Source organism: Glycine soja, chromosome 6 (genome assembly GCF_004193775.1).
Source record: "Glycine soja cultivar W05 chromosome 6, ASM419377v2, whole genome shotgun sequence".
Lineage (NCBI taxonomy): Eukaryota > Viridiplantae > Streptophyta > Magnoliopsida > Fabales > Fabaceae > Glycine > Glycine soja.
In genome coordinates, this window is record NC_041007.1 from 10,043,140 (window position 1) to 10,147,767 (window position 104,628).

The window sequence follows — 104,628 nt, forward strand, 5'->3', positions numbered from 1 at the left end:
CATTTATGGAACTAATACAAGAGCAGACCAAATCATAGAGGAGGTTCTTGCTCTCAGTTGCAGACTTTGTAGCTTACAAATTACAAAGCTGACTATTGTCTTTGGCATGGGTTGCGAGTGATCCAAACATGTTCCTTGACATATCATCCTTGAATTCCATTGGCATTGGATTGCTTCCCTTGTTGGGGCTTTGCATCCCCCATCTCCATGGACTCCTCCTCTGTTGGGGCTTGCTTCCTTGGAACACCTTTATTGTCTCGGTATATGAAATACAATATTAGTTGCATTGTCCCCAAAGCAGAACCAACACCATTAGGTACCTGAAAAACCATACATGAATGATGAATCTGAGTCTATTCCACTGCACTGGCAATAATAAATATGAAACTATGTACAAGTAGGGTGGCAAAATGAGTGGATCAAGCCGGGCCAACCCAGTCCATCGGGTCAAGCAAGAAAAATGGGCTGGATTGGGGCAGTTCATATTCTATATGGACCTCATGTTTTGAAGTCCATCTAGGTCCAATGGTCCATCAGATTGATCCATATTGATTCATTTTACTTTTTTGTCTAAATTTGTATAAATTTTTTAAAAATAAAAAAATATCAGATCAATATTGGCCCAGATGTATATTTCTTATAGGGTGTTGCTAGGTGCACCCAATATTATTGTTGGTGCACCCAACACTTAAACAGAAAAGACTGAAATATCCTTGATCCGTATGTCTTTTACGGATCAAGTTAATCCATATGCGCTTAATATCAACATACGGATCAAGTTGATCCATAAACGACTTATGAATCAACTTGATCCATAAGCCTTTTACGGTTCAAGTTGATCCGTAAAAGGCATACGGATCAAGTTGATCCATAAGCCTTTTACGGTTCAAGTTGATTCGTAAAAGGCATATGAATCAAGTTGATCCGTAAGATTTACGGACCACCCTCACGCACACGCATCACAAATGTGAAGAAAGTGCAGGGGCAGTTTTGATATTTTAAAAAAAGCTGGGTGCACCTAGCAACACCCTTTCTTATATCAAACATGAGGATCCGCCCAAATAGGCCCAGTTCTATTTAGGCCAACATTTTTTTATTCAAACTCAGCCCAGGCCGACCTTACAGGACCGGTCCATTTTGCCCCAGCTCTATGTACAATTGTTAAGTTAAAATTGCAAAGTGACTTACTGCAACAAATGGGTCACGGCCTAGCAGACCAAAGATAAACCAGGAAGTGCCACAGAGAAACACAAACAGCGACAAGAAGAAGGGCATGAACTCCACACTCTTAGTTTTGATCACTAGTCTCTGCACAGAGTTTCAAATCCACAATAAACTCAGACCCACTCTGAATCTTGAACAACTAGTATTACCAACATTTTTTTTACATTGACCTCTCAGCTATGTATATCAATTAGTTATGACGTAGAAATGTAGAAATTAATCAATTTCTACGCTTGTTAAGCAATAATTAAGACTTAGTCGGTATGAAAATGTTGGTAAACAAATAACTCCTTGTTGGTGCATTTTAAATGAAAAAGCAGAGTTATAACAATTTATAGAAAAATCAACAGTGAATATATATAACAAAATATAAAATTGTTAAAATCTGCTTATCAACAACTATAAGTACAATTACTTAGCATACCATAATTGAGAGTGGCGAGCCATACATGATAATGGAAAATATGGCTGCAGCGAAGCCACAGAAGAGCTTTCTGGAATTGCCATGAAGAGCAAAAAGGGACACGAAAACAACTGCAGAGAACACCGAGAGCACGAAGGTGAAGAGACCAAGAATTTTAGCCTTCTCCTTCCTTGGTGCCAATACGATGAAGATTAACACGTATATGATTTCAATGAATGATCCAGTGCCATTCACTGTTGACACTAATATGTTGTGGGGAGACACAAAAGGCAAACCATACCTGTGGATTGTAAAAATCGTAAGGGACTAAAAATCGAAAGAAAAAAAAAAAAAACTTTTACTAGGAACTATCTTTGTTTTAAGTTTTAATAGAATAGATTTTGAAGTATTGAATAAAATATATGATCAAAAGGGATTACTAACTTACTCCCACTAGTTTTTATGAAGTAATAAGTTATCAACTAGCACCTTTTCTTTTTAACAAAAAAAAAACTATTTCTTTATTTAAAAAGTAATTTAAAATAAAAGATATTTTTGTTATTTTATCTATAAGCACCCTCTCTACAATCAGTTTTATTATTATTATTATTATTTTTTACAAGTCAATCTTATCTATAATCTGAACTCTAGTCCCGTTTTGCACATGAGACGTTATTGTAATCAATTGTGGGCTGCTGCTAATACTTTACTGTGGTAAATTTTTTCCTTTACAATTTGTAATTTTGTTTGCTTTTTTTGTGATGTCTTATTTCTGGAACCCAATGCGTAAAGGAACCCGCACTTGTCGTCGCTTTAATACCCTTCACATAAACCAACGAGCTAGTAAACTTGGCTGCAATTGTTTTGAGAAGAAATCGGATAAAAGCGTTTAGAGGAGAGCCCACACGAAGAAAAAATAGAAATTAGGAAAAAGTGTTATTAAGGGAAGAAAAAAAGATAATAAAACTGATTGGAGAGAGAGTGCCTATAGATAAAATAACAAAAATATCATTTATTTTAAATTATTTCTTAAGTAAAGAAATATATTTTTTTCAAAAAAAAGTGTTGATTATTAACTTACTCCCTGATAAAAAATAATGAAAGTAAATTAATAATTTTCTTATAAAATTATTTTAAAAGTAAATTAATAATAATTTATTCAACAATATGCCACATTATCATTAAACTCAAATTAAAGTATATGTCTGAATTAATAATTATAAATTTCAGATTAGAACGTGATGATGTACCATTTAGTAGCTAGCAAGATCAGGATATAGTTTTACACGCAAAGTTTTATTTAGCAATTGAAAGCGAGAATTTAACTACTAATTGACTGAATTCTAGTCCGACAAATTGAAACCCCAAAAAAATTATCCCTGCCATTCGGCACACTTTAAGGATTAACCAACAGACAAGCAACTTTTTTCTCAAAAAAAAAAAACCGCAACGTACGAAAAAAATAATAATCGGGTATAAGAAAATTAGAAATGACAAGTTATACGAGGATCAAGGAAAAAAGTGAAGAAAAGATACCGACGGTTGGACGAAGTAGCAAAAATAACCACCACAAAAATGGTAGAAAGCACACGTGATTTGACAGAAGATTTAAGGGAGCAAACCATAAAGGTATACAGTAAAATGAAAGAACATGCGAGAAGCTCACCAAGCTGAAAGGAGACAATTGAGCAGTGTCATGACATATGGAATGCCCGAGAACTTCTCTGTGGATCTGTTCTTTATAATCCTCTTGAATGTGATCCTACGTACAAACCCGAATTCGTTACAATTTTCACTCACACTTGCACTATTCTGCACATCCATAAAGCAAAATAAAAGATGCTGATTTTATGTAACATATGTATGCACAAATGGTTGGATTGCTCAATTAATTGGGTAAACCATGTTCATGATTTAGAATTTGAGTTGGCTTACCTCTCCAAAATTTCCCTTAGCAGGCAAGGATTATTTTCCATTTACATACATTATTTTAATTATATCACTAATTAATATGAAATCTCACACTTGAACACATTATTTTATCTTGAGAACTAAAAATCTTAATGTGAAATTTGTAAAACTAAACCTTAACGAGAGTTGTCCAATCATGGTCCAATAATGGATAATCCGATAAATCTTGCACTAGTTCAACCCAAAATCTCTCATAATGAGAGTTGTCCCTTAAATATATTATTTTAGTAATATTACCAGTAAATTTGATATCTCGAACAAATTTTAACAGGGTCCATGGAAACCCTCCATACCCACAAAAAAGAATGGAAAAAAAGGATAAAGCCACAACAATTTAAGAGAGCTAACAAAGAGGGAAGGAAGCAGCTATGTAATGCATACACTGGAGCCAAGAAGAGGAACAGAGCGGAAGCATTCCCTGTACCAACAAAGAAGAGGAACCACAAGTTCAGAAGTCAAGGATATAGAGAAAAAAAAAAGTGAGAGAAACACATGTAAAACTGAAAGGGTCTTAAACCTACCAAAGATTCCAAACAAAAAATGTGCAACATCCATGGCCTTTGAACAACTTTTGTTATCTTTTTCTTTCTTTATTTCTTCCAGCTAATCTGCAGAAGCTGATAGAGAAGGTAACCCTGAGAATTGAGAGTCCCAAAGTGCTCAAATAAAGCCTGTTTCTTTAGAAATGGAAACAAGCTACGATGATGTGAGAGTACAAGTTAGTTGGTATATATAGGAAAATGGAACAAGCTAAAGGTTAAATACAGTATAGTACTGTATTTGGTCTTATCCTTCGAACTTAATTGATGTTGTTGAGAACTGTTTTCCTTCATAATCATGTATTATACGGTCTTTGTGATGTGTCTCATTTGCGCCAAACCGAAATAATGCAGATGCTTATGCTATATATATCATTGTCACACTCGGTACATAACTCACAGGATGAGGTAAAGGTAAATATATATAGTAGTTCCACATGACATCAACACGAGACATGTGTGCATGCAACAGTGCAGCTTCTGCCATTAAGGAGGCCAAAGGACAAGTGTTAATAATTAAAAATATAACTGTTTACAAAAGGAGGCCAAAGGACAAGAAAAAAAAAAACTACTTGATGAATTTATCCCACTGAATTTATTTTGTAACAAGACAAGGACCAAGCAGAAAAGGACCTTATTTGGTTTCTGAAAATACTTTTCTTCTTTATAAATAAATAAAAATTGAAAAATGAATAAATAAACCTTGTGATGGAATTGAATATGTGATCAATTCTTTGGAGGGGTTTAACGATTGCTATGGTTCTGTGACATCAACTCTTTGTATCTTGCTTCTTCAGTGTCACCATTCTGTGCTTTTCACCTCTGTTTATCTAATTCTATGTTTAGCTTCTTCTGGTAACAAACTGGGGGTAGAAGACTTGCAACTTGCAAGTCAGAACTTGACTCTAATGCTCCAAAACATTTATTTCTTGGGGATTGGAGATAATAGGAATTGTTGTGATTTAACAAAAAAATAATATCAATATTGGCCTAGTTTTATTAGATTTCCCCTAGGCTATAATAATATTCCACGAATCCTTTGGTGGATAACCCAAGGATTCGGTTACGTTGTGAGCTTTGCAATTTGCGGCGGCCTGTGGGTAATGTGAAGCCGGATAACCCAAGGAATCATTACTATGTAGCATTTCCTTGAATCTTATTTATAAGATGAAAATTTAAAATAATATTTATTATATTAGTTATTTTTAGACTAAAAATATTGTTCATTAGAAACAAAATACATTGATAAATTATTAGAAGTAGGATAATTTAGTTAACAACAATAAATTTATTTTTTTTTCCAAAATTATTCCGTCATTAATTAATATTTATAATGATTTGTTAATATATAAGAATAAGTATTATTTCAAATTTGGGTGATATAGATAATAACGAAGAAAGTAGATTCCGATCCTTCTATTTGTGAGACAGGCATTTTATATTCGACGTAAATTATAATGTTTGGTTAAATTATATTATGGTAAAGACAGACTGCTTTCATTAAAACATTTGGCTCGGTCCCCTTCCTGGAAATGACTCGAAAAGACTACGTTTTTCTACTTCTTCATGTCACACACGTAAATTCAATGGCAAAATGCATTTATGTTTTGTGAAATGGTAGGTAAATGGTGTTTTTTTTTTTTTTTTACAGAAGGTAAATGGTATATTGAAACATGTTTTTTTTTATCATATATTGGAACATGTTTATGTACGCACGAAATATGATCTTGCGACAAAGTTTCAATAGATTCAGCTGAACTCGCTAAAAAACAGATGCTACAAGCCTTCAACCTTTACCATTGACTAGAAGATTCATAAATTTGTATAAGGCCTTAAGGTAAGTCAAAATCATCATTGTAAAGAAAAATAAACCATAAATTGCATATAACAAGAATATATAATAAACATCGATCGGATCATAACTCTTTAAAATCCATATTTAACCTTTGATTGCGAGAAGTCATTTATACTATTTCTTTTTATAAAATTAAGGATTAATTGATGATTTAAAAAATTAAAATTGAAGTGATTAACAATTATAACTTTAAAGACCAATTTACGACTATGTTTGGTAGCCACATTACGCAACTTCTTTTTTAGTTTCTTGGTCATGCATTAATTGTATAGCTCATTACGCTAAACAGTTTTCTGGTACATTTTTTTTTCTTTTTTAAACGTAATTCATCTTCACGAAACAAAAAACTAAAACTTGTACGCAAGATCCAAATATGATAAAAAAAAATAATTATATAGATCAATAAGGATTTTAATACTAATTCGTCTTCACGATCGAACCAAAAGCTTCTACACATGATCCAAATATGATAAATATTTTTATATAGATCAATAATAATAATGATAATAAAAACATTGTAGAATAAAAGAAAAAATGCGTACAAATGTCAGGGGGCGCCAAAAGGAATAAGATAGATACCTAGTATTCTCTTTCTTTTATTGTTTAATTCAGCTGAGAAGTACACTTGTAATTTCACAAAGACTCTTGTCAGTTCTGGACACTTTAGTTTAGGAGCCTTTTGGCGCATCCAAACATCATGCATGTTCATTTCATGTGCAAACAGAATGAGGAGATCAGAAAGAAACAAAAGAGCTAGTTAACCTTTATTTTGGTGGGGCCATATTAATTCAAATAAAAAACCTAACCAAATTATTGAATCATGTATTGTATAGTGTAAGTATGAAAGGTAGCTACGCCCTTCAGAGGACGGCTCTAGCTGAATATTAGTATGTGTGTGGCTGGAAAAGTGCAACGCTTAGAAAGTGGGTTTCCTCCAACTTCTGTTTTCCCACATACAAACACGTTCCAGAATTTTCATGATATTGAATTTTTAAACAAAGGATGGACGCAAACTTCATGGGCGTACCAACACCCCGCCCAACTTGTTATGTTTCTACCTTAATTCATATGAAACCTAAGATGTGCACGCAATTTCCCTTTTCATTATTTAATCATGACTTCGATTTAATGAGAGGAATTAATTCTGTCATAATTTTTTTAAGACATGATTAGTAACTCTAAATTTTGACCTGGCTAGTAGTATGACTTCGATTTAATGAAGGGAATTAATTAAAAGAAAATGTTAGTTTGATGTACACTCTAAGAATGGTGTATAGGCAGAAGGAGAAAAAAAAATTGATAAATGTGACAAATGATATGATAAAAACCTACAGAAATAGAAAAATGAGATGAAAGCTAGCAACATGAAAACAAAATTAAATATATGAAAATAATAAGTTAATAACCCTTAAGTAAAGGCGAGGTCACAAGTTTGATTTTAGAAAGAGATGGACATTTGGAAGTTTAGCGCAAAAAGATATTAATTATTTATAGGATATATAGCTATATAACTAGCTTTTGGTCCAGGAAAAATATCAACGGACGGTTAGATTAATTATCTAATTAATTAATTAGTTGTATAGATGAACATTAATTGATTATTAGAAATTAGGATTTTAACCTCTATGATGTACAAGACAAATATTTATTTTATGTAACTAAAATTGATAGTAAGTAAATATTTTTTAACAAATAAATAATTTGAACATATGAACTATATTTTAAATTTATAATAAATAATTTAAATTATTATATAAATTTATTTTTACTATTAAAAAATACTTTTAAAATATATTAAAATTCAATTTAGAAATAAAGATAAAAAAATTAATAGATTAAAAGAGATAAAAGAGTTAAGAAATCTCAACAAACAAAAAAAAAACTCTCGTTAAAGAAAATCTCTTAAAAATGTTCTTATTAAAAAAATAACTCTTAAAAGTGCTATCCTTGATGCGAGTATAGATTTATAATATAAGAATAAATTGTTTTTAATTATGATCAATAATAATTGTTATTATTATAACACCTAATTAATTGATAGATAATATTGGGCTTGTGCTCTAAATTACCTGTGGTAAGTTTGGTATCCAGTTTATGCTCAATGAGAGGTCTTTCCTTCATTCTATGAGTTACTTAACTATTATTTCATAATACAATTAAGACATAGTTTTGACAGAACCAATCATAATTGAAGGTAGTTTTTCTCCCATTCTAGTACTCAACCAAACTATTCATCCACGTCTTGTCAAGAAAGAGATTGATCAATTTCTTAGGTCAAGCACACAAATTCTATTATATAATTTCTTTTGTATTAACTTGCCATAATTTTGTGTGTATGATGTCATGAAATTAAGCATGCGCATCTTGTTTTGGGATAGATTAGGATGGAAAGAAGAGAGAGAAATCAATAAATAGAAGAGAGAATTAAAAAAATAAAAGTGACTATATTTATAATAACCCTTTCTTTTAATGCTAAGTGTATTTATGCAACAGTTTATTATTGAAAATTCGCATATATGTCATGGAAGTCTTGCATTAGTTTATTAGAATAAGTTAATAATATATAAGTAAAAAGAATTATTTTTTTATCAATAAATATTAATTGGTAGTTTATTAAAAAAAAGATCGGACTTACAATCTTTTTTATTTTTCATTCTTTCTTAATTACTTAACCAATTTTATATTTCTTAAGTAAAAAGACTTGTTTTGTACTCGTATCTTTTTCATTTAATCTGTTTTATTAGCAATTTTAATTGCGTGACCCTTTTTTCTATGTCCTTCTCTATCACATTATTCATTTTATCTCATCCCTCTTCTCTCTTTCTTTATATAAATATTGTAAAGTTTATCGTGAAAATACTGTTTGTCTTTAATCTGTCGATAAAACCCAGCCGTCAATTGTTAGCTTTAACTACATTGCCCTGTACACGGGTCAACCGCAAGAACATATATGCTGCAGAAAAATATATTATATCTTTCAAGAGGGCAAAATGATGCGCATCAATTTCTTAAGAAAAGAAGGATTAAAAGTAAAGAAAATGTAAGTATGTAAAAATAACATTTATTTATTATTGTGTCAAACTGATAAACCAGAACAATTGGTACAAATTTCTTTTTTATGATTATCTATTTTACTAATTAAGATTCTAATAATCAAGTCTCATTTACAGAGTCTTCCAACACGAGAGACTGATATAGCTTCTGATCTTTGCTGTTTAAGCTGTAATTACTACATTTGAGCTCAAAATTGTGCATGGACACACATTGTCAAAAAGACTAGAACTCTAGAAGAAAGCCGTGTAAATGAAGTTTTGCAAAAAGGAGTAACATTGCCGATTCAATAACATTAGACTGCATCATGATCTTAAGGCACCTAAATAGTATAAATTCTCAAACTGAGCAACGGACCAATAACTTAACTACCACCAAATTTGTTGAGCCACCCGACAACAAGAGACTAATTTTGGATTAAGCATAATTTGGTGATGAACAAATTAATGTTGCCAATCTTCCCCCTCAAGAGTTTTGCTTTCTTTTTTCTAGCTAGCTCTTTTATGTCTCCACCAAAAGTGATGATACTTTTATGTCTACACGTCTTTTATGCTCTCGTTAAGACCTTGGACTTTTATCATTTACACTAACTTCATTTGAAAGGAGGCTCATTAGTCACTAAACTTTCTAAAACAAAATGTTTTCGTCGGTTACTGGTTTCTTTTTGAGTTTACCTTATTGAAGAACTTCACAAGAGTAAATAGCAAAAAATTTAAAACCCCACGAGGAAGTTTTCGTGGAACTCATTCCTCTTGGATGAGATTAAACTAGGAGATCCTTTCCTAAGGTTGGGAGCGGGTAGATATGTTCCCTATAGCCTATATGACTAAGCTTTCCATGCATCATTTTCACTTTCTCAATGAACTTGAGATGCAATTAAGTCCAAAAAGCATCACATGGTTATGTAGTTTCAATCATCATTCTCACTTTCTCACTTCCTCTCTGTATCCGTCCTTTTCACTCTTTGAATATGCTGGCCATTGAACCTACTTTTGGAAGAGAGATGTAATACACATAAATAACAATTCATACAATAATTTATGCAACATTTATTTTGTATATATCTATGTTCATCATTATGACATGTAATAAATGATGTGCACGAGAAATAGATTAAAAAAAACGTTGTAGAAACTGTTTTGTTTTATGAATTGTTAGCCGTATATGGCTTAAATCCTATCAATACCTTCTCTTAGGGTCTTCATAGGCATGTTACCAAATATTCCTTAATTTAAATGTTAAATTTTTTTACTAGGAGTTTTGAAGTTTCTTTCTACTTGAGCCTCAATTTGACATAAAATAGCCATTGAACCCATAATTTTAAGCCAAAGTATGGGAAGGGTCAACGAAATAGCCATATAAAGTATCATCCTACTATCGCAAGTTGATCTCTTCTGTTAAGGTCTTATTTTTTTGGCAACTGTAAAGGGAAGACTATTTTCCTCACATGTATTGTCCTCTTCACGTATCTAACAATGATTGGTTATGTATTTGCTCTCATCTATATTGAAAGCAATCTGCACTTCATAAGGTAAACCCACAAAATGAGAATCATTGCCTTAAGATAGAACATGATCAAGAATTTAAAGCACGTCCCATCACTAGGTTCCATAATTTGTACCATTGTTGGTACGTGTTCCTCCCAAATTAGTTGCTTTTTTTAAAAAAATGAGTTTACAGTTTACCCATTACCAACAGTTAAATTCATATTAAGGACAGATGTTCATTGTGGACTTGTAAGGAATTTCTTTAGTCTTTACCACCCGAAATTCCTGATCATTTCGACAAAAGAAAATGAATATTAAATGGATAGAGAACCAGAATATTGCTTTCATTAAGGCAGTGAAAAACATAAAAGCAAGAATTTAGGAAGAATAAGGGTATTATATAGGTAGAATAGGAGCACTTTACATGCTAGGTGAATATATGTGGCAACTTAGTGCCCATAATTTGCGTTGTCAAGAATATATTTGTGAAAGAATTCATATTAGTAATTATGGATAGCAGTTGTTAATTGTTCATTTGATATGAATTTTAGGTTGCCATGATGCCATCCCAACAATGTTAGTTGGATTTGATGCCCGAGTCAACTTAACGAAATATCATGGTGTAATAGACATGGTGATAATACTGTCGCGCTATTGAAAGGAGAAAAGACCATGGGATAACAATGACTTCTAGAAGAGATCAAACTTCATCCTTTTCTGTAGGTAGAATACAATATGTTCAAAGGAAATTGCAGCTTTATATTCCTGATCAAATCATGATGTAATGAGAAATGAATTGTTTGCTTCTGAGGAGTATACAGAGAAATGATTTTGAAACAAAGAAGAAAGGGGTTTAGTTTATGCAAGATGAAAAAAAGTCGTCTGTATTTAATGTCCGATTATATTTTGAACAGGATTGTACTCGGAAAAGGAGAACTTGGAAATAAAACAAAACAAAAAGGAAAGGCAACTAAGCAATGATATAAATCAAATAATCATTTGACTCTAAAGAGAAGTCTTGAACATCAAAAGTTTAAAATCATCAGATCCGATGACCAAACCAAAATTTTACAGGACCGTATACAGGGGAGAGCATTTACAGTAGCAAGGAATTAAAATATGGCTAAAGCATTTCATTCTGTGTGTTCTATCACTTATCTGATCTTAGAATTTAGGTTTCTCATAAGATAAGGATTGTTCCCACTTATATTCATAAATCAAAATCGTTAAATTTGATCTGGTTAATGAATTTAGGATAAATTAGAATATTATGTTAAATTTTATGTTAAAATTAATTAACATTAAGTGAAGTTGCACACTAGAGACCATGTGAGACTTTCTAATAATCATCTTTTATTATGTCTATTAGATTAAGAGAGCCTACTAGAATAGGTGATTTACCCCGATAAACTAGAGACTTTGATACTATTTTAGAACGTGAATTTAGAACTAACTCAGTCCTATCAAATCTAGTAAGGATTTTTCCAATATCTATCAAATAGTTTGATGTGGAAGATTAGAAGGAAGATCAGACAAAAGTGTATACAGTTTATGATTGCAAACACAATTTATTATTCACTTCCCTTTTTAGCTAGCAGTGTTTGCAATCTTAATTTATTATTCACTTCCTTTGAGTGTATGAATATCACTGTAAATATGATAATGAGTGATGACCAATGTCCTCCAGAGATGGAAGGGGTCTCTTTCAACAGTGGCAGTGCCTACTCTAGCAGTGGTGCTGAACTTGCAAGAACAATGGCTGGTGCTGAATTCTTCTTGTGTCAAATTCATTTGCCAAAATAACGTTGGTGCTGACACCTTTTTTAGCGTTGACTAGGATGGGTAGAGTTAGCTAAGTGTTAGCTACAAGCCATCCATTTTTGGATTAACTTAGTTAAATGAATGCACTTTCAGGAATTATTTTTCAATTTTCTTCTATTATTACGACAATAACTAACAAATTCATGAACCAAAACCGTGATTTACTCTTAATTTTATAAGTATCATACAAGTTACAATTTAGTCCTTCATTTCATAACATGTTGAATCAGCATTTATCCTTTTTTTTTTTTTTGGGAACACTAGGTAACCTCCCTTAACTCTAAAGTCTTGCCCAATAAGAAAATTGGCAATTAAAATAACATATGTTAATGCTTCGAACCTATTAGACTACAATACAAGTTCAGAACAGTTGAACAAAACCAAAACTCGTGGATCAAAATTTCTAGTTGAACATGCCAACACGCCAAATTGCGTGAAACCATAATGAGTTTTAACCTTGGCACATGGAGAAACAACCCATCACATTGGTTTTGTTCCATAAGGAACCACATTCAGCAAGGATCATTGAGATGTGCTCTTCTTGCGTATAAACAAACCCGGCATGAAGGAGTATATGATTCCAGCGTTGCCCCTCTGTTATTCAAGGCTTGCGCTTCTCTTCCATTCCTTCATTACGTGAAGGCCTTGCATGCAGAGTCCATCAAGGCCGGTTCAGAGAGCGACGTGATCATCGGAACCGCATTGCTCACAACTTACTCCAAATGCGGTGTCGTTAGGGATGCGCGTAATCTGTTTGACACAATGCCTGAGAGAAATGTTGTGACTTGGAATGCCATGATCAGTGGGTACTTGAGAAATGGAGACACGGAATCTGCTTATCTTGTGTTTGAGAAGATGCAGGGGAAAACGCAAGTGACTTGGAGTCAGATGATTGGTGGGTTTGCTAGGAATGGTGATATTGCCACTGCTAGGAGGTTGTTTGATGAGGTTCCCCATGAGTTGAAGAATGTGGTGACATGGACTGTGATGGTTGATGGGTATGCTAGAATAGGGGAGATGGAAGCTGCCAGGGAGGTCTTTGAGATGATGCCTGAAAGGAATTGCTTTGTGTGGTCATCTATGATTCATGGGTACTTCAAGAAGGGCAATGTCACTGAGGCTGCGGCTGTTTTTGACTGGGTTCCGGTTCGGAATTTGGAGATTTGGAATTCCATGATTGCTGGCTATGTTCAGAATGGATTTGGTGAGAAAGCACTGCTAGCTTTTGAGGGAATGGGAGCTGAAGGATTTGAGCCGGATGAGTTCACTGTTGTTAGTGTTTTATCTGCTTGTGCTCAGCTGGGGCACCTGGATGTTGGTAAGCAAATCCATCACATGATAGAACACAAAGGGATAGTTGTAAATCCGTTTGTGTTGAGTGGATTGGTTGACATGTATGCCAAATGTGGTGACTTGGTCAATGCAAGGCTGGTATTTGAAGGGTTCACTGAGAAGAATATTTTCTGCTGGAATGCTATGATTTCAGGTTTTGCCATCAATGGAAAGTGCAGCGAGGTTCTTGAGTTTTTTGGCAGGATGGAGGAATCAAATATAAGGCCTGATGGTATCACCTTTCTTACTGTTCTTTCCGCTTGTGCTCATAGGGGTTTGGTCACTGAAGCTTTGGAAGTAATATCTAAAATGGAGGGATATAGAATTGAAATTGGCATCAAGCATTATGGATGCATGGTTGACCTATTGGGCAGAGCAGGGAGATTAAAAGATGCTTATGAGTTGATAGTAAGAATGCCAATGAAACCTAACGACACAGTTTTAGGGGCAATGCTTGGAGCATGCCGGATTCATTCAGATATGAACATGGCAGAACAAGTAATGAAGTTGATCTGTGAAGAGCCTGTTACAGGTGCTAGTTCTCACAATGTGCTTTTGTCAAATATCTATGCAGCTTCTGAAAAATGGGAGAAAGCTGAAAGGATGAAGAGGATCACGGTAGATGGAGGGTCTCAAAGGATACCCGGATGTAGTTCAATTATCTTTAGTGACTCTTGTGGATTTAAGTGCACAAGTCCCACATTAAAATCAATGGACTAAGTTCAATCTGAAAAGAAATACCTCTATCAAAAAAGAAGAAAATGAGAAATACCAAAAGAAACACTGCTCTATACACGAAATAGTCTACTGGCGACAAAGACGCAAGGGCTTTTATCATAACTGCAGTAACTGTGAGCCCCACACCAAGACCAATGCATGGCTGCAGACTCCAGTATGGGGTAATATTCCAACAGTTCTTGATTAGCAAAGCCATTTTGATTTGTGATTCTGATCAAAGAGTTGTCTGAGTAAAGGGCAAGGAAGTGTAGTGAAGATTGACTTAATCGGTAGGATCCAATGAAGTCTTGAGTTAATTTTCTGATGATTTTCCATCATTGATGAATCAGTTAAGTACCATGATAAGCCTTTTCTGAGACCAGTGGCAATGCCCTGACTTGGGAATAGAACAAACCCCCCTTCCCCTAAACTTTAAATTGTCAGATATTATGTAACCAAACTTCTTAATTATCACTATAAAATTTCATAGCATTTGATGTGTACTTGGAACGTAGAACAGCAACTTTGAAATGTAACAAAACTGGTTTGGTATATTGAAGGTACAAAGATTTTTGCATATATAATCTCTTGATTCACATAAATCCCAGTCAGACAAAGTAGAGGGAAACAACCTCTTTGTTGTACTGCAATACAAATATAGAAAGCTGCATTTCAATTATCTCTGGGTTCGCAGAAGATTCTAGTTATACAACCCGAAAAGATTCAGCTATCTTCTTCAAATCATCGTAGTGTCTCTTCCACTGAAGACCTGCAATTAAGAAAAAATTAGATTATTTTCTGTTAGTTCTTATAGCTTCTTTGTATACTTTCTAGCTGTTCAGTCTTGATGTTGTGAAAAAAGTGAAACTATTTAGAAGAGGATAAATAGCTATACCGCTGCCTGTTACACCAAACAAATATAAGCGGTTGCCAGCTGCGGTGGCAGTAATGAAAATATGAGGAGGCTCCAGCTCAAACTGGTAGTAAGTTCTTCCTTCATGTTCTGCTACATTAGCGCTCAGAACCTTCCCTTCTACATTTTCCCCAATCATTTCTGGACCAAATGCATTGATCACTTTCTCTGGAGGTCCAATTTTTTCTATTGTAGCATTGTCACCAAGATCTGTATAGATGTATAGTAAAAAAGTTATCATATAAAGCAAGCAATAAATGGAAGAACCACCTAGAAGTTTCATTGTTCTTTCTGTTTCAATTTTATTCTCCTTGTCTCTGGAAAGCTAAGATGGAGAAAGAAAAATAGGCAAACTCAATACTCACCATCAGAGAATCTAAGAACAGGAGCAACAATGACAAACAAACGTCCTTCCTTAGAGCTGGCAAATCTCAAATCTATCTCTGTGCCACCAAGATCTGCTATTGATACTGGTACCTGTTAAGCAGATGTATCCTGGATTAAGTATACAGAAGCAAGCAAGCAGAAGGACATAAAAAGAGAGAAAATGTCCTCTAGGTGAAGAAATGTGATTACATATCTTTCAGACTAAATGATAAGTAAATTGCTCACCCAAAACGAGAGAAATAGGAGTTATTTCATTGGTCTTTTCCACTGTATACTTAAAACACTTTTTCCAACTTTAACTATAAGAGATCATTAAGCATCACCTCTTCCCATTCTTTGGGCACTCTGAAGCTGTATGGAATAATAGGACTCCATCCAACACCATGTCCTCCAGACTTCTCATCCGGCCTGCGATACGTCCTCCAACCTGTCTGATCAAATACTTGCCTACATTATGTCACTTTCATTTAAAATCTTGATCTTCTCTACTAACAAAATGAACATTCTACCAAACTAACATTTGCCTATAAAAAACAAAATCATTTAAAATCTATAATAGAAGTGACAATTGGAATTCAAACTTTAAAAAATGTATGAAAAACTCAACTTAAGAATTAACACGTGCATTAACTCTAGAAATACTTTTTTTTTCTTTCCTAGAATGAACATTTGATAACTGGTAGACCAATGTTGAACCAAATAGCAAATTCTTTAAACTAAACAAATTTTGACACTCTACATCCATCCACGGCATCCTTCATCATGCAACCGTGAGTGCATGCATTTCCTTTATCAGGCTTCCATGCGAAAATTCTCTTTATTATGGTTTTTATTCACGTTTGTCTGTCATGTACAGTTACATTACAAATTCATTTAGTTTGCTACAGCCTACAGCACAGTCTACAGTAAAGAATAAGCATAATTATTTTCACAATCCAAATTTCCAAAGTGAACGAACCTTGTTCATCTGGCTCGGACAGGCCAGGAATTCTCCCAGCTAGAAGGCCTTGTTTCACCACAGCCAAACTCTCACCCGGGAAACCCAACAAGGAAACCCCAGAAGCCAAAACTGTTCTTCTGTTCACCAACAAAGAGGAACAACACTTCTCACTTTCTATGCTGATATTATCTTTTGAGGCTGAAGCAGTTACATCAGTTCTTAGAGTTCCATTTTGGAGTGTCTGTGAAGAGGGTAGGATAATATGCATGTGCTGAGGTTTCCTCCTGCAAAGCACACTGGTCGTGGACAAGGCTGTTGTTGCCATGTCCACGAAGGTTTATGTGCTTATTGTTTACTTCACTATACGAGAGAAGAACAGAATTTGTTCAGCTCAGAATACAAGAGTGCAGAAAATCATAGAAACTGATGTCTGATGGAAAGATTAATGTAGAAGTTGAGGTCCTAATAAGGTTGCCGAGCTTCAAGAATTTTGTGGACACGATGGTGCTATTGTGCTCTTAAAGATCGAACATTTGTTCCTACTTTTCGGCTAACACAAGTATCTATTCTGGCCTTACACGTGTCAATCATACAACTAAGATACGAGTATATATATATATATATATATATATATATATATATATATATATATATATGAATAATATATTTTTGTGTGTGTGATAAATAGAAACAATATTTGATTATTTGATTCTTGACATTTACACATATAAAAGTCTTTTAAAAAAATATAATAAATCATAACATTTTTACGCAATTTTTTAAGATAACTCCTAAAGTTTAATTCTTTTAAAACATATATTTCTAATTTTTCTTGGATCTTAAATAAAGTTAGTGATAACTTCATTTTTTTATAATTTATGGAAGTTTCTTGCGCAACATTGTAACTTGATTATTGAACTATGGCTCTCAACTAGTGATTTCATTGACATTATAATCTTTTTAAGTAAAGAAGAAAAAAATAAACATTTGAGCCTCTTGAAGAGAGTAAAGAAAAATATAAATTTGATGAAAAGTTAATTGTCATGTGACTATTTAATATTTCACAATAGGAGTGACATTAGAGGCTATAATATCATTGGTGATATGCATTGATAACATGTTATCTCCTTATTAACATGTTATCTCCTTATTACACCTTGTTAAAATTTGTGTAAGTCAAATTTAAAATGAGTGTGAAAGATTTGGCAAGGGGTTGAGACTCGAACCCAAAACTCCTGAAGTTGCTAAAAAATGGCAAATTGTTTTAAATGAGGCACTTTTACAAACTTATTATTCAAATGGGTCTCTTTTAAAATTATTTATACAATGATGTTATTTTTTTATGTAAATTGCATGCAAACCGTCGATCCCACTGGTGAGTTTGTCCTGGATTTGACATGTGGAGAAGACGTCATTGCTACTGGCGAGTTCCATTAGTCTCACCACTTCCATTGGCGATTTGGCCATGCAATGGGTCTAGCTAGTTTGGCTGGCGATTTGCACCATAGGGCTAAAGAGAACTAGCCAGTGACATTGGCTAGATAGGCTAAAGGGGACTAGTCAATGGCATTGGTTAGATAGACTTTTTTATTTTTTATTTTTATTTTAAACACGCCTTTACTTCAATCCTCACAAATTTTTAACACACACGAACAAAGCATCAAATACAAAGCTAATTTAATTACAAAAATAATAAAAACTTCACATTCAAACTTTATTCCAGCCTAAAAAAATTACTTAAAAAAAAAGTTTGATGCCACAAAATTATTTTATTGGGCTCTATAAATAAGTCTGTACGTGTTTTTAAAATTACTTCCTTCCTCTTAGTATTTTGAAAACTTGTTGAAACCCTCAAAATTTGTCATCTTGAAGTTTAAATTTCTCAACCTTCAAGGTTCGAAGCTCCCAATAAAACAATTATGTGACATCAAACTTTTTTTTGAGTAATTTTTTTAGGCCAGAATAAAGTTTGAATGTGAAGTTTTTATTATTATTTTAATTAAATTAGTTTTGTATTTGATGCTTCATTTGTGTGTGTTAAAAATTTGTGAAGGTTAAAGTAAATGTGTGTCTAAAATAAAAATAAAAAATAAAAAAGCCTATCTAGCCAATGCCACTTGCTAGTCCCCTTTAGCCTATCTAGCCAATGTCACTGGCTAGTCCCCTTTAGCCTATCTAGCCAATGCCACTAGTTAGTTCTCTTTAGCCCTATGGTGCAAATCGCCAGTCAAACTAGCTAGACCCATTGCATGGCCAAATCGTCAATGAGAGTGACGAGACTAATGGAACTCGTCAATAGCAATGACGTCTTCTCCACGTGTCAAATCCAAGGCAAACTCACCAGTGGGACTAACGATTTGCATGCAATTTACGTAGAAAAATAACACCATCGTGTAAATAGTTTTAAAAGAGACCCATTTGAGTAATAAGTTTGTAAAAGTGTCCCATTTAGGACAATTTGCCCTAAAAAACCAAAATATATCAAACCAATACATAAGGTAAATATGTTTATGGCAAACTTTGTTTATATATCATATCTAAATTTATCATGTGGCTAGTAATCCACTAACTCATTATCATGATTGAGTCAATGATTTATCCAGTTTTGATAACATTGGTGTGCAATATATTTTTGCTAAAATGTAATTTAATCTCCTTATTTTTTTAGATTTTTTAAATTTGCGATTTTAGTTCTCCTATATTTTAATTAAAATATTTTATCATTCACTTTAAAAAAAATCATGATTTTAGTATTTCATTTTTTAATTGAGACAATAATTCTCTCACTTTTAAAAAATCTATAATTTTAATCCTTGTGATCAATTTCAAACATTGATCTATGTACTTAATAAATGTTGAGTGACATGTATTTATTGATTATTCACATGATAAATATTTTCTTTTAAAATTATTTAATTACTAACAAACTTAATTAATATATTAAAGAAAATACATAGTCAAGTCTAAAATTGGAAAATAAGACTAAAATAATAGTTTTTTAAAAAACATCTCAATTAAAAAATAAAAAGACTAAAATTCTGATTTTTTTAATGGAAGACAATATATCTCAATTAAAAAATAAAAAGAATAAAATCATGAATTTAAAAAAAAATTGGGAGAAAAAAATTATATTTTCACGTACTTTTTTATTTTTTATTTTTTCACTTAGAGCCTACTATGACTTTCTAGTATACACTTACATTCATAATGAGATTCCTTATTTTGATAAATTAGTTTTGGTGTTTGTTCCACCACTATTTAATGGTGATGGAATATGTTTCGAAACACCAATCTTATTTAGAGAAAAATTTCATTGTAGGATACATACTAACTTGCATGAGATTTCTTTTTTGCTGGGAGAGTAATCTTTTTCCAACCCACCTAGCTCACATCTTATCAAATGTTGAGATTAAAATAGAAAATATTAACTATTTCTAGATTATATAAATATAGAATATTTATAAACTCGATTTATATAATGAAAAATTTTAATTTAATAATTGTTTGATTAATATAATATTCATAAGAATATCAAATAAAATAAACTATACAAAATTTATCAGAAGTAATTCGATCTCGAGCTCATCTATGGATAATTCTGAATTAGGATTCGTGATAGAGGAGTGCAAAAATGTGTTATTTCATAATCACACCTATGCTATTGGGTTATTAGTAGACAAGTTAATGATATTACTCATGAATTAGCTAGGATGATTCTGTTTGTGCCTTCTCTTTCTATTTTTTCATCTTGCATTGAGAGTTTGATCATGAATAAAAATGTTATAAGTTTGTCTCGGTCAAAAAAGTAAATCCATCGATCCATAAATTAGACAAAATACTGTAGAAGTATAACATTTTTAATGACACTATTGAAATAAGTTTTACGAGTTTAATTTATACTACTAGCAGTCTATTTTTTTTAATACGATTAAGTAATTAAAAACGAGTTTAGATATATTTTATTATAGAATTACTATAAAAATAATAATAGATACCAAATTTTAAAATATAAAAAAAACAGAAAAAAAGTTTATCAACATTCTCTAATAATTAGATAAATTATAATGACATTTTTATAATTTAAAAAATAAATTAAAAATTATTCACCACAAAATGCGTGAGTTAATTCACACAAAAGTGTTTTAATTTAATCCATAGTCGCAAGTTTAAAAGATTTTAATTTTAAATTGAATTTTGAATATGATTTTTTTATTGAATAATACTTATTTCATTTTATTATAAATTAAACGTCTAGTACAAAGAATCACATGATCAATAAAGTTTATGTTAGAAAACAATAAAAGAGAATAATGAAACTATCCTTATTAATTCATAAACAACTTTATTAATTTGTTTCTAAACAAATCATATTTCATAAAATAAATAATTTACTAAAATCATGTAACACTTAACAATTATATTTCTCAATTCTATCATGATAGAATATGCAAGATTTATTTTGTCAGATATTATTTTACAGTCTATATGATTAAAATTTATTGTAACTACAAAATTAAGAGCTTTTAATAAACCCCATATTTCACCATCATACATGTTGTCTCCATCAATACGAAATATCAAATTTATAAAATAAAGAAAATACTCATATTCACAATTTTAAACTAAACTTTAGTAAATAATTTATATTGATTATTTTTTGGTGTTTAATCTAATTTTTTAATGCTAGAACTAGAGTGGCCAAGCCAGGTCAAGGCATCGTCTCTTTTCCTCGTAATTGAGAGACATTAGGTTATTAGGGCTACAGAAAGAAACTGTGAAAGGGGAGCCACGTCCAAATTTTACAGTTGATATACCATTTTTTTCATGTACACGTTAATAATAACTCGTTATTATTGAATTATTTTTACGGGCTCCGTTGGTAACTCGGGTGTGTGTTGATGTTACCATAAATCTGTTGTTGTAGGCTTTGCACGCATAGCATTAGCAGCAACGCCACCACCAACACTCACATCAAGAAAACCTAGGGTTTGGGTTTGCGGCATGAGTCGCCGTGGCATGGACGACGACGATGAGGAGGAGTACGAGGAGGAGGACGAGCAGGTCGCCGACTTCGACGACGAGGAGGAGGAGGACAACCACCGAGGACGCGGGGGTGGTGGCGGCAGGAAGAGGAGAAGATCTGGATTCATTGACGACGACGCCGAAGAGGTCGATGAGGACGAGGACGAGGAGGACGACGATGACGAGGATTTCGATGGACGGGGTGGTGGTGGCGGTCGGAGGCGCCAGTACAAGAAGGTTTCCGCTTCTAATTTCTTCGACGAAGAGGCCGTGGTGGATAGTGATGAGGAAGAGGAAGAAGAGGAGGGAGAAGACGGTGCGTTTTTTCTCCCTCTCATATTGTTTTATTAATTTCGTTTGCGATTTGATTATTAGATTGAAAATTGAAATCTATCCGATTAGATATGAATGGGGGATGGATGAAATTAGGGTTGGAACTGCGGATTTAGGGTTTGTTTTTCTCTTTCAATTATATGGCCTGAAAAGCTTATTAGCTGTTTGTGGTTGATTTGAATCTGGATTAGATATGGTATACAATCCTTTCCTGCGGAGGTGTTTCAAGTTTTAACTGATTATGTCTGTATATGACTATCGTTTTTTTTAATATTTTGGATTACCTTGGGTATGTTGTTTGATTATGCAAGAACATGGTTTTAAATTGTGGTTGCGGTGAGCCAGAAAACCTTTACATTGCAGGCAATTGCGGGTGATGTGGCTGCAATTGCAGTCGTGATGGGATTGCGGAGTGTCGAAATACCTTGACGCTGCAGATCGCAATTTAACACCATGGGCAAGAGGATCCTGGAATTGAAATTTGTGGGATGCTCTTTTGTTTTATTGTCATGGCTCTTGTGGGAGTGGGATTTGACATTGACAGCCATACTGGGATTTAAAGTTACAGTTGCAGTACATGTTGCTGGCCACTGTAATCTGTACCCTTTGTAATATTGTTGTGACATTTTTCTGCAATTAAGGTGTTGTGGTCTGCTATTCGATCCTTGGTTTGGATCATGTTCATGCTTAACTGACTAGCATAAAAGTTGGATGATGGATCCCATCAACACTGTTTAAAAATTTGAAAGGAACTGGCAAGAAATTGTGTCAAGTGAATGTTATTGTGACCGGGAAGGACTACTTTGTTATTTGAGGTGATGTGTCACTAGCAATAATTATGAATATAATGTCATGTCTTCTAGTCTGTTTTATGCACCCATTTAATTTGTCTTGGTCTTATTGATGTTTTAGTAATATTCTGGTACTTCTTGTGCTGGGTTTTTCAAATTGATAAGACACTTTAAAAAATTGGAATTAGAAAATGGAGACTCTTTTTTTTCCAGAGGTTATACTGATACAATTGAGGATCAATTTGGTGATTGTGATAAAACATCAAATTTGAACTGCAAACATATACTGAAACAAGCTGAAATTACACGCTACAGCAATGGTATTCTCTGTGTCATTGCTCTCCTGCATCTCTGTTCTCTAACTCATACAGAACGTCATAACTGCACTTTCGCACACTGTTCCTAAATGAAGATTAAGAAAATACACTACAAAGCATAACTATTATATGGCATAACCACCATTCACTACAAAGCATAATAGCATTACTGCCTTTTGACTACACCTCCTGGAATAAACATTCCAAATAGAATATTTTGGAGCTTGATCTGTGCTTCTAAACCAGACACAGGCCCATTAATATCAGATCCAGTAGTCAGTTTCCATCAGATTGATTATATGCTATTGGATTGATGGAAATTTTGGTGTGCCCAGAGTATCAATTTCTCAACAATCTTGATGCATGGGTTAAATTTTCTTGTTGGAACCATTATATTTCTGATGACAAATTTCCACTTAGGGTCTTGGTGGTGTTTTAGAAATGAGACTGCCAGCTGCAACAGTAGCATTGGATGACGAGCATCAATGTCAGTGATGACTGTTTTATAAATAGAGTAGACGTAAACTTGTTATCTGACAGAAATTGGGAGAATAGTGGGGGTGATGTGATGCAATAGAATCAAAGACCATTGTTGATGCTTGATAAGGATGGCAAGATGATTGCAGTAGCATTTGTGGGTGATGTCGTGATTATTGCCGTGGAGGTGGCAACAACTGTAATGGTAGAAGGTAGATGTGGGATAAGTGCATACACTTGATCCCTGAAAACATGTTAAAGAAAACAATTTTAAAACATTTTGCTACTCTACGAACAGATTTTGGATGACAAGTTTTTTAAAAAATGAAATAAAGCTAAAAATCCAAACAGATTTTTGTGTTTTATTCATGTATAATTTCATGAGTATAAATGTATATTTTATTGTGAATTGTGATGCTAGATTTTTCTTTCATGTGTGACTGAATTTTGGGGAAGGATTGAACTTTGTGTGCTTCTGCTGTTATGCACATGTTGAGCAGTTTTTATAAATTTGTTGTCTCAGGAGCTCAGATACTTTGTGTGAAAGACATCCATTATTTATGTAGTTAATTTAACAACTGTTGAAACATGCAGACTTCATCGTTGAAGGTGGAGCGGATCTGCCAGAAGAAGATGATGGGAGAAAGATGCGTAGTAGCCGTATGCTGCCACACCACCAAGAGGATCATGAAGATCTTGAAGCTATGGCCAGAAGCATCCAGGAACGATATGGAAGGCGCCTAACAGATTATGATGAAGAAACAACAGACGTAGAGCAACAAGCCCTTTTGCCATCTGTGAGAGATCCAAAGCTGTGGATGGTCAAATGTGCAGTATGTTCCTATACACTGTGTGATAATTTCCTTCTACTTGCAAGGATATAGAAGCAATGTCATATATTCTTTGTTTTTGTTCATTAGATTGGTCGTGAGAGGGAAACAGCTGTTTGCCTCATGCAAAAGTACATAGATAAGGGGTCTGAATTGCAAATCAGATCAGCTATTGCTCTCGATCATCTCAAAAACTATATATACGTGGAAGCAGATAAAGAAGCCCATGTCAGAGAGGTATTGCCATGTAAAATGTCTGTTCATAAATAACTCAGGTCTTTATGGATTAAATTGTGGGGGTGTGTTTTAATATTTTGTGTTTGTTTTCAGGCTTGCAAAGGTCTACGCAATATATTTGGCCAAAAAATAACACTTGTTCCAATCAGAGAAATGACTGATGTTTTGTCAGTTGAAAGCAAAGCTATTGATCTTGCTAGAGATACTTGGGTCAGAATGAAAATTGGGACTTATAAAGGGGACCTTGCCAAAGTATGCATCGCATTCTAGAAAAGTTCATGATACCATCCATTTTGTCTTCTTTATTTACTATCAAATATCTCTTCTATAGGTAGTGGATGTTGATAATGTGCGGCAGAGGGTTACTGTCAAATTAATTCCAAGGATAGACTTACAGGCTCTTGCAAACAAATTGGTATGAAATGTTGCTGTTTTTTGTAAATTCATGCATTCTATTTGACCACTGTTTAACTTCATTGGAAGTTTAAATAGCCTGAGTCTATATCTTTTTTACAAATCACTTGTGTCATGCAGGAAGGTAGAGAAGTTGTGAAAAAGAAGGCTTTTGTTCCTCCTCCTCGTTTTATGAATGTTGATGAAGCAAGGTATTTGCTGGTTCTCTCCATTCTGTTACTGAAAGTCTTCTGTTTGTTGGAAACTTTTCAGTTCCTGGTCTGAATAAATTTATGCTTTCTATTCAGGGAACTGCATATCCGTGTGGAGCATAGACGCGATGCCTATGGGGAACGATTTGATGCAATTGGAGGCATGATGTTCAAAGATGGATTCTTATATAAAACTGTATCAATAAAATCCATTAGTGCTCAGAACATCAAACCTACTTTTGATGAGCTTGAAAAATTTCGTAAACCGGGTGAGAGTGGAGACGGGGACGTAGCTAGTCTATCAACTTTGTTTGCAAACAGGAAGAAAGGCCATTTTATGAAAGGTGATGCTGTAATTGTTATAAAGGGAGATTTAAAGAACTTGAAGGGGAAGGTAGAGAAAGTTGATGAAGATAATGTTCATATAAGACCAGAAATGGAGGATCTTCCAGTAAGTATGAATGTATAATTAACTGGTTTTATTCTGTGTGTAGTCTGCCGGTTTTGCAGGTTGATGATTAATAATAAATTGATTTCATGATGGTCTAATTATCTTTTTTCATTGTGTCAGAAAACTATTGCTGTAAATGAAAAGGAACTTTGTAAATATTTTGAACCAGGAAACCACGTTAAGGTTGTTTCTGGTGCTCAAGAGGGGGCTACGGGCATGGTTGTGAAGGTGGAGCAGCATGTGTTGATCTTAATATCTGATACAACAAAAGAGCATGTGAGTTTTATGGTAGATTTGCTGAAAGGCTCGTTAATTTTTGTTTTCTAATAATATTTAGTGCAGAGATGACATAAACATATCCTCTCTTTAGATCCGTGTATTTGCAGATGATGTTGTAGAAAGTTCAGAAGTAACTACTGGAGTTACAAGAATTGGGGACTATGAACTTCGCGATCTTGTATTGCTAGAGTAAGCCTTTTCTTGTGCCTGAGATTAGGCATAACACCTTGCCTTTGTGTGATATGATATGGTTCAAAGTTTTCTCATTTCTAATTTAACATGGTGCAGTAATAATAGCTTTGGTGTGATAATACGTGTAGAAAGTGAGGCATTTCAGGTCAATACCTTAAGGACTCAATTTATTTTATTAAAGTTTTGAGACATTTGTCATTAAATTAATGCCTATTGCTTTTTTCTAGGTTCTTAAGGGGATTCCTGACAGACCTGAAGTTGTGCTTATTAAATTAAGAGAGATCAAATGCAAGATAGATAAGAAAATAAGTGTGCAGGATAGGTTTAAGAATACAGTATCGTCAAAGGATGTTGTGCGGATCGTTGATGGTCCCTGCAAAGTGAGATTTTTTCTTTTGGCTAGATTTATTTCTTGAAAGATAATATTGTTAATATTTATTTATCTGTTTATTTTTTTGGTTAGGGAAAACAAGGTCCTGTGGAGCACATATATAGGGGAATCTTGTTCATCTTTGATCGCCATCATCTTGAACACGCAGGCTTTATATGTGCTAAGGCCCAATCGTGTGTAGTTGTGGGAGGTTCACGCTCCAGTGGTGAAAGAAATGTAACCATTATCATATTTTAGTTTTTTGTTTTTTAGCCTTGTAACTGTTTTTGCTTAATTTATTCCTTTCCTCCTTAAGGGTGATGCCTACTCAAGATTTGCCAGTCTTAGAAGTCCAAGTCGTATTCCACCGTCCCCAAGGAGGTTTTCTCGAGGAGGGCCAATGGATTGTATGTCTAAATTTTTCTCTGTATTATATGCTGAAACATTGAACCAGTCTATCATTTTGTTGTACCTTTTTTTAAGAAACATTTCTGATGTTAATTTATTTGAATGTGGTATAGCTGGAGGGAGACATAGGGGTGGAAGGGGCCATGATAGTTTGGCCGGGACAACCGTTAAAGTACGCCAGGGTCCCTATAAAGGTTACCGTGGGCGTGTTATAGATGTTAAAGGCACAACAGTTCGTGTTGAGTTGGAATCCCAAATGAAGGTTGTGACAGGTATGTCTTCTTAATGGGGCAAACACCTGTATTGCATGTATTTCTGTATTTGCATGGTTTGATTTGGTGATTTGCAGTTGACCGCAACCATATATCTGACAATGTGGCTGTAACCCCATATCGGTAAGTTATTTGTTCATATGATTTGTGCTTCCTTGTGTGCGTTGAAAGATGTTCAACCATCTGGCTTTTATGTGTTCTTCCAGTGATACATCTCGCTATGGAATGGGAAGTGAAACACCAATGCATCCTTCTCGAACTCCCTTACATCCATATATGACTCCAATGAGAGATCCTGGAGGTTTGTTTGATTTTATTGTTATAGATTTTTTATTTATTTTCTAGGATCAACACGTCTAATGTTTGACTGATAGTTATAACTACTAATTGTTAAATGTACTGCTATTTATAGCAACACCTATTCATGATGGAATGAGAACACCTATGCATAGCCGAGCATGGAATCCTTATACTCCAATGAGTCCTCCAAGGTTCGTCCAGTCGTCATTGTTCCTTGTTGAGCTAATATATACTGCTCTGGTTTTGTTTTACATAGTTTCTGCTTTAATAAAAAAAAATTCTTCCTTCCGATTTGTATGCCAGGGCCCTTTTTAAATTTATTTATCCAATTGGAAAAGGAAAAGATTGAATAAAATGTTAAGTTAATCAACCTTCAAAAAGGCATCAATGTCCCAAACAGAAGCTACTAGAACTTGAGGGTTATAATGAATTTGTTAGTTAAAATCATTTTTACCTCTTTACGATCTGCAATACTATTAAGTTTGTAGCATATGTGATGTATGAATTCTGATGGTGAAAATAAAATCAGGGATAACTGGGAAGATGGAAATCCAGGCTCTTGGGGAGCCAGTCCACAGTATCAGGTCTGGAGATTCAGCAAACTTGAGATACTCTGCAACTTCATACGAGGAACCATATTTTTATTGTTTTTTTTTTCTTTTTAATCATTTCAGCCTGGAAGCCCTCCTTCACGGCCATATGAAGCCCCAACTCCTGGTGCTGGTTGGGCTAGCACTCCCGGTGGAAATTATAGTGAAGCTGGAACACCGCGGGACAGTTCTGCCTATGGTAGCACTACCTCTTGTTCCTTCAAATCAATAGTATATTTGTAGTTTTAATTTTATGCTAATACTCTATTCTGGGGGTTGTTTTGCAGCCAATGCTCCAAGCCCATATTTACCATCAACACCTGGTGGACAGCCTATGACACCAAGTTCAGCATCTTATCTTCCTGGCACCCCTGGAGGACAGCCTATGACTCCAGGCACAGGTGGTATGGACATGATGTCTCCAGTTTTAGGTAAATTTGTTTGGCAAATTTGGTTTTTTCGGCTTGTCTTAGTATCATGTACATTTTCTTGGTCTTTTTTGGGCTTGTCTATTTGGTTACATAATCAAACTGCAACTTTGTGATGTACCTCTCTTTATCTATGATAGTAAAGTAACTTATAAAGCATGGCCCTTGAAATGAAGGACGACTAGTGGCAGGCTTAGTAGTGTGTCTCATTGGTTTTCTTAATTATTATTCTACACTTGTTACATTGCATTTAATACGAAAATGATTATTACTCTGCACGTATTTGGTTTGCCACATGTTTGTTTCCTCTTCTCATTTGATTACATACGCTAGTCAAACATGGTCAAGGATAGTGGTTATTCTGGTTCTAACATTTTGCAAATTTATTCATATGGTTTAGTTCAAATGCCATAGCTTGTCTCACATGTCTACCATGGAGACATCCCCATAAGGATAATTGTTAAAATTTTCATTTCTGTACAAAGCTTAATCCTGGATCTGTTATGTGTACTACTGATTTGTTTTGTTTGGATCCTCAACAAAAAAATGAAACATATTTTTCTTATGTTAATTTGCCAATTTGCCAATCTGGTGGTTTAATTTTTGTAGGTGGGGAAAACGAAGGGCCATGGTTTATCCCAGATATATTGGTCAACGTACACAGGGCTGGAGAGGAATCTATTGGAGTTATAAGAGAGGCTCTCCCGGTATGGTGACCTGACCTAGTAGCTTGCTTGTACATACATGTTCTTTTATATTTGTACGAGGGATCTTCAAGTTGAGACAAAATATGCCCAAACTAAATGTTTCTGTTTAATGACGTTGGCATTTTTTGTTTCTTCAGGATGGCTCTTACAGGGTAGGTCTTGGATCAAGTGGTAATGGTGAAACGATTACAGCCCTTCCTAATGAAATGGAGGCTGTGGTACCAAGAAAATCAGACAAAATAAAGATTATGGGTGGGGCATTGCGTGGTGCAACCGGCAAGTTGATTGGTGTAGATGGTACGGATGGAATTGTAAAGGTAGATGACACATTGGATGTGAAGATTTTAGACTTAGTTATTTTGGCAAAATTGGCTCAACCATGATATAAAAAGCTTATGTAGAGAAATTACTTTAATGCCATATCTTTTCTCGTGTCAACTGTTGCTAGCGGTTTTGTCTGTCTATAATTCGCTCCCTGCACCTTTGTCCGCCCAAGTGACAAGTTCCAACTGCAGATAAACATTTGCTTCTAACAAATACCACTATAAATTATCGTTTTCCTTACATTAGGGTAACCGGTAAGAATAGGGATGGAATCTTGAGAATTGTTGTTATCTTCACAAATATGGAACTGAGCATGGGTACTTTTTCAAATGTGGATATGAAGATGAGCAATGTAGTATTCTCTATTCATTATCATCCTTAGTCCTAACACTACATACTTTTTTTTTCCCTTCAAAAGATAAAAGTGTGATCAAGATTCTTTTGGTACAACAGTTATTCAAGAAACATCATATCTTAGTATCATAATGTTTCATAAACAATGAAATTAAAAGTGTATTTTTAATAAGCGTTTAAAAAGAATATAAAGACAATTTCATTTTAGTGTTACCCGTTCCGTCTTATATGTGTTTGTGTATATATCTGGATTTTATCTTTATTGGTATCTCACATGAATACTTGAGTAAGTTTAAAATTATATTTTATTTTTTTAATAAATTTTTTTGTTAAAAATGGTTATTGTCATCATAATATAAAGACAATTATATTATTTTTCTTCAAAATGATATAAAATAAAAACATTAATTTTTTAATGTTCAAACAACGATATAACATCCTAATACAAAATGAGGGTTTTTCATATGCTTGTTTCAATTTGATGATTATAAACAATTGTTTTATTAAAGATTATTTTCATAATTGATTCATTTTTAAGTGTTTTAATCATTTAAATTAATGAAAATACATTTTTACTTACTTATTTATTTATTTAAATACTCTTTCTATTTTTATTTACTATTCTTCATTTCCCAATTTCTTATCTTTATTAATACAAAACACAATAGTGTGTTTAGTTGAATAAAAATAAAATAAAGAGAAAAAACACCAATAAATAGAAAAAAATAATATTAACGTCTAAAAATAAAAAATTAATTTTTTTTCTTACTTGAATTTTCTATTTTCAATTCAAATTCTAGACTTCTCTTATTCTTTATTTCCTATCCACCAACCAAACATATCCAATATGCAGAAGAATCGAGCTTTATTTTAGAGCACGAACTACCACTTTTAAATTTTAATTATTGCCATCGATGCCTTTTGTGTTTAAGATCGAGGGAGCAAAGTGAAGTTAATATTTTAGTCACCACAAAAGTAAACTATAACTTATTTTTCTTAACTTTTTTGGTACTTTTTTTTGCCGAATTATTTTAAATTTAATTCCTGGATCAACCAAATCGAATAATCCAGATTAACCCAGTAATTACTCTAGCTAGAGGACCAACTTGTCGGGTAATTTAATTTAATTTAAAATTTGAAACATTAAATTAATACATACAAATGCGTCCTTTAGAAGTTTAACCTGGAAAAAAGTTGGCGGCAGAGGAGAAAGGAAGGAAGCAAGCCAATAGAAAAAAAAATGGTTTACAGTTAACACCTACGGTCATGATGCTTTGAAAATGTGCCGTTGTCGTGGCACGTCGTTTTCTTCATCGGTCATTAGACTAAAGACTTAAACAAACTACTCTTTGTACGTGTCTTATTATTTTATTTATTTCAAAAGTGCAGTTAATAATTACTAATATTAATTTTTAATTGTTAGTAAAATATTATAAACGTAGAATTAATAATTGTCATTTTTTTTATATAAATGCATCATTTTAACTGAGAAAACTATAACTTATATTATTTTATAATTCATCAACATTTGTGTAAACACAATTTAGTCTCTTCATAATTTGAGTGACTAAATTTTATACTCTTTCCAACCTTTTTTATTAATTTAAAAACTCCATTAAAAATTTATTAACATCAAGAAAAATAACTTATAAGAAATATTCCAAATTGATTCTTGTGAAAATGAGGAAAGCAGATCTCTAATTTTGATTCTTTTTTATTCTCGAGCAGAGGTGTTGACAAAATTGACTAAAATTTTTCAATGTAATATAATGACAATTGACAAGGATATCATAAAATACTATAAAAATTGATCATCTTTTTAAAAAAATAGAAACTATTTTTTCTTTAACGATGAAATCAATACAAACGATCACTTTAAAATAAATTGTATATGTATATTAGTATTATTTATTTATTTATTTATTAGTAATAATTAAGAAAATCGCTTTCAGAAGAGTTGTGAAAAAAAAAATTAAATGAAAATGGCATTGTAGAATTGCCACTTGCTGGGCCAGTGTCACGAGTCACAGCAAAGAAAGTAAAAATTAGAAACCAGGAACTGTTGGCAGTTTACGTGGCATTGTATTGTGTACCGAACGAAACCATGGCGCCGCTTGGAAACTACTAAACCAAAGTGGTATTGTCATTTGTTTGCAGAATCCTTCGGTGGTCTCTCTTTCTCTCTCTCTCACCTTCTTTGCTTTCTCACTAATCACTATAAATAAAATCTTCACTCTGTCCTTCCACCACACAATTCAATACCATTTATCAACTCACTCATCAATCTCGTTTGTTCTCACTAACTATTACTTCATCATGTCGTCGAGCACAGTTGGTCAAGTCATCAAATGCAAAGGTGACTGACTCATCCACCCTTCTTCTCAGTCTCATCTTATTTTCATCTCTTTTCAGTTTTGATGCTACACATGCCATAGCATATTAGCATCCCCTGCTGAAGTTTTTTTTTCTAGGAAAAGTATTTGTTTTTTTAAGTTCGTTTCTGTTATGTATGGTCACTCGAATTTTAAGAGTGAACCAATCTTAGTCTTGACACTTTTTTTGTGGGGTACATAAACTTGGATTTATTTTTATTTCTGTAATTTAGAAAATATAACGATCCTTTTCCTTTTCTCTGTATCTAACTTGGGTCGTTATTTTTCTTATTATTAAAAAATGTTAATTGCCCTCCATTCTAATCATATTGTTTTAAAGTGCTTAATGATATACATGTTTGTTTTCCAGACAGAGTATCGTTTTTTTTGTTAGTAAAAAGTGTAAATTTGGTTTTAAAATTTTGTTATGCCTCGATAGACGCCACATCATGATCAGTGATAATAATGTGTTGATTGAAATGAATATTGTACTAGCTGCGGTTTCATGGGAGGCAGGGAAGCCACTTGTGATTGAAGAAGTAGAGGTGGCACCACCACAAGCTGGTGAAGTGCGTTTGAAGATCCTCTACACCTCTCTTTGCCACACTGATGTTTACTTCTGGGAAGCCAAGGTAAAAAAACACATTTACCTTACTTCAAATTTCCTTTATTATCCACAACAAATCATAGTTAATTTGATCTAAAGAACATGCTAGGAAATAGATCAAGTGATAAGTACCATGAAATTTAACAAATTAATTTCTTGATTACATAATAAAATGGGGGGTGTTTAGTTTCTTACACAAGTTTATTTGTCTGAAATGTAAAAAAATTCTTCTGATGTTTAATTATGTTTCAGGGCCAAACTCCATTGTTTCCTCGTATATTTGGTCATGAAGCTGGAGGGTATGTTTCTCTTCTAACTCTTTTCCTCAGCAATCACACATCATAAATCCTTGCTTCATAATTTGGACTAATAATTCATTTTCTGTTAAGTCTATTTGGTTTCTGACATAATAGGGTCAAACATTCTATGTTATCAATATTAATGTTGTGTTGATGTTGTTATTCAGGATTGTGGAGAGCGTAGGTGAGGGTGTGACTCATCTCAAACCAGGGGACCATGCCCTCCCAGTGTTTACCGGGGAGTGTGGAGAATGCCCTCATTGCAAGTCAGAGGAGAGCAACATGTGTGATCTTCTCAGGATCAACACTGATAGGGGTGTCATGATCCATGACAGCCAAACAAGATTTTCTATAAAGGGACAACCTATTTACCATTTTGTTGGTACCTCCACATTCAGTGAATACACTGTTGTTCATGCCGGATGTGTTGCCAAAGTCAACCCTGCTGCCCCACTTGACAAAATTTGTGTTCTCAGTTGTGGAATTTGCACAGGTTTGGAAGATCCTGACCTCGACATAGTTTTACAATAATAATAATAATGTTGGTAAAAACATCAAACTCACATTTTTCATTCGTGATTCTAGGTCTTGGGGCTACTATCAATGTTGCAAAACCAAAACCTGGTTCTTCTGTTGCCATTTTTGGACTTGGAGCTGTTGGCCTTGCTGTATGTTAACCTTGTGCCTTTGTGTTGTGTGTGTGAGCATTGTACTTATTATGCAAATGATAAAAGACTAATTTTTTATCCAAATTCTAGGCTGCTGAAGGGGCAAGGATTTCTGGTGCATCAAGAATTATTGGGGTTGATTTAGTTTCTAGCAGATTTGAAGAAGGTAGAGTGTTTTTTTCTTCTTCCAACAAGTGCTTGAAGATTCAGCTCAGCATAAATTAAATGACTATTCATTTATTGATGATATTTCATTATTTTTGTTCTTCTTGGCAGCTAAGAAGTTTGGGGTCAATGAATTTGTGAACCCAAAAGACCATGACAAGCCTGTACAAGAGGTTAGTTCATGGACAATTTAGTAAAGTCTATTATATTTCTATTCTCTTAAAGCTGTGTTTTTGCAATATTGATTTTTATTTTCTGATTCTGATTGAGATGTGAATGTTGCTATCCAGGTGATTGCTGCAATGACGAATGGGGGTGTGGATCGTGCTGTTGAATGTACTGGCAGCATCCAAGCCATGATCTCGGCATTCGAATGCGTCCACGATGTACGTAAATCATAACTCCCTTGCTCAATTTGATGCTAAAAAGTTTATTATATAAAGCCTTCAAAGGCTGAGCCTTGATTTGTTCTTCTCAGGGTTGGGGTGTTGCTGTACTTGTTGGAGTGCCAAACAAAGATGATGCATTCAAAACTCATCCAGTGAATTTCTTGAACGAGAGAACTCTAAAGGGTACCTTCTACGGAAACTACAAACCCCGCACTGATCTTCCTTCTGTTGTGGAGAAGTACATGAATGGGGTAAGCTTCAATATTGATTGAATTGTGCACTCTATAAGGACATTCATTCATATATATTGATGTTTTTTTTTTTATCGCCAAATGTTAAATGTTAATTGTTAGTAGTGAGATTTGAACTCACGACCTCTTCTCACTCCCTTATAACTCTTGTTCATATTGATATTGATATCTTAATTGGTAATGTGGTCTTGTGTGCAGGAATTGGAACTGGAGAAATTCATCACTCACACAGTTCCATTCTCAGAGATTAACAAGGCTTTTGATTACATGCTGAAAGGGGAGTCCATCAGATGCATCATTCGAATGGGGGAGTAAATCTATATCAGACCAATGATGACATGACATGGTCCCTGTTGGGGGACTGAGTTCTCTTTCTGGTTGTGAAAAGAAGAAAATAAATTTCATATATGATATATATCCCTTTAGGATTATTGAATTTGTGAAAACTTGTGAGTTTGAGTGTAGAGAATGATAGGGCCTTTGCTGCTGTTATTGTCTAATGCATGATAAATAAAATGTCGTTTTTTTGTCGATTTGTTGTTCTTATGGTAATTTAAGTGACAGATATGTAGTACCACAATTGTTCAACGCATGTCCAATGGTGTGGGGTTTTGGTAAAAAAAAAAAGTCACGTTCAAATGGCTTGAACTTTATTGGATTTATCAAACTTGATTTTTCATTTATCATTATGTTTGGTAATTTGTTGCAAACTTGATTTGAGTGGTTCAGACTCAAGTCAAGTTGAAGTTGTTTCGAATAGCTTTTACATATACTCTAACATTAGTCTATGCATTTATTCCACTCATACCCCTTGAATTTACTGGGTATGACAGCACATACAATTCTATGTTCAGCTCGGCTAATTCTTGGCTGAATTCATGCTTTATAACCCCTTATATTTGTCACAATACCTTAAATTATGTTAAATATAATTCAAAACAAAAGAGTATATGCTATGGAAATATGTTGTGAGTTTTATGTTGTACATTTTATGCTGTACAAAAGTTATATATAATGTAAATATTTTAATTTTATTTTCATTATATAAAAATATTGCAAAGGTAGTTATTTAATTTTAAATCGTTAATATACATATATATATAATAAATTACCATACAAATGGCTATATAAAATATATATGAACATTAAAATTCTTTATTAATTATGCCCTCAAAATTAATTTTTTAATAACTATTATTCAAACAAAATTAATGTTACTTAAAATCAATTTTATATTGATTCAAATTCAATTCTACAATAGCATGACCAACCAAAGACACATCCACGTTAAGCAAAAGCCATTCCACATCGCAGGGGGTAAGTGACACATAAACACTTTAGTCCTGGTATCAATTCTTTGCAAATGCCAATTATTTGACATCACTCTTTATAAACATTATTCATTTCCAAATGTACATTTGGCCCTACCGTGTCGTTAAAGGCTAACATGGTTGATGCTGAGTACAATTGAGTACCAAGCTATATATGTGGCTTAGATGATACAAGGACTAACATGTTGGTACCTCTCATGCTAATATGCTCCTTCTTTAGGTAGCAAATATGAGAGGAGAATTTCGTTCCACATATCAGGAACACCGGCTAAGCACCAATGGCTACAATCAGGCACAGATGGCTTGTCACTCCAAGTGCCCACGTGTCCATCACTTCTATATGCAGTCATTGGTGTAACATGCAGAACTGTTACTGGAGCACTCATGTTTTTGACAACTTTGTTGATCATATTTGAAATTGGGTTTCTATCCTTGCCGTTAGTTCTCTTCCAAGGCCTTTGAGTCACTTTGCAAGAATTGTGGTTCTGTCCACTGCCACAAACACAACCATCTTATTGATTAACACTTCATAAGTACCATAAAGTTTGATGGCTCTCATGTCACTAAAGGAATAGTGAACTAAATAGTACTACCTCTGGTCCTTATAAGAAACAAGTGATACTGTAAAATACACGATCACTTATTTTTTATAATCAGAATCAGAGGTATAATTATTTTTGGTTCATATTTAGAATTTAGCTGTTTTCCAAACTTGTTAAACAAATAAATAAACAAATATGGTGCACAACCCACCTCCAATGAGATGATTCAAAGGTGCGGAAGAATATTCTTGTCCTGTTTGTATTAATTGTATTCTCGACCCAAGATGCCCAGGTGAGTAAAGCTGTGTTGAAACCAGAGTTAATTGGCATTCCAAACTTCAGTGAGTTACCAACCTGAAAATACCAGCCCCTGTCTGAAGATCACGTTAGTACCAAATGGTTGATATATAATCTTCACTGAAAAATTTAGTCCTAGTCATGCATCAAACAATCAAATTGTAGAGGGTCACAAAGTCAGTAAAAGTTTAATTTCTACGCTTTGTTACTGTAAAAAAAAAATTACACTGTTAACCAATTAGAAATCATAGTATGGCTTTTAAGATAATTATTATTATAAAAGTCAACATACTTACTATACATAACAATTGGATGATGGGGCAAAATCCAATGTATAAACTATTTTTGCAAAACTAAATCACATTGAGGATGGTAGTGGCTTAAACCATATGCAAATTGAGAAACTATCAACTATCAGCAAAATCCATTTAGGGTCATATATGTCATCGATGATTCAAACAAAATGAGTGTAAGATAAAGCACATTCAAAGATGTTTACTATCGGATCATTATTCCACCGTGATGTTTTACATGATTCCCTTTCTTTAGTTCTGTTAACATGGATCATGACCCTGCACATAAGAAAATCTCAGGCAGAATTCACCAATCCAGCCCCATCTTTAGCCTATCCCAAAGGAGTAAAAGAAAGTCCAAAAACAACAATCTTCTAATTTGTGGAACAAGCTCTATAATTTAAGTCATAACCCTGTTTTTTGTATACAGCTGTTCATCAGAGACCATCAGACCGTTTGAAATAAGCCTAATTTTTTAAGCCTCGTCAGAGAGTAGATGAAGACCAAAATCATCGCAACCTCTCAATAAACTTGTGTCAAAAACATTATTTGGTATCTTACCTTACCAAACCTGATTCTTTGCTTCTCTTTAGAGAAACTGGTTTATACAAGTAATACCATTATTTAAAAATTTTCAAACGACCAGAAGTATTCTAGAAACATACAAAATGAGAAAAATTGTAAAGGCTTCCCAGTAATACTCATGAGTCGTGACAAATATTCAGAAAGGTAATAGTTTTCTGCAGCAAGTGGTCAAATTTACCTTAAGGATGAGGTTATCATTTGAAAAGCTATTGTTTGTTGAATATCTTTTGAACACCCAGGATAATGAAATTCTGAGACATCTATCTTCTGGATTAAAAATTGCAGAGTATCCTTACCTTTATTTATTTATTTATTGGTTTTATGTTAAAATATTAAAATAAATATGTTGAAATTTTTTCAGCCCTTGGATTATGACTGTAGTAGGTGCAGTTAAAAATACAACTGCACCTGATCCGAGGAAGAAACTTAAGTCCAAAAGTTGAGATTCTTATCAATGGTGAAGGTGTGATTTGTAAAAGGCCAGTAAAGCATGCTTTCTAGTGATGCAAAGATGAAAATTAAGTCCAAAAGTATTATCATAAAACATGTTGAGGAGTAAATCCAATATTGAATTTATAAAGAAATAGAAAGCAAGATGATGGCATTAAAATGTATATCTACTATCTACATAAAGATGCAAATCATATCACTAATACGAAAATGAAGCCACTCACATGTCAAAAAGCTTAGTCCGTGTCCACCAGTGACCTGAATTGAATATAAGAACATCAGAATCAATCCACTCGTGGCTAATATCATCAATCTTGTCCAATCTCAGTGCAGTCTTCACCCTTTGGGGAGCATGTCTAGGCACAGAACCAGGCCTCACCAGGAACACTGATCGATAAAAATCGATTCTAACATCAAAAGTACTAAACCTCACACCTAAAAACCTTATCTGTTTTGTGATCTTGTTGCCTTTGATTTCATAGACACTCTTCTTATCCTCAACTCCTGTCATTAGCAAACATATCATGGACTCCCATTGCGTCCTACTCAAAGAATCGCCGACGAAAACCACCCTTTTCCCACGAAGTCGTTCGAGTATTCCACGGACATCAAACCTTGGAATCTCACAGTTCTTAGGTTTCCACCTCCATTTTGTGTAACCTCTATCTTTTCTCCCATTAGCAAGGCAATTAAAACCCCTTTCAGCAAAAGGGCAGTGAGAAGCATCATACAAAGGGTAGCTATCATCCCTCACCCAACTTCCTTCAAACACATTGCATGTGTCCATTGAAACATTGGGTTTTAGAATCACACCATAACTCTGAACAAGTGTGTCAGAACTGTTGTTGGGAATCTCATGACTCTGAACAAATGAGTCAGAACTGTTGTTGGGAATCTCATGACTCTGAACAAATGAGTCAGAACTGTTGTTGGGAATCTCATGACTCCGAATCAATGATTGAGAACTGGGAATTGCATATAAATAAGCCCAAGAAAGGACCAAGAGGAAGAATATGAAAGAACTAACTGTGACCAAACCATTGAAGGAAACAAAGATCCAAGCATTGCAATCACCCTTCACAACTTTGTGACCATAACCAAAAGCTCTTGAGAATAAAGTCCTAAACTTTGCAAATGAGATCCAAAAACTAAACAAACCCAGCAACTGCATAATTTGCAAAACCCACCAACTATTCCATATTTCCATTGTAAGTACTCAGGAATGAAACAATCACAAATCAGGCTCTACATTTAGTCATTTACGTTGTAAGCACAAGTTCTCTAAGAAGGAAATGAGAGAAAAAAAAATGCTACTTTTATTTATAAAAAAATGAAAACATATGCCACTTTCAATGTCTAAATTTGGGAAACCAGCTTACTTAACACAAAATAAAAAACAGAACATTTATAATTATAATAACTCAAATCCAAGACTAGAAAATGGCATGTTTGGAGACAGAGAATTGCAGAGTGATGAGAGGGGAAACAAAAAAAAAAAAGGAAAACAAAGATAAGATAAATTGCGTGGAACTGAGAGGGGTGGGGGTTTTAATGCACAAAGTGGTTGTGGTTGTGGTTGAAGAAGTTGGTTGTGTTTGCAGCGTGAAGAGGAGGAAGTATATTTGAGGTTGAGGGCAATTTGGTCATTAAAAACATATTCTCTTAATAGCTAAATGATTATGGAATACCTTGGTTGGTTTGGCTACGTTAAGAAAAAGGTCTTAAATACACGGAGAATCAAAGATAATTGCATGTTAAAATCTGTCGGTGCTTTATGAGGAAACGAACAAGTTAGTTACTGAAACAACCTCTGACTTTTTACGTTTTTTTTTTACCCACTAGCTTTCTTATTTATTTCGATAAATAAATGCTTTAACAGCTTAGTTGATCAGAAGGGTTGGCCCAAAACCCTGGCCCAAAATTATAAATAAATAAAGTTAAATAATGACAACTCTCTCTATAAGGGAGATTTTTGTTTAACGTGAGAATCCATATTCAACTTTTTTATGTGTAAAATTTTATTGGGTTTATTTATTTATTATTTATCGCTTTGTTGAATAAATTCCCTTGGATCCATAAGTAATTTTTAAAAACAAAAATAAGCTGGCTTGCGTCCAACTCAATTATTTTTTATGAATATTGTCATACTTGTTGACAATTTTCGCGTCTTTAGTGAGATGATTCGGTTTGACTAAGATAGCAATGGATAATATGCACCCAACAACCGAAATGACTAATTAATAAATTAAGTTTGGTCGCCTGTTGTTCTATTTGGTCACGATTCATTCCTAATTTGTTATACTTATTTATTATACGGAAATTTTAAACGTAGGGGAGTTTCTTAAAAATTAATTAGTCCTTATACTATAAAGAGCTGATTCAAATAATTAACAGTGATATTAGGTTTGAAAATGTTTGCTCCAACTAAATGATGTAATGTTTGAACGCCTATTTTCGGTATACATAGTGATAGTAATCTAGGATTTTATTTTCGGGAAAAAAAATTATAAAAGCTATTAATAAAACTATATTGGGTGAGTGCTAGTGTGAGGCTTAAGGCTTACCAAAGCAATGTGTAATAGCTTTTACATGACAATTAATTGAATGTGTCCACCAACTATGAGATCGATGAGCACAACCTCATAAGACATAGTCCAACTTTCAGCCAACACAACTAAGAAGGGTTAATGAGAAAGCGACGTAGCACCAGGTTGGTGCGTCTGAACAGAAGCATCACTTCTAAGCCAGATTTTGGATCTATGAGGAACCGTGGAGGAAAAACATTCTCTCTTCAAGCCTCTCCCATGCATATTCACGCACCAATCACAATCACCAATCAGTCTTTCAAACGTGCAACTAATTATATCTGGCTAGACATAAAATCTAATTCAAAAGTTGTTTTATTGCAAGTATACAAGCATGATAATGTAAGAGTTTTTTTTAAATCATAATATTAGTATAAAGTTGACGAAAGGGAAGATAAATCTTTGTCAGAGTAGGGTGAATGCACTCAATGTTGATATAATTTTTCAACAGAATTTATTTCATATTTAATGATCAATAAGAATTTAAAGTTTGAACTACTTGATTAAAAGACACAATTCATTATTATTTATATCAATTATTATTGATTTATCTAAAAGTTTATAATACTTACCAAAGTCATTCAAATCAATATACAATTAAATAAAGTAATCAAGCTAGCATCAAATTCAAATGCATGAATGAAGGCATATATAATGTTCTTAGCTAGACTTTTCATCCATACATGATTTTTTTTTACTATCATATATAAAATGGTAAGATTCACTATTTGAAAATTTTCAATCCTTTTTTAAGTTCCAAGGTTAAATTTTTTAACATAATCACCATCCACCATCACCAATGAATTAATAGAAATATATTTAAGACCATCAATTTAAAGATAATTTTCGCAAGATCATATTTAAATATTTTAAAATTACGATGATTTTATATTTTTGAAATGTTAACTTTGACAATTGACGAATGATTTTTCGACAATCATCTTTAACATTGTGTCATAAAAAAATGTTTCTTTAATAGTAAGAAATTAATAAAGCATATCCAATCCTTGTGGTTACACTACTTGAAAGACAAAAACCATTCAATTCTTCTACCACAAATGAAAGATATTTGGAAGAATAACTTTAAAATTTATATTTATCATCCAACACATTTTTTTTTAATTAGCATGCAAGGGTACTCGATGAAATTTAGTTCTATTTATCATTTTAAGAATTTGGGAACAAACACTTCCCAAGTGAAGGATTGTATTAACTTATTTAGAAATATTTTTTTTTTACAATTTGATATAATTTTAAAAGTAATTACTTTTCTAAATTAAATTTTAAAAAATATGATGTAAGTAGTAAGACTTGAACTACTTGCAACAGGTCGCAACTTTCATTAAATGCAAGTAATTATTCATGTAAAATGAACTAGTCTCTAAAATACATAAAAAAAATTATATTTCATTCCTTAAATTTTAATAAATTAAATTATTTAAAAAATATGTTAGTATTTATTCATTTTATATAAATACTCCTACACTTTACAAATATATCAAGTTCAAACTTCAAACTCCTCTCAAATAAAAAAAAAACATTTACCACATTCAAATTATAGCCTAGTAAATAAATTAAAAATATATCAGCCTTTTTTATAATAGAAAAGTATTAATTAAATAGCGTTATAAAGTTTAATTTCAAAATATCTGTATATCTCATTTCTTATTTAACTTCTTTTGAAAAGAACTTCATATATTCCCTAGTACAATTATAATTCCAAAATGTTGTTACTTTGTGCTAAACACAATCTTAATTAATATTTAAGCGTATTTTATATTTTAAATAACGTCCTTCAATTTTTAGTTGTTAAATTGGAATTTTTCCGGGCTAGCTAAGAGTGTTTATAAATCAATTTGATTCAATAAAAATTGAAAATAATGAAATTAAAGGGGCTGCTAACATAATACAACTTATAGATGCTATACTTAAAACAGATATTTTGTATCTTGATTTGGTCAGATTAGGATTGGCATAGTTCCGTCCACATATTTTGAGTCTTGGTTTGGATTAAATTCAACAAATGATTCGGTCAAAGTTTCAAAACAAAGATAAATCCCTCTCAACTTGACTGCTTACATATGTTAATAATCAAATTGCGAAACAGAGTATACTTTTTTCTTGTACATTTGGTTTAGGAATAAATTAAGCACGTCTGTGCTTCCAAATAAAGAATGTAGAACATGCAATATGCAACTTGAGAATCAATATATAGGCTCAAAGAATGGAATCTCTCTCTTTTTTATTCCTTTTACTCCCCCCTCTTTTTCCATGCATTGATAAATAATGGCCTAGAGAGACACTCCCTTCTCTTTCACTGCTTCCTCTTTTAGCCTAAAGTCTTGAGATCTAAGATTAATCAACTAGCTTGAGTGTAGAACCTGCTATTAATTTCCACTCGTTATATGGCAGGCAGATATCTATTTTCCTAATTATTAGCCTAAACTGCACATTTGGTTCCTCTATTTCGGTAGAAATAGAATTTTGTGCCCCTGATTTCTAATTCAAACCAGGGGACCAAATGTTTGAATTAGAAACCAAGGGAACCAAAATCTCATTTTTACAAAAATAGGAAAACCAAATGTGCAGTTTAGCTTAATTATTAATATTAATCATCAATTGAAGGACTTGTTGTATTTGGCAATCTCCTTCCATGCACAAATGAACTGAAAAGATGGAGTGCTCTTGAAGGTTGTGCATAGGGTACCATGTGAGCAGCTCCTCTTACAGTGGCAAAAGTCAACAAATTTCCATACTCGGTTACCCAACCTCCAACCTATATATGCATATATATAAATGCCATCAAATTAAGTTAACCGCCCATACTTTATAAATTAAGGTAGGGAATAAAATAGCAAACCTTAACATAGAAAAATTAAATGAAAATTTTTCAATGTGCATAATTAATTGTTACAAATACCTGGCCTTTGTGGAACCAAGCTCCATATGGGACTGTAATCTTGAACTTAAGATCATGAGCTAGTTCACGAATTAGTGTTCGAGAACCTAGTAATGGCACAACAGAATCTTGGTCTCCACTGTGATAAGTTAACATAAATAATTAGTACTGTGCGACAACTAAGAAGTTATTATACATAAATATGGGCAATGATATTGATGACCAGTCTACTTTGTTGAATAGAAGTTACTACCTGAATACCCAAACTGGAATATGGTTTTGAACAATCTTTTTAAGAATTGGAAGGATATCTATGTTAGGATCAGTGTCGCTATAATTTAAGACACTGCAATGAAGAAAATGTAGGAATTAGCTGGACGTCAGTGATGAAAGTAGAAAACAATTCTCCTTCTATTCAAATTTAATAGAAGATATATAAACAAGTTTATGAAATTCAATTAGTGGTATTATTTTGCTGTCAGTTTGAATCAAGAAGAAACACAGAAACATTACAATTGTTCCATACAACAATTAACATCAAAATATGAATCATTTACCCACTGCACATGGACCATTGGTACGGAAGATTGGTACGGTTTGCATGGAGAGCCTTCTGAACCTCAGGGAGGTTGAAATAAAAACTTCTTTCATAAGTCATACAGACATCTACACCTATGCTTATTTTAGTAGCCTGCATTAAAGTAACCAAATTAATTAGTTTATAATTTATTAAAAAAAACATTTTAAGATATATATCAACAAAACAGAAATGGAAGAGGCATTGTACAATCTTTTTCAATCTCAATTCTTGTTCAACTATGGATGGATAACAAACATCCAAAATCACATCATAGTTGTTTATATAATCGCCAACGATTTCATTTGCTTCATTTATTGCTTCATTGCATGATTTAGACATATTATGTGCACTTGCAAAGACATAATCATCAAAATCGCAATCATTCGTAATGGCTAGGCCAATTTCATCTGAAATCATTCCATGTGACCAGAAGTATTCATATGTTGCTTGTGCATCACGATCAAGTTTCAGAAGTGGGTTTCCAATCTAACAAATGAAAAACAGGGAGGAAGGAGTAAAATAAGTTTCAAATTAAAACAATAGAGGTAAGGTAACAGCGACTAGTCTACAAGTAATACTACAAATGAGTAAATTAATGTCAAAAGATGTCACATGAAAGGGATCTTACAGCAACTCCTTTAATATTGAATTTGAAACTAGTTGAATGAACATTGTAGTCCAAAAGAACATTAGCTAACTGTGGTATATAATGTCCTGGATATCATTATAAATGTTAGTAATAAACAAAAATAATTATAGTTTGATAAAAAAAGATTTTTTTTTTCAAAAGGAAAGAAAGGAGGGGAAAAAACACTTTTTTCAAAAGGAAAATAAAAAAGTAAACTAGGGCAATAATTTTATGGCATGTCCCCTGCTAGGAATGATGACATAACTAATCTGCATGTGCATGAATAATAGAATAAAGAGCTTAATCTTGACTAAATCACGTCAGCTAATGTATTATATATAGAATATTTTTGAACTCGAGACCAAGTTTTGGGAATTTCAATTAAGATAAATAAATTATTAAAATTGAGATAAGATTATTATTTGTTGGACCTGCATAGCTTTCTCCAGTAAGGAACAGCTCCCTTGATCTGTAGGAAGGAAACTTCTGGTACCATTTCAGCAAGAACAGAAGCATATCAGTGGCTGGCAAAAATAAAAGGACTATTAAAGCTCAAGCCTAGTAAAACAAATTGAATAACATTTGAAATTATGCTTAGATAATTACATAAATAAGTCCTCAGCCTTAATAATTACATGGAAATATATTAACTGGTCACTCTATTAATATTTACCTGTGGACGAGTCTCCAGAATTGTAATCTGAAGTTGTGTTTGAGTATGACCAACCAACTCCAGCTGGGGACTCCACAAAGAGGAGGTTGGATGCTATGAAACATACATAATATCAGAATCAGGAATCAATGTAATTATGAAAACCCAAATTATTCTCCAATTTCACAAGGAAAATTCATGTAAAAAAATTTGTGTCACAATGGTAAACCTTTATTCCAAGACATTGAATTTGTTCGGAGACCACGTCCATCACCTTTGGGATAAAAGGGACCCAACTCAGTGAAGGCACCTCCTCCAATGGAGGAACATCCCGGGCCTGAAAACACAATGGTACTTGCTCTGAGTTAAAGGACTTCGACAAGTTTTAGTAAAATAATTGCAACAAGTGTAGACCTTTATAATATATTTGATTGATGTAGCCATTATAATTTTTTAAGAAAAGTTGCAATATTTCTTATTAGTTATTAGTTGTAACTGTAAGCATCTTTCAAAAGCAAGCACTAGAGGAAAACCAGAGTTATTTTAAAGTTTTGATCCAGAGCAAACAGGATTTTCTGAGTAAGACAACACAACCTGAATTGGTAGGGACAAGGAAAGATAAATGACAACCATCTATGCTTTTAAAACATGAATATGAAAAAAAAAATGAGACAAAGTAACTTAAAAATAAGCAGGAATAGAAAAGAAAACAAGCTAGAGATGATGACAATGTATTGAAATTGAAGGGTATGAATGAAGAAAATTGGAAGAAACAAAGATGAAGGTTGACTTCAATCCTTAACCACACATAATTAGGATTCATGAATACTAAAAACTCTCACAACAACTTAGAAAGGGATGATGGAGCAATTATGACAGCTTTAGAAAGTAGAAACTTGATACAATTAAACATGAGCAAGGTTATCAACTACCAACCTCCATTGAGCCAAAGAGTGAGAGGCTTCTTGTCAGGAACATTCTCAGCCTCCACAAAATAGTAGAAGAGGCTTCTCCCATGTTTGACATCAATATCAACATACCCTGCATATTGCTTGAACTCAACTTTGGGTTGGCCAGGTAAACTTACTATGAGATCCTCATCAGGGTGCCCTTCAACTCCAACAGTGCCCAACATGCAGGCACACCCCACCACAATCAAGACCCCAACCAACCAACACCTTTTCATCTCAACAACTCCAAGTCCCACACCGGACACAACTCGCAAGAAACCCAACCTTTTTTATCCATTTCCTGAGAGATCCTCGATTCTTATATACTGGTTAAAATATAGTATTTTTAATGAAAATACTGATATGTACGAAAGTTTTTTCCTAAAATTTGCAAGAACAGTGTATCTATCAAAAGATATTTAATTTATTTTATAGTTTTTTAATTAATATTTATTTTTAAAAAATTATAACCGTTCAGATACGAATTCGTGCATTTTGCATTGTTCTATTTTTAATTACTATTTGCTCTCTATTATCAGTAATATTGTTTTGAATCTGGTCCCATCCTATCATATACAGTCAGAAATTGGAATCAAATTAAAGAGATAAATGCCATAAGAAGAAATTGAAAATATTATATCTCTAGTTCACATATGCTTGAGTTAAAAAATGAATATGACTATTTTTAATATGGTGTTTTTTTTTTGGTTGACTTTTTAATTTGGTGCTTATACTTTATTATAATGTTATATTAATATGGTGGGGGTTATAATGGTAATATATAATGATAACAAATTTGAAAATACTATCTATTTAAAGTTGAGATTAAAAAGTTGCCACGATTCTATATAATCCATCACGTAAGGGCCGTAAGGCATATATTACACCGGTTCCCTTTCTCCCTCTTAAAAGGGTAATTTGTTTCTTTATATAACAGAATAAACAGAATTAATTATGATACCATATCTTTAATTGAACAGATTCTGTTAATGGGAGGAAAGAAACAATTGAATACCGGATTTTCCTTTAACAAGTTCCCACCTGAAGATCTGAATTGCATAGAATATTTTATATCGTATGCCCTCAAATCAGATGTGTGGATTAATAATGGTAAGCAGAGTTGAATTTTCTCTGGTCGATTATAACAAGAGAATTTTAACAAAAGTGGTGCCATTTTTGCATTCAACGATGTAACACATAAATAATAGTCCTTAATATTAATGGTTAATGCCGCATCATTTGCATGCAACGAATACACCTTATTCTGGCGGAAACAGAGAGACAGAGCCAAGAAAGTAGCATAGTGGGGAAGGTTAGGACTAAGGGTCGATAAACACTAGACACTTTGTGTAAGGCTGGACCTAGGAAAGTTCGAATATAATATGCTTTTAAACCTAAATGACAAAAAGATTATATTGGATGATGTTAATATTTATGTTTAGAATAATGTGATGTTCACACATGGATAATTAATGTCTGTCTATTAGTTGACATCAATTATGACTATATTTAGGAAATGAATCAATGAACGAAAATATTTTGTCTTGGTTTTTATTTAGTTTTATTTCCCTTTTTACCTTAGTTTAGGTTAATTCTTGTAGACCTGGTTTTAGCTTCCTAACACTTTCACCAACGGTAAACAAAATTGGTCCAAAGTTGATAAGATAATAATCAAAGTGACAAGTTAAAAAAGAAAACAAAGTCGGTATCTTCTTTTGGACCTATTTGGGTGGCAGATTCATTGATTCGGTCCATTGCTTGAGAGGGAATATTTATTCATTTATAGTTGTTTATGCGTCCAAGAATGAAACAGAAAGCTTTAAAAAAGGATCAGTTTTCTGTTTCCTTGTCTTGGAAGGAGCAACGACTACTACTCTACTAGCTAGCTTACCTGCAATCTCGCCGCACTTGTTTCTCTAACTTTCTGCGTCTCATCACTAGCCATGCCACATAGTATTGTTTAAGGTTTCTACTTTCTTGGTTGCGTTTTACTAAAGATAAGCAAAGAGGAGGCAAAACACTTTATACCTTTTACAAACATGCGCGGGGCTCAAATTCAGAAAAAAAACAACTTATAAAGTAAACTACGATGACCTTCCTTAGATTTCTTGAACTTATTTATACATACCTAAACATCATAAGTTTTTTAACGTTCATAATTTCTTTTAAAAATGTTAGGTATAAAGAGTGTCGTCATAATATTTATCATACAATTAAAGAGATTAACGTAGGTATAAAAAATGAGGGGTTTTGAGAAAAATTTGACAGAACTATATACAGAAGTGTTAGTGCAATTTACTTTAACTTATAATACAACCATTGATACTAGTCATATACGGTTATTTTATTACAATACATACAAGGTACAAACATTTACATATACGAATCTAATACATCTTTAGAAGAGAAAGTGAAATACATTGTATACTTTGAAATACACTTACTTTTGAAGAGGCAGATCTTACATTTACATATACACGACGTGTGTGTTCGGGGCACTTTTCTTTTTCATATAAGCTAACTATATGCCAATTACACATTTGATTTGAAAATTTGTTCTACACAAACGAAAAATTCAGCACACTAGTTTTGTCTACTTACAAAACAGGACATGAATACCATAAGATAAGATATATCAAAGTTATTGAAGCTACGGAAAAGTACATTTCTCAGAAAAAATTTAAGCTTCCACAATATAATAGACCATTAGTTTTTGCAAGGGGTACCAAACCTGAAACCCGGTTCAAAGTCTGATTCACAAAAATGGATCAACAGACTTTAAATTATAAAAGTCAAACTAGTTGTGTCTGGCAAGAAAGATTTATGTGCATCATTGTCAGTAATGGTACTTGTCAATACCAAAAGTCAAAAGAACACTCGAAGCATTTAGCAAAATGACTTCTTTGTTCAAATTAGCAATTATGTCACTTCTGCAAAATGATATGAGCGTTTGAATATGACCATACATCCTAGAAAACTGTGTTTAGAGCGATTTGCAATTATATAATATAATAGTCTTTAGCTATTTCTTCTTGTTTTGTCTAGATAAATTTACCAAACATAATAATTTACACCTTTTACACTTAGCACCTGAAGAAATGTGGATCATCCAAACATAAATTTGAAGTGGAAAAAAAATCAATTAACTAAATTAACTTGTATCGATTTAATTAATTTGATTTGAATTATTGAATTAATCGAAACAATCTTATTTGAATTGATCTACTTCAACAAACACACTTAATAGAGTTACCCAATACATTGAGATTTACACATATTTTCTTGTTTTTTTAAAGATAAGATGACACGTAGATATATAAGTGTTAAAGATATGAAGACTTGGTAATTTAAGTGTTGACATGGACCAATACTTTACAAGAGACTTATTAATTGTTTAGGCATATTTGGATCCAATTGAGTCGATGAGATGATGGTTGGCTCAAGTTTATAGTTAGGAATGATAAAATAATCTCAATCTCATTGTCAATCACACCCCTGGGGAGAATTCGAAACATATTTCTCAAATAAATCCCTCAGACTTTCAAATTATATTTTTTTCCCTTTGCATTTCGCATGAAAAAAACAGTTTGAACAGGAGCAAGATATGTGTTGATTGTTCTACTTATCTATTAATGCAGTTCTTTATGTTCGTGTACATATAGACAGACACGCAAACAGAAGAAAGATGGAAATCTAATCAACTTTCGGGGAAAATAAATTATTTAAATATCAGAGTGCAACCGTACAAAACGTAAGGAATCAAAGGGAGTGCTTAAACGCCATTCTCTTTGCTTTTTATTCAGTGGTCTTCCTTTCCCTGCTTTCTGTCTATTGACTTTCACATCTGCTAAACCCCAGGTGCAACATTTTGTTTCCATGCCAAAGGATTCAAGCTTGAAGACACCATCACCTTCTGCAGCTGGATTATTTGGATCATCATTAATGGCATATTTCACATACATAGGTCGGTCCTTGAATCGATCTAGGTCATCTGGAATCCGAACTATCCTTTCAACACCAGGAGAAGACACCTGAAGGAACACATATCAGATAAGCGCTAATAGAACCAATAACATGAAACATTGATGATCAAAATTTCAATCCCTTAGCATCATCCCTCAAAATCTAGAGGGAAAAACATAATAACCTTTGCCCTATATGCAGTGACGAATTCAAAAAATTTAAATTGTAGGAGCAATATTCATATATATAAATTTGTGGGGGCAAATACTCAGATGGACTTCTTTACGACATTTCAAGTTATGGGAACAATTTGTAAATATACATATATATTATATTAAAAAATAAAAATCTTGGGCAGCAGGTGCCCCCAAACCTCAAAACCTAGATCCTCCGTGTCTATAAAAACATTGTCGTAGCTTTCTGGGGATTTGATTAAGCCACATGTGAAACTAATAGGACAGAAGAGTACTTCACAATTTGTGCTTACAATTATTGATCATAGTGGCAACCTCAAGCTAGATGCCTATATCTCTCCTCCCAAGATAAGACAAAATGTCAATAAGATACTTGAAATAGTACCTCCAAACATATATTGTCGGGAACAACTTTGGCAATTTCTGCTTCATCCAACTTTGCTCTATATGTTGCAGAGAAGGCTTCAATATCTTCCATGCTGGGGGAACCAGACCTATAGGCAAAACTCAACAATTAAGCCAGACATCCACTATAATAGCAAGTTCAGCAGCAGTTTAAGCAAAAATGTAATATTATTCGAGCCACAAATTGCATTGTGTGAAACACGAAATGATACAGATTATCAATACTTGGTTAGTGCCTGTGTAGTTCAAAGCCATAAATCAATTCATTGAGAAATGTACAGAAAGGAATAACATTTAATGTCTTTAACTATATATGGTGAAAAGTCCTGTTATAGGTCATGAAAAAGGTTTTCACTCAAACTGTGATAAATCAGGCACTCCATACCAATCTAAACACATGGTATAATCATAAAAGTCTTAGACAGTACTATGTTTCTTTTGACAAGCTCTACAGTCCTTAAACTATGCAAATAAAACCTCTGTTTTCTTACGGGGGATAGAAATACTGAATAATGAATACCAATAAACCGCTTACAACTTCAACATTTTCTTTTCTGTAGATCTTCTTTACAGACAAGGTGCAACAATGTCACACATACTGACCACATGGTTCCAAATTCTGGAATCTCTCCTAAACACCCTATCAGAGTAAACCAGATATGACCGAAAGAAATAAGCCTCAGAATAACTACAAATAACAGGAGCAGTTGACCTAAAAGAAAGATAAAAGTCAATATAACATCACTTCTCAGCGAAGAAAACATTGTAATATAGCACATAAATTTCACCAGACGAGTATCGCTAAAATTCCCTAGATATCTAGATATACATAAATGCATTATTTCATAGAAAATCCCTGCATATTATATCCGATCCCACAAGTACACAAAATAAGTAAAGATTCGTCACAGACTGTTCAGTATAGATATGTGCCTTTATTCACTGTAACCATTCGACTAATAATAAAGTTTATCATGCTAAATATATACGACTATTACTAATAATTATAATGTCTTACTTTTTGGAAAGGTTCTCAATGCGCACTTGGATGGTGCAGTTGACCAGTATTCTAAAAGCATAAATTTGCAATTCGCCATCGAAGGAGAGAGTAACCTCTTTAGCAATGGCTAGTGCTTTTTTATCCCACCACGTTCCGGTGAGGGAGATTCCGCCACCTGCGCCGCCATCACCTGCCTTCAAAACGTGCAAAATCACAAATTTAAGAGTCTAATTTTCCAACAAAAACTTACATAAGGCACACCAGCCTCCTCTTCGTATTCCTCTTCTTCCTCATAGTATTCGTCACCGTCACCGTCTTCATCTGTGCATTCGAGAACTTCAAACGAGAGTTCGCAAAGAGAGAGGAACAATGAAAATTAAGAGAATAAACGCAGTTTTACCGTATTCAAATTCGTCAAGGAATTCTTCTTCTTCGTTGTCGTCGTGGAATGAAACTTCTTGGACAATGGAAGGTTCTAGAAGCGGCTCAGAATCAGAGTCTCTCCTTTTTGCCACGTGGAATTGGAAGTAGAGGCTTTCTAGTTCCGCGAGTGTTGGGAGAAGTAGAAAACTGAAAAGAGAAAGTTATTGCCCAAATGGGAGGGATACAGAAGAAGCTAATGCCAGTGACATTAGTGGTAAAAGTGGTGGTGAGGGAATTACACAAGGACAAGGTCCCAACCTCCAAGCCTTTATCAAATCCATTAGTGCAACCAAAACATGTAATTCCGGCTAGTGCAACTGCAACGGCCCAAGCCCACATATCCAATCCTTTTGGGTTCTCTAATATAGCAAGCAGGACAAAAGGGAACTTGCTAAGTTACAAATCAAATAAATACAAGGTTGAGCTTATCTAAACTTCAGAAGAATTTACATACTCTTATAACTAAAAAGACATGGAAAATACATAGACAAAGTGATGAGACAACATTTCAAAAAAGATATAGTTACTAGAAGCATGAAGTTACAAATTCTTATTTGTTACACAATAATGAGAAGATTAGAGAAATACTTTATCAGAATGTATGTATAAGAACTTTAATTCAACATTTATTGCTAACCAAAATTTATTTTCATATAAAACTCTCATTGACTAAGAAATTTTTTTTTGTTTATGTATTTAATGAAGTGATATAAGTAAACTGGTGATCTGAAGAGTTTTTTTTTTCTTTAATGACGTTATATACTGCGATACTTTTTTTTTATATAGATTTCTTAAGGTATAAGATTGATCTTTAAAGTAAGAAGTTTACATGTTATGAATTTTTTGAAACTATGTAATATATAAAAACAATTATTGTTATTAAACTAATAACTCACTGTTGAACTAGTAATTCACTTAGTCAACATTATGATCAAGTTAATAATTTGTTCAAATCTAATACCATTGATTATCAAATTGCAAATTTGTACTAAAATCTTACTTGATAAATAATCCTCTTTAGAGAATTTTTCTGGCGCTTAGAGAAGTAATTACAAGCCAGATAAAATTATGTGCAATTTAGGTATGCATAATGAAATTTCTAGGTAAGCTTTTGCTTATATAGCCTTGACTTGACATACATTGATGTCCTACACGGTTTCCCCATCCTACCAATTTTTGTATACCAAAAGAAGTCATCAAATTGAAAATTAAAACTTATCATTTATTCCTAAACTACAACATTTATATTTCTACGAATCAGAATTTCTGTATTTCACATTTCACATGTAGAGCTCAAAGTTTCTTTTTCTCTTATACTTTATTTTTTTATGAACATTTATTAATTATTACAGTGTAAATAAAACAATTTCTTATCTAAGTGAGAATCTGGAAATAATTAACTAGTTAAGAACATTATATGCATATATAGTATATACAAGTAATAAAGGAAGAAAATAAAAAGAGGTGACCAAACAAAGTTGAAGGAGTCGCAATAAAAATTGTCATAAAGACAAAAACAACTTCTAAAACGGTGCGTTGGAGCGAAGCGTTCGTCGTCCTCGTTCGTCGTGGATCTGAATTCTGAATTGTGAAGTCTGAATCCCTGCGCTTCTTGATTCACCTCCGCTGTAGTTGAACTGGTTCATCGATTCACCATCTTCACCGAGGGATTTAAGTCCTACACTACACGTACATAAGATGGTGGTCTCATCCTCTGCGCGCGATTACATCAATCGCATCTTGCAGGACATCTCCGGCATGAAGATTCTCATCCTCGATTCTCAAACGGTGCGCTGCACTTTCCCTCAACGATATCCCACAATGTTGGGAAATCCGATCAAAATATCCATCAATCGTTTTTTTTTCTTCTTTTGGATCAAAAGTTACTTGTATTGTTCACCGCTGGATCGATTTTTCGTACTTATTTATTATTTTTCCAATTTTCACTCTGAATTTTGGATGATTAAGTGCCACTCATGGTAGTTCGAATTATCCATTTGCGATTTTTCGTGGACCGTGAGAACAGATTGTATGTTTGAAAGCACTGCGAAGTGACGGTGAAACTCCGCATTATATGAATATGTATTTTTCATTAAGGGAAACAAAATTATGAAGCTCCCTACCGTTGACAATTATAACCGTTTGATTGATTATTATGATATTGGTCTCATTTGACATTATGCTTGTAAGTTATAATGTTGATATGTTTGTGTAAAGTCATTGCCTGTGATTTTATGGCCAAGACACTAAATAATTATGAGTTGGCTTTTACGATTTCGTTTTACTTCATCAAAACCGTAAGTCAACCTGCCAAACGGACTGGTTCGTTGAATTTATTTGCTTGTGCTTGTTAAGGAGGAAAGTGGAGTTCTGATTTTGAGTCTACTTTTTTTGGCAAATTGACGCAGGTAGGTATTGTGAGTGTCGTGTATTCACAGTCGGAGCTTCTTCAGAAAGAAGTGTTTTTGGTAGAGTTGGTAGATTCTATTTCCAAGTCAAACGAATCAATGTCACATCTCAAGGCCGTCTACTTCCTTCGACCTACATCGGAGAATATCCAGCTTTTGCGCCGCCAGCTGGCTAGTCCTAGATTTGGAGAGTATCATCTATGTAGGTTCTTTAAATTTTTTTATAAGATACAGGGCAATCCTTTAGAATTTAATTTTTAATTTCCCCTTGTTATGTAGTAATTTTCTCCCATTGATTTGAAGACACTTTGTGAATCCATTCTGAAATTACAGTTTTCTCCAACATATTGAAGGACACTCAGATTCACTTACTTGCTGATTCAGATGAACAGGAAGTTGTCCAGCAAGTTCAGGTAGTTTTTTATGTGTGCACTTTACTGCATACTTTTTTCCTTCCCGTTTGGACTACTTTGCTATAACCATTTTATGGTTTTTGAACTGCATAATAATTTTGTGATGGCAGATGCTTGTCTGAGAATTCATTTTAAAATAGATAAGAAAAATTCAGATCATTTGGTAGTGTCACAAAAATACTATAAGTTCTCATGAAAAAATTCCTGATGGAACATGGAAGGGTATTTGTTTCTTTCTTATTCCTTCTATAATTGCATAGTTTGCATATTCACTATCCTCTTCTTTATCTGACAAATAACTCCTTATTTGTTGAGCATGAAGCCTTGAACCCCCCACCCTTTATGTTGCAAATTGCAATCTCAAATGTAGGGTTTGTGTTGCAAAGTTTAATTCTGACACAGTTGTTGTCCTGATCATCCAGGAGTTCTATGCAGATTTTGTTGCAATTGATCCTTATCATTTCACTTTGCACGTGCCTTCACATTACATATATATGCTCCCAGCTGTGGTAGATCCTTCAACAGTGCAGCGCTTCTCTGACCGGGTTGTTGATGGTCTTTCAGCTCTTTTTTTGGCATTAAAGCGAAGACCAGTAATTAGGTATCAAAGGACATCTGACATTGCAAAAAGGATAGCACAGGAAGCAGCTGTGAGTTCATGTCACTTTTTCTAACTCACTGCATGTTTTTTTTGTTTATATTAGACAATTATATATGCATTTTAGAAATGTGGTTACCAGTTTCTGTGATAAATTCAAGCTTTTATATCTTCATCATTTATATGATTTTGAATCGGATAGAGCTTTTCTTTGAGCACATGCATACTGCTGTGCACACATAGTTAATGTATATGTTCTTTTAGCTGGCATTCTGGCAATGTGTGTATCACAACATGCCATATTTATCATTAATGATTGTACTGGCATACATAGTGAAAGCTAATTTACGTTACTGGGTTTGAACAGAAATTGATGTACCAAGAGGAAAGTGGTCTTTTTGATTTTAGGCGAATGGAAGTTTCTCCACTGCTGTTAGTGATTGACAGGAGGGATGATCCTGTAACCCCATTACTAAATCAATGGACCTATCAGGTATCTGGGAGATTAGCACCAAGTCTAGTACTTATAATCTGATAAGTTGTTTATTCATGTAAGTAATGCTCAATTGTGGTGTTATACACAGGCTATGGTTCATGAATTAATAGGAATCCAAGACAACAAAGTGGACTTAAAATCCGTTGGTAAATTTCCAAAGGATCAGGAGGTTGGATACATTTCTTATTCTGGGTAATTATTTCATTAGTATTGCAGTACAGAATTTGTGCTAATTAAAAAGCAACTTTTTTGCTATTTTTTGTTACAGGAGATTGTGTTGTCATCAGAACAAGATTCCTTTTTCAAAGCTAACATGTATGAGAATTTTGGAGATATAGGTATGAATATCAAACGGATGGTTGATGAATTTCAGCAAGTGTCAAAAAGTAACCAGAACATCCAAACAATAGGTTTGTATTTTTATTCTCTCACATCAGAGCAATAAATTTCTGTCACCTGTTACAATTACAAAGGTAAAAACTAATTTATACTTGGTGTCATAGTATAAAATTCACTGATTTTATGATTTGACTCTTGGCAGAGGACATGGCCAAATTTGTTGATAATTATCCTGAGTACAGAAAAATGCATGGAAATGTGACTAAACATGTTACTTTAGTAACTGAAATGAGCAAGATAGTTGAAGAGCGAAAACTTATGTCAGTTTCACAAACAGAACAGGAGTTGGCTTGCAATGGAGGACAAGGAGCTGCTTTTGAGGTATATATTGTATACTCTTAATTTATTGAAGCATTCTCCTTGCTTTTGCTCAAATTTCAAAAGCTTTGGATGATCATTTAATAAAGGTTAAATTAAATAATTTTTTATTGAGTCCCTGGGCTAGGGTTCTGATGGGAACTAAATTGAAAAATAAGAACTGAAGGTATTACTTATATGGAAGTAATCACTGAATCCAAAGGAATGCCTCTGTTACAGTATTCAAAACATAAACTATATGAAGATTGAAATCTTGAGCAGGAGCATGATAGGGACTTGGGTATTATGGAGTGCCTAAGTCCCACATCGAGTAGTATGAGATGCTTGGTGGAGTACTTAAGTGGCTTGGTACTCCCTCTTTAACTGCTACCTTTTAACGGAGATTTCCTCAAGTGCTTGGATGCTTATCAATTTGTATCAGAGTTGGTTTTCAATGTCTTGGAAAGGGCTACTTATGGAGGGGACGACCATACGGCTGAGTGAAGCATTATAGAGTGCAGCCGCTGGAAAATTGACTCTCAAGGGCTGTGCTTTGATAGAAAGGACTGACTCCTACTCTCTACTCTCAGCTATTCCCTAATGATCCTTTGCAAATTCTGCCATACCTTCCAACCCACCTCCCCTTTTCCCACTAAATTGTTACCATCTCTCTCTATTCATCAATTGTTCTAGTCCTTTCTGTTATGCCCATCCTTCCCTTACCCCTTCTCTTCTTTATTTGCTAGCTCCTAACTGCTGGCTCAGTATGCCCAACAATGGGTTACCCATTAAGCTTCATATGCTTTCCCTCAGAAATTGGTATTTTCATGGATGAAATGAGTTTTTGTGACTTACTCTGTACTCATAAATCGTAATTCCATTTTTTTCGCAATATGGGACTTCTTCACTCACATTTGAATTCCCAGCAATGATACAAAGTAAAAACAACAATCAACAGTGAAGTATAAGAGTAAACAAATACTTGAATAATATTCATCTTTACCAGTTTAGTTTCACTTGGCCAAAAAATTCATGTGTAAGATAACAGATTATATGGTATACGAAGCAATCTTGTTAGTTGTTATTACAACCCCCTTCCCCCACATAAAAAAGGTTTTCTATTTTTTCTTGTTAATGAAAGCTTTAAAACAATAAAAGGTGATAACTTATGTCGTCTCTAATGTAATCTTCTGCAGGCAGTGACAAATCTACTAAACAATGAAAGCATATCAGATGTGGACCGACTACGTTTGGTCATGCTGTATGCTTTACGATATGAGAAAGATAGCCCTGTTCAATTAATGCAGCTCTTCAACAAACTGGCTTCCAGATCTGCCAAGTACAAACCTGGGGTAAACTAATTTAAACTGTTGCTTTTCTTCTTAAATCCATTATTCTCATGCATGAATGTCTGAATGTCAGCCTTTAAACCTTATGGGAACATTTACCTTTTAATCCTTGGATAATTGAGTGGTGATGGTGACACTATTTGGGGTTGTGTTGTCTTGCCATATCACTGGCTTTGGATTCTCTAAGTAGAAATTTACGTTCAATACTTCAATTAAATTAAAATTTAAATTAAGAACAGCATGTTGATGGATGCCACTGTTGTTTTTTTATAGTTACATGAAAAAGTTACAGATATTGATTCATTTGATTGATATCTTTATTGTGGCACAACAGCTTGTCCAGTTTCTTCTGAAGCAAGCAGGTCTTGACAAGAGAACAGGTGATCTTTTTGGAAATCGAGATCTAATGAATATTGCCCGTAACATGGCTCGTGGTTTGAAGGTATGCATAGAAATATTATGATTATTATACCATATCCTTGATGAACCAAGTCTTCAATCTTAAAAACTCTTGCTTTTCTGAGTTTTGGTGCAGGGTGTTGAGAATGTTTACACCCAGCATCAGCCACTTCTGTTTCAACTCATGGAAAGCATTGTCAAAGGGAGGTTGAGAGATGTGGACTACCCATTTGTTGGAAATCACTTTCAACAGGGAAGGTTTGTGCTATTAAATATAAACTTTTCTTTGTATCTTATTTGTGAATTTCTAGATGTAACTTGGTGTCTATCATGATTAGTGATGCCACTACATTGTTGCCTGATTGCTAAATAATGTTATATTTAATGAAGTGACAATAACAGTGACAAACTTCTTAGTTTTTAGCACTGACTATTTATCAAATTGATGTAGAAAATTATTTCAATTGTCTACAATGTAATGTGGCACCGCTTATGTGACAAATTATATCAGAAATTCAACATGTAACGGGGTAGGACAGGCTTCACTTTGGGAACACATTAGTAAAGGTGCACTATCTTGAGTCTTCACAACACATTAGTAGTGGGTTCACACACTTGATAAGTACAGAATTCTGCAATTCTTTCTGTATTATACTTATAATTTATTTTATCCATAGTACAGAACCCCATAATAGATTGGTGGCTATGGCCTCCAAGGGAAGACAAATACTAATCCCATTCTGCCTATCCATACAAAGTTTTAACCACCTTAATCTGAGCTGTTACTGTTTATAACTTCTGCGATGTGGTAGCATTGACATCACATGATTTTATCCCTTGCAGCTTTGGTCTATGCCCTATACTTTTCATACCCTCTCACAAATCTGTAAATTATGCAATCTGTTAAATGCCTTGTGTTCGACTAACAGCCGTAAGAGTAAACTATATTTTTTGGAGTTAATCTGGTTAGTTATCTGATAATATCATTGTAGGTCTATCTGAATTTTTCATGTGCTTCAATTTAAAAAGGATTATTTTGAAGTTTGCAATTTTCCAATGCAAAGTTTTCTGTTTAATATCTGTTCAACATCCTGAGTCCTGACAAATCATCTAGGAAAGGGCTTTTTGACCAGTACAGACAGCGCATGTGTAATAGAAATTTTTAATTTTTATTAATAGCCATTATTACCATAGAATTATGGAATAATCAAATCTTTGTTGTTGACGACTATATGAAAAGCAGGCCGCAGGATGTGATCATCTTCATTGTTGGTGGGACAACTTATGAGGAGTCACGGTCTGTTGCTTTACAAAATGCCAGCAATACCGGTGTTCGTTTTATACTTGGTGGTTCTTCTGTTCTTAATTCTAAAAGGTATGATTAAGTCATAAAGAGTTTGGATTTGATTAGTGGAGATGTTCACTTTTGTTTGTTCCAATTATGCTTTCAATTTTGGCATGCTAGAATTGATACGAATTCTTTAATTTACTGCTCCAATTTTAGCTTGTGTAATGTGTGACTGCAAAACATAAAAGGAGACATAGTTTGGGCTAGTTAGTCATTTTAAATGTTGCTTGAAGTGAGTTGTTGGCCTAGGTTTAGGTGATAAAGATCATTGAGTTGGTTTTGACTTACAGATTGATGGCTTTGTTATATTTGGTTGTTCATTGTTTGGTTCAAGTTTAAGGTGCTTCAGTTAACTGCAAAAACATTCAACTTGCTCTGCACTAGGTAACAATCTGGATTTCTTAGTAACAGAGGTGTTTTTGTATTTGAATTTACAGGTTTTTGAGGGACTTGGAAGAAGCTCAAAGGGTAGCACGTTCTAGCACCACTGTTATTTGAAGTTTATGCTGACACATTTTGCATCTAGAGGGCCAGAGTTTTTACAGCTTCAGGCTGGGGATTTCTGCTTTGATATATGTATTAAAATATGTTGCAGAAGGAGCTTGATGTGCGGAATCAGACTCAATCCATTGTTGCTGCAGAAGACGATCATCAACCATTTAACAGTTTAGGTACTAGTTGGTTCATTGCAGATGAGTGCGATTTGAGATACGAGTATGAGAACTTCAATGTCAAACCGGGGCCCCTCTCTTTTGTTCGTGGCGGAAAAAGTAGACACGGAACATATAGGTACGATGAAAGAAACCTTTTTTTTGGTCATCATTTTGGCTGATCAAGTCTAATGGTTTTATTTGAAACTTGCTAATGAAAGAACAATTTTGTATAATCATGTAATGAATGCCCTATTCTTTTGTATACCAACAAATGTCTTCCATTTGTAGATTTACGGATCCATAATAAGTTCAGGTTGAGACAAAGTTGCGATTAATATCATTTGTATACAATGCACTTGTTGATGCCATTTTGTGTCTGTTGAAGGGGTGCCTATGAGTCTAGTGCCAATCTTTCATCCTAGTGAATACTGAATGTTTAATGATAAGCCAATTGTGCCAATATTTCATCGAGACTTCAAAAGCTTGTGCATTTCTATATTTCTAGTGCAGCATATTGTTTTTTTTTTTTTATTTCAACTGAAAAAAAAGAGTAATAATAATTCCACAATTATCGTTTATGAAAAATTTCACCCTTTGTAAGTTAAACCAGTGGTAATAACTGTATACGGTCCCAACAGTACTTTAGCCTAACATAACATTTTAATTAAAATTGATAAATCGAAATACAAATTCCAACTTAATGAAATATCGAGACTCTTAATTCATGTTTTTAATTGAATGAAATATATTTTATTTTTTATTTGTCCTTTTTTTTGACAAATTAATAAAATAAATTAGAAATTAATTATAGAAGATGACAATAAAACTTGTTAGCTAGAAAAGTAATATTTAACTCGGTTTTAAAATATGTAAAGAATGAATGAAGTTTCAAATTCAGGTCATAAAACATAACAAATATGTGTATACTCTAGGTTAAAATGTATGTTTTGTCCTTTTTTTTTAATAAAATTCATTTTAATCTTTTATTTTTAAAAATATTCATTTTGGTTATTGAACTCTTAAATTTGAGTTAATTTATTTTCATCTTTTATCTTTAAAATACTCATTTGCTTTCTTAATTCTCAAATTTAAGTTAATACGATCCTTTGTATGAATGATCTTTTTCGATTTTATAACAGATTTTTTTTATATCGGTCCATGTTAGTTAAACTTCCCTCTAAGTTTGTTTCACTAGTTGAAGTAACACAAATAAAATTAGTATATACAATTAGTTAAAAGTATTATATTCAGACGTTTGACTATTTGTTAATCAGAGGCATTCTTAGCAAGGAAGACAACTTGGTTAGCGTATATAGTAACAATTCCTTGATGACTGAATCAAGAAAATTAGTATTTACACTGTTTCCCACTCCTTTCATATCATTATTTGTATATTAACATTGAATTTGCTACAGAAAAAAATTTCTTAGCATACCACTTATTATATTTTTATTTTATTACTTACACTCCATGAAACAATGCGAGGAAATTACTATTCAGTTGAACATTTTTACTTTTTAAAGGAGCTACTTTTTAGATTTAAATATTTTTTTATCTTCTTAAATGACTGATTTTTATGTTTGTTTCATAATAAATTTTTATTTTATATTTAATTTCTAATAAAATAATAATTTTATTTTTAGTATTTCATACTTCTTTTAATTCATTATAAATTAATGAATTTTTATATTTGTTCCCTTTGATAAAAAAATTGATTTGTTATTAGTCGGAATTAAAATAAATTTTGTTAATTTATCTAAAAATAAATATAAAATTTATTAATTTATCATAAATTAAAAAAAATATCAAGATAAAAAATAAAATTATTGTTTTATTAATAATTAAACTAAAACCAAAAATTTATCAAAAAAATAAATATAAAATTGAATATTACAGATAAAAAATATATTATAACTTTTTTTTATCTTAAGAACAAACATAACGACAACAACCAACCAGTCTTCTCCGCCTCTGACTGTTTGGCAAGAAGAATAGGATGATTGATTATATCAATGAGCAGTGATTCAATCCACAAAATTATAGTGATATTGTTAAAAAAAAAAAAACTACTTTGTTGTTTTAGTTTCAACGTGAGGTAAAACATAATTTTAATTTTAAAGTCTTTAAAATTTATATTTTAATTTTCAAAAAGTATTTGTCGCTAAAACTAACTTGTGAAATTAAAAGAATTTAAAAATATTTTTTTTAAAATTATAAACTTTAGAAACTAAAAAATATAAAAACTAAAAAAGATAAATTTAAAAGGAAGACTACATAAATAATTAAAACTTCTTTTCTTACACCAACATAAAAATATTTCTGTAATATACAATAATTTCTCCTATTTGATGTCCCAACATTTCATTAAACATTCACCCACTTCTTCGTTTGCCACGTACACAAGCTGACGTGGGACAATCAACCTTTCCCATATCACCAGCCGACTATATTCTTAACGTCACAGCCCTCACAAAGAAACTCCAAATAAGAAAAACCATTCAAATCAACGACTCCGATTGCAGCTGTGACCAAAAAGCATTTTCTTTCCCTAGTCAGGTTAGCATCTCCCTCTCTTATCTTTTCTGACGAATTAAAAATTAAAAAGATATCGTAATTTACGTTTTCCAACTACCGAAGCAAAATTCCGTTGTTTTTCTTTTCTTTTCCGATTGCTTCTCCTTCACTTGCGTTCTATTTCTCTGGAATATCCACCTCGATTTTCCCGGAAAAAAAAAAGAGAAGAAAATGCTGAACGCAGGTTTGAACTCTCTCTTAAATTTTCCTTCCATGGTTTCTGCAAGTCATTGCCATCGTTCACTTCTTGTTCCTATTGCTGCAGCGATTTTCGTTTCGGTGCATGGCGTGTTTCTTTTACTCGTATGCATATACTCGAGGTCTAGGGTTTTGGCCTGTTTTGCATCTCCTTTTCTCCTATCTTATACGCGATGACAAAATGTAGCGTTTCGTTAAAAAAATTACCGGTGAATTGCGCCTTTGCGATTTCCGAATGGAACGCTATATGTTTCTTTATTTGGATTGAGAATCGATGTTTGTTGCTGAATGCCTCGTCGGCTTAATGCATTTTGTTAATGAAATGTGAAGATAAAGGTTGCTTATAGAATAGTTTTTTATCTGTTAATCTTCAATTTTTTTAACCTTGCTTTGCTGAAGTATGTACTTCATCACCGCTTCATGTTTGTGTAATAAATTGCATTGCAATTATGTGTGGTTGTGAAATTTGGTTGTAATCTTTAAAAAAGTAAGTATTCATCCTTTTTTTGCTAGTGAGAAGTAGAATTATTGTTTTGAAATACTTTATTCTTTGATATTTGTCTTCTAGTACTCTTAGAAACCGTGAATACTAATTAAGTTACTGACAACTTTGAGAAACAACTTAAACAAGTGTGTTTGTTGTTTAACCTATATATAATACTGGACATGGTATTATATGTAAAGCAATCTGCAGTCTGCACCACTTCTGCTTCTAATGGTGGTGCCATCTTGAGTCTTGGTTTCATAGCATGGCAGCAATATTGCAATGAGACGTATTAAGATAATTGATGTAACCATATTGGATTTTGAGATAACGAAGAATATTATGACTACATTTTTAATGGAAAGAGTTTGCTATTTTGTCTCTCTTAACAAAACTTGTGGGATGTTTTTGTGTCCCATTTGTTATTTAGATCCCCTTCCTTCAATGTAAACTTTTAATATAAGATTGATGCTATGGGGCACTCTTGGTGGACCTGATTGTGCTCTATGATCATGTCTAGCTAAGGGTAATTGATATGATGGTGGCTAGCTAATGGTTAGCAGATTGCACTGTACTTAAGTTATTATATTGTTATACACTTTAAAGTTTTTGGGTTCTTTTGTAACATTCTATACCTGATAAAAAATGGCATGCCAGATGAGTTCTCTGGTGTTTGACTTTTTCTATCACCCTATTAAACTGTGGCTCTCTGTATATAGTTATTCATTTAGTTAGAGTTTGGGAGTTATTGATATCTTGATGTGTAGAAATTGAATGATGCTTCAGATTTTTGGTTTTTCTGGTGCACATGCACTTGCTAGAGTTTTGTGAGTTTCTTATATTTTATATTTCTGAGATTTATCATTATTAAATCTTGTCATATTCTTACAGTGGATGTGCTTCTTACTAGTTGAGCTACCTGTACTTGCTTTGAAAGAGAATTAGGAGTTTCTTTTTTAATATATGTATATAAATATTATTTCTTATTTCTTAAGTTATTTGATTGTAATGCAGGATAATTGTCCTATCTCAATTTGGATTTTGTACATGTATCAAAAGCAAATACCATTGTCAGCTGTTGGTTGACTATGTTAGTTGCATGTTGAATTTGAAGAATTGCTATCGTACCAGAAAGGTGGTTTTCTTGTGTATACTATATCTTACATGGTACTGGTTGCCATACAGAAACGACAGAAGGAGGGAAAGTTATACGAAATTGAAGGTCTTGTGGAGTGGAGACCCTTCACATTGTCTGGAATATAGTAAAGCATAGAATTGATCAAATCAAGGGAAGACCACTTGTTACAACGAATTCTAAGTTTCTGGTGTATGGGTTTGTTGGATATTCTATGCTCTTCTGTATTTCTTTTTACACTTGTTGAGGCCACTAGCAGATCAGGGATCATGTGGCCAGTAAAAATAGGCATGGAGTCTACTGGAACTATTAGCTTGACAGTCTTCAGTTCAAGCATATTTGTGCTTGTAGCTCTTGTTCTCTCCACTTATCTGATTTTTGAGCATTTAGCTGCCTATAATCAGCCCGAGGTTTTTTCCTTATGCTCCTTTACTTTTGGATTTTACTTACCTTTCCTCCTGCACTACTATACTTACTATTTATATAATGCCTACCTTCCCTTTTCTTACTGCTTCTTATAACTGCACCTTTTAACTGACTTAGCTATTATTTCCTTTAATTCAGGAGCAGAAGTTTTTGATTGGTCTCATCTTAATGGTTCCAGTTTATGCCTTGGAATCGGTAAGGGATGCTAAGTAAATCCCAAATATTATGTGTTCTATTTACGTAGCATCTTTGTATGGAATCTAAACAATTTTTGACTTGCAACTCTTTTAGTTTTGGCTAAACTTTTGTTGATATCTCATTGGATATATTGGAACTTACCTATTGGTGCATGCTGGCTGATTAGGTTTTCAGCTTCGCTGCTGTTAACTTAAAGGACTAATTGTACATTTTGATGATTAAAGAATTTATGCGTGTCTGTCATGGTCAGACTAAAATACTGCTTTTTCACTTCTTCATAGGTTATATGCTTCTTTTAATAATGATTTTTATGATATCTAAATGATATTGACACTGAAAATAAAACTGCCTCTTTTTTTTATACATATCATACTCAAAGATTTGTTCTTGTTTTAATTGATGATATAATTTCAGAAAAGCTTTGGTTTTATTTCCAGGAATGTATTAATAATGTGCCTGCTTTCTTTTTAACATAATTTTAGCAGTAAACTAGTAAGTTCTGATGTTTTTATGATGCAGTTTTTGTCACTATTGGATTCCAGTGCAGCATTTAACTGTGAAGTTATTCGGGACTGCTATGAGGCTTTTGCATTATATTGCTTTGAAAGATACTTGATAGCTTGCTTAGGTATGTCAAACAGATTGTGTACCTGCATGATTTTCATTAGTTGTAGTTATTATTCATGCATATTATATTTTCCAGAAATGCAAAAGCTTAATGATTGAGATATTTTAAGAGATTTTCCTCCCTTTTCTAATCTCAACTCTAATTCAAAAATCAAAATCTATTTAATCTTCAAGGCTTGAATATAATAACTTGTGATTAAACGATGTCATACAGAATTGTGTTGGATTTGTCATGCCCTTTAATATAAAATTGTCTATGGTTGCTTGTAGGTGGTGAGGACAAAACAATTCAATTTATGGAAAGTATGAGCCTAACAGAATCCAGCACTCCTCTCCTAAAAGAATCGTATGCGTATGGAGTTGTAGAGCATCCATTTCCCATAAATTGCTTCTTAAGAGACTGGTATCTTGGCCCTGACTTCTATCAATCCGTGAAAATTGGCATTGTACAATATGTATGTTGGATTTTGGTAAATTGTGCTTTCGTTCCACCACTCTTCTCTCTTACTGGGGAAGAATAATCAATGACTTTCTACTTGTTAACTAAATTATACATTCCAGATGATACTGAAAATGATCTGTGCATTGCTGGCAATGATTCTCCAGTCTTTTGGGGTTTATGGAGAGGGAAAATTTGAATGGAAATATGGGTAAGATTATATTGGCTTTTTCTTTTTCCTTTTTTTGATTCTGGCAAAATGTGAGATTATATTGACTTGTACCTATGATATGCATACTACAATTCATATATATATAATCTCAATTCTCAACCACAAAGATTATTGTCTATCATAGACAAAATGTGTTTTTGGGATTGGGGTGTATTTTTATGACCCTTGTTGAAGCCCAATTCTCCTATGTGCTTGCAGGTATCCCTATTTGGCATGCATTCTTAATTTTAGTCAGACATGGGCCCTGTATTGCCTTGTACGGTTTTATTCTGTCACAAAAGATAAGTTGGAGCCGATCAAACCATTGGCAAAATTTCTGACTTTTAAGTCAATCGTCTTCCTGACATGGTGGCAAGGTGTGGCTGTTGCATTTCTTTTTTCCATGGGAGCATTTAAAGGGTCATTGGCTCAAGAGCTGAAAACACGTATACAAGACTATATCATCTGTATAGAGGTATGGTATTCTTTTGTTTTATAATTTTATTGTCATTTCTAATATGACATTACTAAATCATCTCAATTTTGAGTACTAATATATACAATCATCTGCATGTAAGTATACTTTAGAAAACTTGGACTATCGAATATCTGTATCATATATGAAATTATGAATGCATATAAAGTTACAAAAGTGTGATATCAATGGCCTTGTGTCATTTGATATGCTGATATGCTCCTTACATGTGTATGTGCACTAGGCTTCCACTGCCGTGAGCTCTAGGGAGGCACATACATAGATGAAGACATACTCCAATAGGACTTCTGTAGTATGAAATGCTCGTTCTGGCATCTATATATGAAATATTAGGTTATACTGTGTTTTTAAGAAGATCAATGGACTGCTCTGCTTTAGAACTGAGACAGGGACTCGTTTTGATTTTAAGCTATGTGAGTCAGCTGTTATATATGTCTAAAATGTTACGTCAGGTTTCTTCTTTATTAAATATGTTATTTGATGCCACTGTTTAAGCTAAAATTCCTAGGAGTATCATCATCAACTTGGAAAAACTTTCAATCAATTTTGTAGTTCTTGGTTGGCATTTTTTAATTTGATTCCCCATCTTAAAATTTGTTAACAGATGGGCGTTGCTGCTGTTGTGCACCTTTATGTCTTTCCTGCAGTACCTTACAAAAGAGGAGAGAGGTGTGTCCGTAATGTAGCTGTGATGGCCGACTATGCATCACTAGGATCACCTCCTGATCCTGCCGAGGTTCAAGATTCTGAACGCTCAACTAGAATGCGGCTGGGTAGACATGATGACAGAGAGAGGCGTATGAAGTTTACCCATAATGTTCGTGATGTGGTTCTTGGAAGTGGTGAAATTGTGAGATACGAAACACTTGAACTTTCAAACCTTTGAATTTTCTCAGTCATCTATCTCTGTCAAACTCATCTGTGTTGTTTGTGCTGTTTTATTTCAGATTGTCGATGACATGAAGTTTACAGTTTCACATGTGGTAGAACCTGTTGAAAGGGGTATTGCAAAGATAAACAAAACCTTCCATGAGATATCAGAAAATGTGAAACGCCGTGACGAGGAGTGGAGGAGAAGCACCAAGGTCAAGGATGACAGTTACCTTGTTCCCCTGCGTTCGTGGAGAGCAGAATTTTCTGATGTTCATGACAGACTTGGGGAAGGAAGTGTCAGTGATAGTGGTTTGCCTAGCAGTAAGAGACAGCATCTCCAATCCAAAGCGTCAGCATCCAGGATGAGAAGATAGTAGTTTATCAAACAGTTGAACAAAGTATAGCTTTTGCACATACAATAGAAAAATTCTAATAGATTTTGACGTCAAATTGTAACCCAAAAGTACATAATCTGGTTAGCATTTAAAAAAAGACTTAATTATTATTTTAGTCTCTAACTTTGGAGAACATCATTTTAGTTCCTAAAATTTAAAAATATTTTTTCTATTTTCTGAATTTTGACAATTTGTTTTTTAATCATTGACACAATAAATTGATAGTTTATGATGATTTTTAGCTCTTTGACTATTTTTTAGTACTATAACAATTTTAAAATACAAATTCAAGCAATTAAAAAATAAGAATAAATTTATGAAAATTAAAAATTATCACAAAATATCAATTTCTTATACTAGACTAAAAAAAATAATATCAAAATTCAAGGAAAAAAAGCGAACAATTTTAAATTTTACGAACTAAAAAAAAAGGACATATTCTAAATTCAAAAATTAAATCAGTAATTAAATCTTGTTTAAAATTAGTTTTAATATTAAAGATCAATTTTTATATTTATTTTAAAATTTGTTGAAATTAATTTGATAAGAAAATAGATTGATTTTTTGACAAGTTATAATATTTGTTTATTTTGAATTTGTATTTTAAAATTGTTATAAAATATTAAAAAAATCATTACATACTAAAAATTGATATAAAATATCAATTTATTATATCAAAGATTAAAAAAATAATTTGTGAAAATTTAAGAATTAAAAAATATTTTTAAATTTGAGAGATTAAAAAAACACACATCCTAAATTTAAGAGACTAAACCAGGAATTAATCTCTTTTGTACAAGTATCTTTGGCCACTTTCGTTTTTGTCCTATGAAAGAGGTACTGGCATGTAGAAGGCTGATAACAATTATCATAGCCAATAACCTGGTAGTAATTTATTGGGAGGAGACACTGACATTTTCAGCCTAAAAAGAAAAATAAAATAATAGAGGGCAACCAAGGCATGGACTATGTTATGCCGTTGAGGAGATGAAATATGCATAATTTAAATATTAGGCCCGCAGTGAGAAACTTATTTCTATATTATACTATATTCCTAATGTGAGTCTGTCTCTCGTACTCTTATTTTTTACGCGATAGTTAGTTTTATCATTTTTTTAAATAAAATTGCTTTTTTTCAAATTAAATTAAGTTGTATTATTTTACGATAATTTTTCTGTTACTTATATTTTGAAATTGATTCTTTTATACAAGATTTTAAAAATTGGACGAGTGAGTGAACCGGTGAAAACACTGTTCAAGATTTAAGATTTATTGGTTCAGTTGTAGTTGAATTGGGGTTTAACCATTTTTATATTTTTAATATTATACAATATTTTAATTAATAAAAAAACTAGACTTGTAAAAAATTAAGATCTAAAGAATTATAAATTAATATAAATGATTAAATTATATGTTTTATTAATAAAAACTAATAATAATAGAAAAAATACTTGATACATAATTGAAATATTTAAATTATATATTTGTAATTATCTTTAAAAATTAAATAAAATTATAAAAAAATAAAATAAAAATTAAGAAGACCAGTTTGATATCGGTATAACTTTTATTTTTACTGGTTTTGGACCAGTTTGACCGGTTCTTTATCGATTCCCGCTGGAGTTAAAATATCATGATTTTAGGTGTGCAAATCCGTTACTAGGTAGGTTTCTAATTGAACAGCCAGCTCTAATCCAATTTTTCATTTTTATATATCATGTTTAAATTATAAAAAATCCTAGTGAAACTTACCATTTTAATTGAATGAAACATTTTTTTATTTATGATATAAAAAATTCAATATTTGATGTGAATGGGGAAAACCCGAAAAAGTGGAAAGCAAAAAAAAAAAACTGCAACTATTTTAAATTTAAATGAAATTTATAAATAAAATCAAAAAGTAGATATTATTATTATTAATTTAAAATTTTATTATATTCAATAAAACTAATAAAATAAATTTAAAAATTATTAAAATAAAAAATCTATTTATATAATATTTAAAAATCAAAATTTAAATTCAAATTCAAATTAATATTATAATAATCTTAAAATTTAATCTATCTAAAAAAAGTCGGAGTATATTAAAAGTTCTACTTTTAATTCTCTAACTATGATATTCATTAAAACTTTTCTTTATTCGATTAATATTGCATATAATGAGAAATAAAAAATTATCAATTAAAATATTTTTTAAAATTAAAACTTCAAATATCTCTATTTATATTTTAATTTTATATATTTAACCAACCGTAACAATAAGTGACGTACGCAACCAAATCACATGTCAAAATTGGAAAACAAAATTTTATTAATTCAATCATTAAATTTATTTTATTATAAAATAAATCAATTGTATAAAATTTCGCAGTTAAAAAAATTAATTGACACTTTATAATTTTACTTTATTTTTATTTTAATTTATAACACACCATTTTAAATTTAAGTAAATAAATATTATTCAAGTACATATCTATTAAATCATCATGAAAATATTACATGATTTAATAGGTTAACGGATAAAATTGATCCTGGTATATATATATATATATATATATATATATATATATATTACATGTACTTATAAATATTAATAATACTTATTTATTTTTTCCATTTGAATCTGAAGTATTTTTTTAATTATTACTACTTTGAGAATATTTTTTTAAAAAAAATTATCCTTAAAAATTGAATAAGTTTTCAGAAATTTATAATACTCATGAACTTATTGAGGTAGATATTTTAAAAAAAAAACTAAAAGCTTAGTTTTAACTGTGATTTCCACCATTTTAGAAAATATACAAATTCCGTTTCATTCCATAATTAAACAAGCACTTATATATGTTTGAGAGTCAAATCTGGAGCAGCTGAAAGGAAAGTGGCTAAGACGTGCAGTGAAATAGTGGTTCAGGTTTATTGGTAGACTGATTCTTAGCTGCATCTAAAGTTAAAATGCAAAACATAATTTAAATATAAAGCACTGTTTAAGGTAAATATTTAGATGTATATTTAATTTAAAATAAATGCATTTGATCTGGGCAAGTTTTTTATATGACTGTAAGTTATGCCACTGATCGATGATATACATTCATGTATACTCATACAATAGATAATTCTTTCAAGTAAGAATTGTAGTCTTTGAAATAGTAACTCCACAGTATTGATTTTATAAAAGTTTTACTTTAGCTTTTGATTTTATAAAAATATCATTCATTTTTAATTCATAATTTTTTAGTTGGTTTAATTTGTTGTGGAAAAGATCATTTTGGCTGTCTTTCGACAAAAAGAAAGCTCGTTACAATGTGTATCAGTACAAGGAAAACGTGTACTGATTTGAAGTGTCCATGACGCCTACTGTGCATGATTTTTCAAGTCTTTGGCTGATTTAATGCGTTCATTTTATATAATCACGATTGGAAATTTGAATCATTCCACAACAATTTGTGAATCACATATGTACCAAAAAAACAACTTGTGAATCACATATATCAGTACAGTAAAGCTCGAGATACGTGTATTACATATATTTACAGAGAAATTTTTTGTACAACGAAAATATAAAGGTCTCAAATAAAAATTCGACCACCTTTTTTTGCATGCTACTTACATGTTTCATGATTTATATATACACAGTTGGAGTTAATTACAATTAAAATGTTTGCAACATGGGAGAGACTTGTATTTGTATCACAATCGTTTGAAACGAATCGAACGAAAGGGAGGAAGATTCTGAAAAATAGGTGAATTCCTCTGCCTCTAGAATCTTTCGAAGTTCTATTCACACTTCCATCTTTTCTTGCAAAAGGGGTACCATCTTGTCCAAAGAATCAGAGCTTTCGTCACAGCTTGTCTCTTCTTCATTTCCTCTGAGTTGTCCATACATTACTGTATAATACCCCATTCCAAGTACAGTTGTTCCTATCACACTGCACATTTTTTCCACAAATAAAAACAAATTATATAGGAGACATAAAATTCTTAGGCATAATTAATTTAAAAACACGATGTTTAAAAATATCCATCTGGAGTCAACAAATGAAAGAGAATCAAAGTACCTTCCATAATGAAGGCTGTTTGAAAAGAAGCAAACTGCAAAAGTAGTGGCAAATGCAATACCAAATGGCTTGAAAAGTGGCACATAAAGTGGACCCTTCATGCGAGTGAACCATACTTGAATATTAGGACGAATCACTCCCCCAACTAGTGCCTGTAGTATAGCGTTACATATATTCTATCAGCATATGTATTTTTATTGAATTATTGTTATTCCTTTTTATATGAGTTTAACTGTCATGCAAGTAAAATAGTTTTACACCCACAATTAATTAGGAATTACTATTGTTATAATTTTTGAAATAATTATTATAAAAATCAATAAATTTATTATACATGATAATTTGTGATTTCGAATGATCATATAAAATAGTTTGTGCATTATCTATAATGTTGCTATTTAATTATGTAAATCAAAATCATATTGAACTATATGCTGATACTCACAGTTAGAACAATGAGAATGACATCCTTGTTACGCTTTATCTTCCAAGCATTTATGTCCCTCTCAACTATCCCCGAGACTATTGCACTAAGGATAGTCCCAAGTAAGCTAGAATAAGAGAGCAGCTTCATTGGTTCTGGATATTGCTTGAGAGTTTCTTTCTAGCAGGGTCAAAAGAGAAGAAAAACTTGAATCATCACAAAGATTCAAAAGGAAAACTTGATTTTTTTAAGAATAGAAAAAGAAAAGGAGTATACCTGAATAAAGTTGGAAATTGAAACTGAGAAGGAAGCCGCAGCAAGCAAAGCGCCACCAAGAACCCAAAACTCTGGTGTTGAGGAGAATACCAGATATTGCTTATCAGTGTGTCTAAGGTGGTGAGAAGAGGGTCTTACAAGTGGTCCCTTAAAGAATTCAGCTAACACTGCTCCCATTATTGATACCAAGATTCCAATCACTTGGACTTGGATACCAGGGCTTCTCAGATTCAACTCTGTCTTCCTGAAATAAACACAATAAATTAAATTGATTTATTACACACAGTAGAAAAAATACTTCAAAATTTCAATCTCAAGGATATTATTTAGCTTTATGTTTAGATTTTCAATTTCAAATCTAAATAACATCTTAAATATTAGAAAATATATTTTACACGCATGTAGGCTTCAAATTTTTACATACGGTAGATTTTAATTTTTTTTTTTACACATAAAAATGTGCTAATATACACACACATGCAGACTTTCAAATATTTTTAATATAAAAATGTACTTATACAATTATATATGTCAAAATTTATTTATTTTCCACTCCAATCTTTGCAAATATTTTTAGATCCATCCAGTACATGGCAAATGGACTTCTTGGTAAAAATGAAGAGATAATATAAACAAGCAAATCACTGAGTTTTGATATGAGGAACCTGAGAATGAGAGAGAGCAGAAAATTAAACGTTGGGATCAAGTGGCTCATGGCACACACAAGTATTGGCGAACTATAGCTTAGACCCAGGAATAAAAAGGCCTGAGTCATCGTCATCCTGCAAAATCCATCAAAATGTAAAAGAATGTCACTAATATGAATACTACTGTTGAGCTAACAATTCTCAGCACTTAATAAAAAGAAGCAAGCAAATACAATCTTCAACTATGAAGATTCTATTTGAAGGTCATAAACAACAATTATTTCAATTATCCAAAGGCCAATATCAGTGTGTATGTATACCCTATAAAACCGAGGAACAAGAACCGCATGAACAAAGAGAAAGTAAAAGATGGCCTCTCCTTTCTGTGCAAAAAAGAGAAAATTGAAGATCAGAACCAAAACAAATCCTCCATGCAAAAAACTTCACGCAAGAAAGCTAGCTAGAATCATAAGGAGAAGCAAAAGAGGAAGAGAGAGAGACCTGTCCTCTTGGTGTGGTAAAAAGAAACAAGGGAACAGTATTATAGTGGCCAGAGCATTGGTATAAACAATGAACACAAATGGACTCATTCCATTAGTTATTGCAGTTTTTGCAAAAATCGTGAGTCCTATGGTCCAACCTTCCATAATCACCATCACTATGAATGGTAGCACTTCAGACATCTTAGTCCTAGCCTCCATTGAATTTAATTTCCTTCTTTTGCTCTCACTTAGAGAGTTCTAATATATATGTTAATGATGATATAAATAGCACTTTCTTCCTTAATATATCTATAATTAGAGAGGGACTATGAGTATGTGGTATATAATCTTTGTGTGTGTGCGCCCCTAGTTGGAGCTTGCACAAGCACCAAGAAACCCACTTACCCTCTCTTTATTGAGCTTGAATTGATAACACTTGTGTGTATATGCTCTTATAATATAAGAAGCAAAGGTGGATGAAGATGAGATGAGGCGATGCAAGTGTAACCTTTCACAAAAAGGGGAAGCTACTTTGGAGGTGAAGTAGCAACTCGAGTGTCCCAAATTCTTAAACAAGGGACCAAAAGATGACGTATGAGGGAGTTTTAAATCATTGAGGTTATTTTTCTTTTAGGTAGATCTTGTGCACATGTTCTCTGTTCATTTGTCCTCTTTTCTTTTTGGTCTTAATTTGGCATCTTTTGTTTAAACCAAGAGTGATAAAACACTTGTATATGTACTATTGTTTATCACTCCTTGGCTTATTATACTTGATCTTATGGAGTTATTTAACCATGGTATAATTTATGAATAGTTCCGGACCAATTAGCGAAAGCTTTCTAGTATGGTAGCGAATGCATTAGTGGCACACATCTTTTATGGCCCTACCATTAGATAATATTTAATGTGACAATGATGTTACCTGCCCCCATTTGCGTCATTGCCGTGTAATTAAGAAAGATTCAATTAGAATCTGAAGAAGAAATGTTATTCTGTGGAATATTTTTGTGTGAATCTTTCCGGTCTACATTAAAATGAATCAAACTCAACCTGGTTCGTCATTTTCGTTTGACAAATGCTAATAATCATTGATTAAAGAACTAAAAGGAACAAAAAATTATAAGGATTTACAAAATTGTATTCTAGATGTCTTTTTTTCTCTTCATTTTCTCATGATTTTAATAATAAATACTTTTTTTACAGTAATTCCTTAATTATTGTCTTAAGGAAATAAGAGAAATATTAATAATATGTTCTATTTTATTGGTTAAAATTTATTAAAAATTATAAAAAAAATTATGGATCTCATATTATTTAATGATTTTTTCCTAATTTTATAATTTTTAATAAATTTTAATCAATAATAAAGTGTGTTAAGAGAAATGTGTTAGAGATCGAGCATGTAAATTAGTACTCCTAAGGAAACAAATAGATAGCATAATATATATTATTTATTTGTCAAACAAACTCATTTATGGAGTTTATGTTGTCTTGGTGTAGGCTTCCTTTCTAAATGGAAAAAGGTTTAAAATAAAAGTTTATTATGAATTTCACTTGTCTAAATAGTGAGAAAGAGAGAGATCAATTTGAAGAGTGAACTATAAGCCTTCGAAAGTAAAGAAGAAAAGGGAAAACTATTCTCAGTTACATCGCATTTCCAACTTCCTTAACTATTGCATCATACTGAAATTTTTCATTTTATATTTACTTTGGGAAAAATGAAAACTGATCAGTTCCAACCTTCAACCGTTCTCTTGTACATTACAAAAAATGTGAATTCAATGTCATTCGTTAATCAATCAAGCACTTATAAGTAGGGAGTTAAATCGGGATTCGGGAGGAATGGACAAGAAGCTAAGATGTGAAATGTATGACCATAATTCAGTTCAGAACCAATATTATAGCTAAATATGAAATTTCAATATTTCATAGACTGTATTTTTTTTCTTCTTATTTTGATTATCTTGGGCACCATTTCGTGATGATATGATATGAGGTGGGACCCAGCCAGAAGGTGGTGGAAGAGAAGAAGTGGGAAACGTAATTGTTAGTCAAGGTTCAATCCTACAGTTTTAAACTCAAATTACACTTTGCCTTTTCTTTCAGCTTAGCCACATTAATTCATCAACGCCCGATATCAGATGAAACTTCTGTAGTAAGCCTTATTAATAAGACAGATTCTTAGCTGCAACCAAAGTTTAAAAAAGACTAAATTGTAATTTTTATTATTTTTTATTTTTTTTTTAAATTTGTGATCTTTTTTTATTTTTTAATTGGAATATTTTGTCTTTTACTTTTTTTAAATCTAATTTTATTTATCTTATTTTTAAATTAAGATATTTCATTTCACATTTTTTAAAAAATTTATGATTTTAATCTCTTTTTCAATTTCAGATTTGATTATATATTTTTTTAAAAAAATTAATTAAATAATTCAAAACAAATTTTGCATATGAATAATAAATAAATATATGCCTGTCAACGTTTATAAAATACATAAATTAATGTTTAAAATTATTCATAAGTCTAAAATTGTGAATTTTTAAAAAATAGAACACAAAATATAAAATTGTAAAATTTTTAAAAATAAGAGATGAAATATCTCAATTAAAAATAGGGAGACTAAAATCATAAATTTAAGAAAATAGAGAAATAAAAGATACATTTTTATCTTTAAAAAAAATACTCATTTTATTACATAAATTTTATCTTTTAATTCAGACATGTAAAATATATTCATTTTAATTTATGTATAAGCACTTCCATGTCTTTTTAGTTCTTAACTACTGTTACATAAATTTTATCTTTTACTCCTTATTATTTTAATGTATAACACAGCCACCAAAAGAAATTCAAAAGTATTTGTGTAGGAACCAAAAATGATAACTTTTAAGTGTAAAGCCTAAAAAGTAAAATTTATACATCTATAAGTGAGTAATTTTTCCTTAAAAATAACATGAATTAAGAAAAAAATCATATTTAAATGTAAAACAACTGTATAACAATATAAATATTTTTCTCTGAAAAATATAAATATTTAGATGACGATTTAATTTAAAATAAATGCATCGATTATTAAGTAATTTGATCTAGACAACCGTTTTATAAGATTGTATTATGCCACCGATCATGCACGTACAATAAATGTAACAAAAAAAAAAATACACACACAATAAATAATGCTTTCGAGTATTGCTCGGTGTCCTCAATTATATATCTCTTGGACTTGATTTAAGGTCATTCATAAAGATGGTTAAAGGCTAAGATGAGTAGTGTTGAATGCTCTTTTTCAAACTCGTGTATTAATCATTTAATCATATATCTTATATTTTTTAACTCCATTAATATAACCACTTAAAACTATTGTAGTGCGATTAAAGTATCTTTTGTACTCCTCATCTTAATAAATTTTTGCTTGTAAAAAAAATCTTCCAAGTAAATCTACACTTCAGTCTTTGAAATAGTAAGTCTATAGATTTTGTATAACTTTTACTTTAGCTTTTGATTTTATAAAATATCATCCATATTACATGCACTTTAATTCATAAATTTCTAGTTTGGTTAATTATTTGTGGCAAAGATAATTTTGGGTGTTTTTTTCAACAAAAAGAAGGCTCATTAGAATTATAACAGTACAAGCAAAATGTGTACTGATTTGAAGTGTTCATCACGCTTATACTGTGCATGATTTTTTAAGTTATTTTTTATAACCAAGAGGGTGATCATGATTATGAATCACTCGACAATAAATATGTGGATCACATATATCAATGCAGTAACGATCGAGATACATGTATTATATATATTTATATTTATATACACAGATAGAAATTTTTTGTACAACGAACCTATAAGGCTATTTAAAGGTCTCAAATTCCACCACCTTTTTATTTTGCATGGTACTTACATGTTTCATGATTTATATAAATAGTTGTTGGAGACTTATATCCCACTCGGTTTGAAACGATATGGTATGGAGGAAGATTCTGGAAAATAGGTGAATTCGATCCTCTGCCATATAATTAATCTTTTGAAGTTTTATTTATTCTTACTGAAGATAGAGAAAATCATAGATGTGTGATGGAAGATGAGAAACTGATAGTGTATGATAATATATTCACACTTCTTCCATCTTTTCTTGCAAAAGAGGTATCTTCTTGTCCAAAGAATCTGATGAGCAATCGTCACAGCTTGTCTCTTCTTCATTTCCTTTGATTTGTCCATACATTACTGTATAATACCCCATTCCAAGTGTAGTTGTTCCTATCACGCTGCACATTTTTTTTTCAAATAAATTAAAACAAATTACATAGGAGAGAGATACAGACAAATCAAGTGAACCAAAATTCTTATGCATAATATTACTTCAGAACAATAGGCGTATTAAAATATAAAGAGAATCCAACGTACCTTCCATAATGAAGACTGTTAGAAAAGAAGCAAAGTGCAAAAGTAGTGGCAAAGGCAATACCAAAGGGCTTGAAAAGTGGCACATAAAGTGGACCCTTGATTCGAGTGAACCATACATGAATATTGGGACGAATCACACCACCAACGAGTGCCTATAGTATAACGTTACATATTTCTGATCAGCATATATTTATTTTTTGCCGTTATATAATTATATAATTTTATATATATATATATAAAAGAAGGAATTCACCTATTTTAAAAATAACTCTTTATTCATATTATTCATTTTTTTAAGATCTAATGATTATAATAAATAACTAATCTTAATTATTATAAAAGAATTGTTCTTAAATTCCATATATATATGGATTGATAACACATGTTAAACTTGTAAGAGATGATTTATATTTGATTTTTGCATAATAAACTTTTAGAGAAAGATAAAAAAATGTAAATACAACTAAGTTTCACAAAAAAATTACTCTCATGGTCGATTTTAAACTTTGAACCGAAGCTTGTGTAGATAATCCGATTCTTACTAGGAAGCCATATGCCCTAATGGTTGAAAAAAAATGATATTTAATTATATGCTGATACTTAAAGTTAGAACAATGAGAATGAGATCCTTGTTACGCTTTATCTTCCAAACATTTATTTCCCTCTCTACTATCCACGAGACTATTGCACTAAGGATGGTTCCAAGTAAGTTAGAATAAGAAAGCACTTTCATTGGTTCCGGATATCGCTCGACGGTTTCTTTCTATCAGGGTGAAAATAAAGGACAAACTCAAATCACCACCAAGATTCATTCATAATTCAAAAGGAAAACTTGATTTGAAGAATAGAAAAAGAATATGAAAAAGGGTTTAAAAAAAGAAAAGGAGTAACACGTACCTGGAAAAGGTTGAAAATTGAAAGAGAGAAGAAAGAAGCAGCAAGCAAAGCGCCACCAAGAACCCAAAACTCTGGTGTTGAGGAGAATACCAGATATTGCTTATTAGCGTGTTTAAGGTGGTCATGAGAAGAGGGTCTTACAAGTGGTCCCTTGAAGAACTCTGCTACCACTGCTCCCATTATCGATACCAAGATACCAATTAATTGGACTTGCATACCAGGGCTTCTCAAATTCATCTCTGTCTTCCTGAAAAGGAATGCATTTTACCCATTAAGTCACACCGAGGATATTAACCATCAATTTTAATTATACGGTTGAGATCATACCTTTCATATCTCTCTTTACCATGATTATTTTAAAAAATTAAAAAATATGAATTTTTTATTTAGATCATATAATTATGATATATTTCATGATATATATTTGTTAGAGTTTAATTTTTTATGTATTATTGTGTGTATGTGTGTGGTAAACTATTATGCATGATTGTTAACGGGTGGGTTGGAATAAACGTTAATTTTTAATACGTTACATTCGTGAAATTAAATTTATCTAATTAAACACGATTTAATGTCAATTATCATTTTACATTTTAAAACTATATAGGGTATATTTTAAATTTTTATATATAAAATTTTATGATTTACAAACAAATTTATATATATTAAAATTTATATACTTTCGCCCTCCACGCTTACAAATCTCTTGATCCACCCCAATACATGGCAAATGGACATCATGATCAAAATGAAGAGAACAAACAAATCATAGAAAGTTTTGAGGAACCTGAAAATGACAGAGAGAAGAAAGTTAAACGTTGGGATCAAGTGTCCCATGGCACACACAAGTATTGGCGAACTATAACTTAGGCCCAGGAATAAAAAGGCCTGAGTCATCGTTATCCTACAAAATCCATCAAAATGTAATAGAATGTCACTAATATGAATATGAATAATACTACTTTTGAGCAAACTCTCTTCAGCACAAAAAATTAAAAACGAATAAAATTTAAATTCAATTATTCAAAGCCCTAAGTAGGGAGAGCAAATATCATAGAGTATTATATATATAAATATATACCCTATAAAACCGAGGAACAAGAATCGCATGAACAAAGAGAAAGTAAAAGATGGCCTCTCCTTTCTGTGCAAAAAAGAGAAAATTGAAGATCAGAACCAAAACAAATCCTCCATTCAAAAAACTTCACGCAGTAAGCTATAGCTAGAATCATTAGCAAAAAGGAAAAGAGGAAGAGAGAGACCTGTCCTCTTGGTGTGTTAAAAAGGAACAAGGGAACAGAATTATAGTGGCCAAAGCATTGGTATAAACAATGAACACAAGTGGGCTCATTCCATTAGTTATTGCAGTTTTGGCAAAAATCGTGAGTCCTATAGTCCAACCTTCCATAATCACCATGATTATGAATGGCAGCACCTCAGACATCTTAGTCTTATTAACCTCCATTGAATTTTCCTTCTGTGTTCTCACTTAGAGAGTGATAATATGTTAATGTGGTGGTATAAATAGCACTTTCTTTCTTACTATGTTGATAACTAAAGAGGGACTTTGAGTATGTGCAATGTATATGTGCACCCCAAATAGGAGCTTGCACATGCGCGCACCAAGAAACTCACTAAATTACCCTCTCTGTATTGAGTTGGTATTGAGAAGCTTGTATCTTCTCTTAATATAAGAAGGGAAGAGAGAGGAAGAAAAGTGATGGGGCCATGCAAGGGTAACCCTTCACATAAAGGGGAAGCTACTTTGGAGGTGAAGTTGCAACTCGAGTGTCGTCCCAAATTCTTAAACAAGGGACCAAAGCTGACGTCTCAGGTAGTTTTAAATCAATGAAATGAGAAATCATTTCTTTTTTGGGTAGATCTTGCGCACATGTTCTGTGTTCATTTGTCCTCTTTTCTTTTTAGTCTTCATTTAACATCATATATTTAAACTAAATAAGAGTTAACAAAGACTTGTATATGTACTATTGTATGTTGATCACTCTTTGGCTTATTATACTTAATATTATGGAGTTATTTAACCAAGGTATATAATATATGAAAGATTACAGACCAATAAGCGAAAGCTTTCTAGTATGGTTGTGAATGCATTAGTGGCTGACATCTTTCGTGGCCCTAGCATTAAAGGATATTTAATATGACATTGATATAACCTCCCCATTTGCGTCATTGCGTGTAATCAAGAAAGATTCAATTAGAATCTGAAGAAAATGTTATTCTGTATAATATTTTTATGTGAATTTTCACACTTTTGTCAAATTTGAGATGAATCAAACTCAACCTTGTTGTTGTCAATACTCATGCGCTTTCAAAGTTGGTGGGCCTATTGTCCAAGCCTAATAAGCAATCAGGCTGACAGAGTCAATACAGTGTTGGGGCAAACTAGCTAACTGAGCCCATTGCATAGTTACTGTTGCTCCTTCACAATTTGAAAGGTTGCTCAGAGGAGAGGGCTAAAATTTTTAAATAAAAAAAATAAGCATAGCAGAATTTTCGTTTCACATACCGAAGCCCCTCACAAAAATGTTTTATACAATAATATCCACAATGTGCTAGCACTAAGTTTTGATTTTATTTTTTAAAAGAGGTCAATGATATATATATATATATATATATATATATATATATATATATATATATATATATATATATAATAGGCTTCTTTTCAGAGGATATATAAAATAGGCTTAACGGGGGCAACTTAGTGACAATTTAAATAAAGAAGCATCCTATTGGATAGCTACTAACAAGTAGATAACTGCTTTTAACATTTCATTATGTAAGGTGGACCAAAAAAGATAGACAATGTTTTTTTTTATTATTAAAAAAATGACATTGTGATAAAATTACAGTATCTAATGATGCACATCACATATTGGTCTATAACTCTATATGCCGTTAAATTAGTGGAATGCATTAATAAGATTTTCCTTGAGATAAACAAATCATTTACATAAATTTACTTAAATGGAATTAGTATATTGGACTTATAATGTTTAATATGTAATTGGCATTTAAAAGGGAAAAAAATGACTTTCTTTGCTTCCTCGTTGCATTTAAAAGGGAATTAGTAGATTGGACTTCTTTTTTTTTGTTACAAGATTGGACTAATAATGTTTAATATGTAATTGGCATTTAAAAGGGAAAAAAGGACTTTTATTTGCTTCCTCATTGCAAGTTAGAACTTATTCTTTAGCGACCTCTGAAATTTTTAAATCAAGAAATTGGAAAGTTTCTTTCGCATGAAGTGGAAAAGCGAAAAATAGAAAACATAACTTTGACGTTGTTAAAAAACAGGGGAGAATGATGTATAAGGTCGGCGTGTTTACAAAACAAAAATGTTTTAGTTTGTTTATCCAAATAATATAATTAATTAATGAATTGATATTGTAATAATTTACTTATGCTAGATATTTCCTTCTTTATATTTACAATTACAAAAAAGATTCATGGGCACACATGTGCTCATAAACACCACAAAGACAGAAAGAGATAGAAAAGAAAGAAGAGTAGTAATGAAGAATACAGATAGAGAGAAATAAAAAATATCAATCAAGTGTATGTACTGTAAGATGTCCATATATCACAACTCTTAAAATTAAGTACTGATTAACTATTGACTAAACCACTTCAACCAAAATGTCCAACTTTAGAAGCACTGGTACCTTTCTCATCATTCTCCTAAAAACAAGTTGTTATTGCGTCACAAAAAATAATTTGACCTCAAACTCTGGAATTAGTTCTTCTTTAGCATACTGAGGGTTTAACTATGACCCCCCACCCTAGTAGATAATTGGAACAATCATTATCTACACACCTAACCAAGCACGTGTTCTTCCACATCCATTGACCAATGTGAAGATCAACTGATCTACCTGAAGGAGTTTACTCTCTTATAATAACGAGTTTCATTCATTCAAAGTCAAAATGATAGGAGCTACATTGCAAGCATGATAGAAATGGCATCATCAAACTGTCATCTAAGATGAAAGTCATAGTGTATGAATGCCAACAAAGTCAACAAGTGCTCTTAGAAACTAGATGATTATGTCCTTGCCTGTTTTAAAAGTTAGAAATCAATTCTCCCATTTTCAATACATACGTTCCTGTCAAAATTTATAGTTTACATTCATGATACATTCCTCAGTTACATTTAATGGTTCAAAACTAATTATACCAAACTTGAACCAGGACATTGTGAATAACAATTTACTGCACTTTTCTTCATTGTTAAGTGTGTTCACATCTTTTTGTGTTTTTGTGTGCCTCCTAGGCTCCTACATGTATCCTCTTCTTAATGACATTACTTGTTGCTTAAAGGCACCTGTAGTCCATGTAACAAAAGGAAAGGAAAAGAAACAGCAACAAAAAAAATGCATTTTTTTTGTTTCTTACATGTATCTTCCTTTGAAAGCAATCCTATTTGAGTTACAATTGGATGCTAAGCGTGAGTATCTCTCCTATAAAAAATTCTAACCTTAGTTCGTTATATTGTGAAGAACTAGTCTTTTTCACTAGGCCCAATAGTAGTGCATTCACATCTTTGGTCATGCTGCATCACTTGTGCAAGTCCCAACTTAACTCTTCCAATGCGGATAGGAGAGAAATGTTCATAGTGGCTCAATTGAGAGGAAATGAAAGTCAATCCTCCTTTCTTGACCATAAACAAATGAGCTCTGCTTCTACAATGGGAAATAATTGTATTTGTTCCACAAACTTTTATGAAGACTAAAAGTTTTTTAGTCGTTCAGAAAATAGTTGAGAAATGTGTTTAAATTGTTCATGTAATTATCACTTTTCATACTCATTTCTTTAGTCTTCATTGAAAATTTATGGAACAATCATTTCCACGAGATGGCATAGCTTTTTGTTGGCTACCATAGATTTTCATTTTGTCAAAAGTAGTTTTAGGCTTCATATTTTTGGAGATGCAACACTTCTTTTCTTCAAGTTTTGGTAAAATGTTAGTGAAATATGTGTTTTGATATGTTTTAATTACAGTAGTTTAACATGAGATTATTTCCATTATTACTCATTATTTTATTTTCTTATTTTGTAAACCTCATTCTTTATAAATAAGAGTATTTCATGTAGTCTAAACAACATAAAATAGTAAATAATTCTTACAGTTACAACTTACAACTGACAAGGTCAATGTCATCTATACACTCCAAACGGAGAGAAATAATATACTTCTGAGAGTCAGAGAAGACTCCTTTATTCTGAGAAACAATTGAAATTGCATGTTTGCTGACAATATTGTAGCATCCTTTTAAAATGAACTAATGCCCTTGTATGTCTTCATGGCTGTTTTCCTCCAAAAGTGGGGCCTGTTTGCCCTTTGACTCCAAGCTGAGTCCAGCATCTTCAATATCTTTGGCTTTCCCCCATAATACAGAATAAAACCCAACAACAATCACGGTAGCACCTATCAGACTGCATTGAAAGATAACAATGAATTCATGTTGGATGAAATAAACTCAATTGTTCAATCAGACACAAGCTACACAACCCACCTTCCAAGATAGAATGCATCCCCGAGGAAGAGAACACCTAAAACCACTGATATGAGTATTCCTAAGGGCTTGAACATGGAAACAAAAACCGGTCCTGTCTGGTGCAAACACCAACAAATAATACCAACTTGAAATGCAGAGCCAAAGACTCCCTGTAAATGTTTACAGAAGAAGTTTCAGACTTCTCGGTAAAGATAATGCGGTAGAGTTACTTAGTGGTAAAATAATTTATTTGATTTGCATTTTTATTACCGAGTATAAAACTGCAAGCAACCTTAGCTTAGGTTCCAAGCTCCAAGCACTGATGTCTCTTTCCACAACCAAACAGGTCACAGCAGATTGAATGGCCACAAAGAAACAATAAAAGAATACAACAATCAACTCTGCTGGATATTTCTTAAGAATAGAAGCCTGAAATATAGCCAATTATAATTAACCAATTATAGAGTATTTGCACCATGCAAGTAGAAATCACAGATTGTGAGATATCACTACAATGATAATTTCACCTGTACAATAATATATGCTGAAGCCATTACACAATCAGCCGCAAGAAATAAACCTGCGAGTATCCAATTAGAATCTTCTGATAAAAGTGGCTGCTGAGATGAGTTTGCGGATGACACTCCCATCAAAAGTGCAGGGCCCTTGTACAAAGTCACAATAAATGCACCAGCAATTGATACTATTGTTCCTAACAATTTAGCAAGGCTACTTAATTTTCTCCAGTCTAATTTTTCCATTCTGAAACCATAAAGTGGGATAAGTTTAGAAAGATCTAAAGCAGTGAACAACTAATGGAGAGAACAACTATATATTATCTTTTGACTTCTGCTCTATAATGAAATAAAGTGCATATTTGGTGAGTCATTTTTTATGAAACACACACACACACACACATACAAACAACATAAAAGCTTTGAAAATCCAGAGGGGTTACTTTTATTTCGAAAGAACTACAAAAGACTTTCCAATTCATCAACCCAACTAAATTCGTCCTGTGATCCAAATATATGTTTATATAAGTACAGAATCACAGTGTTATCATGTTGGTATTGGATGTCCAAATTCCAAAATGAAATATTTTTTCATTATCAAGACAAAACGTAACTGTCAATCTATAGCGCCTAGAATACCCAAGTGTTAGACCATAATTAGAAGGCTCCATAAGCCCAATTTTCCTCTTTATTCATCGTTACTACTACGATGATGGTCACTAGCCAGAGTGCTTGTTGGGATAATTCCAGGTTATCCGGAACAAATCCATCCAAAAGGAACAGAATTTCTCAAAATACAAACCAGAAATAAAATTCAAAGATTATAATAAGAACATTGAACCACAAAAGCTAGTCATTATAGTTAGAATCCCATACTTTCAATGTGAGACTCAAGTCCCATACCTTGCAATTGAATCCTAATAGATTCCCAACACTTTCATGCAAATAATCCTTTTTAATCAAACATAATATCTACAGAATTAATATTTTGATCCAAACTATATGGTTCTATGCAGTTCACCTACGCTCAACAGTCATATCTCATATGAAATATAATCTTCACATTGTACTAATATGCCAAGCAACGTGTTTGGAAATCCATTGGCAAGTAAAAAAGTCTCATTTGGGACGTGGAAGCTATAATTATTAACTGCTTAGTAAATGAGGAAACTACAGTGCATTATAAGCAAGAAGAAGGAAATGGGATGAACCTAAAAAGAACAGCAAGTATGAAAGTAAAACCAGGAACGAGGTTGAGTATGGACGTGCTGAGTGTAGCTGAGCCGTAGTAAATCCCAGCATACCCAAAAGCCTGCGCCAAATAACTGAAAATAAACTAAAACAAAACACATTTCAAGCACCAAAATCAACAGTTTATTTATTTTTATCTTATGCATATGAATAAAGGCAGAATTTTTGAACTTGCCCGAGTAGTGCAAGTAAGAAGAATCCACAAAGGGTGGAAAAGGTGATTGGAGGACGTTCAAATCTGCCAAGTATTATAACCCAATTACGGAATCATTAATAAGGACAGGATCCGATTCTCTAATAAATAATTATTCAAGATAGATAGGAACCTGTGTATAAGTAAGGAAATGGGAAGAAGGAGGAGAGCACCGATTGAGTTGGAATAGAAGATGAAGATGAAATTGGTCATTCCTTGTGCCATGACTTGTTTGCTCAGTATGATTAACCCAACCTGAGCAAACTCTGCCATAATCATTCCCACAAACGGAAGAGTCAACTTCCCCATAGAAATTTTCAGCAGTGTTTAAGGTTACGGTGGAAACTAGAGACCCAACCCAACCTTCCAAGTGAAAACTATTCAACAAAAGAGTCAACTTCCATTCTCTTTTCCTACCTCACTCTGATGAATGATGATTCAGTTTGGATCCTCTCCTGTCTCTCTAGCAAGGTTTTTTCTGCGCCAGAAACCAGGACCGTTGGATTGGATCGCTGTGATGCTGTAAAACAATCGCTAAGAAAAAAATTGCTCCATTTAGTGTCCGGTGCCTCACGCAGGATTGCCTTTCAAAGAAAGAGATATGTGGAAAAAAAAAAAAAAAACAATTGCTGTAGACAACCCTCCCCCCACCTGTTGGGGACAGGAATGTAATTTAGCACACATTATTTTTTTCAATAATTTATATAAGTCTCTTTAAATTATAAATGAAAATCATAAAAAGTGAAACTTATATTATTTAAGAATAAAGTTTTGTTCAATTGTTTTATAAATCAGATTAATGATATATTATCTCAGTGGCCAAGTAGGAGGCATGACACTCAAGCAGCATGCAGAATTGACGATGATGGAAAAGACTATACACATGATGGGAAGATTAGGTATAGTTGTGAAATTCGGTTTGATCCGATCGATTGAATTGGTCTAGTTAGGATCCGATGGCCTCATCGGACCAATTTTATTATTGGATCGGTCACATAATTAATCCGGGATAACCCGATCAGTTAGGTATCATATCTTAATTGGACCGGGTCGACCTGTCAGGTTTTACAAAAAAAGTAAAAAATGGATCATCTTTACGAGTCGTTTCATTATTGTCAATTGTTATTTTGAATTTTAGAATATGGATGAACTTTTCTTACTAAAATAATATTAATTATATACTTATATATAATAGATACATATATAATTTTAAATTTTTAATATATCCTGAATCAAACCAGGTTCATTTTTGGCCCACCGATTGGACCACTAATTCATTATCTCGATCGGATCAATGATCGAACCGGGTTTCACAACTATGAAATTAGATTTAGAATTAGGAAAAATAAGAATTAATTAAGGATAGAAGTATCTTTTAATAAAATATTAAATTAAAAATAAAAATATAATATTTGCAAAAAGGTCATTGGGCTTTAATTGCAAAAAACAAAAAATTAAATTGAATTATTTGATGTCACAATACAAGTCACTTGACATTGAATAATACATAAATTACATCGATATAATTTATTTTGAAAACACATCCAAATAACAGCCAAGAATTTAACGTGTTGAACATATAAAATATAAATTGTATTTAATATTTATTATATAAGAAAAACAAGAGGATGTAGTACAATGATTTTTTTTTTGTCATTGTAATATTATTGTGAAGTGTCTTTTAATTTTGTTAATGACTAACCTTTACAAAGAAATAAACATGTTTTTTCATTTAGGTTTAAAATCAATATCTTGTTTAATATATTTGAACCTAAATTCACTCTTAGAGTGACAAATTGGTTTGTAAAAGGGTTTAAAAATATTCTATAAAAGAGTATTTAATAAAAATGAAACATGTCTCGTAAATATAAAATATATTTAAATAGTTTCCATATAAAACTTACTGAGATATGAGAAAATAAGAAGATTCAGAATGTCATTATTTAATAGTTTTCACATAAAATTTACTTATTAATGAAAAACATTACCTATATTTCTCATTTGTAATTTTTTTACATCAAAATTATTTTCCAATCAATAGTAGAAAACTAAGTATTGTCTTTTTCAACGAAATCCTCTCTAAACATTTGCTTTGATAGTGAATTAATTTTAGGGTAAAACTTAAATGTAAATTTTTAGTGATTTTGGTGTCATTCATAAACCAATTTTGAGTTTCATCTTAGAAATTTATTTTTAATATAAGCATTTGTTCCATAAATGATTTAGATTTATTTTGTCAATAATTAAATTTTTGCAAAACTTGGCTCACCCACCTTAGAGAAGCCTCTCTTCTCAATTATATTTTTTTTCATTTAAAAAATTTAAACAAAAGATATCCCTTAAAAGATTCAAATTCAATTTTACTCTATCTAATATTCTTATTTGATTAGAAAACAACATACAAAAAATTAACAAATGGTATCTAACTTTGTCATTTAGTCGTTAATTTTAATTTCAATAACAAATGTGATAAGGACTTAAGTTTGACCATTTAATAGAATTTATAAAATATTTTTATTTTTATATAAAATAAATATTCTAATTTATTTAAATAAAAAATATATTTCCATTATCTTTCATTTTTATTTGTTACATTTAAAGAAAAATATTTTTCGTTATATTTAATTTATTATATATATAAAGATTTTTTTAAAATTTATTTTAGGTTATAATTTACATTGGCCTCCCCAAACAACAACAAATATTTTGAAGAAAAAAAAAAGAGAGATATGGGAGGACCTGATCTACATTACTGGATGGGCTGCCACTACCCATTCTATATCTCCATTGGATGTGTAAATCTCCATATATAAAACATACAAGTATGGTTAGATAAGATCCCCTAAGTAGGGGAAAACCCTTCAGTAGGAACCCATTAAAAAGGACATGCATATTAGTAGGAGAAAATCAATTCATCCCCACCTCCTTCAAAGTATTATTAATTAAGAAGACCAACCATGACCCAACAACAGCTCTCCAAGAATCCCGAACCACATCATGAAAGGAACTATCAGCCAACCAACAAGCCATAAACAGAAAAGGCTTAGCATACCTTGCCTTGATTATTTATTATTGATCACACTATAAACTGGTTTGTATGTTTCAAGCTGATTATTTTTTACTATCTTATCAAATTAGACTAAGGTTTCAAATCAACAGAATTATGACTAAATTTTTTTATTAATTCAACCTGTTTTCAAAATATTACATGAGACATTTATCTTGAAGCTAGGGAAACAAAATGATTACTATGATTCTATTCCTCCATTTTCTTCTTCTTCAAAAGAGGGACAACGGGCGAGTATGATTCCGAGTCATAGACTTCACACTCTTCCTTTGCTTGCTCTTGGCTTTTCCCCCAAATAACAGCATAAAATCCAATAACCACTATGGCTGCTCCAAGAACACTGTACATAAACAAAGCCATACTTACATAATTGTATTTTCCTTCTAAGACTATAGTATTTTTTAAATTGCATTCACACACGCAAACAAAAGGTCCCCTTTCATAATTATATTCCTTAGACTAAAGTATTTTTCAAATTGCATTTATTCACACGCCAACACAAATGTTACTCTTAATAAGTCCATAAGTGGACACGCCTCCCTTTTTTCTTATGAATAAGACACATGAAAGAAACGTATACCTTCCAAGATAGATAGAGTCACCAAGAAACGCAATTCCCATGATGACCGCAAAGATTATTCCAATTGGCTTAAACATTGCAACATACAGAGGCCCCTTCTTGCTCATGACCCATATATGAACAATACTTCGAAGGGATACACCGAAAATTGCCTACATTCAGAAGCAGATCAAGTTAATTGAATTCAGAGAGCAAGAAATAGAAGAAGACTCATGCTGATATAGGAAATAGTATCAACTATCTATTCTTACTTGCAATGCAATAGCTATCAAATGCACATCAAATCCCAATCTCAAATCTTTTGGATCCGTTACTGAAATCAGCGAAGGTGGGATAGATAGCATAGCAACTAATATACCGCGAGTGACCACTATGACAAGCTCTGCAGGGTAATTTCTGATTATCCATGTCTACAAACATAAAAAAATGTTACAAGTCAAATCAATATTTTGAGCTTTTTTACTTTTCTTGTTTGCAAATAAGCCAAAAGGGTGTTTGAGATTTTCATTGGTTACCTGAACTATAAACAACAGTGAGAGAACAAAGCTATGACCCGCAAGCAACACTGCCCCTACTACCCAGTCAAATTGCTCAGATGAATTAAGATTTTTGGGGAACAATTTATTAGATGGGTGATTGTTTATGATTGCCTGGCCTTTGTACAGAGTAATTATCAAGGCTCCAGTGATTGATACCAATGTGCCAATGGACTTGGCCCGAGTACTGTTAGTTTTCCAATCCAATTTTTCCATCCTGTAAGGACAATTACCCAAAAAAATAAGCTTGAGTATTAGTTAAGAAAATTATGCAAGACTACTATAAGGAAATTGCTTCAATTATCACTGCAATAATTAGTAAGGGTTAATTGCTGAGATCATAAGGGTGGGTTCGTTTGTGTAGAAAGAAAGTAGAAATTGAGAGAAATCCACAGTAAAAGATAAGGGAGCCACATTTTTACACTCTATTTTAATTCAGAATTTTCATCTCAATTCACTTTCTTTCCATTTCTTTCCTCTCTACCGAAGGAACCCTTGGTTTCTTAATCCATGATGCTCTTGAATAAAATTTGTGAAAAGAAGTTCGCTTATGTTTGAGTGCCTTCAAGAGAAAACAAAAGTTGCAAAAGAGAACAGTAATAAAAAACCTGAAGACGATGGCAAGAATGAAGGTAAAAGCAGGGATTAAATCAGACATAGCAGTGGCCAAAGTGGGAGAGCTGTAACCTATTCCAAAAAACCTGAGCATCTGAACACTGCAACTGCAAGACACACGCAAGTATCAAAAGAATAAAAAGAAAACCAAAATTAGAAAAGTTAAAAAAAACACGAGCTGAAGAAAATAATTACCTTAAAAAGCCATTAATAAACAATTGGGCAACTATGAAATATGTGAGTGGAGGAAGAGGTCTTTTCCTGTAAAAGAAGAAGGTTATGGGAAGGAGGAGGCAAGTTGCGAAGGCATTGGAGTACATGACAAAGACAAAGTCATTCATGCCCTTCTTCATGGCTGCTTTGCTTACAGTGTAGACGATAACGTCCAAGAACTCTATTGAAAAGAGGATTGCAACCACGCCCAATTCCTTCATTGTGTTTGGCGATGAAGGGATGAAGAAGAAGAAGAAGAAGAAGAAAGTGCTTAGTTAGCACTTGTCATCCATCCCTTTGCAGTAGAAAAAGGCTCTACAAGTACAGATGAATCAAAATCACGGATCCCGATCCTCTCCAGCTCCCTCCATCAACTTTTTCAACCCTTTATTTATATTGACTAAAATACCAATTTACTCTTACAAGTTTATATTTTTTTTTTCAATTTTAATATTATAATTTTTTTAATCCTCTCAATTTTGTATTTTTTTAATTTCATTCTTATAAGTTTGTGTTTTTTAATTTTAATTCTTGTAATAAATATTCATTTTTAATTTTGATAAATTCGTGCCTTTTAATTTTTGGTGCCCGTAAGTTTTCCTTTTTATTTTTAATATATGTAAATTTTTATTTTTTCAATCTCAATCCATAAAACATGAACTTACAAGCACTATAAAAGAAAAAAAAATTGAATCTTGGACTAAAATTATAAAAAAAGTAAACCTACCCAAGACTAAAATTAAAGATAAAACATACAAATAAAAAATTAAAAAAATCCAAACTTATGCAACTAAATTCACATTTAAGTTTTTTTATACATAAAAATAGAAATTTTCTATTGTAACAATTTTAAAATATTTTTTTTTAAATAATCCTTTTTAAATAGTAATAATTAAATATATAATAATAAAAGTTATATAATAATATGGATATTTATATGATATATAAAAATAATATGAATATGTATTATTTATTATTTAATAATATAAATAGTCAATTATAATATCTCAATACAAAATTGGAAACTAATTTGGTTTTAGATGTTGAGAGAGTGTCATAAGCGTGAGATCCATCCAAGGTTCAAAAAATTGCTGGAGGGAGCTGAAGAGCATTCCTGCAGGAGACCATCCGGACTCGAAAAGGACTCAAAAGTGTGGAGGTGTGAGAACTAAAATATTTCTCTTAAATAGTAAATAAAAATTTTAATATATTTTTAAGATTTTTAAAATTCTCTTAAAAATCATTTTTTAAAATTTAAAAAGTATAACATTAGTTTTTTTAGGAAAAAATAGTTTTTTCCTTGAATACTTAAAATCTTATATTTGATCTTTATTATTATACGACACTTTTAAATATTTTATGTGTTCCTTAAAAAAATTATGTGCTTAACAAATTATCAAATGACTATTTCATTAATTTCTGTGATACAATATCATCTTATGATATTTATTTTAAAAAAATTCTAAATCAATAAAATAAGTCTTATTTTTGTATTTTGAAAGACTTAAATTCACTTCTAGTTACTATAAGTTTATAATTATGTATTTTTGTTCTCTTAAAAAATCATTACACATTTGATCATGTTTTCAAAATTTAGTAATTTTTGTTCATTATTAGTATGTCATTATTTTTTCAATTGAATTTGTTATCATAACACATTAATGATTACGTGACATTAATCATAATAATGTAATAGTCCAATATAATGCATATATTAATATGATACTAATATCTTATAAGTGTATAAAGGTTACACATTAATATTTTTTTATTTATGTACAATAAACTGTAAATGTCATACTAACATGTGTTGAAATATCACATCATCTGTTTTGTTAGTATATATGTTTTATGTTATCATTAACATGTTACTTAATAATTTTTCTTTAAAAATTAATGACAGACAGACTAACAGTGAACTAAAATATCTATATTTTAAACATGCCGGAACTAAATGTGAAAAAAATTTAAAAAATCAAAATTGTACTGTCACATAAATCAAAAGTGAATTTAAGTCATTTTAAGCTAAACTTTAATAAAAAAATGATTTTAGATTTTAAAAGGATAAAAAAATTACATAAAGTAAAATTAAAAAAATCAATGGAGACTAAAAACAATAATTTTACATTTTAGAAGAAAAAGAATTATAAAAACTAATATCAAAACATGCTTATTTTATAAAATTTAAAAACATATTTAAGCGATAAAAAAAATGCGTTCGTTAGGTAGGCTGTGTCTGAGTAGTTAGTCCGTAATATGTGAAATCAACAGACACACGTACACAAAATGAGGTTGCATTATTGTATTAGTTGGACACAAAATTTCTACAATAATGATAATAATAATAATTTTAAAATGAAGTAATAAATCACCCTTGCCAGCAGTTATTAAGGAAGCTGCCTAACGATGTGGTGTATCGACAGAAACCTGTGTCTTTTTCTCTAGAATCCATGCCACCAGAGACAAATCACATGTCTCCATCTTCATCATCATGAATACAAGAGCATAAATACAAAAAAACGAAGGTGGAGAGCTAGGAAAAAGTAGCATTTGAAAGGGAAGAGAAAGAAAGACGAAGAAGACATCGAGATTTTTTTAAAAAACCTTATCATGGAGATAGAATTGTAGTATCTACAACCTTCGTGATATTATGTAGTTTTTTTTTTTTTTTTGTCCATTGTTGAACCTAGAAAAGTTACAACTTATAATTTTGAAAATTTATATTAAAGATTTTCTACCAATTTTTTTTTATCAACACTTATTCTTTAAAGAAGATAGGAATTGTGGAAAATTAACTGAAAGAGAAATGTGTATTGATTTCACTTTATCAACTTATTAGGTTTAGATTCATTTTGGATCATCCAGACTCGTGTTAAAATATTATTTATAAAGTGATTTTAAATATTTGTTTACATGTTTAGTTTTATATCAGATAAACAAAATCTATTGAATTCTATTATAAACATGCTTTTATAATAAACCATCTAAATATAAATTAATTTACTTCAAAATTAATTTGAATTAAATCAACTTTGCAAACATTCACTAAAACACATTTATATTTCCGAGGGGAATAACGTTATACTTCTGTGAATATATTTGAACAATCAAAATACTAACGGACACATAGTGAGCGAGTGAAACAAGAAAAAAAATATAATAAATGATATAATTTATAAAAATAGATAAAATATATGTTTAATACACATTAAGATATAACACAGACAAAATAAACATAAGTGTTCAAGTTATAAGATAACTTTTTACCATGTTGTTTAATGAACAATAGACAACATGTTTAATATTAGTTATTTTAAATTATTAATATATATTATAAAATAAACATTATTATATTTTTTATTATATATTTGGAGAGAAAAAATATTTATGTGGTTCCCACTATTGTTCTTTCATTCTCCCACTTTATTAAACAAACTAAACAAGAGATCGAAGAGATTTTGAGTTAGTGTGTTTTTCATATTTCCATTTTCTTTTCTTCCTAAATCACTCTAACCAAACAAAGCATTAGAGTTCTGATCCTAGATGACTTTAATACATCAATAGAAGCAGAATTGTGAATTAACTAATTTGTAGTGATGTGCTATGAATCCATTGAATCACAAATTGAATATCACATCAAAGAAAACTTTAGAGAGATGATTAAAGAACTTAAGCCTTCTGAGTCAAATAATATAAGAGTCTTCTGCTTCGTCTGCCAAGGGTCATTCAGAGGCTCATGGTGGAGGTTAACATGGACAAACATGAGGTAAATTTTGCTCATGTGTAGGTTGAATTTCCATAATAGAAAGCGGGAGAACCGACATGTTGAATTTCTATAGATGAATTTCTTAGCTTTTACCACACTAGAATCATGCCATAGAGTGCCCACATGTAATTGAGGTTTATTCATTCAATTTGGACCTTCAAAGTATGAGAATGTTGATAGGGCGCTTGCAATACGATTAGTTAGACATCAATTATGATAGAATACCAAAGCCTATTCGAATGACGATTGAATCATGCACGGGATTAGAGTGGGAAATAATTGGTGGGAACATTCTTAGAAGGACTACGGCCTAAAATTCAATGAGTTTAAAGTTGGTAAACCTCGAACCATGATCGCTACAATTTCTTTGGAACAACTAAAATACATAAGAAAAGTTGAATAAAGAATGCCATTGCACGAATAAGGTGCATTGTAAACAATTAGTTAACTCTTTTTACATGAAATCCCACTACTAGACATCTCACCCAGTGCCCGGACATAATTGAAAATGGGGAGGTATGCATGAATAGGGGGGAGGGGAAGGGAAGTGGTTTTAAAGATTAAATAAATAAAAAAAGGAGAAAGATAAAGTGGGTATTTTGATATTTTCAAATAAAAAGTTGTATTTTTTTTTAATAGGCAAGCCATCATCATCTCAAGTGTATCGAGAAAAAAAAGGGTGCAAAACTGCAAATAGAATGACCGGCTCAAATGAGTTGGACTATTTGACACAACATATGAAACTGGTTTTGCCAAGGCAATTGCTATATAAACATCCTTCGATATTAATATACCTCCTCTTGTAATTATTTTTTCCTATTTCTCATACCCCCTCCACTGAGCCCTCTCACATCTTCAACCATTGCATTCACCACATCACCCTTGCAATTTCCTCATGCGAACCACACTTCTTGGTCCTCCTTATCCACTATCCAACCCCACATCCTTTCCTCTCGCACCCCGTTGGGAAGCACTACTGCTTAGCAGTCACAACCATAGAACACAAACAGGCGGGCACGCAAGAAGAAGCGTTCGGTTTATAATGCTTTGTTTTGCTAACATCATTGTCGGCATGTGATTGATGATTTCTAATGCACAAATACTACGTATTTTTTGAGATATTTACTCAAGGAGATAAGGAACATGGTTGAATCAACAAATGTAGAGAGGCATGATTTATTCTTATGTCCTTGGGTGTTTGCCCTCCAAAAGAATTATGTTGAGTTGGAAAAATGGGGTATACTGTTTTTATATATAAATATAATAAAGGATATTTTAGGATGCATTTGGATAGGAAAGAAATTTTTAGTTTTATGAGAATCTTACGTTAAAAATTCTAATTTCTCATGTTTGGTATTAAAAAAAGAAACATTTTTCTTATTTTAAGAAATGTGAGAATTTTTTCTTTTTTAAATTAACTTTTTTAATACAGTAAAAAATATCATGCTGATTTTATTAAATTAAAATAATTAATAAAATATCACTTAAATTCTCAGAAAACTTATCTAACTATTTACCATCAACAACCAAACATTATTTTTCCAATAATTATGATTCCCGGATATGAAGCTTCTTCCCGGTCAACCACTCCCTTAAGCAATAAATATTGAGAATAAATAAACATCAATGGTGATGAAGAATAAATAATATTAGTTGATTTAACTATTTTACAGTTAATAATCTCAATTGTTGATAAGAAAATCAATGACGTGCATGCATAACAAATCATGTATAAGATGAAATACCAACGTTAATTTTGTTTTTATATATATATTAGCAACTGAAATTACTTATTCTATTCTTTGAACAGAAGAATCATAATATTGGTATAAGATTTACAGTTTTTTTTTTAAAGATATGTTCTACAGTTTACAACAGGAGGGGAAATCACAATTACCAAATGAAGAAGAAAAGGTCAAACTGATTGATCTCTGTGTACTGAATTCAACTCAGCCTTGGCAGAAAATTGTAATCCATTCTCTGAACTTTCTCCATGGTGGATGTAGGCAATAAGTGGCACTCAAAAAATGAATATATTATGCAAATCGGCAACAAATTATGCATTCTTTCATGTCCCTGGTGACCAATATATAGGCATATATATAGCTCTTCCAGGGAAGAAATTCATAGGAAACAAGAACATTGAAACTTGTGGTGCTATCATTTCCTGAGGATTTTATTCCCCCATTTTCTTGTTCTGTAAAAGAGGGACCTCATCATTGTATGACTCAGAGTTGTAAACTGTACAATCTTCCTCCACCTTCTCTTGAGTTTTCCCCCAAATAACAGCATAAAAACCAATAACTACTATGGCTGCTCCAATAACACTGTACATAAATTAAGTTAGATCCTTGTAATTATATTCCTTCTTGGACCCACAAGATATGTTTTAAATTGAGCATGTTAACAAAAGAGAAATCAGTGCAATGCTCCTATCAGCTCCATATTAAATCCCAGTTTAAAAGCTTTTAGATCCTTTTCTGAAATCAGTGCAGCAGGAACAGATAGTATAGAGGTTAATGCAATGCGAATTAGTACCACCACCAACTCTGCAGGGTATTCTCTGACTATCCGTGTCTAGAAAAATGAAAGAAACAACTAAAATCAATATCATGAGCCATGTTTGTCGTTGGAAATAAGCCAAAAGGTGTTTCAGATTTGCATTGATTACCACAAGTATGTAGTTTATTGAGAGAAAACAAGTATGAGCTGCAAGCAACAGTGCCCCAAATACTCAGTCAAATTGCATGGATGAGACATGTTTTTATTAGCCAAAGTAGGGTGAACAAGTACCTGAACAAGCCAACAACAAATAACAGGCCAAGGTTGTTATACGAGAGTGGAGGAAGTGTTCTCTTCCTGCACAAACCAAAATTGGAAAAAAGAAGCCAAGCCAACACACAAGTTCATATTTGTTTTGAATTTTGATAAATTCATACCTATAAAGGATACGAGAAAGAGGAAGCATTGGAGTACATGACGAATACAAAGTTATTCATGCCCTTCTTCATGGCTGCTTTGCTCAGAGTGTTGACGATCACATCCAGTAACTGTGCCGTCAACATCACTGCAACCACTCCCAGTTCCTTCATTGTTCTGTTTTTGGGGACAGAGAAGTTTCCAGTTAACACAATTCGCTACACAGAAGAAGATACTATGCTTGGTAAAAGCAGCTTTTCTTCCATCCGTTTGTGAACCAGTGATGATGATATTAATATATTATGATATATACACTCCACTTACGTTGTTCTCTTTATCATATTATATTAATTACGACTTCTTGTATTACACATTTACACTTTTGTTTCTTTTCTCTTTTTGCCTATAAGTATCCAATTCGAAAAATGGTGGTTGGACATCACTACTGATCTACACTTTGGAAAGAAAAAGAAAAGAGAGAGAAGAGAAAATAATTAAGGGTGCTGATGAATTATTTAATAATGATTGTAAGTAAAAAATCATTGCCTATGGAATAAAGTTTGATGCACGGCTAACTTTTTCCTTATATTATAGTTTATAAGAGACCTGGACGGAATGAAAATTACTGAAATTATGGAATCTTTGCAAATGGCACGCCAAACAAAAAATATCTAAAAGAAAATACATGTTATGTCATGGACGAGGTACGCTTCTGTGCCTTTGCCGATTATTGTACCCTAAAATGAAACTCTGTTGTATGTCCTTTGCTAATGATTGTAACCAATGGGAACGAAATTATTCAAATTGACCTCTTCTATCCAACTTTATTGTCTCCTTTTGCTTTTCCTGACATTTAATTAATGTTTTTTATATAAGTGATATTTTTTTTTAATTTAGAAATTATGGGTGTCTCATAATTTATTGAATTAAAAATTAATTTTATTAATATTATATAATTGCCATTGATCCAAGAAATATACAAGATATAATTCAACACGTGTTACATTACAACAATGTTTTGGATTTGTTTACGCAAGTATTGTTAATGCAATCAAAGTCGTCGAAGTGTGGATCCAACCTAAATAACGAGAAATAATTTTTTTTGTTTCAACGAGTAAATTATTTGTGGATTAATATTTAATATGTTTTATTGAAAAAATACAATAAAATAAGTTATTTCATACTATTATGCATCCATTTTGATCCTATCTACTAGATCCAGCTTGAGCCTCACTATGTATCCTTATTCCGTAGCTTGCGGTAATTAGTTTCTTCCGCCACTTTACCTCTATATAAGGTATCACATGTCTTTAAGTATTTTTTTTAGACCTTCTATTATTCTCCCATCAGAGTATATGTGACTATAAGCATCTGGAATAATCCCTACAACCTAAAGGGAATGGGGGCAATATTACCGCATAATAGAAATTAAACTCATTTTTTATTTGTTTAACTAATTGAATTATACCTCCTTAATAAATTCACACTTTTAACATAAAAGTATTAATTATATTTATTAATTTATATATCTTTTGAAATGAATAAAGAAGAAACAACATACGTAATATTTTTTTATTTATTTTTTACAAAAGATGGTTGACTTTTTACCTCTGCTCTCTGGACAATATTGGTCCATGATCTACAATTTACAATAACTTGAGGGGAATTCCACAATCTATAGTCACCAAATAAAATAAAATAAAGTATATTGCAAAGGTTCCTTTTGGATGCAATAGTTTTAGTCTGAATAAGTTAATTTAGTCAAGGTAAGGATATATCGGATAAGTAAGTTTCTGAATTTATTTTTCCACTAGTAGTTCTTCAAATCATGGAGAGGGACTTTTATTCAGTTATTTCAGTGTACTTAAACATAAGTTAATTCAATAAAATTACACACTTCTGCAATACTAAACAAACTCAGTCATTAGTCACGTTGCTTCCTTGCTCTGCTATACTTTCTTTATCCAACAATTAAAACTAACAATTGGTACCGAAGTCTTCTTCACGAGCAACCTATTGTGAAATGGATGTCGAATCTTGCTCCTCCAATCTATGATGAAAAGAATTATGACCTTTGGATAATGAGAAAGGAGTCCGATAACGACTAAATATAAACTATTTTTGATAATAAAAATATATTAAACATATCTTTAAAAATATTTATTTAATAGTTATGTTTTACTTAAAAGATAACGATTGATATTTTTTTTATTTATAACTTGCAGATATAAAAAAGAGGATTAAAGATAAAAAAAATAATTAAAAATATAAATAAAGAAGATTTTTAACATCAAATCTAAGTTCATTCTAATAATTATACAAAGAAAGTCAATTCAAGAAAAAAAGTTTTTAACATCATACCCAAGTTGACCGTGACAGAAACACCTTTAATGGTCCGTTAAAATAATTAAAGAACAAATGTTCCGTTCCATGACCATGACCACCATGGTAAGAAATTAATAATTCATCAAATTAAACAAAAATTACTCTATGTGAAGATACCTGTCAAATACAAAGTGAACAAAATTATACAATTCCTAGCCAGCCCGAAGATGTCGTTTTGCGGCAATAATAGAAGAGGAGGGTTTAAAATAATCAAATGAATAAGTCATCACGAGCTATTATATATTTATCTATGTATTATATATTTACATTTTTCAAATATTTACATTGTTACTATTTAATTTTTATAATATAAAATAAGTTATTAGTTTGAGTGATACAATTGATTGATTATTTGAGTAAATATTGTTAAATTTTATCTCAAAATCAATTAACATTAAATGAAATTATCCTACATATATATAAATTATACTTTAAAAATTAAGACAACTGATGTGAAACTTAATTATTTTTTAATAAAAACAAAAATATGATGGAAAGACAAAAAAATCTCATAAACAAATAAAAACAAACAAACAAAAAAAGCAGACAGAGTTATCTAATACGTGTCATACGCCGCCCATAAATTAAGAGGAGCAAAACATTGAACTGTACTAAAGTAAGATGGCATTATCAAATGTTAGGGAGGACAACTACCGGTCCTATTTGCGCGAAGACACTGAGAAGAACACCAAATGGAGATATGGTGCCCCTCCAAATTACGACGTTGTCAACAAGCTATATGAAGAAGGCAGAACCAAGGTCTCTTTCTCTTAATTTCTTTCTGTGTTAATTAATTAATTTGTATAGTTCAATCAAGAGTGTATAAATGTTTGTGGAGTGCAAGAAAGAAATTAAAAACGGATCATCGTGAGTCATGTCAATCGCTAATCCTACAATTTAAATTATGCTTTTATGACAGGTTTGGCCTCAGGGTTCACTTGAAGAGCAGGTGCAGTCTCTAGTGAAGAATTGGGAGATGGAAATGTTCCACAAGGTGGACCTGCAGGATTTCAGATCAATAGACCCAAAGAAATACACTTTCAGCCTGAACGGTAGTGTTTGTCTTGAGAAGCAGAATTGCAAACTCATTTTTTTTGTATGGTTTGAATTTCATACAATTAATTCCTGAATATTAGTTTTATGATTATTAATTAACAGGAAGGAAGCCTATGACTCTGGAAGAGATGATGAAGCTTGGTGGAGGGTATATACCAATGCTGCAAACCTCTATACCAGAGAAAATGAGGCCTTACAATCCCTATGAAGAAACAGCAGATTCATCCCATAAGGCTTTCACGACAACATTCCCACGTGGGTTTGCTTTGGAAATTCTGCACGTGTATTCTGGACCACCAGTGATCGTGTACAAGTTCAGGCACTGGGGCTACATGGAGGGTCCTTTCAAACGCCACGCCCCAACTGGAGAGAAAATTCAATTCTATGGAATGGCAATTTTCACGGTAACATAACTTCCATCCACAGATAATCATAAGCAACCATTTTCTTAACATTAATACTAAAATAATTAATGTTAAGAAGGTACAAAATGGATAAAATAATTATTAAGATTTTCTCAATAAGACAACTTTTCACATTTATGTACTTCAAATTCAAGCATGTTTCCTATCAACTTGATAATCTAAGTGATATTGAATTAATTTCTTCTCGAATTTAAAATTTTGTAGATAAAAAAATATAATTAAAAAAGAAAATTTTTATTAAAAATAATAAGTCAGATTTTTTGATAAAAATTAATTATTAACAAAAAGCAATGAATCCTCTAATATACTGAAGTATGTTTTGATTAATTAGGCTGATGTCAATATAATTATATTACAGCTCTTTCCAGTCAACAATTCTATTTATTTTTTTATTGTTTGGGGTCATGGTATGCATGCAGTTGGATGAGAATTCAAAAGTCGTGAAGGTGGAGTTTTTTTATGATCCGGCAGAACTGTTGGGAGGTCTCCTGAAAGGTCCTGAGGATGGTAGTGTTGAAGATGCTATTGCAAGCTGTCCTATACTCAGGAACACCGGCTAGAGCTAGCAGCACAAGTTCAAGGAAGCCTTGAGGAAAAGGATGGCCATAAGTAAAAATTAACTGCAGTTGTTGCATCCAATAATGGCTTCTTGTTTGAATTTTAGTTTTTTTTACAATTATGTTTATATAAATAAAATTGTACTGATATTTACTACAAGCTACCCAAATCCAAGCAAATTAAGGTTGTAATACCCCCCCTCCCATCATGTAATATATAAGCTTGGTCAAATTATGAGCAATTTCTAGATAAGCTCCTGTCCAAATCTTCTGTAAGTTTATATATATTAATTCAATCATCATGAATCCCACATAAATTGAAAAAAGAAAGGAGTTTTTCCAACTTCCAATGGATTCAATTGTTTAAATAAAGGTTCTTGAGACCATACAAAACCATTTATCTAAAAAAATAAATCGGCCTGGGTTTTCAGCCTAATCTAATCTACCATAAATCATAAATATAATCTTATTAAAATTGTCCAATAATATTTTTGCGTCAAATTTTTCCGTCTTATATCGTGTTTTGCGCATTCTATATTTTTATTTTCTTTCTTTTCGGTGAATTCAGACAACTCCCATCAAGATTTAAGAATTAATTTTTTTGACATATTGAGATATATTTAAAGAATTGACCTTTTCTAATAAATATTTTTTGATTTAATTACTTATTTAGTGTTTATAGTTTTTAAACTTATTTTTTTTAATCCCTATAGCTAATAAGTGAATTTTTTAATCTTTAAAATTTAATAAATGAATTTTTTAGTATTCTCAATAGTTGTTAAAAATTTTTAATTCTAGTTAAAAAAATCTTAACGACAGAGATATTATAAGAATTAAAACTTATTAAGTATAAAAACTAAAAAAGATAAATTTAAAAATTATAACAACTAAACTAAATGAATAATTAAACCATATTTTATATATATACATGAATCTAAGAATTAAATATTTGATCATGACAAAATTATT

At 32.1% G+C, this 104,628-nt stretch overlaps 15 protein-coding genes across 26 annotated transcripts in view; 6 read left to right on the forward strand and 9 right to left on the reverse strand.

The window, feature by feature from the left end:
* LOC114415484 (bidirectional sugar transporter SWEET1-like) overlaps positions 1-4,529 on the reverse strand; it is a 4,768-nt gene extending 239 nt beyond the window's left edge. Inside the window, exons 1-6 of one of the 4 annotated variants that reach the window (XM_028380191.1) lie at positions 4,120-4,525; positions 3,980-4,016; positions 3,294-3,389; positions 1,649-1,928; positions 1,189-1,308; positions 1-320 (exon numbers count right to left, since the gene is read on the reverse strand). The exon at positions 1-320 is cut by the window's left edge and continues 239 nt beyond it. In XM_028380191.1, coding sequence (XP_028235992.1) covers positions 144-320; positions 1,189-1,308; positions 1,649-1,928; positions 3,294-3,389; positions 3,980-4,016; positions 4,120-4,153 — 744 coding nt within the window. In that variant the 5' untranslated portion in view covers positions 4,154-4,525 and the 3' untranslated portion in view covers positions 1-143. Of the gene's footprint in view, positions 321-1,188; positions 1,309-1,648; positions 1,929-3,293; positions 3,390-3,946; positions 4,017-4,119 lie in introns of all 4 variants that reach the window. The other 3 variants (XM_028380190.1, XM_028380192.1, XM_028380193.1) reach the window with 3 other exon arrangements.
* Positions 4,530-12,655: 8,126 nt separating this feature from the next.
* Positions 12,656-15,052, forward strand: LOC114415485 (pentatricopeptide repeat-containing protein At3g21470). Its single transcript, XM_028380194.1, has one exon. The coding sequence runs from the start codon at positions 12,796-12,798 to the stop codon at positions 14,401-14,403; it is 1,608 nt and encodes a 535-aa protein (XP_028235995.1). The 5' UTR covers positions 12,656-12,795; the 3' UTR covers positions 14,404-15,052.
* On the reverse strand, positions 14,946-17,135 carry LOC114415486 (psbP domain-containing protein 4, chloroplastic-like). Its single transcript, XM_028380195.1, has 5 exons — positions 16,659-17,135; positions 16,024-16,127; positions 15,679-15,790; positions 15,296-15,523; positions 14,946-15,169 (listed from the first exon to the last, which is right to left on the reverse strand). Exons 1-5 carry the CDS (start codon positions 16,963-16,965, stop codon positions 15,105-15,107), a joined length of 816 nt encoding a protein of 271 aa, XP_028235996.1. The 5' UTR covers positions 16,966-17,135; the 3' UTR covers positions 14,946-15,104.
* Positions 17,136-21,334: 4,199 nt separating this feature from the next.
* Positions 21,335-29,948, forward strand: LOC114415488 (putative transcription elongation factor SPT5 homolog 1). Its single transcript, XM_028380196.1, has 23 exons — positions 21,335-21,466; positions 21,565-21,978; positions 24,175-24,413; positions 24,501-24,647; positions 24,741-24,899; positions 24,979-25,062; positions 25,182-25,252; positions 25,349-25,703; positions 25,824-25,979; positions 26,074-26,171; positions 26,271-26,319; positions 26,402-26,554; positions 26,638-26,781; positions 26,861-26,951; positions 27,066-27,224; positions 27,302-27,347; positions 27,431-27,525; positions 27,637-27,715; positions 28,054-28,108; positions 28,199-28,313; positions 28,402-28,545; positions 29,152-29,249; positions 29,387-29,948. Exons 2-23 carry the CDS (start codon positions 21,642-21,644, stop codon positions 29,630-29,632), a joined length of 3,120 nt encoding a protein of 1,039 aa, XP_028235997.1. The 5' UTR covers positions 21,335-21,466; positions 21,565-21,641; the 3' UTR covers positions 29,633-29,948.
* Positions 29,949-32,092: 2,144 nt separating this feature from the next.
* Positions 32,093-35,340, forward strand: LOC114415489 (alcohol dehydrogenase 1). The gene is made up of 10 exons (XM_028380197.1): positions 32,093-32,283; positions 32,795-32,931; positions 33,159-33,205; positions 33,373-33,698; positions 33,791-33,873; positions 33,964-34,039; positions 34,150-34,211; positions 34,329-34,424; positions 34,517-34,678; positions 34,877-35,340. The coding sequence occupies exons 1-10, from the start codon at positions 32,244-32,246 to the stop codon at positions 34,991-34,993; spliced, it is 1,146 nt and encodes a 381-aa protein (XP_028235998.1). The 5' UTR covers positions 32,093-32,243; the 3' UTR covers positions 34,994-35,340.
* A 621-nt stretch (positions 35,341-35,961) lies between these two features.
* On the reverse strand, positions 35,962-39,868 carry LOC114415490 (protein trichome berefringence-like 7). Its single transcript, XM_028380198.1, has 3 exons — positions 38,401-39,868; positions 36,763-36,921; positions 35,962-36,501 (listed from the first exon to the last, which is right to left on the reverse strand). The coding sequence occupies exons 1-3, from the start codon at positions 39,381-39,383 to the stop codon at positions 36,210-36,212; spliced, it is 1,434 nt and encodes a 477-aa protein (XP_028235999.1). The 5' UTR covers positions 39,384-39,868; the 3' UTR covers positions 35,962-36,209.
* Positions 39,869-42,799: 2,931 nt separating this feature from the next.
* LOC114415491 (serine carboxypeptidase-like 42) lies at positions 42,800-46,778 on the reverse strand. 2 transcript variants are annotated; one of them, XM_028380200.1, is made up of 10 exons: positions 46,457-46,778; positions 45,750-45,857; positions 45,542-45,634; positions 45,300-45,392; positions 44,869-44,954; positions 44,448-44,726; positions 44,218-44,351; positions 43,914-44,006; positions 43,682-43,799; positions 42,800-43,537 (listed from the first exon to the last, which is right to left on the reverse strand). In XM_028380200.1, the coding sequence occupies exons 1-10, from the start codon at positions 46,704-46,706 to the stop codon at positions 43,370-43,372; spliced, it is 1,422 nt and encodes a 473-aa protein (XP_028236001.1). In that variant the 5' UTR covers positions 46,707-46,778; the 3' UTR covers positions 42,800-43,369. The 2 variants fall into 2 exon arrangements, with proteins under 2 accessions (XP_028236001.1, XP_028236002.1); XM_028380201.1 differs by having other exon boundaries at positions 45,300-45,354; positions 46,457-46,485.
* A 3,295-nt stretch (positions 46,779-50,073) lies between these two features.
* Positions 50,074-52,701, reverse strand: LOC114415492. Of its 2 annotated transcripts, XM_028380203.1 has the most exons (5): positions 52,433-52,701; positions 52,283-52,353; positions 52,051-52,207; positions 51,013-51,121; positions 50,074-50,501 (listed from the first exon to the last, which is right to left on the reverse strand). In XM_028380203.1, the coding sequence occupies exons 4-5, from the start codon at positions 51,103-51,105 to the stop codon at positions 50,193-50,195; spliced, it is 402 nt and encodes a 133-aa protein (XP_028236004.1). In that variant the 5' UTR covers positions 51,106-51,121; positions 52,051-52,207; positions 52,283-52,353; positions 52,433-52,701; the 3' UTR covers positions 50,074-50,192. The 2 variants fall into 2 exon arrangements, with proteins under 2 accessions (XP_028236004.1, XP_028236003.1); XM_028380202.1 differs by having other exon boundaries at positions 52,051-52,353.
* A 1,218-nt stretch (positions 52,702-53,919) lies between these two features.
* Positions 53,920-61,277, forward strand: LOC114415493 (vacuolar protein sorting-associated protein 45 homolog). The gene is made up of 13 exons (XM_028380204.1): positions 53,920-54,243; positions 54,864-55,065; positions 55,197-55,276; positions 55,699-55,926; positions 56,242-56,367; positions 56,459-56,539; positions 56,639-56,780; positions 56,912-57,090; positions 58,263-58,418; positions 58,750-58,857; positions 58,951-59,072; positions 60,058-60,189; positions 60,600-61,277. Exons 1-13 carry the CDS (start codon positions 54,154-54,156, stop codon positions 60,658-60,660), a joined length of 1,707 nt encoding a protein of 568 aa, XP_028236005.1. The 5' UTR covers positions 53,920-54,153; the 3' UTR covers positions 60,661-61,277.
* A 2,143-nt stretch (positions 61,278-63,420) lies between these two features.
* Positions 63,421-68,994, forward strand: LOC114415494 (protein LAZ1 homolog 1-like). Of its 2 annotated transcripts, XM_028380205.1 has the most exons (9): positions 63,427-63,573; positions 65,086-65,616; positions 65,771-65,827; positions 66,350-66,458; positions 66,728-66,912; positions 67,019-67,107; positions 67,327-67,582; positions 68,208-68,453; positions 68,551-68,994. In XM_028380205.1, the coding sequence occupies exons 2-9, from the start codon at positions 65,401-65,403 to the stop codon at positions 68,848-68,850; spliced, it is 1,458 nt and encodes a 485-aa protein (XP_028236006.1). In that variant the 5' UTR covers positions 63,427-63,573; positions 65,086-65,400; the 3' UTR covers positions 68,851-68,994. The 2 variants fall into 2 exon arrangements, with proteins under 2 accessions (XP_028236007.1, XP_028236006.1); XM_028380206.1 differs by lacking the exon at positions 68,551-68,994 and having other exon boundaries at positions 63,421-63,573; positions 68,251-68,429.
* Positions 68,995-72,326: 3,332 nt separating this feature from the next.
* On the reverse strand, positions 72,327-75,195 carry LOC114415495 (WAT1-related protein At1g70260-like). The gene is made up of 7 exons (XM_028380207.1): positions 74,775-75,195; positions 74,594-74,656; positions 74,292-74,408; positions 73,627-73,870; positions 73,372-73,530; positions 72,927-73,078; positions 72,327-72,797 (listed from the first exon to the last, which is right to left on the reverse strand). Exons 1-7 carry the CDS (start codon positions 74,972-74,974, stop codon positions 72,650-72,652), a joined length of 1,083 nt encoding a protein of 360 aa, XP_028236008.1. The 5' UTR covers positions 74,975-75,195; the 3' UTR covers positions 72,327-72,649.
* A 3,325-nt stretch (positions 75,196-78,520) lies between these two features.
* On the reverse strand, positions 78,521-81,710 carry LOC114415497 (WAT1-related protein At1g70260-like). 3 transcript variants are annotated; one of them, XM_028380208.1, is made up of 7 exons: positions 81,325-81,710; positions 81,144-81,206; positions 80,850-80,966; positions 80,063-80,309; positions 79,770-79,928; positions 79,166-79,317; positions 78,521-79,026 (listed from the first exon to the last, which is right to left on the reverse strand). In XM_028380208.1, the coding sequence occupies exons 1-7, from the start codon at positions 81,525-81,527 to the stop codon at positions 78,873-78,875; spliced, it is 1,095 nt and encodes a 364-aa protein (XP_028236009.1). In that variant the 5' UTR covers positions 81,528-81,710; the 3' UTR covers positions 78,521-78,872. The 3 variants fall into 3 exon arrangements, with proteins under 3 accessions (XP_028236009.1, XP_028236010.1, XP_028236011.1); XM_028380209.1 differs by lacking the exon at positions 80,850-80,966; XM_028380210.1 differs by lacking the exon at positions 79,770-79,928.
* Positions 81,711-85,134: 3,424 nt separating this feature from the next.
* Positions 85,135-88,108, reverse strand: LOC114415498 (WAT1-related protein At3g28050-like). 3 transcript variants are annotated; one of them, XM_028380213.1, is made up of 7 exons: positions 87,674-88,108; positions 87,523-87,585; positions 87,308-87,408; positions 86,109-86,161; positions 85,852-86,010; positions 85,600-85,751; positions 85,135-85,519 (listed from the first exon to the last, which is right to left on the reverse strand). In XM_028380213.1, exons 1-7 carry the CDS (start codon positions 87,847-87,849, stop codon positions 85,366-85,368), a joined length of 858 nt encoding a protein of 285 aa, XP_028236014.1. In that variant the 5' UTR covers positions 87,850-88,108; the 3' UTR covers positions 85,135-85,365. The 3 variants fall into 3 exon arrangements, with proteins under 3 accessions (XP_028236014.1, XP_028236012.1, XP_028236015.1); XM_028380211.1 differs by having other exon boundaries at positions 86,109-86,343; positions 87,308-87,421; positions 87,674-88,106; XM_028380214.1 differs by having other exon boundaries at positions 87,308-87,421; positions 87,674-87,736.
* Positions 88,109-90,569: 2,461 nt separating this feature from the next.
* On the reverse strand, positions 90,570-92,949 carry LOC114415499 (WAT1-related protein At3g28050-like). Of its 2 annotated transcripts, none has more exons than XM_028380215.1 (6): positions 92,534-92,949; positions 92,332-92,445; positions 91,703-91,940; positions 91,439-91,597; positions 91,188-91,339; positions 90,570-90,947 (listed from the first exon to the last, which is right to left on the reverse strand). In XM_028380215.1, exons 1-6 carry the CDS (start codon positions 92,770-92,772, stop codon positions 90,797-90,799), a joined length of 1,053 nt encoding a protein of 350 aa, XP_028236016.1. In that variant the 5' UTR covers positions 92,773-92,949; the 3' UTR covers positions 90,570-90,796. The 2 variants fall into 2 exon arrangements, with proteins under 2 accessions (XP_028236016.1, XP_028236017.1); XM_028380216.1 differs by having other exon boundaries at positions 92,332-92,439; positions 92,534-92,930.
* Positions 92,950-102,223: 9,274 nt separating this feature from the next.
* LOC114415500 (pathogen-related protein-like) lies at positions 102,224-103,970 on the forward strand. Its single transcript, XM_028380217.1, has 4 exons — positions 102,224-102,380; positions 102,541-102,673; positions 102,780-103,081; positions 103,522-103,970. Exons 1-4 carry the CDS (start codon positions 102,243-102,245, stop codon positions 103,660-103,662), a joined length of 714 nt encoding a protein of 237 aa, XP_028236018.1. The 5' UTR covers positions 102,224-102,242; the 3' UTR covers positions 103,663-103,970.
* The last annotated feature ends 658 nt before the right edge of the window (positions 103,971-104,628 follow it).

What these genes read in the sequence shown, in the direction of transcription:
- LOC114415485 (XM_028380194.1), top strand. Translation starts at nt 12,796, where the DNA reads ATGAGTTTTAACCTTGGCACATGGAGAAACAACCCATCACATTGGTTT.
- LOC114415486 (XM_028380195.1), bottom strand. Translation starts at nt 16,965, where the DNA reads ATGGCAACAACAGCCTTGTCCACGACCAGTGTGCTTTGCAGGAGGAAA. An exon ending in GTCCGAGCCAGATGAACAAG is followed by an intron (nt 16,128 to 16,658) that starts GTTCGTTCACTT and finishes TTGATCAGACAG; the next exon opens with GTTGGAGGACGTATCGCAGG. An exon ending in TGTTCTTAGATTCTCTGATG is followed by an intron (nt 15,524 to 15,678) that starts GTGAGTATTGAG and finishes ACATCTATACAG; the next exon opens with ATCTTGGTGACAATGCTACA.
- LOC114415488 (XM_028380196.1), top strand. Translation starts at nt 21,642, where the DNA reads ATGAGTCGCCGTGGCATGGACGACGACGATGAGGAGGAGTACGAGGAG. An exon ending in TGTGGATGGTCAAATGTGCA is followed by an intron (nt 24,414 to 24,500) that starts GTATGTTCCTAT and finishes TTTGTTCATTAG; the next exon opens with ATTGGTCGTGAGAGGGAAAC. An exon ending in GTGGCTGTAACCCCATATCG is followed by an intron (nt 27,348 to 27,430) that starts GTAAGTTATTTG and finishes GTGTTCTTCCAG; the next exon opens with TGATACATCTCGCTATGGAA.
- LOC114415489 (XM_028380197.1), top strand. Translation starts at nt 32,244, where the DNA reads ATGTCGTCGAGCACAGTTGGTCAAGTCATCAAATGCAAAG. An exon ending in TTTACTTCTGGGAAGCCAAG is followed by an intron (nt 32,932 to 33,158) that starts GTAAAAAAACAC and finishes ATTATGTTTCAG; the next exon opens with GGCCAAACTCCATTGTTTCC. An exon ending in TGGAGAAGTACATGAATGGG is followed by an intron (nt 34,679 to 34,876) that starts GTAAGCTTCAAT and finishes TCTTGTGTGCAG; the next exon opens with GAATTGGAACTGGAGAAATT.
- LOC114415490 (XM_028380198.1), bottom strand. Translation starts at nt 39,383, where the DNA reads ATGGAAATATGGAATAGTTGGTGGGTTTTGCAAATTATGCAGTTGCTG. An exon ending in CGGACTAAGCTTTTTGACAT is followed by an intron (nt 36,922 to 38,400) that starts GTGAGTGGCTTC and finishes ATCTTCAGACAG; the next exon opens with GGGCTGGTATTTTCAGGTTG. An exon ending in TTTGAATCATCTCATTGGAG is followed by an intron (nt 36,502 to 36,762) that starts GTGGGTTGTGCA and finishes TGTTTGTGGCAG; the next exon opens with TGGACAGAACCACAATTCTT.
- LOC114415491 (XM_028380200.1), bottom strand. Translation starts at nt 46,706, where the DNA reads ATGAAAAGGTGTTGGTTGGTTGGGGTCTTGATTGTGGTGGGGTGTGCC. An exon ending in CACTCTTTGGCTCAATGGAG is followed by an intron (nt 45,858 to 46,456) that starts GTTGGTAGTTGA and finishes TTGTGTTTTCAG; the next exon opens with GCCCGGGATGTTCCTCCATT. An exon ending in TTCAATGTCTTGGAATAAAG is followed by an intron (nt 45,635 to 45,749) that starts GTTTACCATTGT and finishes TATGTTTCATAG; the next exon opens with CATCCAACCTCCTCTTTGTG.
- LOC114415492 (XM_028380203.1), bottom strand. Translation starts at nt 51,105, where the DNA reads ATGGAAGATATTGAAGCCTTCTCTGCAACATATAGAGCAAAGTTGGAT. An exon ending in CCGACAATATATGTTTGGAG is followed by an intron (nt 50,502 to 51,012) that starts GTACTATTTCAA and finishes GTGTTCCTTCAG; the next exon opens with GTGTCTTCTCCTGGTGTTGA.
- LOC114415493 (XM_028380204.1), top strand. Translation starts at nt 54,154, where the DNA reads ATGGTGGTCTCATCCTCTGCGCGCGATTACATCAATCGCATCTTGCAG. An exon ending in TAAATCAATGGACCTATCAG is followed by an intron (nt 56,368 to 56,458) that starts GTATCTGGGAGA and finishes TGTTATACACAG; the next exon opens with GCTATGGTTCATGAATTAAT. An exon ending in AATCACTTTCAACAGGGAAG is followed by an intron (nt 59,073 to 60,057) that starts GTTTGTGCTATT and finishes TATGAAAAGCAG; the next exon opens with GCCGCAGGATGTGATCATCT.
- LOC114415494 (XM_028380205.1), top strand. Translation starts at nt 65,401, where the DNA reads ATGGGTTTGTTGGATATTCTATGCTCTTCTGTATTTCTTTTTACACTT. An exon ending in AAATTTGAATGGAAATATGG is followed by an intron (nt 67,108 to 67,326) that starts GTAAGATTATAT and finishes ATGTGCTTGCAG; the next exon opens with GTATCCCTATTTGGCATGCA. An exon ending in TTCTTGGAAGTGGTGAAATT is followed by an intron (nt 68,454 to 68,550) that starts GTGAGATACGAA and finishes GTTTTATTTCAG; the next exon opens with ATTGTCGATGACATGAAGTT.
- LOC114415495 (XM_028380207.1), bottom strand. Translation starts at nt 74,974, where the DNA reads ATGGAGGCTAGGACTAAGATGTCTGAAGTGCTACCATTCATAGTGATG. An exon ending in CTGCTCTCTCTCATTCTCAG is followed by an intron (nt 73,871 to 74,291) that starts GTTCCTCATATC and finishes TGTTTATTTCAG; the next exon opens with GAAGACAGAGTTGAATCTGA. An exon ending in AACAGCCTTCATTATGGAAG is followed by an intron (nt 72,798 to 72,926) that starts GTACTTTGATTC and finishes AAAAATGTGCAG; the next exon opens with TGTGATAGGAACAACTGTAC.
- LOC114415497 (XM_028380208.1), bottom strand. Translation starts at nt 81,527, where the DNA reads ATGGAGGTTAATAAGACTAAGATGTCTGAGGTGCTGCCATTCATAATC. An exon ending in TTGTTCCTCGGTTTTATAGG is followed by an intron (nt 80,967 to 81,143) that starts GTATATATTTAT and finishes TGGATTTTGTAG; the next exon opens with GATAACGATGACTCAGGCCT. An exon ending in CAATTTTCAACCTTTTCCAG is followed by an intron (nt 79,929 to 80,062) that starts GTACGTGTTACT and finishes TCACCCTGATAG; the next exon opens with AAAGAAACCGTCGAGCGATA.
- LOC114415498 (XM_028380211.1), bottom strand. Translation starts at nt 87,849, where the DNA reads ATGGGGAAGTTGACTCTTCCGTTTGTGGGAATGATTATGGCAGAGTTT. An exon ending in TTCTTACTTGCACTACTCGG is followed by an intron (nt 87,422 to 87,522) that starts GCAAGTTCAAAA and finishes GTTTATTTTCAG; the next exon opens with TTATTTGGCGCAGGCTTTTG. An exon ending in TGCTTGCAGTTTTATACTCG is followed by an intron (nt 85,752 to 85,851) that starts GTAATAAAAATG and finishes AAACATTTACAG; the next exon opens with GGAGTCTTTGGCTCTGCATT.
- LOC114415499 (XM_028380215.1), bottom strand. Translation starts at nt 92,772, where the DNA reads ATGAAGGAATTGGGCGTGGTTGCAATCCTCTTTTCAATAGAGTTCTTG. An exon ending in ATTCTTGCCATCGTCTTCAG is followed by an intron (nt 91,941 to 92,331) that starts GTTTTTTATTAC and finishes TTGTCCTTACAG; the next exon opens with GATGGAAAAATTGGATTGGA. An exon ending in GACTCTATCTATCTTGGAAG is followed by an intron (nt 90,948 to 91,187) that starts GTATACGTTTCT and finishes GTTTATGTACAG; the next exon opens with TGTTCTTGGAGCAGCCATAG.
- LOC114415500 (XM_028380217.1), top strand. Translation starts at nt 102,243, where the DNA reads ATGGCATTATCAAATGTTAGGGAGGACAACTACCGGTCCTATTTGCGC. An exon ending in ATACACTTTCAGCCTGAACG is followed by an intron (nt 102,674 to 102,779) that starts GTAGTGTTTGTC and finishes ATTAATTAACAG; the next exon opens with GAAGGAAGCCTATGACTCTG. An exon ending in ATGGAATGGCAATTTTCACG is followed by an intron (nt 103,082 to 103,521) that starts GTAACATAACTT and finishes GTATGCATGCAG; the next exon opens with TTGGATGAGAATTCAAAAGT.